Source organism: Anguilla rostrata, chromosome 1 (assembly GCF_018555375.3).
Source record: "Anguilla rostrata isolate EN2019 chromosome 1, ASM1855537v3, whole genome shotgun sequence".
In the NCBI taxonomy this organism is placed as follows: domain Eukaryota; kingdom Metazoa; phylum Chordata; class Actinopteri; order Anguilliformes; family Anguillidae; genus Anguilla; species Anguilla rostrata.
Genome location: NC_057933.1, coordinates 17,829,272 through 17,973,450, shown reverse-complemented (window position 1 = coordinate 17,973,450; position 144,179 = coordinate 17,829,272). Strand labels below are relative to the sequence as shown.

Below are 144,179 nucleotides of genomic sequence, written 5' to 3'. Positions count from 1 at the left end.
CACTATAAAGACACTTTTTGGCCAGCAGCTTCTGGAAAGTAAATCTGACCTGACTGATAGAAAGGCCTGTTTTGATGCACTACAAAGTGCATCGGGAATCAAAGATTCGTTATGCAACAGTATTTATGCCTGTGAAGGGCTCGTATTCATGAATCAGAATGATTTGGGAATACTTGCCTTCTAAAGAACCCAGCTCATAAGAAGGATAGATACATTTGTTCCATGCACATAATCAGTGCAGGAAACCATAAAGATCTGAATTTGTTTAATGAAAAGCACATACAATTCTGAAAAGCATAGTACATTACAGGCATTTAGCAGATGCTCTTATCCAGAGCGACTTACACAAGTTTTACATAGCATATACACTGCATCCATTTATACAAAGCTAAGCTATAGTTAGTAGAACAAAAAAAAAAGAAACAAAGCTGTAGTTAATATAGGGAGCAGGCAGTAACCAAAGATCATACAAACACAATCAGCTCTTGCCAGTACAAATAATACAACACAAATAGTATGAACTTGGGACATGTGCACTTCAGCAGAACCTCTCTTTCCTGATGTTTCTTTCTAGATTTCATAAACTATCACTCAATTCCACCATTCCCATTATGTGGGGAATTTTGCCCATGGGGGAAGGCTGAGAAGTCATCCTTGTTTTTCAACAGCCATTAACCTGAAGGCCACCTTTGGTCCAACTATGATTATCTTCATGTACAACCAATTAAGTTGATTGGGTTTAGATCGAAAGTAATCATTTTTAATCAGTCAGGACTGGATCTCTGAATAGATGTGTAGAAGGACAACTATGCAGGGATAATGAAAGGCATTCATTTCGTATTTAATCCAGAGAGTCATCAAAAGTGTTTGACATCAAAGTATTGGTATAAAGTAGGTACTATATGTCACTTCTGGCATGATGATCTATGTTTGTCACTGTTGTCTGTTATTTTGGGATTATAACACAACAGACATATTCATTTGGAAATAATGAAAGCATTCTATTCTATGCTATTCATACTATTTCTGCAGGAATTTGTGTATCGGAGGATATAATTTCCTAGAAAACCAGGTCTTGGAAGGCAAGGGCCATGCCACACCTGCCTACTATTGAGTATACAAGTTGCATGCAAGTTGTATATAACTTGTACACTCAATAATAGGAAAGTGTGCTGACCTTGTCTGTAAGTGTGATTTTGGGCTCGTGATGATGTCAGATATCTGGGAACTGGGAACGACTAGTCTGTATTTTCTAGCATACTATAAATTACAGTATCAACAGTGGAAAAACAGCAACCGTAATTAATGAAACAAGCGTTCATCCTCAAATAGATACTGTTACATGCCCATAACACAGGATTTGTGGACTTGATAACATCTCTATTTTCACAGGTGAAGAAATGTCTCATTGCAGCCACTCGCTCACAGTTCTCAACTAAAATACTAACTTGAGCAAATCTACTGACTTTGTGACCTGTGTATTGAAGTCAAAATTAAAACATACCGCATGTTTCCTAAGAGTTTGACAATTTATAAAAAGACAGTTTAACACAATATTGTTTAACACAATATTTGCTAGGATTTCAGTTGGACCCACAACATGCATTATATTTGTCTGAAGATAATGCTGCATGGCTTTTTAGTACCAATTTGCTTGATTTGCTTCAGTATTTCAGCTGTCTGTGTTGCAGCATGCCAGAGATGAGAAGATCATGCTTTCCCTCCCATGCAGTTTTGCTGAGCAAAGCACAAGCATGCGAGGTCGGACAGGGTCAGCATCGTACGCTAGGGGTTAATGGTTTTCAACTCTCTAACATATTTGGCAGATCCAGACAGGCCCTGTGGACCCTGTCCCCTGGGCACACCTCATCCAGGGTTCTGCTCTCCTCTGCTCTGGCTTTCATCGGAGCACCGAGCACATGTTTGCCGTGCCGAAAGTCAAGTTAGCCGTCAATCTCCTAGGGTGTCGCTCGATTTAAGAGAGGGGGAAGGGGAATGTGCACCACAGTTCCATTCTCGAATTAACCGAGCTTGTGCACAACAACCTCTTGTGATGACATCGTAGCAATACTGTGGGGTTTTCACAATGTGAATTTTAGCTGGGCAGGTGTCTGATTCACCATCCCTCTGCCAGAGCTCACCAGAATTCCTGTCAGAGGGTACTGAATTAAAGCAGATATGCTCAGTGTGAAAAATTATGTTTATATAAGTGTTTTACCATGCAATGAGTGTAGTCACGCTATTATTTTATAATGCGTGAGCCAAGCAATACAGTGTAGTGCAGAGGTATTACAATTATATTATCAATAATAATACTTACTATTATTATTATTATTATTATAGAAATCAAGGGTCAGAGACAAGCAATATATGTAATTTTATAGTGGTAAAAATAAGTGAGTCATAAATGGCAGTCGCTCATCAACAAATATACAAGAATATGTAGTAATTGCTTTAGTGAATTGAAAACATGATTCGTGATACTAAGAACACCTGAAATGAAAGACAAAAAATGTTTTTTTTCCCATAAACTAAGCTTTACATTGTTACCTTATGCATGAGAAGCTGTTTGTTTTCAAGTTCAAAATAGCAAGTGGGTAAAATGTAACCACTGACTGCCCAATTAATCATGTGTGTGTCGTGTGCCAAGCAGGAGCACATTCCAGGGCACGGCCCCTGACCAGTCCACTGGCCTTAGAAGGAATGACCTGTTTGGCTTGAGGGGAATGGTTTAAACAAGCTGAGGAACTTGACCCGAAGGTGGACTGCGCAGAGAAAAATGTAGATATTTGTTCCAGGAGGAGGCTGTATAATTCACTCAAAAGGCTGCTTGTCCCTGCATCTGCAGAACAGGTTAGTGTCATATTTTGCATTTGGACTGAAGGGCTGTCGGCTTTAGCTGTTAAACATTTATCTGTTGAACAAGAAGTTCATTAGGGCTTGCCGGCCAGGACTCTGGAACCTGAACTACCGTTGTGTGGTCACAGTAGTCACCACTCTCGTATATGATTCCCCCCCCCCCCAAATAAAAAATGCCATCAAATGCCATTCCTAATTTGGTGAATTGTGCAAAGGATGGATGCATGTGAAATTCCTTGCAAATGTTTGACGTAGTCATGCAGTGTTTAAAGGTTCTTTATTTTTTACTTGGCTCATAAATTTTATGAAGTAACTGTTCATCTAGAACAGCAGACAGTTTCAGTAAAGTTTCAGTACCATGTGCGCCGGATCAGTCATGGCAATTATGCTGTTTTCATTTGATATGAGTGATGAAACTTTGTGGAATGACTGAACTATTTTAAAAGTTGTGCCTGCTTCTGAGAAATGTAATTTAAAAATTCAGCACTTTCAGAAAGGAATGTTTCAAATTGCAGGATAAACAAACACCTCTCTCACAGCCTAAAGGTTTCAGACCAAAACAAAGCTGTTGCTAAAAGCCCTGAGCCAAAATGTGCACAGGAGTTACCACAAAATTGACAATCTGTGCTATTCTGAGCAGACCGCTACCGTTTCTTTGCTCTCCTTCAAAACATGTTTAGTGGATATGACTTTAGGCCTACTGGCTGTAGTTTCAAAAACCACAGGAGACAGGACAAATGACAAGTGTTGCAACAGAGAAAGAGACCTGCCTGGAAATTTGACAAGACAAAGGTTGTAGTTGTGTGTCCTGAGGAGAGAGACCTGACAACCCTGGTCTTGCTCTTCAATTCAGAGTGTCTCAACTCAGTCCTATAGTCCAGATAAATGTGGGGTCAAACCGGTCCAGATATTATCTCAAAATTGGCTCTTTGGCGTATTACAAAGGCCCATTAAGGATTGTCAGGAAAAATAGTTCAGTGGCAGCCTTCGTAAAGATAACACTAATAAAGCCCATGTAAAACTAATCACACAGAGTTAATGGTTAGTCTGCCAGCAAGGAAATGTGATGGAATGTGTGCTTTTCAACACTTAGAGATTGATCCTATCGAAGCCCAAATAACCATCAGCGACCAGAGAAGCAAAAACATGTTTTGCCCTCCCTTTCAATTTGAAAAAATTATTTGATAAACGCTGGCATATGGTATGCACTGTACCCTTTAACAAATGTTGGGAGGAAACTAATAATGCCCCCTTAACACCAGCAGAAATCACAGGCATGATGCTGTATCCAGTATTTCCCAAATCCAAATCCCAAATCTTTGTGAGACCCAGACAACAACTTAAAGACATGACACTGAATGGAATCCCTTTTCATTTTGATTTGAATCTCCAGGTGTCAGAAGCTTGTGCCTCAAGACCATAACAAAACAGTTTGTTTTTTCTTGTTGAGCGGGAGGGGTCAAACCTTGTAGTAATAGTTTTTTTTTGAGTGATGTATGAAAAGGTCACTGGGAATTTTGCTTTTTGTGTATATTGCTTGTTCTTGCTTGTCCCTCAAAGGACTCAAAGATTGCTTTTGTAAGGAAAAATGTCTCCAGGCTGTTGTACTGTTGTACTTAATTTTCAAAGAAAATACTAGTGACTGGTAATGATCAGATAATCAGATAAGGGATTAACAAGTTTTCAATCCTTTTAATCAGGGCTGCCAAACTCAGAGATCTATCATCATGTATGTCTTCATTTCAACCCTAATTTGGCACATTTGGTTCTACTAATTGGCAGCACAACAAGATCTCCAGTGGTTGAAAGAAGTGTTCTTTGTTAGGTTTGATGTGAAAACCTACAAGATGGTAGATCTCCTGGATCAGAGTTCAGCAGCATTCCTTTAAATGAACTTGACTGTGTCTACTGAAACAGTGAGGAAACTCAGTCCCGGCATTTTCAGAATTACAGGAGAACATTTCACAAAGTCATCTTGGAAAACAAGCAAGGCTGTAAAATAGTGTCATTATATATTTATTCATGATTCGCTCTTGTATAAGTGTTGTACTTTTATTTGATGTGGTTTTACTCTCCTTCTAACCACAATCTCGGACTGCGTGTGGACATGCCGTTGTTTATGAAAATAATAATTGTACCCAATCTAATGTGGTTGCGTAGCTTGATGGGGAATTGAAATTTCAGATGCTTATTTTATGAAATTATCAGCAACTTTACAACTGATCAGGGGAGATTTGGATTATGCAGGTGAGGAATGCGCTAGCCACCCAAATCATCACTCTTCTAATGCATACAATGTAGTATTGATTTAAGAAAAAAGGAATATGGCTCCCAAACCTGCAACGATTCTTTGATCATGGACCCAAGTGTTTATGGCACCACACTGTGATGCCAGAATTGCAAAGCACTGAAGACTCAAGGGCAAACCTACAAGTTTCTCCATCACTACTAAAGCGATTTCTACCAAAGTCGGGTAGACACTGCCAAATGACTTGGCACAAATCTTAAAGTACCTGAACACCTGCATAAGTGGAAAAAAGTCAAGCAGCAACCGAGGGACTGCCAATGTGCTATCTTACTGGGAGCTTTGCTACAGCTAACATTTTACTGAGAGGGGTGGATTTGAAACAGCATTGTGAGCAAATAATTTAATGTCCATATTCTACAGGTTTCTGTTAGACCTGCGCTATTAGTGGCCTTATGTTGATGGTTGTAATTTGGGCCGGGTGATGTCGAGTCCAGGTGGTTGTTCGTAAAATTGGCCCAGCATGCTCCAAATGACACGTGCCTGGTGAGTAGAGAGGTGAACAGAAAGGCTCAATGTGGAAATGCTATCACCGCCACAGCACTTTGCCAGTGAAAAAGAAGCTAATTGCTTTTGCTGTGTTGATCTCCTTGGCACATTTCTCCACTCGAGACTGATTCTGCATCTGTTTTTCTTACAGAGCATCCACCCTCTCACGACTTCACGGATGAGGGCGCAATGTCTCCGACATCGGCACATTCATTTCCTCTGCTAGCAGCTTTCAAATCTGGATGTGATTATAATTGAAAAGCGAGTGAAGCTTCCATACTTTGCATGGAAGCTTCAGTCGCTTTTAAATTATAATCACATCCAGATTTGAAAGTGAGTGAAGCTTCCATACTTTGCATGGAAGCTTCACTCGCTTTCAAATCTGGATGTGATTATAATTGAAAAGCGAGTGAAGCTTCCATGCAAAGTATAAACAATGTAGCTCATCTAGAATAGCTTTCTGGTGACTTGCTGCCCACAACTTATTTGGCTCCATTAAGCTATTATTTTTAAACTCCATCAAGAAGAAAACAAGCAGCTTCCACTGCACACCAGGTACAATGGCACTAAACAAGAACCATTCACAGAACACTCCTGCCTCATCTCAAGTTGATTACAAAAAATGTATTTGGTCATATTTATAATTCAAAATTAATGTTTTATTCCAATTCCATTTATAGAGACATGCAACCCAAATAGCAGAATAGTTCACCTGCTTTCGCATCAACAAAATTGACATATTAATGCTAATAATATCAACATGCTTATTTGTTCAGGACAGACATTGCACAACCAGTGCACAAAAAGCGGTGGAAAGCAGCCATTTATATTATGCAGACGGGAGACAGATGTGATCACTTTGGTCTTGATCAGTTTACCCTGAACTTCATATAGTTCAAGCATTCCTCTTCCCCTCAAAATGAGGTGCAATATGAGGCTTCTCTGATGGTTATGTTCCTCCTTATCTCCTGGTGCCCGGAACGTCGTGTTGGGCAATTGGCGGCGCAGTCGTGCAGACTCTGGGATGAGTGCATAAAGACGGCCAGTGTGCGGAGGCCAGGAGCTGCTGGCTCATGGGGGAAAAATCAGAAGCAGATGCGGCCGGGCCACAAAAGCCTTCCTCTAGGAAAACCTGACAACACAGAGACCCTGCCTCACGCCTGCCTGTTGCCAGGTCTCACTGCGCTCCTCTGATAGCACTCCTCTGACTCCACCATGCTGTTATCTTCGCCACACAGTGTGTGGCACGGCTGGTCCAGATAGCCAGCTTATGGTGGTCTGCCTTTTAAACAGTGATGCTGAACAGTAGCCTAACTTTGCCTGAGTAACTGCAGACCCCAAAAGCCAAGCTTTTTGTAATGGTGATGGATTGTTTTTGTAAATATATCAGACTAGAACAGGTAGAACCAGCTTAGCTTACACTTACACTTACTGATGACACAGTTGTTTTTGAGCAAGGCTTCAGAGTCAATTTTAACCATAAGCCCTGCCCAGGAAAACCATTTATCAATCATCCTAGACCTTGGTTTAGTCTAGGGTTCAAGATATAGAACTTGTAAATGAAGGTGAACCAATAGAAATTTACCTGGACCAGACAGGTTTAATAGCATCAGCATCAGAACAAGAATGCACAGCGATATGAAATGGCACTTTGAGGTACATATGGCAAAGTGAGAAAAAAATGCTTAGCAATTCAATTTAGTAAAACTAGGTGTGTTGTAGAACTTGTAGTCCCTGAGGGAACATGACTGGAATATGACATGATGTGAGTGCTTTAATTTGTACTCTGCTGTGTTTACAAATTGCAGCGTGACTGGAGTGACAGATGCAGAGTCTTGACTGCTCCACTCCTCTAATTAAATAGCAGGCTGATATCCTGGTGAAGGAGGGTGAGTGAATGCTGCCTCCTGAAATGGTGCTAGCTTTGTGCACCCTCCCCCGCTCCTGCCCAGGACTTTGTGTACGTCGCGGGCAGCCACACCCAGGACACCATGAGCAAGTGGGCGAATATTGTCTTGTTCCCCTTGCATTACCTTCACATCTGAAATGGCTGAATGCAGCAAGGGGGTGGAGTAAACTGGGAAAGTGTGAAAATGCAAAAAAAAAAAAAAAAAGGGCCCGGACTCTTTCCAGGACATCTTTTTCTCGTCGTTCAATGGCGATTAATCATCAGCTCTTTCCACTGTTCTTGCACAAATTTTCATCTTCCCGTTTGGTGCCATGAAGTGCAGGTCTGGAGCCTGAAAAAGGTCACTTTTCATCCATATGCATTTTAAGGAGGGCTTGGCACCAGATCTCATCCAGGGATTCCAATCAAACAGCTAGCTGAACAATTATGAAGTGCCACTACAGCAAAGTCAAATTTACTGAATCTTTTCTCCCGTTTCTCTTCTTCATGTCATTTGATGTAGATACAGAGGACACTTCTTCCATCCAGAGCAGCGATACAAGCCTGCGTAGGCTCTTTCGTCTTCGTCAAAGAATGGCATCTGTTTCACTATCAGAACCGCCGGACGGACCGTAATGGTAACTATAAATCCACTGGTGTACACGTTGTAGGGCTTTATTCCTCCCTCTGAGATCCGTCTGTCTTTAGCCAGGACAGCTGGAGCAGGCTGGGCAGATGCATACCTTCCCTAGCCTGAGCCAATGGCTGCCGCTAAACATGTGGAGAACACATGTCCCAGGGCTGCGGCCATCGTCCCGTACGAAAGCCTACCTGCGAGTTGGGGAGGAGGCGTCGAGGAGGGGAGGGATTCTGCTAGCAGGGGAGCGGGCGTGCTTTGCGGGAATCGTGGGGCTTACGTGTCCGTTGAGCTGGAATGGGGAGCAGGTGGAGAGCATCACGCTGCGTCTGGAGTCCTGCCCTTCATCTTGGAGCAAGGATATGAACATGATGTGCCTCATTCTGTTTTGCTTTTTCCTTCTTGCTACAACTTGAATGAATGTTAAATTATTTCATGTTTTTGCCAAATGTTTAGTTTCGTTTATTAATGAGCGTATGCGGGATGTGTCATTCCTGCAGGACAGAGTTAAAACAAAATGGAAGAAATACACACATACACACACACACACTTATATATGCACGTGTGTGGGTACATTCTCAGCTCAGCTTCTTTTATTGCTCTTTTTCCACATGATGTCACACTTTTAATTGGTTCAATTTGCACCACTAAGACGTAAAATTACTTGTTTCCGTCACATCTGAACCATGTGCCAGTTCTCAGTCTTAAGACAAGACTGAAGTAGTTTTATTAAACCTTAAAACACATAGACACACGACAGTAACTTGCAATTTATCTAATTTGCTCTTACATGGTTTATAAGAAATGGTCACAACTACCCTTTCTCTTGATGGTGACATGAGTTTTCCAGACAATGTCATGGCCAGGTTCATTGACCTTGTCAAGTATTAACCCAGACCTCCACATACCCCACAGACCATTACCATCTTTGGTCATACAACACTTCAGATGCCTCTTAAACCTGATATGCTACCACCAAACCCTTCCAAATGAAGATCCCATATGGCAATATCTCATTGCTTTCCTCACTGGCTTGATAGTTCTCCAGTAGTGTACTTCATGGGATGTGGCCCATGTGTTTATGCTCTGCATTAGTGGCATACCTGCCTGTCTGACCAGCACTGCAGACCACTGACTTCCTTCTGTTGGATCACTTAATGAAATATTTGGTGCACTACCTCAACCAGGTCAGTCAGTTGTGTTCTGATATGGAACACAATCCGTGTACGTACTGTTCTGATGTGTACAATGAATATGGCTTGCCTGTTGACACAGAGCATTACTCAACTCCAGGTCCTGCGGGCCACAGTGTCGACAGGTATTTGCTCCAGCCATGCACTACAGCATCTGATTTCTCTAATTACTTTACCTGCTTGGTTTAGGAAGTAAGTTCAATGGTGAAATCAGGTGGTGTAGTGCATAGTTTGAGCAAATACCTGCAGACACTGTGTCCTGCAGAATGTGGAGCTGAGTACCCCTCACAAAATTCAAGGTGGCCTTTATTTACAATTATGCATTATTCATTTGCATTCATTTCCATTTTTTGTGTCAAATCAAGTCCATAGGAGCACTGAAACCTATCAGTAGTAAAGTGCTGTGGTTGTATGCTGAAATATGCAGCAGTTGCACAATATGTGTAATTTCAGACATCCCGTTGTATAGTACAACCGTTCATCATCAACACATTCAAATAATTTAGGAGCCATATGGTTTTGAAATGCAGCCCTCTCAAAGAAACAAAAATGGATGATGATCATTTATGACACTTAATTTGCGTGGTCCAAATGTTGTTCATTAAGCAAACACACTGAACTTTTGCTGTCTGGCTCGTATCGCTGGTTGGAAGCCCCGTATGATGCTGATGGCCATTTAGCTGACAGTCAGGGAGCGAGATGGATCCAAGGTCATGATCCCCTGCAAGTGTCAGAGGAGCTGATGTCCAAATGGCTATTATTTGTGTCCTTTGAGCGATGGATCGGCACTCAAGCAGGTTGAACTTTTTCCAGTGCTGCTAAGACCAGATGTGAAATTTTGTATTGCTGTTTTCATCATTATTTGCCATTATGTAAGTCTTGGGAAACATAGTGGAAAGAGTAAGTGCAGGGGAAGTGATGTTGGCGTAGATGATAGGACTGTGTTTATGGGTTGGTGGAACAGGGATGACCCATTGTCTTTCTGTCTCTGAAAACGAGAATGACATCTTCCCATTATCTCCTGACTGATTGACGTAATCCTGGGACCTGGAGAAAAGGACGGTATCGGAGAGGAATGCAAAACCTCTTTACCTGCCAATGCACCTCTTCATAACAAAAAAAAATAAAAAATCGACCAAAAAAAAAAAAAAACATTTACATGTGACTTTTCCAGGGAATTCAATGACACGTGATGCTAAGACTTCCAAGCCAGCTTTATAATGGACGTTTTTGTGAGCTCTGTGAATCCCTCTATTCTGAGATTAGCCCACACATTTATCTAAACCATCCTCTGGTTCCTGTGAAAACCAGAGATTGAAAAAAAGAAACTAAGTGCTGTTTGTTTGTAATTCACTTCTGTTAGGCTTTGTAATAGTACCTGATATTGCATGGCAGTCTGAGGAAGCAGACATGAAGTCCGATACCATGGCCTGCACTGATAAAAAAAACCCTGGAAAGCACTATAATTAGAAGCCCCTCTAAGTATTTACTGTGATTTTACAATGGTGGGGGTCAGACACATGTGCCAAGAAACAGACCAGAGGCTTCCACTGAGCTGGCATAATACCCTGAAATAGCTGCGCCCAGATTCCAAGGTAAACCCCGTGGCAGGAAGCCACTCGAGACAACAGAGCACTTGTTGAGAAACAAGATAGTGCTCTATCCTTTAAGACGAATACGCTGCCAGCCACTTGCCTCCACATGTAGCATTCTGAGAACCTTTTAAAAACCAGTCACACACATTTTTACAAATCGTTTCCATATTATTTCAAGCAATTCTTTATGCAGAGTGATTATAGATTTTCTGTGGACAGATACAAGCACATAAAATTCAGAATTTCTTTTTTTTGTAAAATTCTTAATTATTTAAACAATTTTATAATAACCGGCTGAAAATTAGATGCGGATGCCTAATATCTTATTGTTGTGGTTTATATTAATAAATTAAGAAATATATTAAAAAATCATAATGTCTCCCAGCAAAGTCCTATTCATGGATAATTGTGTTTTTAGGTCTTGTTGATGCTGGAATTCACAGTGAACTCTGGGGTCTGTCTTTTAAAGAATGATTATGAAAGCTCCATATGAGCTATTGTAATGTGTGGCGCTATGCTTCTAAAGAGGCTTCTGTCATACATTTCAAAGTAAGTCTGTAATCATAAAGAAAATTCTTAACCCTAACCCAGAAAGTACATATATTTTGTAATCAATCTGTGACTGTTTATAGTGTTTCTCTATTATGCAGGAAAAAATTGTTGCTTTTAAACATTTAAACTTTGAGCTTTCTGCCGTTGATTTTACAACAGTTGGCATTTTGCCAGCCTTGTTGTTCTTAATGGTGTATTGGTGCCAGTCTTTTGTATAAGAAACTGAATGGACTGAATTCTCAGCCAGAGATTATAGCACAAGGGAATGGTATGAAAAGATGACAATGTACTTCTCAAGGATCTTTTCCTCTCACATCAATGCAAAATTTCAATGTTTTAGTAAGATTTCAAATGGGTCCTTCAATTTCTTCACGTACAGGGCAGCTGTTTATTGGTTAAATCATTTTAGACTTATAGTACTAAGGTAGTAATTGCTGGTAATCACAGTTGTAATATGTTCTTCGGTTTCACCAGCTTAAATATAAAAAAAAACTGACACATAGGACTTTAGAACTATGCAATGCCACTTGTTTGACAAGGAGGTGTACATTCTGTGATTTCTCCGTGAAGGAACATGATGTTCCTCTAATTCATCTAATTATGGTATGGAGGCAAGAAGGTACAGACTTTTCAGAGGATTACCCTCCTGATTCTTTATTTTTCAGTTAGAACAGCTCTGGGGTAAACAAACAGACGCTTGTAATTGAATTGGTGCTACGAAAAAAAAAAAGCATGGCAACCCATTTCTTCATACAAAAACATTATGTGGCTTAAGTGGGATCCAAAATCACGTCCTGTTGTATCGCACAAATGTCCTTGGCACACTCCTTGTGATTCCAGAATGAACTCTGTAATGAGTGGCTTCTGAATAGTCTGTTATGTAACAATTATGCCCCCCCCCCCAACTTTTTTTTTTTGCACATGTGAAGTCGTTTGCTGAGGTCTACAAGACTGGAATGTTTTGATGGTGGTGTCTCCATCTCTCCGTCCCCACTCTCCAGCGCGTTCATGCTTATTTTCCTGCACGGTAGTCTCCTCTGGTTCACCTGGGTCTCTGGCTGCGCCGGCCTCCAGTCCACTCATAAAATTACCATGTGGTCGCTTTCATGATCAGGAAAAAAGAACAGCTTTCAGAGAAAAGAAATAGCGAGGGGTGAACAAAAAAAAACTGACCAAGTACAGCTGTTTGCTTTGGCTGTACCTTCCAACAGTGACCGGTCCCAAAGCTCTTGTGTCTCTGAGCTTTAGAATGGCTGGCCCCGTCATGTGGAAGTAACTGCCATTATGACCTGCACATTGATTTTCTCACAGGCATAATTATGCAGCAAATTTTCCATGCGGTTATTGGTCATTGGTTCACCTTTGGCACTTTTACCCAACTGCTATTGGCCATTATATGGATTCTTATATGGCATTTTGCTATTTAAAAAAAAGCTAAATATTTAGTAGCTGTGGTAGTAAATCATTCCAATATTTCCAGATGTGTAAACCAGAGGGGTTTATTTATCTGCAGATGGCACATGTTATTTATTACGTATAGAAATATAAATACAATATGCTTTGTAAGGGGAATAGTTTTCCATTTTGCTGAAGACCCTCCGGGACTCCTTCATGAACCTCATCCTGGGTTATAGAACTTCAGGATAGGAAAGGTTAAAAAAAATGGTTGGCGTGGGGTGGAGGCTGTTTGAGAGTTTAAATATGTACACACCGAACATCTATCTTGTACACTATTATTTTTACTATGCCCACAATACATGATTAAATTATATTAGGGGCATCTTAATGATAGACTAGATTCAATCAACTCTAATGGATCTGTGTAGGTCGCAACATAATGCAACTTGCACACAAATAAAGACACCCCGTTCTGTATGTCATGGACAAAAACAAAGAGTTTGATTTCATCTCATTAACCCTAATGTGCTTAATGCAGAGTTAAGTGAGGGATGGATGTGATATCGTCTCTACCATGATGGTTATGTTCTCATGAAAAACAGCGTGTGAAATCCAATTTCACAGGGGACAGATTAAATGGGAATGCCCAGCAGCACTGAACAAGAAGTTCAGTCTCACTAGCATGCTCCTTACGTTAACCTGCCTGGTGAACGGTATCCCAGCCAACAAAAAAAAACAAAAAAAAAAACATATTGTGTCTCTTTGATACCCACTGCCTAATTAGCCCATTCATTTTTAAGGGCGGAAAATTACAGGTTGTGAGACAAGGAAGTCATCCCACTTTTGAACTGTGAATAGGACAAAATGGATCATGGAAAGCTGGGTGAATGGGATTGTGTTGACAAATATGGATCTTCATTATGGAAGAGCAATGTCACAGTAGTGTTCACCTACCATGTACACAGTGGAAATGAAATTATTTTTTTCTGTGGAAAAAATGATAAGGAGAAGGGCCGAGAAATGTAAAGGAATAACATCCCTCGCAGTTATAGTGTTCGTAATCTGGCTTGTTGCTGCTTCCCTTACAATTTGGATTTCTTCTTACAGCTTTAGCTTTACCATTGCCAGTTCTCAGAGCTTTGACAACCCTGAGTAGTTGGCAGGTTCGTTTGCGAAGTAGAGTCAACCTTGGTCATTTTGTATTTCCCAGCTATGCACTGTGATATACCACAGCTTTTATGGTCTATGATTTCTCTTTGGTTTGTTTGCCATGGTGGAATGAGTCAAGATAACAACGTGTCTTCTGGAGAAAATAAGATACTGCCCTTAAAGTCAGCATATTGTTTTATAATTTATATGTTTTGTTTATGATGTGGATTGTGAAGTAGTATAGAATAACTGAATTCTGAATTTACCCAATACCATCTTTTCCACCTTAACTATGTCATTCCCCTCTTTTAAATGCCACTTAATATAGTACAGATGTACAGAAAGATTCCTGAAATGGAGGATTTACTCTCACTTTTTATGGGAATACATTTCTATTAATAATTAACTGTAGGATTATTACCTTTGTACAAATCATCAGGATGTGTTTGGCAAATATATTTTTGGCTAATGGGGCCTGTGTCTGGAATATTAATTTCTTGTGAACTCACAGTAACAAGCCAAGAACATTTTTCTGAGCTGAGATTCAAGACAAGGTATTAAATGTGCTCATCTTTTGGTTCAAATGGAGCTTGGGCAGGTTGGAATGGGGGGAATATGACCTCTGATATAATTAAATGTCTTTGCTTTGGAAAAAAATACGTCCTATACATCACATTCCGACTAAGCTTAATTTCAATCGAAAGCGAAAGCACAAACATAAAGGAAAACACTCTCCAAATCAAGAAATAATGCACATTTCAAAATGCTTATGGAAAGCTAAAGCGAAACAAACAGAAGAAACATACTGCAAAAGAAGAAACATACTGCAAAAGATAAAGCAAAAACATGTTGCAAGTTCAGGAACAATGCAGACACAAAACACAAAAACGAAAACAATTGCTACAGCAGAGAATCGCTGCAAAACCTGTTGAGACAATGGGAGTACTCCACGCCACAAGGGGGAGTCGCACAATGGAATGCATGGGTAGATCCAGAGAAAAAAAATCTTAAAAATGGATCTTATGTTTTCACTCTGCCTTTTTGTTTTTCTTTTTTTCAAAGGTGGCAGTCATCCACTTTGTAAAATAACACTCTGGCCACATGCATTTTGTGTTCCCTATACATATATCATGATTTGGCTACATGGTCATGAACTAGTGTACACAGCTAAGACAATCAAATTCAATTTCTGTCTTGTTTAAATATTCCCATTCTGAATGAGCCAGTTTACTTTGTGTTTCAGCATTCTTTTCCAAGCTTTCTCAGTGAGCTTGTCAAAACTTGGAGGTTACTTGTAGTGGTAAATTTACAATTCCATTCCCCTGCTAAAATGTTTAACTTTTGTGTGTGCGCCTAAGTTTTTACAGCTACTACATGCTTAATTTGATACCCCTGAAATTAACATTTCCAGAACCAAAGACCATACAATATCTCAATATCTCTCCAAAATGACAAGCAACCTTACTACATGTCACTACCATACACAGTTAGGCATAACTGTTTCTGAACAATGGCAATTGGACATGATGAGTTCATACAAATGAGAAGCAACAAATATGAATTAGCAATGCACATATTTCTGGGTGAAGTTGAGGCGATTCGTAATGTTAAGTGGCTGGGAAAAAAACTATATATAGCCTATATAGCTAGAGAAACATAACGAATGCATATGCTTCCATACAGGTGTACTGCATGATAAAGCAATTTACATACTGTCATGTTTTGCAGCATATATAAATGCTAAGCAGGCCCAATTGGCTTTGTGACTTTGTGAGAGGGTTTTTTGATTAGGCATGGATGGCAGAAGCTTCAGTCACAAAGACTTCTCAACTGGCTAGTGTTCCAATAGGAACAGTGATTAAAGTGACATCTCCATTTAGATCAATGAGAAAGATATCAGTAAATACGGTTGGAAATTGTGGTCGACAGTGCACATTTGATGACTGTGATGCTTGTGCATTAGTGCGATATGTAAGGAAAAGGTGACTGAGAATGTTAATGCAGGTTGTGATCAGACTGTGTCAGCAAGAAATGTCCGTCGACAACTAAACAGAGAGGGTTATTATACTAGGGTTGAAGCGCATAAACCCCTCATTACAAAGATGAACGCACAATTGAGAGTTCAGTGGAACAAAAAACATAGGCATCGTGATATAGTCAGATGAGCCATCTTTCATCATATTCTCAACAAGTGGGCAAGTGCATGTGTGGCGTACACCAAGAGAATGGTACAGGCCTGAATGATATTCCCCTAAAGTGAGGAGGTCCGGTGGCTCTGGTATGCTGTGGGGGGAATTTTTCTGGCATGGTTTGGGTCCACGTATCCCCTTAGAGGGAAGGGTCCCTGCTAATCAATACAAAATTATTCTGAGTAATCACCTTTATCCTATGATGAAACATTTCTATCCTGATGGACATTGTCTCTTCCAGGATGACAATACCCCCATCCACAAGCCACAAGGGATCACTAAATGGTTTCACAAGTATTAAAATGATATGAATCATACGTTGTAGCCTTCACAGACATCCAATCTCAACCCAACTGAACACCTATGGGAGATTTTGGACTGACGGGTTAGACAGCCCTCTCCACTACCATCATCAAAACACCAAATGAGGGAATATATTTTGTTGGTTGTTCCTTTAATTTGACACCTGTGTAAATATATAGACACTTATCTCTGAGGTGACACAGCTCTTTTGTTTCTGTAAAATCATGAAATACTTTATTGAGTATGCCGGGTTAATTCTTTTTCCCAACATGCAATCTAAAACAGTGGTGGGTCTATCAGTCATCTAAGTATATAACTGCTCTCTTTTTTAACAGCCAAGTCAAAGTTAATTTATTTTATTTTAGACAACTAAAATTTATATTTTATAGTTTAGTTGCCTACTCAACTATATAAATGAGCGGCCATATAAATGGACATAAAAAGCAAAAATAGCTTGAAATCCCTTGTGCCATTGCCTCTTAAATTCTTAAAGGGGATAAATATAGTAAGTCACTGAAATCTGGAATAGACATTTCAGACTCTGAGGTGAATAATAGTTGTTTTTAGACATAAATTATTCATTTTATTAGGAATCAGAGGGCGTTTATCTTCCCACTGACCGTAAAGTAACTTGTTATGTTGTTATCAATGGTATTTTTAGTACATAAAATAAGTAAATAATTTGACAGTAAGTAATACTCTTTCATTACCGATGGTCCAATTAAAGTTTACAGATCCATGCTTTAATGCTGGGGTGCTGATGGTGGTTGTCCCTGTAGCTAATCATGCCTACCTGACTTATGACTTATAAATTCCATGTCTGACAAAAATGACGCATTGTTGCCCATAAACCGATCCAACATCTGCCTGGTTTATTTCTTTAAAATGTTTTGATTAAGTGGCTTTAAACCCTGTTTTGGGATACATAAATATCTTCTGTAAGTACACAGAGGAACTCTTAATGTTTCCTTTTTATCCCTGGCATATGCAATTATAGAACTGTAGAAGAAAAATTATCCAGCCTTCCCAAGGGTGTCTGACATATGATAGACTTCCATTGAACAGTGCTCCACTGATTTGGTAAGTATTCCAGGAACACAGGACCATTGAGACCATCAAGAGATCTGTTTTTGGCTTCATCTCTACTAGCAACAAGTAATGCCATTTGGTGCGTGCAAAGTAAGATAGCTACTTCATAGAACATTCTTAATACTTAATACCTTTCACAAATGGAAAATGTATTACATTTCTGAAATATTTCCTAAAAATGTAGCTCATATTTGTCTAAAATATTTTATGTGCACATAAATATATAATTCACTTATTCAAATATTAAATATATAAAAATTAAATGTGGCATGCAACACTCACACACGCACACACACACACACACACACACGCACAGACAGATACACAGAGTGATTATAGACTACAAATAAAAAGTCCTGAAATAAAATATTTTGAATCAATACACTTTTTTATCGAACAAGTATAGCTTCCATTCATCATTTACATTGAGCTCCACAATGTTTGGGACAAAGTGATATTTTTTTCCTTGATTTGGCTCTGTGCTCCACAATTTTAGATTTGTAATCACATTTGGTTAAAGTGCACATTCTCAGCATTATTTAAGGGTATTTATATACACTTTGGTTTCACCAAAAAATTACAGCACTCACACGTATGGGGCTCACTGTATGTACACATATCATATTATAATGAACCTAGAAAAAAGTATTCTTCACTGATTATTTCTTCACAACACATTTTATTGAGGGAGTTATTTACTTATTTGGTTAAATAAAAAGTGCCATTCCGCCAGGGTGAAAAAGTATCAGGAAATAAGCGTGTTTTCCATTTCATTCACCATTTCATTATAAATGTCATATACTGTGATACTGAATTAATTTCAACCGCATAAATAAAAAATTGATTTATAAAATATTTGCATTGTGCTTGTGATAATCTAAAAGCCAAACTTTAGGTGAAAAGCTGTTCCACATTTGCACCCAATTACAGACTTTCCATCTGTTTTAGATGATACATTTAACAAGGTGTATAAAAAATGTGTTTATGGTTATGAAACAGAAAACTATGGTCTTAAAATGCAAAAAGGAATGTCATGCACTATAGCTAGACAAGAGAAACTCCCCATTCTCCTGGCCTAAGCTGAGGTTGAGGACAAACAGAGGAAGTACAGGGAGGCAGATGTGGTATTTGAATTTCACTTTTTGCTTTGTCATTCCTTAAGGTTGACTGCCATTCATGGCCTCTGTGGCTGTCTAAGTCAATATGCATGGTCAGTGTTTCACTGAAAGACATTCTCACGGCTGACCAAAATCGATGGGTCTATTGACGCCCTGGTTGCTGTTTTGTCACATTTGATCCAGCAGAAATGGGAAGTGGTTTGACCACTGGATTCATGGTAAGAGGTTGTGAGCACAGCTGTTTTCTTGGAATACTGTACTATACAAGGGTACTCTAGGGCTGAAATAGCCATTGAATCAAATATTTGGGAGAGGGATATTTAAGATGAAGACTGAACAATATATGAAGGTTTCAAAGCCGTGTTTAGCTCTTGTGGTGATGGAATACATGGACTAATAGTCTGAAGGAAGAAGAAACACATTTTAAGGCTAACACCAGCAAATGTTCTTCTGCTATTTTTATGATCTGGCTGTCTTGACCATTGAATTGCAAATGTTTATTTTTGCTGCTGATGCTTATCAAGCCAGGCATAGTTATATTGCACCCCTCTCTTCTTTTTCCTCATCTTCTGCAAATTCTCAGCTATCTCCAGCAATTCCCAGGGAGGACCACAAATAGATGGACTCCAGGAGGTTGATATAATCTGTTTAGGCTATGGCCAAGGATCCAGTTGAGGGCAGTTAGAATTTGACTCATCCTGCCTCTCATCACACAAAGTGATGGTGAGAATTGGTAGCCCACAGAACAGGGTTAGATGAGGAAGGGTATGGGAGAGCTCAGATCGGCATCCTGCTCATGAACTGGCTCCATCCAGGCCAAGCATGTCCAACATTTATAGGCATGGCGAGAGTTTGCAAAACAACCGTCCCTCTTCAGCTTTTATGACATCTCTCAAGTAAAAAAACCTTTACTTAAAAAAGTACCTTTACTAATTGTGTAGGTAATTTGTTTTGTAATCTGATTTACTTAAAGAGGAACATGCCTTAAATGTGTTTTATTGTTAGGACCCAGCCAGCTCAGCTCATTGCTCACATGCTGTCAAAGCTAATCTCCCCGGGGTTCCAAAGGCAAGATTCACCCTGAAACACCTTCTGACACCCAACTGATTACAGATCTATTGAAAGATGTTTGCAAATAAATTCCCGTCATATTCCATCAGGTTCATTCTGAGTTTCCGCGTTACCGGATAATTACTGTACTCCAGTGACACGAGCGAACATAAACGAATGCCACGGTTGTGATGGGCTGTATCCAGAGTTTTCCATCAACCAGGCAGAACAGCAGGATCAACGGCTGAAAGAACATTTCGAGATAATGTGCTAAAGGAGTCCCAGCCCTGAGGGCCGAGTGCACAAGACAGAGCCTTTTCTCTTTCCTCCCTCTCTCTCTCTCCCGCCCTCTGGTCGCGGCACGCGAGGTGCAATCCGCAGAGAGCAGGACAGGATCTGCTCGCTCGGCATGCGAGGAGGGTAGGCTCCCATGCGAGGTATAAAGTTTAATGATGCGTCAAGTGGAGGATCAAGCAGGAACATTCAACCTCCTCTGATGAGCCCAGGGCCCGTGCTCCTTCTCACAATGTCAGCCCACAGGATCAAAGGGACATTCTCTCCCCTGCCGTGAATATTCACGTTTTCAGATGTAGCCGTCAGGGTTTACGGGCTGCTTTTGAAATGTAATCTGTTCGGAGCATCTGTATGCCGTAAGGTGGCAACCACATGAAAAAAAACATCATTAGTAATTGCATGCATAAATGTTTTACGTTTTAAGATTATTAAGAACGTACAGTTTCCAAACTGCTGAAGCAGGAAGCAGATTATAGCCTCAAAACTGGCATCATTACAATTACTATACATTTACTTATGGGCATACATTCATTTATACTCTATGTCACAAACATACTGGAATGTATTTAAAAGGTTGGTTCCCTTTTTTTCTACATATGTTAAGACATTTAAAGTTAACATTTTTTCACACCCCTGCTGATCACCTGAATTAGCAGCCAGTGCAAGCAGCTAATTTGGCACTGCTGTGTAGGGCAACCACTGAATGATGTCTCTACTGTGGCAAAAGAATAGACAGCAAGTCCTTCTCCACTTCCTGGGTGTCAACCTACTCCTCAGCTGACATCTTTAGCTGATTTCAACACACCCTAATTTCTCTGCTGCCACTATGGAGAGTGGGAAATCTATATATTTAATATTAAACAATGCCCCCATTCTCATTATTTGCCCATGTTCTACCAAAATTTCCAAGCTGGAATTGCATCAACATCTGAGTAGAAAAAAGTTTATTCTTTGTTCTATCCAGCCTGGTTTACATACTGGCATATTTTTTATCTTCCCTGTCCTTTTCAAAGCTCTTTGAGGTGGAATAAATCCTATAGTCAGGGATCTAGAGACTGAGGCTCAACCATGATGCCCACTTTCACAGAAATTTATATTGCTGGGGTAATTGAGAGCTATACATCCCATTAGTGGATGACCTTGTTCTTCATCAGCGTAATACAAACCCTCCCCTAAAATGCAAAAGAGGAACAGCTGCCATATTCCACCATGACAGCATGCCTCTAATTTGGTATGTGTCAGAGCTTTAACATTGGATGGCACACAGTTTTAATTATGAAAATGAAAAACAGACACAAAAAAGACAATGAAAAAAAAAACACAATGAAAAAAACAGGTTCAAATCCATTAGAAAAGGTTCTAATTCTGATCTAACCCCACTATTTCACAGAGTAATGCATCAGTTGTTTTCTCAGACAGATAAGCTAGCTTTGAGCTGCTTCCAGTTTTAATTGGCAAGTGGAATTCTTTGACTTGAACTTGTTCTGTCTGCAACCAATGCTATAAAATCTTACTTGTGGTCTAATTTAATGACAGTTATTTGTGGGTGTGTTTCTTTCGAGCCTCATACCATTGCATTATTATCAAAGTAGTTTCTGAATTTTTTTCACCATGCAAATGGCTGATTGAACTGTTTTTTGAATTGTGTCACTATGCTAAAATACTCAAGGAATGAGTAAAGAAAAACATTCATGAGCAAAGAAAAACACGATGTGACTACTTATTCTTCACATACACGCTCACACTCACATTGAAATAATTAAACCCCAACTAAACACTTTCAATAAGATACACCAAATGTTAATTTAAATAAAATCATTATTTTTCTCAGAAAGTGAAGGAAAATCAAAACTGAAACATGTGCATGAATGTTTTATTCCAAGAGCAAAATTGTCAGGCCACAGTATAACTACTGCCGATTTCTCATGATGTGTGAGAAAAACTGGTGAAAAAAATGGGGACAAAAACCTATTTATTTCACCAATATTTTGGAGATGTTGGACCATATAAAATTAAAAATGCAAATCTTCTGCCCTTCATCATCCAGTTTGGAACATCTGATGTGAAACAATATTCTTTTAGACTGAAGTCATCTGTGTACATACATGTACTTATTCAGATACATTACAAGGCTTAGTATTTATGTCTAGACTGTACAGAATCTGTATATCATTTTGATATCAGGTGGTGGGGAGAGAAGAGGAAGTGAACACAGTTTAAGTCTAAACTTGACAAAAATCTGTTGATTTACATTGGGTTTTTTTTTTCTTAATTGATATGAAGGCATTCACATGAAGTTTGAATCTTTCTACACAATTCACCATTTGCCTATTTGTGAGCACTCTGTTCGTCTAATGCTCCACTCTAAACTCTAATTTATTTTTTCATTGTTCAAATATAAATATAGTACTTATGTACCTTTTTGTCGAAAACCTCGAAGGATATTAGAGGAACCTTGAGTTGTAAAAATGTAGAAAAAGGAATTAATTCAAACATTATATATATATTTTAACATTTTCACTATGTCATCCAGGTGGCCTAGAAAAATGTTATGAAGATTTTAAAAGATACCAATACTGACTTTATATTTCTGCTGCTGAAAATATTTTTGTCAGAACATTTTCTATCCTATACTTCACATGCAATCATTTACAGATTGAAACTGCCTTTGAAGTATTTACAATCTTATTTTAGCCAGAAAATCTAAATAGGCTGTCAGCAATAAAACAACTATTTTTGCACAAAGCATCCGAAAATTGCTTCAGAATGTCAAAACCTTGTCAATCTTGTTATGCAACTACCCAAATTAAGATATTCGAAATATTTATTTAATGAAAGCAGCACCCCATAGAAGTGCAGAAATGTAAGTGATGAAAGTTCTTTTCAGTACATTGAATTAATGAATAGCTAACAGGAATGTGAATCTTTTCAGAGTTCGCTCCTCAGAAGATAATTCCAGTGAGACGATTCACCAGTGTGAAAGGGATTATACAGTTTTGACCTTGAAGTGGCTATGTATATCCAGTGTCCTAATATGTTTTGGCTCTAACTGAGAGTTATTATCTGCCACAACAGTCTGGTACTGCTGTTTGCATGCTTATGTTTTTGCTGAGTTGCCATTTTAGGATGCATTTAGTTTGGTTAGTCAGTCAGTTGTTTAGCCAAATTCAGACAGATGTCAAACAAATCAACAATTCATGGGTAGATTTAATCTCATCACAGTGGCCTGGGTTAAGTTTATGTTTCTGCTTCCTTTGACTTAAAATAAATGCAAATAAATCTACTACCTTTCAGTCTTTCTTTGTAAACACACTCTCAAGGAGAAAACCTTAACATTTTCAACTATTTTAAAGTCAAAGTGAATAACTGAAGACAATCTGAACAAATGTTAACTGAATCCAAGGCAGTGCATTTGTCCCTAGTGTTCACGGTGGGGTTTCCTGTCAGTGCAGCCTCTCAGTTTTTAACAATTTCTGGCATCGCCTCGCTCATTCTGCTTCTATGTCATATCCCAGTGTATATCTGTAATAAATTTATAAATTTGCGCACATTAAATCATATTTATTATTAATAAATCATATAGGCCTAGAAAAACAGCATACTGGCAGAATATGTGATGACATTAAATAAATGTGTTTCCTATAGGCCACATGACCTTACGTGATAAGTCCGTTTTTATGGTTTTACATGGTGCAATTTCGGATGGTAAAAATGTACTTATTGAATGTGACTGCACTATAAATCCTAAACCCTAATAATCATGATTGTTAGCTAATCTAAATACTATACTATAGTATTCTATTATTGTCTGCTATATGTCGCCAGTGCAGCCTAGGGTAGGCTATACTGCAACAACAGCGGACAGTGAATGATAAGCACGTTTGTTACTGTACAAAGAATCACCTGAGAAAAAAAGATGTATGCGTGCATTGCCTCACTCTATAAACTTTGAGTAGGGCCTCGCTTATCTCCCAGACGGGCCTGCTGAAGGTATGTCTCAATTCTGTGCTTCCATGAGGTCAGAGGGTAGAGCACTTAAATCTCTGTAAGGTGAGAGACTTTGGTCATAGTGGTTATTTCTGTGTGAAGCCCTTAGGGCTGACTTTTCAGTGTTTTTTTTTGTTTTTTTCTTGGCATATTTAAAAAAAAAAATTCATTCTTTTAAAACTGAATGCCATGAACGGAGTGATGATTGGGAAACCAAGGTGGTTTTAAGATCTTGGCCCTGTAAACTTGTCTTTTTATGCAACATATATCCAATTTCGCAATAAATTTGAAATGTGTCATATTTGATGATTGAGGTCTAGACACAAGAAATCAGATATAGATCAGTTTTACTTGAATCGCACCTGGATGCAATTTGTGTGGGATTCTGCTGGTTTTGGAACTGAAAATAAATGGCAAAGCATGTCTTCTCCAACATTTTAGGTTTACATTTGTCTCCACTTGTTTTCTTGCAGGTACTTCCTTAACAAGGGGTCGATAACCTTTTTGACAAGTCACGTGCCAAACAATTATTCTAATTGCGTCAACCTAATCATCTACCTTGATGAAGTAATTGCATCTAATTAAGTACAGATAATGATAACAATGTTTTCAAGAGACGTACATGTGTGAAATTCAGTTTGATTATTTAGGACTGTGTATAGATAGGTGGCAGTATTTTTACATGGTGTATTGGGAATGCTTTTTGATTGAACCAGTGGGAAACAGGCACGGATCTAGACTGTGATTGAGGGGAATTACAGAGACTTTTACATAGCATTCTACGCTTTTACACAGATAAGAAGAGCAAAAACACTAGCAAAAAACACACTGCTTTCTATAAATGTAGATATTGTCCTGACATTTGTGTTGTTTATTGATAGTAATAGTTACATAGCCATTGGCCGAATTGCGAGATTCAAAGAGAAAGTGCTTAATTTGAATGAACACTTAGTGATGGGGAGTTCGATTCATTAAAATGAATCAGTACATTCGAGTCAGTACATTAACATGAATCGAGTTTTTTGAGTCGTTTGAGTCGTTTTCGCATACGTCACCATTAACAAAACACTTACTTGCCGAATATAGTATTCTCATTCTAGCCCTTCCGCTTCGGCTCTAACTCAAATTACACACTTACATCTCCAGGAAAAACACTGGTGCTCACACTCTCTAGCTAGCTTTTTAAAGATAATGCATTTGTTTTATTTTAGGCGTGTGTCATCATTGTATTGTGGCTAATTAAAAAAAAGTTACTGCACGTGGTAAAAAAGAAGGCTAGTAGCAGTGGCAGAAGCTAGGTATGACGGCCCCTGTGCAAGATTGTTTTACATGTTCCATGCCGCCCTCAGGACACACACTGCACTATTAGGCCTAGATATTTTACAGTAGACAATGTGTTGTGTTGTACAACTTAGGCGATTGGGAAAGTAGGTCAAGGTGAACACCAGAACCATGAACAAGGCTCAACCTGTACAGTACTCAGCTGCAGGCCAATCAAAACATTGACAGTCACCGAAACAAACATCACAACTAGCTAGGCCGATAGCTTGCTTAGGCCAATACAACACATCAGTCCTAAAAGCACTAAAAGAGAATAATTGGGCACAGTGGCTCACTTATAGGCAAGGCAGTGTATAAGCCTGCAATTCATCTGTTATTAATTTACAGATTTCCCAACGCATTACTGCGCTAGGAGTTCGCATGCTGGCTAGCTAGGTAGCAGGTATTGCTACAGCCATAACCTGCATAAAGTTCAACCATTCTAGCTAGCTAAAAATCACCTTACAATAAAACCCACCAGTTACCGCCTTGACACTTCTGCTCTCCTCAAAATCTCAATATATGATGTTATATAAAATAGAGGGTCTGAGTTTATGAAAAGTTGTTGATTTCAGCAATCCCATGCGTAAACAGATAAACGCTCTTTTAGCCACATTGATTTTGATGCAGAACATGGATTATGTATGTATGTTTTCCATTTCTGCATTTAGCACAATCAAACAAATCCACAGTAACCAGTATTTTACTGTAAAGGTCAGGCAAACTAGGACTGTACAGATACTGTGTGTAAATATGAATATCCTTCCTTTGCCAAGTAGAATCTGATCAAGTGTTGATTGTTTCTTTACCATCCACTTCTCTTCAATTGTTGAATTTATAAACAAAAGCGGAAAGTAATAATGGGAAAAATCAACTAAATCATGTAAGTTTAGTTAAATACTGAACAAAACAATAGTCTTCAATGTTTCTGAATGTTTCTTGTAAATGAGAAAACAGAAGCTCTTTATGTGTCTTACAACAAGTGTTCCATGATTATTGTGTTTGTAGGGTTTTTGAAAAAAATTTTTTCCAGTAAATAATAAATCACATTCTCTCAGGCGACTCTTATTACCCCATTCTAGATAGTTTTTCTCCATTTTGGACCATTGGATTTTGTTGTAATTCACTGGCTGTATTTTGACAGGAAGGCCTTTTGGACTGACTGGGCTCCAGCTCAGACATTTATTTTTGTTTACATAACCCAGGGACATTGCAAACCATACTCTATTTATCAATAGGTCTATTTTGTTCAATTGATTTATTTTCACCGATCCTATTCACGAGGATTTCACAATATCATAACACAAAACTTTTACCTTCCTTATATACTACATATTTTAAGTTATAGATACGGGCTCAAAGGACATTGAATATTTCTAAGTAATGTAATACCACATGTTTTTTTTTAAAATTTTATTCCAAAGCATACCTCATTTTTGAGCGTGGACATCACATGGTTCAGGCGCTTTAAAAAATCCCTGCATTATTCTCTATTGTTGTGTTTTTCATTTGTTGTTTGGGAATCCCATGCAATGAGCACACACAGCTGCTCCAAGTGAATGGTGTGTCTGATGTTATTTTTGGACCATGTGGTTCTGTTGTGGTTTTTTATACCACCAGGTACAACAAAACAGTCCGTACTTTCAGGAGGCCTGGACCTGTGTTTACTGCAGCTTTGAGAACAGAAAGAAAGAATCTGAAGTTAAACAAATCCTCAGGTTTTATATTTACTTTCTGTGGAAATGTATGAGCTGGCTCAGTTCATTGAGCAAAAACACTTGTTTGTAACCAAGTTGTGTATATGTCCTTTTTGTGTGTTTTATTTGAAAAGGATGTAAAAAATAAAGATCTCTTGACAGGACCCTAGTTACTAGTGATCACACTGGCATTATTAGTCTTTATCAAATAATCCCCAGTGTATTTCTATACATTTACGCCGTATGTGTTGTCTGATTTGCCTTCTTTGTTTGGGAGATAAGAAGAGTGGTATTTCAACACATTGTTTGCGTGCCTCTGACCACAATGTCAAAGCCAATGCCACACTCACAATAGACATTCCTGCTCTTGATTTATTGAGTTGCTTGTTCTGTTTTTGCACTCTCTGCTGCTTTTTTCCCCAAGTTCAGAGTATTTATTCCCAAGTTCAGAGTATTTATTCATTCGGTGGTTTAGGTGATTCTTTAGTTCTGTAAAAACATTGATTTGATTTGAATGACTGACAATAAATACTCACTGATCAGTGAGAAGCCTTTTTACGGAAGAATAAGAATATATATATATACAAACTCTTTTATATCTTGGAAAAAATGATATTCATGTTCAATTAATGTTGTTGAGCTGTATGTAAATACATGCCAACTATTAATCATAAAAAATGCCGCAATTTCTATCTGTCTGAAAAAGTCAAAGTGTTTTGAGAATTTTTGTCCAAATTTCTCACCTGCAAATGGACATGATATCCAAGGCCAGACAAAACCCAAGGCCCAAACTCTTTCCAGAAATCTTTCACTGAATGAATAAAATGAAATGCGTCCAACCTTAATCTCATCCTGTTTTCCATTTGCTTGGTAGTACCCTTCTGAATGATTAAGCTTGTATTTTTACATGTGAAATGTAAAGGCCAAAGCTTCCGTAGCGGTGTTTTCAGTCATCTGGCACTTTGGATTTTACTTTTGACCCATTTTACTAACCTGTAGATATTTTGTGCACTTATTTGGAAACACTGATGGGAACTTATGTCGACCAAGCTCATCCAACATAATAAAAAGCCAGCCTGAATAAATCAAAGAGATGAATGTCCATGTAGTGTACAACAAAATAGATTTGAAGCTATATTCAAATAACATACTTATTCTATTTTGTCTGACTTAGGGTGCAACATTATTCATTTTCAGCCCCTTGAACTAAAATATTCAATATACCAATATACACATATGCATTAATATCATGATGAATATCTATATGCTATGTGTCCTCTTATTTTGTGGGTATCAGTATATAATATATATATATATATATATATATATATATATATATATATATATATATATATATATATATATATATATATATACTGTATATGTGTGTGTGTGCAGATATATAATTGGAAATGTGTAGTAATCACATACAAATTACAGAGCTTAAACTTTTAAAGATAATTCTTGTTGAAGAAAACAGGAAATTATATCTGCTAGCCTTAATCTCAGATAAAGTTTGGTGCTTTTTAATAGTCTATGTACAATGTCATTCCAGGTTCCTGAACCCAATAAAACATATGCATATTTCGAAATAAGTTAAACAGAGTTTAAACAGCATCAACAATGCAATAAATTATTTCACAGCAGTATTCAGCCTTGATCCAGATGAGGGTGGACTAATGAACCATGAGCAGTATCCCAGAACAACCCGGCCTCCTGTGCTTCTGATTTCATTACCCGTGGCTGATTTCCGTCCCTTGAAACATCCTGGTACGTGTCAACAATGCATGCCAAGCTCTTGTGCCTTCCATAAAGCTTTTTGCAGCTAGATGATTGACAGCTTGAGGTTTTCTAAATGAAAACCAGATGAGAATTTTTCTTTTCACTTCACCTGAGAGTTGATGTGGAGCTTGAACTGGGAAATTCCCAACAGTGCCAATACTCCATGACACCTCAGCTAATACCAGCTACATGAGTGCTGACTTTTAAAAATGAGTTAAATTACAAAATATAATCCAAATGAAAGAGTGGGCACTGTTCGGTTGCTTCGTTTCAACAGAAAACAGTAGTGTTTTATTTTTAAATTATGTTAAATTTTAATGTGTCCTGACAATGTGTCAAAAATGAAAAGGCCTCCAATGAATGATTTGTTGGGGTTGGCTTTTGTTATGGCCGATTGGCTGAGAAATATCAACAAAGCAACTTCTCTTGGTTCTCTTCTTTCGTGTTTTAATGTAAAACATAAAATGATCAAATTATTCATCAATTGTTTGGCACACGCACTTGTTTTAGAAAGGCTCACTGAGGTTTAGACTTTTTGATGCAGCAAGTGATATTTCTCCAAATGTGTTCTTCAGTCTCATAGGTCATTATATAAATGGCTCAGTGCTATCAAGAAAAAAACTGTAATAAATGTGTATTTGTGTGTGATTTCTCAGCCATGCAGTTACAAATAGTAATACATGTTCTCATAGCCATAGACTGTCCTAGCCTATCACATAATATAATTCCCTTCCCTCATTCCCTTCCCTATTAACCCATACCATACAAAATATGCAACCTAATATCACTATTCAATTCATACATACCACAATATCAAAATTTAATCAAGAAGTTGCAGAAAAATTATTTCACTTGCAAAAATTCTAACTCCAGGACAAAGAGGCCGTAAAGATCATTTCTTTGTATTTGTTTCTTGTTACCGGAAACAAAACATCCCTTGTTGTTCCTGAAGTAAAATATATATTTTATTTATAAGTAAAGGCTATCATACATTAAGTATGATAGCACTATCTTTTGGAAATGTATTGCAAACTGTCAGCCACCATCTTTAGTGGAGTATGCCTTTAAATTACAAAGGTATGCAAACATCATTCTGCTGGGAGAAAGTGCAGATAGTGTCTGCCGAAGCTTGAGACCTCAAATAGTTCTGGAAAAATGTGGAGAACCAAAGTGAAGAGGCGATGGAATTCTTTTAGGGTATTTATCATGAGACATTGGCTAGAGGTTCACTGCGTAAAAGGCTTTGCAGATTGTGTCAACACGAGTTTCAAGTACTGAAGAGTTGCCAAGACACAGGCAGTGTGTCTCTCAGCTGGATAGGGAAGAATAAGGCTCTTCTATTTTTGTCTGCATACTTAGTTTAAATTCACTATGATGACTGCATATTAAATTGTATTTTTTATTTTTAGCCTGATTTAACCGCAACTATGATTTTACGAGCATTTGGTCAGTTGCATTATGCCAACGATTTCGGTTTTCTGTAATGCATGCAATTTTGGGCTTTTTTATTTTGAGTAAGAAATTTTTTATCCTTTGTCCATTTCATCCTGTTATTAGTCATGTTTGGTGTAGACATCTCCATTCTCCAGATTATTAGTCATTTGTTGTACGCCATCCAAATGACAATAGTCAAAAATGAAGAGCGTGTATTTAGATGAAACAATTGTTTACTCTTGGATTTAAGACCAACAAGTGTCGTGCTCTCACATACTCTGTAAACCTGTCAACTCTGAGAAAGTTCTGTAATGGACAAAGAATATTTGTTATGACCAACATGATTGGCCACTAAGATAAGCACTGTAAAAAAGTTAATCACTCATCACTGTTCCTTGTCGGTCCAGTTGAGATGCTTTCTTTCTCACTTTAACATGTTTCAGCTGAACCTACAGCCAGGGAATAGTGATGGGTGATACAAGGAAATCACCTTAGTTAAACTGAATGAATGGACTTCAGTAAATTTTCTGAAATACTGCTCGTGAGTAGAACTGCATATTTAACTTTGTTAATGGGACACATTTCATGTCTGGACATAGACCTTAAGATCTCAAATATAATGGCTTTTGGGATATGAATATGTTTATGTAAAATGAAAAATGCAAAAAAGAAAAAAAGAAACTTGCAACATGCGCATAGTACATGCTGTTGCTTGCCCTTATATGGGAGGCAACGTGATTTCCGTGTTCTACCAATGCAACCCGCACATTTTATGTTCTAGGAAATGTCCCCACTGAGAGCTATTAAACTGTGCATGCCAGAATACAGACAGAACAGCACGTCTGAATGGTGACCAAGGCCTTACGCTAAAGACTTTGTGATTCAGAATTATTCCACAGGTGAGGGCCAAATCCCCCTGGGTGGAAGCCTTCTATTGACCTGAGGCTTTTCTCCCACTGGAGCCAGAAGTAAAGCACAGCTATGGAAGCATACCATTTTATTTGGAATTGAAAAACTGAAAACAATCTTATTTATTAATTCCCACAAGTGCAGCTCTATTTCAGAAAATTAAGGGTTGCATGCTATATATCCTCTGTTTTTCCAGTTCTTGTCATTTGTTCCTCTGTGGCTTCAGCGGTTTGGTAATCCAGGGAAAAACAGAGGTCATAAACCTCCAGATTTCACTCCCATTATGATAAAAGAGGACGTGTGATACAGTTTGGGGGTATTTAATTAGCAGCCATTTAAGGACATTTCAACACCTAGTCTTTTAATTGATTTGAATATAAGTGCAGTTTCTTTTTACTTGCACTTTTATGTGAAACATCTGACGGCTATATAACCTCACTAAGGTGCAAATTAATGCTGTCAAACTGTGACCACTAGAGAGTGGTGATCGCAGACCATTTTGACATGAACTCGCTGCATTTACAATGTTGGTCCTTTTGTAAAGTATGAAACAAATGTGTTCACTTACAACAGGAATGAAACAATGCTCTTAAAAACAGCGCTAAACTGTGGAAGTGACATCTGAAGTGATGTATTTGCCTGTGAATGTTATCCAGATGCTGCCAAAGAAATATTTAGAGTAAAGCAGATGAAGTGACACTCCTCCAGTACGTTGAGCTTCAACTGCGGTTAATTTGTGAAAGCATCAGTAACACACAGGGAAACAAGAACATTGTAAGGATAATGTACATTATGTACATGTATTTAGTATCAAGTCTTCATTCTCCCATTTGCTTTGGCTGCAGGTGGATGACAAGCAAATCAAATGCAATTCTAAACTGTCAAATCAACAGTTTGGTCTGAATGTAGCGACCATATATACATTAATCAGCAAAATGTTCAGTGTAAAATTAATTTTGATAGAACATCATTAACTCTATCAGTGTACATTTGGTCTCTGTTGAACTCAATTAAACTGATTTTGACTCTGAGTTGATTTAACACTGACAGTTTTACTGTGTGAGATATTAGCTATCAGCACAAGCTATTAGATATTTGCATTGGATGTGTGATGCTGGCTCTTTATTTTACTGATATGAAGGACTAATGTATACATACAGTACTCTATCAGGTAAGACAGCATCTCATAAGCACAATACACTAAAGAAGACCAGTTTAAACTCCATGAATGTGTTCAATCATTCATTTAGGCCAGTTAACCCATTCTGTACAAATGTGCTGTGTGTCTCTCAGTTGTGAAGCATATGTTTCTGTTTCTGCTAGCTATCGAGCAGCATTTCACAGCAGAAGTCTGGTTAATAGATAGATAGATAGAAACTTTATTGATCCCGTAGGGAAGTTCCCTTAGGGAAATTCAGGACAAACACGGTGCTGTGGAGCAACTGGAAAGGCTGCCGTCTCTCACAGCGCCGGAAGTAAATGAACAATTGTTTGGGAAGTAAGTCAGTGAAATGGAATCTGCCAAGGAAAGTACAATGTCTGGCAATTGTACTTGTGTTGGCATGAGTGTTAAAGGAGTTCACTTTTACATATTACTGGAACTGATTTCGCTTCTAGTTTTCATATTTGCCAAATAAAATTCTTCAGGGACACAAGCAAGACAGTTTTCTTTAAGTCTCAACGTTGATTAATGTGATTCAAACTGATCAAAGTCAAGCAATAACAATGCTCAGCTCTGTGGTTACATGTCTAGTCCACTTGAATTAACATGATTAAAGAGGCAAAAAATACAGGTGAATAGGTATGCTGTTGTTCATTAAAAATTATGATTCGATTCAGTGTTTTGAAATATACATCAAAAGCCCTCAATAGTGAACATTAAAAAAGGTGACCAAATGAGAAACGTTTTATGCTTATTGAACACGAGTAGCAATATTGGCCTATTAGAGGAAATATGCCAAAAAAAGTCAAAGACAAAACAGGCCAATGAGATCATAATTGGTTTTATATTTTTGTCTGTTTGTATACGTGTCATGTGCAAGTCTTATGCTGTGTACTGCTGTGGATAAGGAAGTATACTTAAAAGGTCTAAATAAATCCAATGGTGTTAATATACAATGTATTAATGGTAATATAATTTTCTGGGATCAATTTATTGTAACTGACAGTGCTGTCTAACATTTTAAAAATGAAAAGCATTCTTTTCAGGTTGCCAAATAAGTGGGAAAAGGTGGAATTTTATGATGGTGAGGTCATTAGTAAATCCATCATAAATAGGTTAAAGCAATGTCTTAAGCAATGGTGATTTTCCCAGATTTACAGCTTTACTCTAGACTGAAAAATCAAAAATACTGACCATTTTATTGTCAAGTTATCCTGTAATCGTATCGTAAACTGTTCATTCATATTTATTTAAATTCGTAGATATATGTGATAAGATGTGTGAACTGATGGTCTTCCAGAATGACCAGGTTGTCTTCAAGCCCATCTCCATGATTGATGCAGTGATGCTGTACCTGATCGGCTCACGGCAATGGAAAATCACATGAACCCAGGTATTTGGAGTTCTTCAATCCTCAACACTTGAGGAAGAATTCAAAAACACTCCTCCATTTTCTTGCCAGAATTAAATGTGCTACCATGAACCTTTAAGGGTGGTATGCTTTTAAAAAGAAGACAGAAGGTCTTACCTCTGACCAAATATGGAATGTTGTTTATCCATTCTTCGAGCAAAAATTTGTATTCAAACGCCCTATTAGACTGTGCAATTCATATCCTTTCACCCACAGACCGCATCTGCAGAGGTGGGAGGTCCTCTGGTGAGAATGATGTCATTTATCTTCACTGTTTGTCAGGGGGATTCCGTATCGTCTGGTCATTCAGTGGAGCTGGACGGTTGCCAAGATCAGGGGCTATTTCAGGGTCTGGAAACTGGGAAAGGCATGACGTCAGAGCCATGTTTTTGGATATCAACCCCGGAAACTGATAATGATTGTACCCATATAGAGATCATACCAATCTTACATTTTCATGACCAGTGGACAAAGTATTAATTTACTTACTCTACTAATACTGTAAATGCACTATGCATATGAAGCATCTGAAAACACAACAACTGAAGGAGAGGAGGTAGTCAGTTTAAGTAGTTTTATTACAGACACATTTTTCTGTTCTATTTTAGAGATTTCATACGTGCTAATGCCCAGACTTGAAGCTTCTATTTAGCTTGTTAAAAAGTTAGATTTATTTGACAGTTTAATGTCTTTTGAAATAACCAGGCAAAAAACCTGGAAATATCAATATTTCTACCAAAAAAAAAAAAAAACCTGTCAACAAGCGCATAGATTACTGCAGTTTCTCTGTGAAAGGAGAGTATGAGAGGAGGGGTGGGGGGAATTGAGCATGTGGTAAAGACATTTAAACTATACTTTTCAAAGACAGCACAACATTTTTTTCACATTAATAACATAGCCATGATGACATTGAATCAGGTAACAGTCTGTTGTTTGTGATGGCTTGTGAAATGTTTGATATAATAGCAGGTTCTAATGTTGGAGAATTCATCATTTCAAGAGGAGTGCCTGGCTCCTGCTGTGTACCATTAACTTTTTTCCAGGGATTTGTGAAATCCAGTTCCTTTTCTTGTGTAGACCTTATGAGACTAAGCTTTATGAGACTATCTTGCACTGCTTTTACCTTTTTCAATCTGTTTTGCATTGAAGCATATTGTGCATTGCTACCGGAAATTAAAACATTTCTCTATGTCCTTCTTATCTGTTTTGCAATACCAATGTCTGATGATATCAAGTACTCTACATAATGCATAATTGCGGTTTTAACTGGCTTATTTCTGATGTATTTAGACAATAGCCAAGTGTCAGAAGCACAAGCCATGCCTGTATTTGCATAAGGTTGAGTGTGATAATAGAGAGAATTTAACGATTCAGGCAGATGTGCTGCCATCCGCTACATGGAATGAGTGGCATCCATAGTGGTCCATTCTTACCCTTCCATTCCATTAACATGCTCAGTCAACACTGGCACCATTAGATGAAGGAATGAATACCTGGCTTATCGTAACTGTTTGCCCATGGCTTACAGGTGCTCACCAGCTTATACTAATAGCTGAAAGAATGCTTGAACTCAAATATTTAAATATTTAAATACTTGCAGGTGACAGCTTTGGTGGGAACGAATGGGAAAAGTTGTGAAATGTATTCCAGGAACACTAAATTGCGAACATTATTTAGGTATCAAACTCATTGTATTTAGATTCTAAATATAGATGCCCGCTCTCCAATGGGGAAAGAAATGTAAAAAAAACATACATGTGTAATTGGCAGAGAAATGACATATCTGTTCTGTGTGGTACTGTCTCTTTGCTCTCTGCTTGAGGAGTATAAGATCAGTAATTCATTTATAATTTTACATCACTGTTTGTGAGTTTCTTGATGTTTATCAAAATTGGGCCATGTACACTTGAGAAAGCATTTTGTGGGAGAGAAGCAAATGACATTTCGTATCAATTAATCTGAACTGAAAAAAAAAATGCTTCATTGGATAAACCCAAAGCTTTGCTTTGCTTTTTAGATTTTCTCCACTGAAAATATGTAGGTTCATTGAAATTATTATCATATTATCATGACTGCCCTCAATCACCTACTATCAGATGATTGCTCACCCCCCCTCCCCCCCCCCCAAAACAAACGTAATTTGTCCTAACATTGGAGTGTCTTGGGTGGCACAGGGCTTAAAGGCTCATTCGGAGAAACAATGGCCGCTTGTTAGCCCTCCTCGGGACCAAACCAGCTTGTTCCTAGGGAGACCCTGAAGCTCAAGGCATTCCAGGCATTCCGGGGGACAATGCTGACAGGGCCTTACAGCAGGGATCAAACCAGCCTCCAGAAAGCAGCTTTCGCCCTGCCAAGTCTGTTATGTAATTAATGTCTTCCCGTTTGCCTGCTGTTGGGCTCTGGCTGCCTCGCCGTGATGCCGACCAGAAGCGAGGAGACTCACCCATATAAGGGCAAGGCTACTGTTTCGGCGCGGAGCCGTCCTTTTCCACGGAAGCCCCGGGCAGAGACGGTATGTACCCTGACAAATGCATCTCAGGCTTCCTGTGTCTTCTTCTGCCCCACCCCTCCTCCTGGGTGGACATGCATGTGTGTTACATCTTTTAACTTCCCTTTTCAATTTGTGAACAGCTGCCGTCCAGAGTTTGTATACTATCTGTCTCTCTTTCCTTTCTTTTTCTGCCCTTACCCCCCTACCCACCCTTTCTGAGAACAAAAGGTCTCAGTGAGGTGAATAGGACATGCGTGCCTCTCCCCCTGTGTACTGCTGGAAAGAATGTTTTACCTGTTCCGGGACATAGTCCACAGGTGTTGAGCAACACACACTGGCAGATGCCATTGCGGAATATTCCTTGACTGCAGATGTTTGTGTATGGCCACTTACATGTAAAATAGTTTAAATAATTCTAAATTTGTAGTGTACATGGATGTTTTTTTTTTTACATTCTTCATTTATTCATCATGGTTTTTACTGTTATTAAACTGGACATTCTGTGAAGGCCTGGAACACATGGAATGATATTAACTACAAAAAATATATAGTTTTGATTAGTAAGAGTTATGGATGAACAAGAATCAGTTCGTATGATTATGCTGTTAAACAATGTTTTGTGTATTAAAATAATTCCTGGTTAATTAGTTATCTGGTTGGTCACCACTGCACAGCACCTTGTATACAACCTAAAGATGGGAAAGTTATCTCTCAAGGATTGCATTCGATGTATGCAAAAGATGTTGTTCCTGATGACAGCTTCTGGATCTACATGTGGAATACAATGAATTAAAAAAAGTCTGAAGGGATCACACAGCAGGGAATTAATAATTTTATACAAGAACCATGTAATCCTCTGATGACTGCACTGATCCCTTGGCTTACAGACAATATTATGAGTACAACCAAGGTGTTTTTTTTTTGAATGAGTGAGTTTAAAGTGAATTTCGGTATTGTGTGGCCTTGCCAAAGGGGAAAGCCTGCGTGGGAGGCTAAAGCCCTATATGCCAACTGACCTGTTGTGTGCGGTCAGACAGTTTAGGATCAGCCAGGTTGAACTCCTGTCTCCGGTTGGAGTCCTTATCTTATGACCTGAGGCAACTCAGCGTGTCTGCTCTCCGTTGGCACTCTCAGATCGCTGCTCTTGCTCATAACTAAGTTACGGCGGTAACTAAATGAAAGCCCCGTGAAAACCCACTCTGGATCTGACAGCTGATAAGATGAGGTACCGCCCTCTCCGTCACCTAAGCAGGGTAGTGATGTCACCTGCTCTCTGCGCTCAGCTGGACAGTGCCTGAGGTGGATATTTGGACATGTTTATACTTACGTGAATGAGGAGACTTTATTTCCCGCCCAAATGTACACCTCACTATCCAAGAACTGACAGGTACTGCATCACTTTCTGTGTGGACTGCGCTGTGCCAAAAGTAGGGAAACAGGTGATTGAGGACTTTTAGCCTCTCTCTCTCTCTCTCTGTCTCTTTCTCTCTCTCTCTCTCTCTCTCTCTCTCTCTCTCTCTCTCTCTCTCGGCTTCTCTCTCTCAATCTCTCTCACTCTCTCTCCCTTTCTCTCTCTCCCTTCCTCCCCCTGTTTCTGGCAGTCTGGCTCAGCCAGTGAGCAGAACTGCGCTGACAGGCAATGGAACAGTGAGCACAGCTCATTCACACTCCCAGCAGCCTCGCTCTTTCCGTCTTCCAGCTCACTTCCAGTAATTCCCTTCCCCAGCGGTGTCAGTCAGGCGGAGGCCCCAGTCCTCCCCCTGCGTAACCGGAGACCCAAGATCCAGCTGCTCCCTCCAGTTTCTCCTTGAAACACTACACCCACTACTGAGGAGAAACATGTACTCAGTATTACAGCTCACTCATCTCATTCTCATCTCTTCTACAGCGCTGAATAAAATTACTCTCCTTAACTGTACACATCTTAAAGTCTATTCACGGCATGCAATTCTGTGCAGAAACCTGGCTGAATTCTTTCGTCGATACATTATTGCATTCAAGCCAAATATAGTAGCTTTCATGTCCCTATTTTGCAGTCAAATTCCAACAGCTGTATTATCTGTGTGCTGCGAATCTTATGTAAACACAGAGGCCATACAGAAATACTGTTCGGACATGAATGATCCGAGCATAAACTGTGGGCATTTTACAGATAGTTGTTGACGTTGGTTTGGGAATTCACATTCTTAGCTGTTGAGCTAACACACAAAAATGCGCAGTAACTGGGACTGTGTCTATGTTCAGTTGGACGGGCCTGCACTTTGTCTGAGTGGGAGTGGGAGTGGGAGAGGGAGAGTGTGCATTTCTCTGAGGACGTAATAATGAGTCACTTTCTCCGCAGCTGGGCTGCGTCACCCCTCGTATCTCCCAATTCCACACAAGACCCTCCCGAGGTCAGTTAACTCTGATGTCATGACTGCATCCGTTTATTCCTTTTATAGTGGAATTTATACACAGAGATTAGGCCTGAAGGCCTTCTTTAACAATTACATGTAGCGTCCTACTGGAATTAATTCCATGGGAAAACAGACTGAAGACAATTAACAATATTTACGGACTGTTTCCACCAACAGTCAGGGCCAGTTGTGGGAGTATGTAAAGGGCAGCAGATCTTACCATGCTCACGCTTGAATTAGCACAAAGTAGTACATTCTGCTCAGCCGGCCAGAGATTTACAGCCTCTTTTGAAAATGAGGGCATCACTGTGTTCTCCTGTAGTTGCTAGGAGATATCTGTCTGACATACATTTCCAGCAAAGGGGCCGCTGTGGTAGGAAACAGGCCCTGAGAGCATGGCAGGTGTTTCCAGAAACATATGTCATTGTGAACGAATACAGCAAAAGCGCTTCTCCCTTTTTTAATAGAAATCCAGGGAGGCCATATTTCCTTGGTCTCCAAGTTTTTAACAGGAAGTCAGGTCAGGAACAAGGTCTCTTGAGGTCTCACTGCACAAAAAGCTGTTTATCCATTTAAAAGTCCTTTTTTCTTTGGGCTGAAGTAAGATTTTGAAATTAAGTAGTTTCACGTTTTTTGACGTCGTCCTAACTCCAGATGTCAAGCAAATACATGTTTATAAAATAATTAATACCGAAAAATCTTGTTTTACTGACCTACTTCTTAATTTTTCTCTTGAAAACTGCCATGTTTAGGAGGGAAGGCGGAACTGTCTAGAACTGTGAAAGAGCTGTCATGCGCTGCACCCCAGAGCACAGACGTTAGCCCCCCTGACACATGGAAATTAGAACAGAATTATTTTGCAATGAAAGAGAAACAGCTGTGGCTGTCTTTTAAAGCATGGAAAAATAAGTAACAATGACATTAGCTGTCCCGCACCAGCCCGTTGAGAGACAGGGTAGCGGATGTTTCGAGCATGAAACACATGAACTGTAATTTGCCAGTGTCACACACAAAAAGTTGCTTCACCCAAACCGTATAACACCTGGTGTTGGAATACAAGGGAGATGCTGTCCTTATGTTCTGCAAGCTGTAAAACTTATTTTGAAAGCTGTGACAACACACACATAGGCATAGCCTACAATGTATAGAGTACACAGCAAACACACTATTAATCTGTCTTGTACAATCTAGTCTTGTCCTCTCTTTTTTGATCTTGTCTAGCTGATCTTGTCTAGCTTTTCTAGTAATTCTCCAGTAGACGCACACGCAGATTACTGTATACAGCACATAATATATATACTGTCTTGTCTAGTCTGATGCATATCTTTTATAGAAAACGTCCATGTATGAAGGTTTCCACTGTAGCTGTGGAGATGTCTGTCCCTTTTCTCTTCTTCTGTCAGGAGAAAGTGATCTAGTGCAAGACAGGCACCGTGCGCTGTCTTCCACCACATGCGTGTTTTAAGAGCCATTTTATGAAACCCCAATCACTTCTATTTCTCAAGTATGGGAGGACAATGAGACTGGTTTAGTCTCAGAGCTTGTTTAGAGTTTCCCCAGGTGTTCACGATGATTTCCTATCCTTGGGACCTGGATTTTCCATTAACATTGCTTTAAAGGAAAACAAACATGCATCCATGTAGGCACTGGTGGAAGCCATGTTCGTGGGACCATGTGCACCCTCTCCCCTTCCCCCTCTACTCAAAGCTCATATCCAGGGTATGCAATGAATGTGTACATTATCCCTCACTATCCCATTTAATGGGAAGCACTGGCTTTTCTACTAAATCCATCCCCCATCCCCCTTAAGTCCTTGCTTACATAAAACATCAGGGTCCCATTAAAGAGATTTGGGGATGTCCAGAGTTTACCAGCATTTAATTTATTTTCACGATAAAAAAGGTTTGTAAAAAAACATAATAACTGTAAATTGCCGGTCAAACTGAAATTTCGGTGCATGGAAACTTCTGAACATAAGCATTTAATCTCTCACACATGGGAGAGGGATAGAGGAAAATCAGTGCTGTGTGCAGTGTTTTGGGGAAAATTACTTTGGAGAAACAGTGAAATGGTACTCGAGCAGCACAGCCCCCTTCCTTTGGCGACTGATTGGGTCACGCCTATCCTACTGGAATCAGGGAAGCTCTTCAGCTCAAACTGACAGGAAATGAACCCGTGACCATTGATGAGCTCCTTTAATTTGAAGAATGACAGAGCTGGAAGTGGAACACTCTAGAGGTTGCCGCACAGCTCATCGCCTCTACCTGCAGCCTGTGCTGCTCCAGTGAAATATTAAGAGGCTCCAAATTGTATGAGTCACTGCCGAGAAAAGCATTCACGTGATTGAATGGTTGAAAGAGAGGAGCAACTGCAGAGGCATTCTGAAGAGTCATCCAGATCATTGTTACTGCCATCTTTCCTTCACTACACGGAGCTTCTCAGAAAATTCTGCAGGCTTCCAGTAAGACCATCATAATATGACCTATTGTTAATTGAAGAAATATGACAAACCGACTCTTGCCTTTTTGTGTGATGATTCTCACCCTTGTGGTTTTGTGCAGTTTGGATTTGTGTGGTCTGTCCTGTGGTAGATTTTACTGCATGCAGCCTCTGGTACTTGTGAATGAGTATGCAGCTCTACAACAGGAAATAGGAGATACCAAATACTGCTGAGCAGTTGTTCTATTTTCCCATGAAATCTGTACATACTTTGTCTGCCTGTATTGGGAGCCCCTGAACCTCTTAGCCAAGATTAAGAATTAGACTGCTCTCTGTCGGCCAACATCTCTCAGCTGGCCATTATACCTAGAGAAGAAAAACTGAAGGATATTCAAAATGGGATTCTTTGCTTTCTTTAAAACCTTAACAAAGAGGTTCTTTGTGTAAAACAATAAGCACAACGTCTATTGTCCAAGATGACAAAAAAGCTTCAGCGTGGGTGATAAATGGAATGCATTTATCACTGCAATTATAACTTGCAACATCAAGCTGAGGAATAGATTCCATTAATTTTGAAATAACGGAGTAGCTCCTTCCCTGGCTTTGCTTCACTAGCTGTGCATATTTGTGGTTTTGGCCTCTGTTTTTTTCTTTTTTTAAATGCAGTTTTGCATCTTATCTCTGCATTGGTGTTCTAAATATGCTGCAAATCTGAGTGTCCAGAAACCAAGTAAACTCAGATGTTTCTTCAGATGGAAGCATGGTAGACCTTATGGGGAGAAATGAGTTGAACTAAGCCCTTGATGTTTTGTTATATATGGCATTGGATAACATTAATATGTTTTGTCTACCTTGCTGTGAGTTCAGTGCTGACAATATGAAATGATTTCTACCTTTCCAAAGCATGCAGGTGTTTCTTCTTTGTTTTATATTATCTGCCCTATAAATAAGGAACCTTTTAAATCAATGCTCTAAACTACACCATTTGTGCAACACTGGTTACATTAAACTCTAATGAAATCGAATTGAACACAGATAAAAGTTATTAGTTCTCCACTTGTGCCATGCATATTTAGGGAGAACAACTGCCATATAGGTAGCCCCTTTCTAAACTAAAGTATAGCACAGAATGAATTGTGATCAGTTCAGTTTCAAGAAGTACCTTTGTAGGTGACTACATTACTTTTTGATAGGATTTCTCATTAATATTTACTTAAAGCATGATTGTATGAATGTTTAAAAGTCTGTATGTTTAAAGTTTTACTGGGATGCAAACTCATGGTCATGTGTCAGGATTGACTGCAACTGATCCTTTTAGTTTCCCCAATTGGCACTGAATTAATTTCCATGAAGTCCATTTTCAATAGTTTTATGTTCAGGCACCACTATTTTTGAAAAAAAGAAAAGAAATAAGTATTCAGCAAATGAACATGACATCAATGTTTTGCAACTGCCCTCTGCGCTGGATTACGTTTATGATAACCACTGCATAATACCAGATTAGAATGGAATGCAGTTACACCACAGAAAGAAGGGCTCACAATGCTTAACATACTCCACCCTCAAATGTACACACACACACACACACAGATACATACATGCTTCTTTTTCTTCAGTTTTCTGGGCACTTTAACGCAGCATGCTATCACAGTGCAGGCATTACATTACCACCACTATATGAAGAACATCAGCTGGAACATCTGTTCTGAATAATGTCTGGGTGTCGGAGCTTTGTACTCTAGCTCTGCTGCTAGTCTCACAGTGGGTTTATGAGGCGTCTGTGGAACGATCAGCACGACACTGGGGATCGACGGGCCCCAAAACCTTCCTGGCTCACCCCTACTGTATTTAGCACTCGGCTGTTCTGTCATATGAGGCCATTCTTCTGTTTTCGGGCCAGGCAAATTCTTTTTCTTCATTCTCGCTCCTCAGCACTTCACTGAGGGTGCTTTTCCAAAACCCGTTTCCAAAAGAGTTGCTCATAGCAGGGCTTCTCGGAGCAGCATGTGTGGCTGAGCGAGATAGAGCTTCTTACTCCTTCACATGGGCCGAGTGTCAGGGTCCGGTGGGCCTCAGATCTGCCTCCTCTGCTCCGTTCCCAAATCCTTCCCAGTCGGGGAAGCCGAAGCAGCAGGGTGTGGAGCAGCTATTGTGCTGGACCAGCCATCAGAGGGCAATCGGTAGGCTGACAATTCTGTGTTTGGGATTCTACTGCTGCGCTCTTCAGAAAGGCACAGCGCTTCACCTGAAATGCTCCTGTAATGTCTCATTAAAGTAAACCTGATATGAAGTGCACATGCTTTAAATGGAAGTGTGCGCCAAATGATAGGGGAATAAAGAGTTCAAACGGTAAGTAGAAAACAGAAGTGAGTAGTGCAAAGGCTGTCTGGAATTCATTACAGTGACTGAAGGAAGGGGCAGGGATATGGAGGCATCCAGTTTCTCTAGCTACAGCTACCTGCAGCCGTGTGGCTCATATGGGTCCATTGAGCATACGGTTCTCCCAGTGCTATTGTCCTGAATGACGCAGAGCCGGAACAACAGCACTAGAGCCAATGCTTATTATTATGATAAATGGAATATGACACTTTTGGGAGATGACAAATCTTCACTAAACATCTGCAGACCTTTTTGTCTCCTTACGGGAAATGCAAGAAATTGAAATTAAAACCTCACTGTCAAAAACACCCCCAATATATCATCTCCAGGTATTCCTTACATCCACACCACAAAGGAACCACACCTTTACAGACACCATTTTATTGAATACAATAATAACTACGTGTTTCCTTTATACGTACAGAAACTTACAGTACCACACCTCCCACTCCAGGTATCATTCTCTGAGTGTGTGCCGTGCATTTGAATTATGCCATATGTCCTCTGATCAGACCTTATAAAGTCATTCAACTGAAGCAGTATTTTTCTTTTCAGATTTGTTATTACCATCATGTACTGTAAAAGTATAATTAATGAGTATGGTGGTGAAGCATTCGTTCTCATGTCCCTTCAGTTGAATCCTGATTGTATCAGTGCTACCTGGCTGGCAGCTCTCCAGTGTGGTGCATAATTGGCTGTAGCATTGCCCAGTGTTGGAAGATTGAAGTCAGCAGGGTTCTTCTCACCTTATTGTACAAGAGTAGCTGTCTGGAAGTAAGTAAAAGTTAAGTAAGTAAGTACAATAAATAAGTAAGTGAGTAAGCAAATAAGCAAGCAAGTAAGAAAGTAAGGTAGTACAGTAAGTAAGTAGGGTAAATAATGATGACTGGCTTATGACTCATAAGTCAGTCCTTTAACTGGCTACAGTTAGTTCTCAAACAGCAGGCTATTCCTTTGAGTAAATATCGGTTTTCTGAACGTTTTCTTTGCTTTGTGCTTTTTCATTTCATTTCCATGCTGCGCTGGGACTCATATGTGAGCCCACAGCTGACCCTAGTGGACAAAGGCCAAGCTGAAAGGACTTCAAATAGTTATTACTCCGCTGAGGGGGAAAGGGGATGGAAGTAGCCTCTAAGTCGCAGACCACAATGAAGTGACTCATTACCCCTCTGGGGTGTCTGGCTGCAACAGTAAGACATGTTTTTGGACAGTGTCCAGCAGTGGAAATGGCTTGCGTTCTAAGAAGAGATTAGAAAAGCATTGCACATATATCTTGGTCGACAACTGTATGGTGTGATTCCACACAGTCACACCCACACACCTCAATTGGTCATAAAGTGGTTATTCCCCCAAGGTTAAGCAATTAAGTACCTCTGCTTGCAGAAAGCTTTCAGAATTCACTGTATTGTTCTCCTAACGGTATATTATGAGAAGCACATGCATTGTCTTTTTCAATAAAATGAATAGTGTGCAGTGCTGGCTCTTTGTTACATTTCAATCACATTTTGGATACATTAGCAAATCGTTTTCTCTGAACTGGATGCAAATCCCTTACTGTACATAATTTTCAGCTTAAACCAAATGTGCTATTCAATGGCAGCGTGCTGGCTCGGAATCATTGGTACATGGCTATTATATACAAGCTTTCAAATTCATGAAAAACCCAGAGTACTCAGTATTCTCAGTATATGGCATAGGATCAGAACTGGGTCAAATGCGTTTATTTTTTAGATTCAAATACTTTTCTATGCTTTACTGATCTTGTCTGGTGTATTGGAACCAATGAAATACTCTCAAATGGCGCAAAACCCACCTTCTGGTCATAATGGCAGCCTCAATTACACCAGGCAAGATCAACAGAGCACAGAACAGTATTTGAATCCAAAACAAATACGTATTTGACCCAGGTCTGCATCGAATATTGACAGCATTGAAGTGAGATTCTTTGCAGCCACTGTTCAAAGCTTGAGAGTAAGTCCCTGTAAGCTTGAATGTTGTATTTCCATGCTCTTATGTAAAACAATGAAGTAGCAGAAATTAAAACTTGAGTGAGGCTGATTAAAATTACTGCTGCTGCCAGAAAATGTAGCACAGAAGCACAATTCCAACACAGGAGGAATACAGTCTCTTATCTTTGTATTAAGCACAACTTTGACCATCTGAGAGGCATTGCTGGTGATGTACTAAATTTTGCTTTGATGGGAGCTTGAAAATGTTGTAAGATTTACATATTTACCTTTAGCCATTAATGATGGTGTGAAAATAGTTAAGTATTAGGCTTTTTGAAACATATGAATGAAAAAGCAATGCCTCACACAGTGAGATCAGCCAAGGAGTTTAACTGAACTGAGCATTTGTCAGCAGAATGAAACAGGAATACTTAGACAATTTTGACAAAAAAACTGTATCTTGTATATATATATTTTGCTAAATGTGAAAATAAATATATGTGGAAATACTATTCATTTGTGCTACATAGCCTATTGGCTTAAAATTCAAGGGGACACGCTCCCTTTTGGAATAGTTTGTATTTGTACCATAATGGTGAGTGCAATATTAATACTTCAATACTGAAAAATCATGTGAGACCACAACAACATCATCATGTAACAAATATGTAATCTTCAGAACAAATTATAGTAGCAAAAGGACAATACTTTAACACAAATTCACTGTGTAAAATTCATTTTTGTGAATATAAAATTTTGTAAGAATAAGAATTCAGCTCAGTATTTGGCCAGATTGCATATATCATATGTGGTACTTTGGCTAAACACAGAAATATGAATTTTGCTGTATCCATCTCTGCCAGTGAAGAGATATTTTGCAATACGAAATGTTCCAGTGTTTCACGTTCTTCATTAAATAAAAGAAGAACGTCAAAAATTTTGTCAGTAGAAATTTTACCTGTACTAACCTGACTGTGGTCATGTTGTCATTAGCTAAACTGCATTTATGTTGCATTATAACATTTGAAACTAATAATTTGACTACTGTGGTAGACAGCTGGTATTATCTCTCATATAGGTAGTGTGAAACTACTGACAATGTGGCTAATGTGTGCTTTTTATGCATGAAAGACAAATTATACAAATGATATTTGAGTGATTTGGCATCATTTGAGCAGACTGTGCAGCCGTTTGAATTGCACATTCAGTACTGTGCTCAGAATTCATAAATAGCTGGAGTCTATCTGAATTAAGTATTAACAGGTTTTCACCAAATAGGGAGGGTACTACAATTTCAGCAACAAAATGTCCTTTTTGTAGTTTCATCTGTGATTGATAACCCAGGCAGAGAGGACAACTTGTGTCCTGCTCTGAGAATATTGCATCGGCCCTTTTATTGGTTAACATGTTTGCCTCGAAAAATCTACCAACTGGGAAGTCCAAAATAAGTACCAGAAGTCAGACTTTATTTGCCAAGTCATATTTTTCTTTTTTCTCCTCTCTGCTTTTACTTAACTCAGTTGCACAGCTGACATGGGACCTGTTGTTATTGGTACTGGCTGTTTTATTTATTCCTTCCAGCATTAATGTGTGAAGTGAGCCGTCAATTACCAACGGTCCTTGGGTCCACAGCTGCCATATTCAAACTCATAGACTGGAAATAATAATATTATTATTATTATTATTATTATTAATAATAATAATAATAATAATAATAATAATAATATGAAACTTAATCAAGCCAAACAACACATCTTCACCTGTGGCGAAGGTAAAAGATATATATTTGGTGACAAATAAAGTCATGCATAATCCATAAACATGGTTTTAATGTACCCCCTTGAAAGAATGTAATGCTGGAATGTAAAGATTAGGCACAGAAAGTGGTTGAATATCTCAATGCCCGTGGAAATTAATGGAAAATCTAAACTAAAAAAATATGTTAAGGTTTATTCTTATTTTTTTTCTTACAGCAATAAAAATGCCTTACTTGCCAACAGTGTGATTTGCAATAAGATATTGGTATGTCTGCTGAAATCAAACCAGTTCAAGCATCCTGGAATGTACTTTCAGCCCACTAACAAAAGTCATTAATATTTTGCTGCCCAGGCCATCTAGGAGTGTTTATCTCTACAGATAAAAATATTTTCCCTTCATTTTTTAGTATGAAAAATAATTTTTCCATTTTTGTTTGAATCCAAGTATTTTCAATACCAAAGCAGTTCTAATTTCAAAGGAATTTAATCCATGAAAATTATATACATTTCAGCCAAAATTAATTTAAAGGGGTATATGAAGTATTCTAATAAACTTCATTATTGTAACATGATTTGATTGCATTGTGTATACAAATACAAGATCTGTAAGCAGACTGAGCAAGTGTGCAATAGTAATGTATGGTAAAAACAAGACCAGGTTAGGCTGGTGCAGTCCAGCCAAAAAAAGTGTGACAAATGAATTAGCATTCATGGGGCTCAGTGAAAGCTGATTTTTGTATCTACTGTATGTAGATTCTGCCTGAAAAGTAGGTGTCAGGGATTTGAAAGCACTTCAGAACAGCACGTTTTGGGACCATCTGCTTAGCCCTCTAATACCAATCACCCACACACATCAAAATGGCTGGTCACAGATCTGAGTAGCCATTGGCCAAGGGTATGAGGAACTGCGTATATATCTTTTGCCACTGAGATACAACACAGCATGTTTTTTTTTTTTTCCTGCCAGGTGTGCATCAGCAAGTCTAACCCAGAAAGAAGCATCTGTCTGCCTGTGTAGGCTAAATGTATCATACAAAGGCTGATGCTGTCTGTGTTTACAAATGCATGAATCAGCTTTCCTGACTCTCTACACCACAGTGCTTCTGTATGCGCTGTTCATTGTAATTTCATGGCCAGGCTGACTTTCTGGCTGAACTCAAATAATCAATTTTATCTTGTTTCTTTGCAATTATTGCCGTTATTTTTTCCAAATAATTTCTAGAGAACTGCAAGAACAGTTCTTGATAACAATAAACATTTTTTTAGACAAAATATAAATTCTGTCACTTTTAATACATGCTTGTAATTTTACCACTGCATATGATTTAAAAAAAATTACATTCTGTATAATGGGCATGTTTTATTTGTTTTGTGAGCTTTCTGTTCATTTATTCCATCTGAATTCCAATGATTTAATTACAATACGTGGAATTTGGAAATTTGTCTTGACTATTTTTTTTTTAAATGGAGAGCAATTTAGGGATTTAGGCCAAAAAACAAATTCTGCTCACATTCTCCGAACTATTTATGGAGTAGGACTGACCTTTTATGTCAAAGGTCATTCTGAGGGTCAAGTCTAAAATTGCAATTATCTGTGATATTATATGTACAAAGATATTTCCGAATATCAGCTAATAATAGTCTTAGTAGCTGTTATTTTTCAGATATACCTATAATGCACTTCACTGAAAATGACAACCGACAATACAGAGCAATCAATTAACTTCCTGGCTTGGCAAGATACATAAAACTCATCTCACAAAGACATATTTTTGTTTTTTCTTTTTATTTATTTGTGTGCAAACAAATGACCAAAAACACTGTGTTTACTACATATGGAGTTCATTAGGTTCCAAAAACATTTAAAGAATGTTCACGTATTTCAGGGGATTTGCTTTTGAAAATGCACCTTCCAGAAGTGTGTTATTGCCACAGCAGTTGGTGTTTGTTTTGAGATTTTTTTCTAAGATTAAAGTACTTTAATGCACAGATATGAAGGCATTCTTTTTGTGAAAGAACATCAAAAGGCAACACTTTGTTAAGCTTACAGACCATTTCCATTTCCTAAAGTTCAAATAGGCCTTAAGGCCTTACCTTATTGTAGAGGGTAAATCACTCTTAAGAATCATTTAAAACTATAGATAATGCCATTTGTGAAATCTAGTTCTCTTCTTTTTGAGGTCTTCATGTAAAATGATGTTTGTTTTTTTAAATCATTTACACAAAAAGTTTTTAAAAAAACCATTATAGATACAGCATATGTCAGTTTGGTTATGTTATAGCAATGCACTTCATTATGCAAGTGTTGCTAAGACATTATCTGTTTGCAAGGCCTTTATCCACTCCTACATATGTTAATGGAGCAGCCTCACTCTATCCAAACCTGTTGAGTTATGATAAGTTATGAGGAGTTGTTGCTTTCACTTCTGTGGTTGAGTATAGCTGAATAGATTAATTCTAATGGAGGGACATTTTCTTTATGTGTGCTCAAGCAATCCATTGAAGTGCATAATTTCCTGTCAGCTTTGTCAAACATCATCAAGCTCACAGCCGAGGCTTCTCTGAAACAATTGCACCGGGAATCTGCGAGTGTTCAAAATGGGTTTATTTGTACCATCTGTAATCATTCTACACCAGAAACTTTCAAAGATATTTCCAGTTCAAAGCCCTCAGGTAAATTCAAATAAGTAAAATATTTAATAAAAAATTTGATAGCATTTGATAAAATAATAGCCACTACAATACATTTGGCATGCATAATATCTATTTGTGAGAAACAGTAATAAAAATAAATTCAAAAAAGTGTTATGTAAAATGACTTTGGTTCAAAACCAGTGTGGATTGTTAGTAGCTTCCAGGCTGTCCTTGCCACTTGGCTCAGCTGGGTTTCTGAAGTCAGTCTCCATCAGATAAGTTGTCGCAGGCTAGTCCAGAGTCCGTTCCAGAGGGGCCACTTTGCCTCTCATCCCACTGCAGGATTCTTTCAAAGAGCAAAAAAGCCTGTGGAATGTTGGTACTGATGATAAGATTCACCAGGAAAGCCTTGATGCCAGCATTTGGAACCTGCTGGGGATGGCCAGACCTTATCTTGCCAGCTGATGGGTTATATGCTCATACATTGCATACTTCCAGGATGTGGCACCCATTTAAGGTTCATTTTAGGTTTTAATCTAAACTGTAAGGCAGATTTAAGAGAGCAGGACAGTCTGCCCTCCTTTCAAATTCCTTGCTCCATCCAGACAGATAGAAAGTAGAGAGGGCAACAGATAGAGGAGGGACCACGGCTGAGGAAGTCACATGGTGGACTCGTGTAGCTTGTGAGTTGGTTGCCCTACCAACTACATCACTAATTGCCATTAATTATGTTTTTAAAATATTTCTGGGAAACATGGATAAATTGGATAAATGAGCAAGGGACATTGGTAAAGCAATGCGTGCTGAAGCCAGTGTTTCAAAGAAGCTTAGCATGGTATGCCGTTTGCTTGCCGTTCATGATAATGATAATCATAGCAATAATAACATTCATAGACCTTCAAAACAAAACCTGTTTGCATGGGAATAAATATTAACACTTTTGAGTTTATTTCACTGTATGGTTCTCAGCTACTGATGAAATTCCACTTGAGGCTGAACAAGAAAATGCAAACTCTCTTGTTTACATTAATTTCACAGTTAACCTTCCCATTGGAATCAATTGATTATTGGTAGAAATCTGGGAGGTCCTGGAGGTGCTTAAGTTTCAGAAACTCAAATAATCTTTAGATGTAAAACTGCATATATTTTATTTTGGAAAACAATGTATTTTCTCATCTTGTGGATAGGGTGTGGATAGATATCTTCACGATATATGCATGATAGCATTATTCAATTCTAAAAGTCACGTGAAAGCTTCCTGATAATAATATAAAAAATATTTGATTTCAGAATGCCTGAGAATTTTTCCTTTGAAAGAAAATTGCAAAATGGGTTTAACAATTAATTGCAGCTGTGCAAGTTCAGTTTGAAAACAGAATGATAGGGTGTAAAAGGTCATTAAAAGGCTACACTTTACATTCTAAGAAGGTTCTGTTGACAGTCATGAATGAATAACAATATGCTAAATAACAACATACTGAGAAGTGAAAACCTTGAAATAATATTTTAAACTTTGGTATTTTGTATTTTAGTGGTGTTGTTTTACTTAAGAGAATAATCTTGCAGATTGGCTTTTGACAGGAAGCCCATTAGCTTCCTGTCTGTTTTCATTTTAAAAGGCAACAGCAGTCCATACGGTTGTTGGCTTATAAAAGCAAAAGGCACTTATTGCTGTCCCTCCACAGGTGAAAGTTGATGTGTATCCACCTTCATAGGCCCCACATAGCACATGGATACTGTCTGCAGCACTTTAGAATTTTGTCTGGGAATGCAAACTGGGGGCTATTTTTAAAAACAATATGTTATGCAACAATTTTTTAAAGCACTGCAGTTTCATTTTCAATGTCATATAATGTTTTTTATTGCAGGAGCCAGAACATTTGGCAGTATGTTTACATTACAGTACCTATGCACATAACAATTATCAAAGTTACAGCATTCAGGTATCAGTGTTTAACAAAGAGGAGAGGATCATGTGTCAGGTGCGCTGTCCGGTGATTTTCAGACCAACAAAAATGAAGCATCATTTACGCCTTTTATATTAGCCTTTGCCTAGTATGATGGGAACAGTACATTTCTGCTAATCCGTTTATATTCAAGATGTTTCTGATGGAGGAAATGAGACCAGGATGTCATTTCAAAGAATCCATTTCACACCTCAGACTTTTAAATATTTTTTTGCACAGAATTAACTTTGCATTTTTGAATATAAAATTGGATTTTCCCAGGGTTTGCCCATGTCTGTCTTGTATTTTACAGTTATCAATAATTATGACCATAGAAAATATATTATTTTATCCATCCGTTATGTAACTCGCCTATTCCTGGTCAGGGTCGTGGGGGGGCTATCCCAGCATGCATTTGGCAAGAGACAGGAACACACCCTGGACAGGTTGGCAATCCTTTGCATGGCAGACACATCATTCACACACACACACACACACACCTATATTATATTATATTATATTATATTATATTACATTATGTTATATTATATATCAGTATCCAAACAATGGAAGGAAGAATGCTCAAAGGATATTTTACATTCTGTGCAGAGATTAAACTGTTTTAATCCCCCACATTCTTTAGTTTAAATATAAATTGCTTATGCAGCTCTTTTTTAAAGGTTATTTCAGAACCCAATAATTTATGCCAAAAACACTTTGTAACATTCTAAAAATAATAATTGTAGATCAGTTAAGTCTGGCCTCATTGTGTAGTCCATGCCTACTATTTCAAATAATGCTATCTCTCTCCAGGAATAACTCTGACTTATCCCTTAGGATAGACTGCAGTATTTTGTGCACAATACACGTTAGATTAACTGCTTTAATGGATTTAATGTGGATTAGTGCAAGCTCCCTTCTTTCATATTAGTGCAATACAGTTTAGCTTCAGTCTTTTGGAATTCCTCCGTTGTCAATGGACTGAACAGTGATTCCGGTAATGGTTTGTTGACTTATTTAACAAAGCAAAAGAAAAACTCAATTTGACTGAGTCTTATAACAGCCAAGCACATCTGTCAACCATGAGGCCCCACCCATGAAAAATGTATCACTTTCTCAGTGGCAACATTCAGTCTGTTTTTGTTCAGTTGTTCAGGAGTCATGAGGCCAGGACTTTGAAACTAAAGAAAAGTCTAGTTGGTCTTTTTCATTCTCTGAAGAAATTTTATTTGAAATATTTTTTAAAGAATTTCACTTAATCCTGGAACAATGGTCTTCTTGGAGCAGGACTGGTACAGCAGGCTTGAGACTCATTGGCAGCTTGCATCTCTCCTTCCCCTGGCCTGTGCATAAAGCAATCTTTGTGATATCATCCTACTAAAAGGCATGAGGCAGCCCAGCGTCTCGGGCCAAGTTTATCCTCTCTGGACTGTCGACTTAATCAGAGAGCTGAGGTATGTCCTGTGTTCTAAGTGGCCGGATTTCAGACTCAACAGTTGTATAAACAGACCCACGAAAATCCCCACAAAGTAGGTGGGAAAGCAGCACATCCAAACCAAGCCTGTCTGGCAGTATGACTGGTAAAGGGATAAGAAAGGAACAGTGAGTTGAGTCAGCGAGCCGCTGAGTCAGTGCATGCACTATCAGGCCAGGACATCAGAAATACTCGGTATAATAGCTGTGCATTCCCAGCAAGCAGATGTTTAAATGTTACAAGTGAAACACATGGGTATACCAGATTTCAAGTTCAAAGGTTGGAAAAGAACCAAGAATCAGTTGCTCAGACTGGGTTTCAGGTATCAGGTAGGGCAGAATGGAGCAATGTTAGTACTGTCAGTAGTGGATCCTATATTTAACTTTCCATTTACAAATGTACTGTCTTTCTCAAGTGATATCAGAGCTATGCCACAATTTCTGTCCAGCTTACTCTCACTAACAGAGGTAATGTTGAGAGCCCTTTGTTTGTGCCCACCCCCCCCCCCCCACCCCCACCTTTGCTAGCTAATAGGCTTCTGTGTTTGCTTTCACTTCAGTGTGGTCTGTAAGCACTGCTTGTCAGCACTTTGAAAAAGTGTGTAAAGATGATCGAAAGAGGAGAGGAGGGAGGAGAGAAGCTCAAACACGACAGGCAGCATAGCCGCGGCTCACCTATCGTTGTATCCCGCTGGACCCAGGTCAGAGACAAGTATGGAATGTCTCCTGTCTGAAAGGACTGACAATCTTTCTGCCATGAAGCTAATGCTCAAACAGATGGCAGAAACTTGGTTGCTCTCTCACGGAAAAGCAGAAAATCTAAAGTCTGTGCTGTGTGCAGTTAATGCTAATCTGTGACCACTACTGCACTCATTTCTCATTTCATGGGATCTGCACCATAAGCAGTGTTATGAATCCATCTGTCCCTGGATTGGTGATATGCAGTTTGCTGAAACAAACTGAGAGATCAAAACCACGATGAAAACATTTTTAATAACTTAAAAATTGTGGCCAAGTTCATGTCTCCACCCAACATATCCAACAGGCTAAGGAAATACCATTTATTTCTCGTTTCAAGCTAAGATAGTCATTTGGGAGATTTGGTGTATGTTAGATGCATGTTGTTGTGCTAATAATTCATTTCATTTTGAGAAAGCTTTGGAAGAATGGCTCCCGGTGTTCGTGTGTGCTTGTGGCCTGGAAGGCCTCCTGCTACACTTATTGCATCGCTCAGGTTGTTTTCCACAACTCGTCAGGGCTCCAGGGCACACGAGAGTGACTGTGTTTAACTGTCAGGTAAGGTGCTCATCATTATCTTCTTGAACACACAGAGAAAATCAGTGTTGACACATGTGGTAGTAAATGGATTTAAGATGACAGTCTGATGTGCTGCATTAATTGCTTTTGTGAGATTGAGGGAGTCGAGTTTAGGTGCTCGGTGTTCCGCTTGACATGGCGAAGAAGCCGTGCCTTGAAATGCATTTATCTTAAAGGGTGACCTTCTGTGCACTGGATGAAGCCTGAGCTTTAGGGCAGCCTTACAGCCCCACCCCAGCGAGGCAAATGAAGAGGTGGGTCAAAATGCTTTGGCGTCTGGTCATGGGCTGTTGCTTTGTTGTGCCTTCGTGTAATCTCTCATCTATGTGATCCAATCACAGTGTTCACTTGACAGCTGAAGGAGTTAGCATACTTTCATCTAGTGTGCTACATCACTGTCAGATTATGAACACTACTAGCCTCTCCACACCATGGGGTTTCAGTTACTTCTTCCTGGGGGCCACATTCTTTTTTTATAAATGGTGCATATGGGCCAAACTCTTTCAACACACTATTTTTAAAACAATGTATGAATAAAACATGCTGCACATGTGCATATCAGAGGAGGTACTGTCTTAATGCATAGTATTAACTTAGTGTTAACACTGTGCAGATGAAGTCCTGGACATGGTCCATAGAATTTTTTCATCATCTGTATATTATATATTTTCTTAAATTAAAGTGCTAAGAGTGTGTCTGTGGAGATCTACATTTTATGCCTAGGCTACCATTTGAATATCCCAGCTTTATATCCTACTGAAATTTAAGAAATATAGAATTTGTCCAATCCATCCGGTCCCACAGATATTCAAGGTGCCAAAGTTTTGAGGCTGATTTCATGATTGTGACAGGTTAGAATTCCTTCCTCACCGCCATTATAAATGTTTATCTGTCAATTCCTCTCTAAGTGCCCCCAAAAGCATGGAGCCATTGTGTAGCCCCAGCCTCACCGTGGCTACATAAGCCTCAGAGTGTCTCTGGTGCAGAACGTCCAGATTTGAGTGGGAGATAATGGAGGAGCTTACACCTGAAACCCCAGCGAAAGGCCTTGTGCCACTGTGCCACAGTACAGCCTGCTGTTCTCCAGTGGGTAATGGAGAATTTGACATTGCGGTCTGGCCCCTGGTATCAACAGTAACATTGTCCTGACTAAGTCAGTGTAGCCTCTTTGACTTTGACTCATGTATCCATAATCTAATGGGAATATTACGTCAAAAGTGCTGAGGCAGAGAGAGAGGGGGGGGGGGGCTTTGAAGCAGGGGTCAAAAGGCAGGCTAGACAGACTGCTCATTGTCCTCAGTAGCAGCTTCCTACATTCTGTTCAGGCATTAACAGGGTATGCCGACCAAGCAGTGCCAGCTTTGTTGTCAGCCTTGCCAAAGTGAATCAGCGAGAGCCAAGTGGGGCTTCCAAACACAATATTGAATGAAAAGGTCAGTTCTGACACGTTCTAGGCTGGTGCCAAGAGCAAAGATCTAGGTCCATGCATGTGACCACTCTGTATTCTTTATGTATCCTAGGCCACGCAAAGTTTTTTCTTTTCCTGGTTGTTCAAGGTGACTGTTTGGAGAGCACCTTTCCAAATAGTGTGCTGTTGCACAGTTGTGCATTTTGCTGACATCAGAATGAAGTTAGCTATAGTTGCGTCTGATATAAATTAAGTGTTGCTGCTCTGGGGCTGTGTATTTCCTTGCTTAAAAATGGTATTTGAGTATGTGTTGCCATGCCTTTGAGATTATTAGAATATTTCAAAGTATTACTAAAAAGGATGTAAGTCATTGAATCAGGCTGGCTTTCCCGTGATTCACCACTGAACTTTTGGAGTTCAGTGGTGTTTGATTTAGAGCTGTGTCACATTTTCAAGCAATGTGCTGTTTGTTTCTAGACACTCTTTCCCTCATATAAGATGAGGTGATAACGGCACCCTTGACCTGACAGGACCGGCCGCAGCCGGCTTCTCTCCCCCAGTGGCCAGCCCTGGCATGTGGGCTTGTTATTTATACTTGTAAGTACAAGTAGACCCGGCCACTCGTAACCCAGTGGCTCTCAAACATTTGGAGGACTGAAAGTGAATGTGATAACTCAGGAAGGACTTTTGTTCAACAGACCATAGCTGGAATTTTAAACACATCACATGCTATGGATGTCCAAACTGTGGCAAGCAATATTCACAATAATACACAAATTCACCATTCAAGGGCATGAAGGCAAATGAAGTAAATCTTGACAATTTTTGATACATCTTTGATACACCATGAAAAACACCTATCATAACAACATGAGGTCTTGCATCTCTGCGCACTTACAATAGTCAGCTGCATTCTGTGCTTTGAGGAGAAAGGAGGTCGTAATTTAAAGCAATGGTCAGTGGAGCTGTCTGGGGAGAGAGGGTGTGGATTGCTGCCATGGGAGGTGCATACTGGCCTAGTTCCGCTCAGAACCTCCCTCTCGGCTGCCCTTACTCATTCTAAGCAGCTTCCTTTCACAGGTACCTTGGGGCCAGGGTCTGATTAAAGCTTCTCAGCAGTCAATATAACATTACATTCTTTAACTTGTTTTTCTGAAAAAATTTCAACAAAGGTTATGACAGAAAAACAGTCCCTCTTTGAACAGAAAAGGCCCTGCTAATGCTGTAAAATGGCTGCAGACAGAGATAATGAGCAATTCCTCTGTGATTAATCATTCACATGGTGTGAACATTTCACTTCCCCTCGGCGAACACAAGGTCAGAACTTTGCACCCATTTGAAGATATGGGTCATGTGGTCATCGCATTCACTGAGACCCTGAAGGATTAGCACTACACATGAGGCATTCCCGGATTGAGAAATGGGTCAATGGTGTCTTCATTTTCTCCATTACCCACCACTCAAACCTCCAGGAGAGCTGATTGGGCCACAGGGCCATGACATCAGGAGCAGGTTACAGAAGAGAAGGCTCATGTTCCACCAGGTCTGCGAGAACTACTGAGCTCATTGTGCCTCCTCTTGTCAGAGGGGCCCCCCTCTGAGCTTGATGTAAAAACAGAGACATGAAGCAAATGAGTCCTGCAACTTGGCATGAGCTTAAACTTACTCTTTACAGTTGCAGGCCTGCATTGCCTGACCCTGTTTGCTTTGCCAAAGACAGTGACGGAATGTCCCAGACCCAGGCCTTCAAAGGACCTGCATTAATTCTGGAGAGCTCCCCCGGAGGAGTCCCACTGTTCTGCTGACCTTAATTCAGTGGGGCAGGTGAGGCCAGAGGGCTAACGAGTGGGAGAGATGTGGAAAACGGGCAAGTTAAATTCACCATGTTAAATTGCCAGTAGCAATTATACAGGGCTTTTCTAATGGCCCCTGTTGGACAATTTTTATTCTAATTGCCCTCTGATTAAGGCTGCTGTCTCATAATTATGGTTGGGTGGGCTTGAGTGTCTGTGATTCTTTCCATTGCTTTTGGCAGTTCCAACTTCTGATTTACTCCATGATTTTTTGGCAGTTGAATGGTAACTGTCAACCTTAACATAGCTTACAGTGTGACAGGTAAAGGCCTAAGCATTTTAACCATATTGCCATATGGTGGGAGAAACATGGTGTGATAATGTATACAGATTCTGAAATTGTGCTGAGATCAAGGTTCCCTTCCTTGTCAGTTGTTGCAATTAGATGTTTGACGGCCCCTGCTGAGCGCTCCTCCCCCCATTACAATAATGTTTTCAGTGACAACAGGTGCTCCAGCAAAGACTCAAACTTTGTAATGAACAATATGATACACCAAAACAAGCTTTAAAGAAATTTAAATGGATGGACTGTATCCCTGTTTTTTATTTTAGTAATGCAATTTCAACATGCTCTGTATCTAACAGCATCTATAGGCAAAAAAGTATGCTCTTTCTTTGCGTGATGGACTGAAGTGATTAAATGCATTTTACTTGTATTTATTCCTAACGGCAACTGCCCGCTGATTTAAAAAAAAAAAAAAACTTCTGCTATAGTTGCACGTTATTTAAATCGTTTCCCACTGCTGCTCATTAGCTCTATTAAAGAAATTAATGTTTTTTTTAAACATTCCATAATTTCTGCCACTTTTTTCAGTTTTATGTGATTTTCAACAACTTTGCCATGACTTCAGTCAATATTTTCCATGGCAAACATGCAGCCTTACGCTCTGCTTTTATGCCATATATTTCAAAATAGGATGAATGTGGGATGGATATACATTTCCTTTTATGGGCTGTCAGTGCTGTTCAGCGTAAACTGATATGCCATCAAATACTGTGACTCCATGTGAGTTCCTAAAGACCCTAACTTCTGTATACAGCATAGCATAGCCAAGCAGAGCCTACTTTTTACTTACCTTCCACTCTGGAGTGGATATGATGATAGAAGCAGGGCAGGCAATATAATCTCAATTAAATAACCATTTGTTAATCTGTTCTGAGTTCAGTATCAGTTGTTTAACAAAACAGTGAAGCTGCATTAGGTACAATGTGCTTTAGGGGGTTTCCCATGGATGTGCTTGTGTGTTTAGATCTAGACAGTTTCCTCCTTGACATAGGTCCAATGCTGTCCACCTATCCATTCATGTGCCCTTCTTCAGTGTCCACCATTCCCATCTCTGCCTGGATATGCACACTCACAGTAAAAACACTGTGATTCAAGTGCCACAACATCTTCCCTCAGCCCAGTCTGAGCTGACGCTCGGAGACCACACTGTAATTATGTGTTTCTGGAGACACATTCCATGCCAGGCCTCTTTAATTTAATATCCATCGATGAATGTCAAGTTACTGGCTGTGCCATTCATCTTCATTTGCCAAACACATGCTTTGGTGCAATACAAATAAGAAGCCCTTTCAGCATAAAATGAGCCAGCGCTGCCCTAATTTTTCCACTAAAGTTTCAAGTTTGTCAACGCTCAGCAAAGCCTTTGTGACGTGTTGATCGGGGGAGATTCACATGCCTGGTTTTCTTAAGTCCCTCTAGAGGAACAGGCAGACTGAGTCAGATGGCTTTTCTCTGAGGGTGTGGGCAGGGCAGCTCACCAGTGTTGGAGAGGAAAGGCACCCAAAAATATTCAGCGCAGGTATGGCTGAAATATTAAACAAACATTCATGGGACAGGAAGGGAGGTCAACAGCGTGTGCTGCTTACATTCACCCCTTAATTCCACTGATGCACCCCAGAGAAGGGAATGAGTTTGGATTTTTACAAACTGCAGAGAAGTAGCATGTGTATGGACTAAGGTGCATTAATGGGCACACTGGATTTGAGAAGGCGTTTACTGTGGCTCAGTAAAGAAATGTATTGCTCCAGGACAAGGTCCCAGATTGTCCCTTGTGAATAGAAAAGTCTGGGAGTATCAGGTTCTGTAGTTCTTAATGGAATATAGTACAAAAAGGGGCATTGTTTGTTGGCTCCTAACAGTACCAACAATACTGCTACTGTCATTATATATTGACATGTCATAATGAATTGTAAGGCAAACCTGTCACTATTTTTCTATCTGGCCTAAACCATAAAAATCTCTCTCTCTCTCTCTCTCTCTCTCTCTCACACACACACACAGATTAGCAGATTAGTTTAGAATTCTGGGAGAATACACATCCATACACTCATACCTCATCATCTTCGGATCTCTGCATTTCCATATGATTTTTTCTTGTACCTATTTGTCTGTGTTATCGAGCCTATCATATACCTGCCAGATTGACTGACTGGGCTGTACATCAAAGTGGCACTGAGCAAAGCCTACCTCACAGACAATATCTGACAATATTGTGGCAGACCCTGGCCCCCACTTTCCCTGGTCTCTGTTAGTGCTTTTCCTCTATTCAGAACATTCAGTCTGCTTTTTGTGTTCTCTGGTGTCAATAGTTCAGCTAAACTAGTTTTTTTTTTGCAGTTCACAGTGACTTATTCTGAAAGAAAAACAGAACACCAGTGAAGACTGATTTGTCACTTTCTCCACAGACTTTTTATGGGGACTGTAAACTTAGTATGCCAATGGTATAGTGTGGGGTGCACTCTCACTGTGCATAATAACCATAAACCCAGTAGTGACCCACTGATATTCCTATTGCCAGAACAGTATGGAAGTTTTATCAAATGACCTAAGTACTGAACCTACTTTTGAATTTGGAGGTCAGGACATCATTCCAATGTTAGCAGGGGTCTTTCAAAATGGCTCACTTTCTGCAAATATGATTTGCGACCACACATCGTTAAGATTCAGAAAGACAGACTGCAAATTCACATAATGCTCTGCACTTTTGGAATGGGATAGAGCTTGTGCACAGATTTTTAAGCCACGTTCAGATCTTTGTATTGGTTCAAACTTGCGATGAACAGATGATATACTTTAAACTTTGCCTTTGTTTTTTCGACTCCAACCGTGTACCTCCCGCATCCAAAGAAATAATATACTGTTTTCATTAAAAACCCCTTATTCACTCTTCTTTAGGTTTTCTCGAGTTAAAGAAAAATGTGTTTTGCGTTTCTCTGCACATGTTGTGAAAATCATAAAACACAGACTACCGTGGGTTTGCTTTAAGGCGAGCGCACCGCCGTGTTTGTTTCAGATTTATGGCAGCTGCTTTAAAGTGTGCGTGCAATGGTTCTCTTGTTGACACCACATTCTTCGGTTCTGTAAAACTGTTAAGTTGTTATTAAGTGAGGACCTACAGCGCGACGCTCTGAAGAGCACAGAGCCTACTGGCAAGGGCTCTTTGTAGGGGAATGAAGGAATTGTCTGTCCAGGAGAACGCCATTGCGGTTGGAGGAAGCATGTTGACTCTGGGATTGATGGGGTCTTCAGAACCATCGGAGAGCTCCTGAACACTAATAATGGACTCCACGCCAGCCTCTTTCACACAGAGATTTCATTAAAACTGAAAGCTGAAATCCTCCTGGAAAGGCATAAGCTTGCTTCTAGATGAACCCCTCCCATGATCTCATATGGGGACAAATGCTGCACAGTGCGCTCCATTTATGAGAGCTTTGTTGGCATGGAGAATCCTTGGGACTTTTTAAGAATCAGTTTGATGATTTGGAGTAAATACAGTGACTCATCGAGTGATGGCAAAATCACCATAGTTCGTCTCTGTCTAAATGGTAACCACATTGATGCCATTGCGTCAATGCATGTCATGGCTCATGTATATTTGATTCTCTGAATGATGGTTAATATCTGGAAATGTTGCTTTTTGTGTTATGCCACTGTCTGTCACTGTTTATTTAATGTTCTGGCTGGTTTTACAATGTCATCTTGCATTAAGCTTTTGGAATCGGAATGTAAGAATCTATGATGTAATGAAGAGAAAACCAAGATGGAACCGAAGAGAATGAGAAGGTCAAAGTCAGCAAAGTGGGCTTCAGAAATGAATGGCTGCTATTGATGCCTGTGTAATTTAATATTATTTCTGGAAAAGTTTGGAGGCTAGTGGACCATGGTATGCCTACAGTGTTTTGTTTAAGACTTGTCCTGAAAAGTCCTGAATGAAGACTCAGGGAAGACAGGACCAAAAAACAGACCAATGCTTCTGCATTTCTCTTTAACTAAAGAATGCATATCAGACATTATAAATATGTGTTCTAAGACATTTTTCTTGCAAATACTAAATGCATCTGGATTGTACTGATGCAATGTGACCCTCACTGAGTGCCACAGTAGATCATGAAGAGTAGGAAATGAGAATAGAGGTGGAGAATGTTCACTGTCCTCTCTGAACTCATTCATTCATACCTGTTAGATAAATACCTATACATGATCCTGGTCCTATACATTTTTGACATGTAATGCATATCCATCAGGAACATTCCTTTAATACAGAGGTGAGCAGCAAGGGCCCCACCTGTTTAACGTTTTAATGCAGACTTCTTGGCTTTACATAATTAGCTCAAACCTTTACACCATATGACAGTTTAGCTTCATATCTTGAGAAGGGCATGAATGGATGAATACTGGTCTTGTCCTTGTATGAAACGTTTTACTGTGATCTAATCAACAATCTTTCTGGAGTATACAGCCACAGCTCATTTAGCCAGGGTAATTGGTGGAAACAAAAAGTGCGTACACATAGGCACACACACCAGGACCAGAAATGGCCACTTCTGTTTTAATGCATACTATTCATAATGCATACATTTTGCCGTACAATTATTGCTTATGATATCATCAATGTGGAAAAAGGTAAAGCTCATTGAGGCTACATACACATGAGCATAATGTCATATGTAAGTTAGTTCATCTCCCGGATGTGTTTTTGTTAATGATGCATGTTTTTACAGACCAACAAATCAAAGAAAGCATTGTTATTTAATTCCAGAATTGTAGATTTATTGGTATTAAAGCTGAGAAAAATTATGAGAGAGTAAAACATCTGCGGAGTGTTCAGAAGAAGTTGTGTGATAGCAGTCCATGCACAATAGACAAGTGAAACTGTAGTGTGATCTCCTTAATTCAATGAAAAAATGTTTTGTTGGATATACCTAAAATGTTTACTTCAAATTGTTACACCTATATTTTTAGGTTTTGTAAACTGAAAATATTTTGGTTCATTTTATTGTAGTTGGAAATATAGGTGTAATAAACTGAAGTAAAATTTTAGATTTATCTAGTGAAACTTTTTTTTCCAGTGTAGGCTAAAATGGACTCTAAAATGCTCCTTGAGTCGATATCCCATTATTCTGTACTTTTCCATGACCCCAGGAGCTAAGATCAACTAAGACAGGAGCAAATTATATAAACACAGATTTGAACTTGTGCATTTACTGAGTTAAAAAGAAGAAAGGTTTACCAAATAATTGGAAGAGGGGTTGGGGCAAGCCTAGGGAACCCCCTAATTCTGTGGCTTAGAGGCCCACTTTTTGAAAGTCAACTCAATTAAATTGAAGTCTAGTTCTCAAAAATCTTTTTAAATGCCCTGGATTTCACAAGACTGTTCCCACAGTGGCCTGCAGAATTGCCAGGCACATCCAGCCTGTCATGAGATATAAGACCTGCTGACTCAAGCAAAGGTGTAAACATATATGGAACATAATTTACCAATTTCCTCCCATGCCTGTTTTAATGATTCACCGTTATTCTACAGATTTCATAACATGTCAGAGTAGGTTGCGGCACTTTCAAAAGTACTACTTTACTCATTTAATAATGCAAATATTACTGACATTTGAGCCAATCGAACTGTAATTCAGCACGTGGTCATATTTCAGTTCTGACAGAGCTCTGCAAGTTCACTGTTAGCTGAAATTAAACAAAGATGTTCAGTGATCTTTGAACAAAGCAAACCAGCACAATACTCTACCTGAGCTCATAGTAGTGTTCATTACTGGAACACACTTTTTCTCATTGTTAGAAGCTTTCTTTTCATTGCAGCGCACCCAAACTGATGTATTCTATTAGGAATGCAAGCAATATGCACAAGTGAAAATTTTTAACTGGGCATATGATCTGAAAGTTCTGAGTTATTTTCTTTCTTCTCTTTTTTCCTGGATTGTGATCAGTAATTGCAATAAATTTGACTCGCATGAAGTCAAAAACACTAAAACGTGAACAGCTGGTGACACATTCTAAAATCTTTCAGTTATTTTCACTGGGATGGCTGGCCAAACCAGCACAGGCTTTCTAAAGGGCAGGACTGTGACTGTTGACTGTTCACAAGGTTGAAAGAAAGCCAACTCCTGACTGAACCACATATGGGATTGCTCAGTCTAGCACTAGCACTGACAAGTTTTATACAAGCTAACAGGTTGGTGAATTGGTGGGGGTTTTCCTCGTTTTTAACTGTGCCCATCAACCACAATCAGCTTTGAAGAGGTATTTAGGTTAGGATATTGGACCTGAATTCCCAAGACCCTTGCTGCAACGTGCATTACATCATTAAAATGTCCTGGAATTATGGGATCATGGAAAATAGATTCTTTTACCCTCTCACAGGTGATTTGCACTCTGTATTAGATTCTGTAGTTCACAAAAACTAATTACAGGAGTCCTGTGCATGAAAAAGTTTTTCCTCGCACATTCACACATACACACACACACACACACACACACACACACACACACACACACACACACTCAGTCCTACTGTGTTAACAGAATAAGAACACAAAAATTCTAGTTTTTAGCCTAAAAGAAAATACATACTTGTCAAATGAAGAAAAGGAAGGCAACATATAGTATTTTCAACAACATACTAAATGTCACATAGTAGGTAGCTTTACATACAATATTAGAACTGCTGATACAGTATCTGCTCTTAAAACTAGCCTAAAAACTTGTTTTTACAAAATTACCTTCTGTAGTGACTGATAGCTATTCACTGTGCTTTTCCCCTTTTAATTGCTAGGTTTTAATGCTGCTGGGTTTTATCATTCCTTTTATTGTTTTTCAGTGTGTCTTCATTTCACTGTGCTTACTTCTTCCCCTTGTTTTATTCTTTATGTTTTATTATTGTCTTTTTATATATTGCTATTTTATATGGAATTTGTTGTTATCTTTTATGCTGCTTTTATTGTTTTCTTGTGTTGTAATTTCAATACCGTATCCTTTTATTTGTTCTGGAAAGCAATTTCTGCTCTCGCTTTCTGCTTGAAATGTTCTATACAAATGAAATTTATTTATTTTGATGTATTGCCTCATCGATTAAACTTTTCCATTTTTTCAAAATTTCCATTCTTTTGGCGGTATTCTGAAGATATTCTCATTCTATAAACTAGAGCCCATTAGCGACGGCAGTGCAAGGCACTGGGTGAGGTGTTGAGTAGGATGTGGGTGCTTTATAGGGGTGTTTGGATTCAAGGAATTGCCCCAACTGAGGAATGTGACCTCTGCCTTGATGCATTTCGGATGGTGCTCTTCAGCTTAGGTTCAGCGATGAATCTTGCCTCCATTGCCATAATCAGCTGCCTGCGTAATAGAGTCTGATGGCCGCTGTGAAGCAATACGTTTATGATTTTCATCTACAGATGTGTCATCTCTCTAGATAAATAATAGTGACCAAGATTCAGACTAATTATGATGGACTTTGTTCTTTACTGAATGATTAAGTGTGTGTTGTTTTTTCATTTCCTGCATGACATTTTGAGTTAACTTGCTGAAATTAATAAAAATGTGCAAAAATTGAGAAAAAATTCAACAACAGCAGGGTTTCTCAATACTAAGAATAATGAACAATACAATCATGTTCCAGACACGTTTAACACATGCATGCTTATTTTCACCACTCACAAAAAGGAATATATGAGCACACTAAAATATCAGTAACTATCAGTAATAAACAGTATGGAGTTTAGAAGTATTTCCATTACTTTCCACAAATCAGACAAAATTAAAGGCTTTGTAACATAAAAGGTCTTTGTTCAATATTCTCCTATAAATCCTGAGACTGTCAGATCTGTCATTTGTACAATATGAAATAAGAACATTGTGTGCTCCCCCACAAAGCCATTGTAAAGTAAAACACATATGTAGTCCCTAAAGGCGTGATAACTCATCTTGTTTGATTATTTACATTGAAAACAGAGTGGTTTTATAGGCTTAGGAAAGCGGCCACCAATCATGGTGAACAAACACAATGTTTAACCCCTCCCGATAAAGACGCGGCAGGAGCCCTGTATCCGTGCTAGGCTACACGCTCCTTCCCATTCAGAGCAACGAGTGTCCCGAAAATTTATGACAATAATGCAGAGAAAAGCGAGGGGGCCAAAGGGCAAGAATTCTACGGTGTCAAAGTCTTATGGCCCAAGATACTCTTACAATAACAACAGAGTGTTGGGTTAGCAGTTAATTAGAGGCAGACGTACCGCAGGGACATGTCTCTCTGGTCGGCGTTCAGACACTCGCGTTTCCTTTGAGCGAAGGAGCCAACTCTGCTCCCAGTGAAGCCCACAGCTGCTGCTGTTGAAAGGGATGGGGAGAACTCATGCTACTTTATTGATATCTCATAACAATATCCAGTAGTATGTAGCAAGTGTTGCTCTGTGGCAGTCACACAATGCATGCAGCTGGTTAGAAAAGCTGGTTGGGCTAAAAATTATATGCAGTACACATAATGTGATTGCAGTTCCTACCACCATAACACATTTTCACATCACAGGAAGAGTAAGACATTCCTTTGCCTGTGTAACTTTTACATGTATTGTGTGTACCCTCATGATGGTGGTCCCAATGGCTTTGAATGGCTTTATTGCCTCTGAAAGCCCCAAGTTTACAAGGTCACCAAGCGGGCTGGTTCCATAACACTTCCAGGAAAAAAGTAATTAAACAGTAAACCATTCTGATCGTTTGACGACCTTCATTTTTGATGCTTTGATGATCTTCACTTTAATTTTCTCAGCATTTTTATTTATGGCAAATTGCCATGTTTAAAATTTAACATCTTGCAAGACAAGGTTGGAATGTTTAAGTGGTGACATCACAACATCACAGGTCCAAAAGCTCTGCCCCACCCAAGATCTCAGACAGATGTTCTTATCACTCTGCACCAGTCCTGTCCACCCTTTTCTGTTGCTAGGTTTTCAAAACAATTTTAACACCTCCTCTTTCCTCCTAAAGTTTGCAACATATGAATGACATTCTCCATCACCTGGGGGTGGGGGTTGGGTGACAAGCAATTAATAGAACATTGCACAGCACAGAATCAGACAACTGAAACAATTACTCCAGGCTAAACAACCTTATGTCCCAATCCATTTCCACTGGCACATTCACCACAGACAGTGACCAAGCATATAACAGGCAGGACTGTGCTTGCAGAAATAGGCTTGTCCAATAAACACTGCATCCTCTCATTAGCCAACCCTAAAGCCACCTGACTTATTGAAATAAATACCTCCTCCATTTCATTGCGGTGTTTACTTGCCTGCTTTCAAATATGAAATATCTCAATCACATCTGAAACATCAAATTATTTTTTAATATATCAGTTAATGCAGGTTATCCCCCCATGTTCCCCTTGTGTGAGAATTGATGGTTTTATTCTGGTTACAGAGGGACGACCCACCATATTTTAACTGGACTTTGTTTTGATAGCAGCCTGAATCTGTTACCTCACTTGAGTGGTCCCACAGAGTTGGGGCCTTTGTTGCTGGGTCAACTGTTAGGAAGTGTTAAATTCAAATGCTAGATGTAGGAGTCAAGGAATTGGCTGTATATTTATATCTTAAAGACCCTCCATGGGTTGTAGGTGCCCTCACTCTTCCTAAGTTATATAGCTACCTGCTACTTAATATGTGACCTGTTCAGCCCCTAATCTGATCTGTAAGTTTGCCTGAGGTTGTTTATACACAGGCATATTAAACTAATTTCCAGTGGTAGGGTAGCACAGTCATGGCATCCTTTTGTTGCTTTCACTGTGACCATAGCCATGACTCACGTTCTCCTGTCCCCACTTAACCTCCGAGACTGCATGGAATTTCTCTGATTTCCTGTGAAGGTTTTCCAAAACACGGACTGGATGTTTCGGCTGGAATGGCATTTTAACAGGCAACAGCAGGGCTTGAAAAGCACTCAATCCATCCGAGAGTGCTGACGGGATAGCCTTGATGGATTTGCCTGTTTATCAATGATGTAAGATCTATGAGGCATACATCTACCATGCACCATCCAGCACAGAATTGTTGATATCCCGAATTAGATTCCACCATCTAATATTCTACCTGAAGAGATCTGCTGTATCCCTGAATATTTGTGGATGGTAATATTCATTGAGGTTTAATTAACTGGAGAAAATGGTTGCTTTGTTTTCATACAAGGCTTTTCATGCAATCTGTATGTTTTGTATTGGAGCTCTCAGTGTTCACTGCCTATATGTCTGATGTTGACTCATTTTTTATTCTCTTATTGGCTGTGCATTCTTATAGGTGGTCTCAGATATAGCAGTTGTTTGTTATTCATGTTACAGCCAGGTATGTCCAATTATGGTCATTTGAGGTGCAATAGCTAAGTTGGAGAACTCTGGAAATTGAGTTATTGACCCATTCTGAAAAGGAAACAAAGAACATGTAACATGGAAGCTAACTTACAATGAATTGTTTTAACAGGTCTACAATCCCTCACAAACACATTACTTCCTGGTTATACACTGTTTCTACTGTAGCAGTAATCAAAGGAAGGACACCTAGAGAAGTGGGTTTTATTGGCAAACAATCTTAAATGCCTTTGGTCCAACTCAAGGGCTAAATACAGTGCATAGTGTGTTTTCATACATTTCAATTAAACAGTTTCACAGATACATATACATTTTTTTTTTTACAAAATGTACATTACAGCCAAGCAAAGGCTGGATCAGTCTATTTTTTCACAAATCCAAAAATTACGGGCTTAAAAACAGTAGCCAACAGTACTAAAGGATAAAATCTACATCAATCAAATTAGGCAGTAAACCAGGCTCCTTGCATTTGTTTGCCTCATTAAAACACAAAGGGACCCATGTTATATATTTACAATTAAAAATTGATTGATGAGCCATCTAAGAACTTTTTTAAATTCTTTTTTGAATGGGAATCATTTTGTCAGACAACTTCAAAAGCCAAAATCATTGGATATAATCATCATTCGCTATATGACATTACAGTAGAAAAGAAATCAATTACTTGAATAAGTTACTGCATTGCTGAAAGATTGCTAAAGTGCAGCTTTAAAGTGATTGTGCATTAAATTATTTGCAAGAAGTCTCAGTTTGATATGTTGGGTATAATTCACTGCTTCCCAGTGCTGATTCATGTGGTTAAAGCCAGGCTGCCGCGCCATGTTTTTCCTTCACAAGCCAGATGCTGTCAATCACCTTGCCATACTGAAAAACAAACAGGGAGTTTCAGTGTGCTCCTTACAGCCAGCCTGACCTCAGTTTTAACAGCAACACTGACATCATCCAGAATCTATCTGCTTTTCACATTTTCATTTGACGAGTGTCATCACAGCCAAGAAATGAATCAAACTCTGGATTTCCTTGAAACAGAAGCCAGCAGATGAGCTACAAAAGGCCTGGTGTTTGGAGTAGTCCGTCTGCTCACCTGGTCATCTGAGACCTGCTCCAGGTACAAGTGGGTGTGGTTGAGCACCTGCATCCGGGTGTAGCCGTAGTCGGTGCTCCGAAGGGCACTCCAGGCCCTCGGCTCTGGGATGAACCCGTCGTGCTTTTCCCTGCACCCCTGCAGAAAACAACACATGCATCAATTGACAGACAATCCATCACAGATCCCGCGGTTGATTCTGGCCTGCTTTCAGTCCGAGCTTCTTGGTTGCAGCGCTGTCACTGTAATAACAACGTGCCTCCCTTCAGCTTGTGGTACATTTTGTGATGTTTGGGGTGGGCTATGGCTCCGGTTCCTTCCAGAAAGATCTTTTGCATAGGAGATGACTAATGATTGTGTGGTTGAGGGAGCTTAACCTCTCAGCACTCCCTGTTCTGTTGTTGACTGCAGCACATCATATGATTTCTGTGATATGACCTAAAAAACATTAAGTGTTCTTGAGGTCTTATAAGAAAATTTATTGTGGTTATTGAGGTAAGTTATGATATCCACCCAAATTCATTCATTTGGAATCGTTGGAAATAAATAGGACAAGAGTCAACACTCAGGATGTAATAAGCAGTGGTTAAAATATGATAGTTGAGACATTAATTAAGTCGATTACTCACAGCTGAGCCAGTTATGATGTGAACCGGAGCTTTGGGATTCACGTAGGGCTCATCTACGCTTCCGTTGAATACCTGAGGGAAATAAGGCTGTTTCTCATACTTGATGTGCGTTTGAATCTTCATCAAAATCTTTATTTTCATAATTTCTCTCAAAATGTTACATCTTTCAAAAGGTTCTTGAACAGCAGTCATTCAACAGAGGTTGTTGAGAAGGAGGGTGAAACACTGTTACCACAGATGTTTGCCTCTCTCATTCACTCCTTCACTCTCAGGTCTTCACCTACCTTATAACCATAGATGGGCCATAGTCGCTCATATGTATGTTCATGAGCCCACAGCTCCAAGTCTACTCCTGAAAGACAGGAATTCAAAACCTTGTAATTATCGACCGAACAATGTGCTTCCCCACAATGTGCTTCACCATTTCATGCCGTTTGCCTTTCAGGTTGGGGATTTCACACTGGACCATTGCTCCTCATCTCAGGGTTCTGGCCTCTCCTCACTCAGCACAAGAAGAAGTCTGTCTAACCAGGAGGCCTGAGATCAGTCTGCCATGGATGCGTGTCATGGTAAGCTTGCTCAAACTTATGGCATGACCTTTCGCAATTTTTACTCAATGAACCTTTCAAAATGAATGCCAGTGCAAGCTCAGGCAAAGAAGCATACTGTTAAAAACAGTTGCTGTAGATCATGCCAGGAAAGAGGGCCTGCTTTTTGTCAGCTTATACCAGAGGGGAGAGCTAGTGAGGGGTTAGTAGACTCTCTCTTGATTTCCTGGAGCGATCGGTGGATGGATATGGGAGGTGTGAACCCATCAGAAGGGACACCATCTGTTTGTGATGTCATAGCACAGGAATCTCACCATTGAGAAAGAATAGCTTTTCCAGTCCTGGAGCAGGTGGACTGGTGTCATTGCGTCCTATTCGGACCTGGAACATAACAGTAACAGCCCAGACTAATTTGCATTAGGAACAAAACCTGATATGACCCTTGTCAGGCTAGCCTGAGCTGTCAATCCAGATATATCTTGAAGGTTGCATGCAACGGGCTTGTGTCAATTATTTTGTGAAGTTTCAAAAACTGCTAAATTATGCCTAAAAAGCGAACACTACAATGCGAGACACTACAACCTGTGAGGTACAATGAATGCTTTTCCAGTGATTACTTAATCATTTGGCATTATTTTGTCTGATAATTCCACAAAGTCATCACATTCATACAAATGACGAAATGGCTACAAAGCACAGGATGCAAAGAAAACCTGAAACATGACTACCATGATATATTGAAGCATTAGTAAAATGATATAAAGTTATTTTCCTTGGCCAGTCTGCTGTTTAGCAATATGTTACTAGCAGTTTTATTTGGCAAAAGGTATGACTCCTTTCAACCCATAAAGATTTCATATCACACATAATCGGGTTTTTTTTTTTACTGTATTTTTACAGGTACAGAATATAGAGGCAGTTGGTCTTGACACAGGAAATTTGTGCTTTGGGGCCAAACTCTGAATGACACGCAGAAATGTCTCGCACGCAGCTGGGGGTCTCATTTCTCTGGCGCCGAACTCAGTGCCCTGTAAAACTTAGTCCATTTCACACATTTACCTGTCAAGGTCTGATTGATTCACACACATTTTCAACCAGAAATGCATTCCAGTGTAATATCCACATTTACAAAATACTTAAAACCTCAATCCAACTCAGGCAGTAAGACCAGAAAACACTGAATGTGAGTAATGGGCTGCCTGCGTTTAATATTTCAATGGTAAAACAGCTGACTAAAGCTGGCTGCTGACAGCATTCATGTTTTTACTTGTTCATGTTTCTGGTCACACAGGAAATATACGACTATGCACAGGTTCATTAAAAATGCGGTTCATGTGATTACCAATATAGAAATCAACGAGGTTTAACACCCATCCAGTTAACGTTTCGAGGGTCTTTCGTTCATTCACAATCCACCCATTTATCCACGCACTAATTCATTCATCCATTCATTTCTGGCATGGTCACACAACAACATTAATTCTATTCATGATTACTATATTCGTTAAAGACCTAACGTTGATGATAACATACGTAGCTCTCAAACTGAGTGCAGTCATCCTTGTCGTCGTTGGAGCAGTACATGGGTCTGTGTCCCATGGTGATGATCCAGGGCCGTGTTTTCCGGTTCTCTGGCTTGTTGGCCTCCTGAGAGAGTGTGAGAAAGACACAGCTTTGTAAATACCAAGGAACACAGACACGCAGTTGGCGCACGCTCTCATGCCGGGTTTGTGAGAATAGATTCCAGTTCATGTATTCATAGGTTTTTATAAATGACACGTCAAGCTCGTTGGCAGAACGATGATAGAAAGGTACGCCTGTGCTTAGTTTATTTGGAGAAAGCCTTGTGTTTAACATTTCTCAGAGAAATCCCTACATACAGGCAATGGGTCATCTGGCTGACTTCAGCTGTTTATCTACAGTAATTGCAGGCATGGATCCAGCAATAATGGCAATAAATACTATAAAAAATATTTTATAAAAATAAAATACGTACCTCCAGGTCCTTTTTCAGCCACTCGTATTGCTTGAAAATGAGATCCACGCCATAATCAAGAAAGAAGTAGACTTCAGTGGAGAAAGAGACAATGTGGGCTGGGCCTATGTTCCAGCTGTGGGAAGAAGGCGTAAACAAGGACATAAACAACAACGGGGTCTTCAAATGAACTAATAAATATGCATCGCATTTCCCAGAAAATATTTTCAGGGGTTTTCCTGAAAAACATTCCAGGGGGGTGTGCAAAAGGCGTTGATTACAAGCTGCTGTCATGCAAAGCTACTGGTCCGTTCCCATCAGCAGAGAGCAAATGGAGTTGAAACGTCCGAATGATAAGAAATAAAAACAACCCACCAAAAACTTTCCTCAAGCCAGAAATAATATAAAGCGATAACAAGTGATAGATTTCGACTTCATATCTGAAGCCTTTTTCTAATCACAGTCCAGTGTTTTACTTCCACACCAAACACATCCTCTGAAAGATAAGGAGAACGAGGAGGGCCAGCTTTGCAGCACTAGGTCCCTGACACCAAGCTAATTGATTCCTCGGGGCCATCATGGAGTAGTTTCTGCATTGAGGCAGGTCACTATCATCAGACTCCACCGTTCATTAAGGCACAAAGCCTTCAAAAGATGCAGGATGCAAGCAATAGCATGGGGGGAAAGTGGGAACAGGGCAGCGGAAAAGGGAGGAGGATGGGGGTGGAAAGTCTACTCCCTCAAGCTCCGATACCTCCGGCCTGCTCCAGCGAGCCCTCAATGAATCACTCCTGTAATACGGCGGGTGAGTGACAGGCGAGGTTTGTTCTGAGGTTTGGTGTTTGGCACACGCAGCTGTGTGCCCCTCTGACAGGTCTTCATTACGCAACACCCCCCCAAACACCCCCCCCCCTCCCCCCCATTCCCACCACACCATAGACACCCACGCTGCGCCGCGCCGCCCCGCCCCCGCTCCAGCAGCATGCCACCAGCGCTCGGGTTCGTGATGGATGAGCCCAGGCCCCGCTGCATCCTGAGACAGGGCCTGTGGTCAGCCGCGCATAGCCAGACTCTTCTGGGGCATTGATTTACCGTCGCGAAGAAAAGGATGAGGTTTTCCGCGCCCACCAGCGCTCGGACCTTCGCTGCTCCCGCCGCCGCCTCCCCCAGCACTACTGCACGCATAAAAGAACGCAGGCCGGTTCAGTGTTTTTCAGGGCTCACCACTGTTCGCTCCCTGTTTTTTTTTCTTATTTAAAATTCTCTATAGCAGAATTGTTTGTTCAGCTACCGAATACGGTGTATGATCAGCCCTGAATGTGTCTTTTTCCATTCCTGCTGGGGCTGGGGTGTCAGGAAGAGCCTCCCAGGGGCCTGGCCCTTAAAACAAGCACTGGGGTGTTTTTCCTACCTGTACCACAGGCTCTCCGTGTCTCCCGGCATGCTGAAGCGGTTCCTGTAGTTGGAGAAGTTGCTGTAAAAACACAGTGGGGGTGGGGGGGGGAAAGGCCAATGAAACGTATAGTCTGTGGAATCGGCATGCTTTGAATTTCTTAGCAAATTAACCACAGAAACATTCCCCTGTCCACCGTTTTTTTTGTGGTTTCCCACTGCGGCCGTTACGGGGAGGATTGGTGGATTTTCAAAAGGCAATTCAAAAATAACCACCCAAGAGGCTAATCAAGGGAATTCCTTCACCTCAAAATGAAAGGGTGAAATCGGTATAAAGTACAGCATAGGCAGATGAACTTAGGTGGTTGCTGGGCTGACAGACCCCAGGCAAACTTTCCAACATAGTCAGAACAGACATTGCCCGGGAGGTAAAATATTCGTGCAATTCTCCTCCCTGTCTAGCATATTGCTGGTGTTCCTGCATGTTGCTGGTTTGAACCCAACCATTCACCTTCCATAGCATCCATGAGGAGAATAAGACCTTGTGTTAGGGACATGCCGCTGGTCCTGTATGATTTTAATGACAAGAAGTGACCTCAGCTATCAGCATCATCCTCATTGGTCAAAGTGTCATCATATTAGACACATGCTAGAAGTCTAGTTCATTGAATGTCCCTCAAAGTGACACTGACACTGTTTGCACATGCACCCCTCACACTGTCACTCGGATGGTAGTTCATATGATAACGGACTGAGTGAAACACAATGACGCTACACTGAATGGAAAATCATTGTCACCAATGATATGGATCTCTATGTTGGAACCATGCAAGCAAAACACAGCAGTTTGATACTGATCTGCAAAAATAAATGAAAACACCCTTAATAGGCATGTGATCACCCAATCCAAATCACTCAATCCTTGTTAGAGAAAGTGAAACAAGAAAACACAACAGGTATTTCCTACTGGTGTCCCCCACCCCTCCACCAGCCTGGTGCTCACCACCACCATACCCCCTTGTTAAAAATACCTAAATGTGTCTGTCACTTTCTCCAGCCAAGAAACACAGAAAAGGGCACTATTAAAAAAGAACAAACCTGGTATTTTAAGAGTGGTTTGGGCTGAAGTGTGTTTTCGCCCTTCCTAGTACATGTTATTTTCCAAATATTATTGTTGGGAAAATCGATGTTGATATACGCACCACAAAAAGGAAAACTCTTACTAACGACAGCTTTCGTTTACCGGAGTGAGCTTTCCTTCATGATTAGTGGGGATCATATTTTTCCATGAAAGGGAGAGATCATCTTCTTTCCATTGGAGGCTGGTTGCATTGCGCTCTTATGTAAGACAGAGGTGAAGTGAAGGCTCAGTCCAAAAAAACCTGATAGAATTTGAGGTACTGAGCTAGATTGACATGGTTAATGCTGGGTAACAGTAACCAGAGAAGTCAGGTCAGAGATTAAATGAAAGATCATGGCAAAGATAGTTATGTGGCTTGAGGGTTTTTGAAAGTGTTCAGATTCAAGTCAAAGCCATGGATGATATGGGATTATGACTATATAGTCATGACCCTGAAAACAATTAGTTCCTCTGTTTAAAACACTGTTTTTGTGGTCAAATATAGTTCAATCAATGAAGCTGAACATTTTAAGTTTTTGCGGAACATTCAGTTTTCAAATGTGTTCCTTTAAAAATTGGAATATATTTCTACAATTAACGCAATGTAATTGTAATGAAAATATCAAACCAGGAACACATAATTTATTTAACAATCTTAAAAAAGCATGTACATCCAGACAAATCCTAAATTGAGTACTCCTTGTACCTTAACCATTATTTATGGCACATTTACACTCAAAAGGAAACTTGCATCGCAAGTCCGATGAGTGGTAGTCATTCCTGAGTGTTTGTTTTGCAGTCTGACGGGGACAGGAACTCTGTGTTCAGACCCCCGTTTAGCTCCTGCTGGTGCATGAGTCGCTAGTCCCCCAACATCGCTCCCTGAGCATGACGCCACTACATGGCAGAGACCGACGGGATCCACAGATTCATATCACCATCTTGTGGCCATGCAAGTAACTGCCATTTTATTATTAAAGGGGCATGCAGAAGACCATGGCAACAAAGCTGGCTAGCTAAAAATCACAAATGTCATTTTCTAAGTAAATCCTATAATTGTGAAGTATTCCCAAATTTACTGCCATTGTTTAGTTTTTATTTTTTTGTGGTCACTGCATTGGATTTAGAGTAATTCTTTGTCACAATGTCACAATCGGTCATTCTATAAAATTACAGTCGCTAATATAATTTTCAAAGACATCAGAGAGCTTATGCTTTTGCTAGGAATTATAATTCAGCATGACATAAAAGACCCAACCATCAAACAACTTTGAGAATCACAGCAGAACAAGGGGAAAATGATCTCACAAATGGCCAACAGTGAATACTGACTGTTGTACATTTCTGAAAAGGTCACTGCGGAAAATGTGATCTGCTCAATACAATGCGTTTGCTTATTGTTGTGTCATTTCTTATTCAAATCACAAACTCAACTCTGTAATCTGTAACTAGGCAAGCTGATGGACATATTGTTTCCCAAACAAGCCTGTTTCCTTTTCCAAGGCATTGCTTTTTGATAGTATCATGAAACAAATCTTGATTGAGAGATATAAGTTCCAGTTTGAGCCTTGTCAAATATAATGCAGACACAACCGACCCTAAATGCTACCAGTGACGCTTTGTCAAAACCACCTAACTCCGGAATCATTTGAAAACATTCTAGCTGCCCTGTAGATGCTGTTTCCCACCACAAAAACATATTGTTAGATCAAACAGACTCTACACTCTGTTTGGTCATGTTGAGGTTTCAAACTATTCCAACCACATACTCAATGCCTTTTAATGTTTGGAGAAATCAATGGACCGATTCCCGTGTGCCAGAAAACTAGTATTAGTAATTCACTTCATGCTCCATTGTTTTGAATGGCACTGGTCATTTCCTCTTCAGCCACGCGGATGGACCAACAGTACACATTGTGCTGGTGAACAAGGGAAGCACTTCAGCCCTGTGGATATGTGCGGATACGTGGGCATCATGCAGCTGGAATGCTGGAATATCAGAATATTGCGGCCGGACCTTTCGATCGTCATTTAGTCAGATGATTTTGTGGTTGGAATGAAACAGGACCCGACCACTGAAAACTCCAGAACTGCATAATGGCACCATCAAAAACATCAGGATTTTTGTGGAAGAGCACGCTTGAAGCGGTATTATATAATGGTTCAAAAAGAAAACTGACAGTAAACACTAAAGGAAGGAATGGCAGTAAAATGTAGTCAGCACAAGTATAATGCTGTACAATTATACCACTTGGCATGTTTGATATACTCCTTCATCATAATTCCTCTTGAAAAATGGCGTTAAAATCTGAAAATATCTCCCCCCACATGTATAGTACCCAGGAGCTCTTCCGTCACCTGTCTCCCCCAGCAAATTCCTTAATTTAGCTAGTGGTCTTCAATCTGATCAGAACAGCCCACTCTAAAACTCCCCAGTACCACAGTCTAAATGACCAGGAGACATGAAGGCCACGTCATTCAAAATAGAAAAATAATTATTACGATATATTTTGAAATCCACCCTCCTTTCTGTGGGTGTTCCATGTGAAAGTAAATACTGTTAAAGTGCTTCGATTCCTCTACAGCGCTCGGGTACTGATACCAGGTTTGCACATAGAAGTCGGTGTACGTTACGAAACGGCCGGGCTGCCCTCTGAGTAGAGCCGTGGGGGGTGCCGTGCGGCTTTGCTTCTTGTTTTGGCGGTAAGTCAAACTGATACAGAAGGACATTTGGCCCGCTGCGCTCCGAGCCGCCGCCACAGCGATTCGAGCCGCGGAAGCCCGCCCTTTTTTTTATGCGCGTCTGCAGACTTCTTTTCCTGTTCGCGCCGGCGCGAGCCGCCGTCTGCACAGCTGCGCTAAAGCTGACCCTGGACCAGCGGGCCGCCAACATTCCCACACGCCCTGGGCCCCGCACAAAAGAACGCCGCTCCCCCTACGGGCTCCGCGCCGCGCGTGCTAAACGAACCCCCGTCCCTTCAGTCTGTCCTCTTCGCAACTCTGGGGGAGAATTAAAACCATACATCAAAAAACTTTCTTTCAGGCGAGGCGGGCTTGGAGCGGCCCTTTATTTTCTGTGAATAAAGCAGAAAAACTAGAGCGAATGTGATCGGTGTGGCACACGAGGCCTGACCGGGGTCTGTTGCGAATTTTTGCCGCCTCCAGTGAGCGTCAACTGCTCCCAGCTTACAGCACTGAGCGAGCGCTGAGCCAAGAAGCCGAAATAAACATCTGCTTCGTTTTGGTTTGTTTGAAAGGGAATAATGATATACAATATCTCTAAATTAGCGCACGCAGTTTCCTGCAGAAACGTTTATTTTACCGGAAAGGAAGCAAAAACTTGTCTTAACAGAAGTGCCGTATCTTGCTGGAATGCATGAAGTACAGACAAACTTTGAACAAAAGTTTTAACATGAGTCTTCACTCTTGTTGATGTCATTTACCTGAGAACACATAACATTTTCAGAAGGTCATCTCTTCAGATAATAATACATTTCATAAATTGTTAAAATCTAAATTGTAGCATGTTCATTGTTGAAATAGGCAAACGATGATATATGATATGTGCATTAGTCTTTTAGTAATTCAACGCCTCAGGTAAAGCACTATTCATTAATAAACACCTCATCAGAATAAATGACAGAGTTGAAATATTCAGTAGATAATTGAAATAATGCTGGCCAAACATACAGTATATTAAAATGGGTATAGAGAAGGTTGACAGTACATACGAGTGACCAGTATATACATTTGCAGACATAAACAAACATTATTGGGTTTCGCATTGCTCATTAGTAAGAGCAATGCAGATTATTCACAGTGACCGTAAAGGCCTGATTCTGAGCTCCTTTTTTTCAGCCACATGCTATTTTGGAGACGGAGGACTTGTTTTGACGTTGGTGGTTGTTGAACCATTCCCAGCCCCTGGCTTGAAATAATCCCATGTCTGCCGAAGTATGAGTGAATTTAACCAAGATCTTTAATACTGGGGAACAACCGCAGCTTCACAACGGTGACCAAAGGATCCATCCCAGCCCTACAGTAGCAGACTGCGGGAACTTGGGAAAGCAGGAACCGCACAAAATCTGCCTTTCATTTTTACCAAAGCTTTAAAAAATATAACACAACATTATGTGTGTGAATGCTTGTGTGCGTGTGTGTGTGTGTGTGTGTGTATGTATATGTGTGTGTGAGGAAAAAATATGGATGATGGGAAGCAGAGCAGCAGGACCCACTGTTTACCCACAGTATTAACTTGTGCTTCTGTTCGTGTTGACTCTGAAGGGTCTACATTGCAGGTTTGGATGCCTGACATATTTGTGGAAAAACAGCCGCTTGTCTTGGGCCTGCAGAGAGACAGAGCTCAACTGAGGGCACAAAGCCGACAGTGCAGAGAGCTGCGGGGAAGGCTCTAGACCCCACAGGTGCTGAAGCGAAACCCCAGATGCACCACGCAATACCACAAATGCGCCCTCATGCAAACTGCTTTACCTTGTACCACCTTAGACTGCAAAGACTTGCCGCAGGCTCTGAGAGTGCAATTCACATATAACTACATTAACTATCACAATACTGGCACTGACAACAGCAGCTTTTCAGTAGTGCGCTTGTGGTGGTTGGATGAGTATATGAATGTTCGGAAACTTATACAAGGAAAAAAAAACATATATGCAGTCAGTGAATTGCCAATTCTTTTGTGTGCAACAGAGAAAAATCTCCTGAGCCAGCTATAGATCGTAGGTGGTCCAGTCAGAGCTCACCCAGGCCTCTGAGAGACAAGTATTTGTTTTATCAGCAATTATCTGTGCTGTAACGAGCCAGATCATCTATAGAATGCAGCAAAAAAAACCCTGCAAGTCTAATCAACTTTAGCTTTGCAGGTCTATATAAATCTCTATCCTTTCCCCTTACGATGCAGACAGAGTATAGTTATGGCCCTATTGATGTCCCCGCAAGGCCTAGGAACATGCAGTCTAGAGGCTGGCCAAGGGAAAAACTAAACCCCTCCCTCACATTGTGGGAGGAGCCTTCAAGCAAACTTTCATTAAGATGAGTGGTTCTCACTAAGGTGTTGGGTGAGCCTTGTGGCTGGGCAGAACCGCCCTCCCTCCCTGATCCCTACAGCCAAGAGATAAATGATGTGTGAACAAACTGGGGATTTGAGGGGAAGTGCGAAGGACAGACATGCTAACATGTGCATGCAAGTACGTTTCGGTAAAACATGACAGAAACCTTATTTTTTCCATTTGGTATCTAAAATAGCAGTGATTAATAAATTTGCACCATGGGTGACATCTTTCATCTGCTCCAAGCTCCACCTCTGAGCCAAACAAAAATGCAACCTAGGTACCTTTGTTATTTTTATCCATTTTTTATTATCATAAATAACAAAAATATCAGGAAAATGGCACATTCCTTGAATAGTCTGGGACTTCTGACTGTCTGGAATGCCTGTCTCCTCTAACTACAGCTTCAGTGATATGCTTTTCAGTAATAAACTGTCTATTCAATCCACTGGAAGATGAACTAATGGGCAGCTGCCAAACCCAACATTTGTTCTCTTGGGCAGAAGAATAAAATAAACAGAGCACCCGGATCTGAGAGTGAAAAAACAGGAAGCGTGAACCATGTCAGTCCAAAGATCAGGCCAGGAGCCGTTTAATGGCTTTTGGAAACTTCACCAAGTCAGGCAATTATTGCATCTACAGACGCGAGTGTTCGCTGACATCTGTGTTTAACTGTTGTTTGACTTATGAAACTCCTAGCACATACTGACAATATGGGGGTTTTGATATATGTGTGTTGTTAGATGAAGCTACCGAAGAGCAGACGTGATTCTGAATTCTCATTGGCCAGAGGTCCGGGGCCCAGGGCACGGGAGTGCATTTAGAGGAACACTCTATCATGGTTGCACATGCACATCTAATAAGCGCGCCACATTTTTTCCAGTCAACGCCTTTTGGCTCAGAATCAAACCGATCCAGTAGCGTACAGTGGTAGCATTGTGTTCAGCATTTATGAGTATAAATGGAAGTTCCATTATACAATAAATGTTTAATTTTGTTCATATTTATTTATGACCCAGTGCGCTGATGGATGGATATGTGCGTGTGGGCATTTGTATTTTGTGAGCACACATGCATGTGCAGCCTGGATGCATAGTATGAGAGAGCCAGATGAGGAAAATGAGGAAGATGAGGAAGGCAAATACGATGAAGATGCACGGAGAGAGGGACACTCACTATGCGCTCTCGTGGTTCCCAGGGCAGGTCATATACGGCACGTAGGCAGCAATGGACTGAATCTGGCTCATGAACTCATCCCCAATCCTGCCGTTGTCCTGTAACATGAACACAGGACCAGTCACTCCCATCTATCAGTGGCCAGCACTGCTTGCTAGAGCTAAAGACACCTATATATCTGCAGGCCGAGGGTCAAAACCTGAACTTTATCCAGACTACTGTTGTACAAACTATTCTTAATAAAATTCCTAGAGGAGGCCTTTGATGTCATTTAATGACTTTAATCACACTGATGCAACAATTTTAAGATCCACTGTATTCGGGTGCCCTGATTTAAAAACAATAGAAAATTCCATATTTTGATTCTACCAAATCTCAGGAACTCAGGAATATGGAAAGAGGGAAGTAAAACAAGACTGAGACTGGGATGTACGGGGTGATAGAGTGGTATGGCTTATTTATAGTAATCTTTTCACCAAAATCAGAAGAATCTGATGCAGAATGTTTGTATCCATTGTATTAAATGAAAGCAAACCAAAAGCTCTACTTGAAATCTGGTTTCTTTAACTGGCTAATTAAATACCCAGTGAAGAGCATCTTCATTTCTGCAGCATTTGACATTTACCAGATGGTCTTTTGCAGAGAAGTTTACACAGCTTACATTCTTCACATACAATCCACTTATTACAGCTGGATATTTACTGAAGCAATTCCGGCTAAGTCCCATGCACAAGGATGCAACAGCAGTGTCCCACCTGGGAATCAAACCTACAACCTTAGAGCTACAAGCCCAGTTCCCTTAACGTTATGCAGGTTTTCGCCATTCCTTAACCTGCTTACATCAACCTTACTGGCTCTGTCTAATGAGGGCTCTGGCATTGATCTGCCCCCAACAGATATCCTGTCCAAACAAGGGTTCTGATGAGAAAGATCCCCTGATGCGTGGGGTCAATCACATCGCTCATAACCGCTGTGTAGCACCCAGCTGGGCCGTGTGCACCAGGCCACTTAGCAAATGAACGCTGAGGTGGAGCAAAAGTCAGCGAGGGAGGTGCTTGTTTATTCAGTTTAACCGGGGGATTATTAGATAGCCATAATAAGGGAGTCAGACAAAGAGAGCCCAAGAAACTGGGGAAACGTTTTGTATTTGTGATTAATGTTAGAGGTTCATAAGATTATTATCAATTACCATTAGAGGTAACGTGAAGCATTATGGGATCTCAGGGATACAAAGCAGTCATGGACAGAGAGAGTGTGACTTCTTCAGCCTTAATGAAGGCATGATGTCATCAAAAGTCAGGATTACTATTCATTACCATTTGAGTGGGATACCAGAGGTGTGATTTCTTCAGCAGTTATGTCTATAACTGACAATATATTAGTTTTCCAGACATCTTTAAAAAATGCATCTGCATACCAAAATAAATGTGAAATCAATTTATTTGACTTAGAATTTAAGAGCATTCAATTAAGATCCTTTTAGAATAGAGTTCCCAGACTTTGCCAGTTTCTATTTATAAGGTCCAGGAAGCAGTGGAATAGTGTCCCATTTCAGCTGAAAGCATTGGATGAACTGGGGAGATACATTTTTGTGGTTGTCTGATCACAGAATCATAAATATTTTGTTCCCCTTCTCTGGAATAGGGATTTGGAAGGGAAACGACTGCATCGATTTTCAGAGTTTTCATTTGCCCATATTAAGTCAAATTCCAGTACGCAGAAGTGCGGGAACCCGTACTGGGTGTAATGTTTACACAAAGTCAGCGGTTCTCATGAAAATTCCAGCAGAGGATCACCTCTCACTTTTTCCATGGGTTTACACGGGAGTACAAACATTTCATTGTCCAGTGTCCCCCTACGTTCCATTTGGAATGGGACTTTCGTTTAAATGTCCTCAAAAATGTTATGGATTCTTCCCCTCCAGACCCAGTTTAATAGGTCCCACATTTAAAGAGTTGAATACGGAATGAAAAATATCTCACGCAAAACCGCTGTGGTGCTTTCCACTGCGGAGCAGGCAGCTGGTTTTACCATCTTGGGGAGATCAACAGGTGAGTCAGTCAGAATGGACTGAGAATCCTATCCACTCCAATCAGTGATTTAAGTCTCCCACATCACTGCGTTTCGACACTTCATCGCTACATTTTTGGGGGATTTGGGTATTTGTTCTGGCACCGTGGCAAACCACAGGCAAGGGTAGCTACTGATGGCCCTGGATTATGACCCTTCCAAGGCAGGAGAGCCCTTGAATTACAGAGCAAAGCTAGCTCCTCACAGACCTGTATAAAGTGTGGTATGGCTTTGGTGATTTCTGCCTGCAACGATAGAGCCCCATATCACACAATTTTCCTTTTTACAGAGACTGCTTCCTCTCTACACATCAGAATAAGCACACGCTGTGTGTTCTGCTATCTGCAGTGGGCAGGCCATAGCCAAATCTGCCTCAGCGTGATAACAATAACAATGTGTCAATGGGCTGTAAATAAATAAACAACAAAAATATGATCTTTCACACAGCAATCTAACAAAAATATGTCTAACCAATCAACGCTAAAAGGAAATGATGGGCATGTATGATGATGTTCCCCGATATTCTGGCACTACCAGGCAGTAAATAATATATCATCACCACTATTGTTGATAGCTATTGTGACAGTTCTCAATGCAGACCATGACTGATTACTGTGTTTACAGTGGATGAATTGTATGCTACTGAGTGTTTGTTAATTACACAAGGCCACTGACAATATCTACCACAAACTACACATATTGCCTGCCATATCAGACAATCAAGGTGACAAATTATGAGAAAGTTCAGAGGATGTATGAAAATGTATATAAATTACCTCATCCATGTCATAAGCAAAGTCCCCTTGAAAACAAAACAAACAAAAAAAACTCAAGATCATTACTGTTTCCACATAATTATCGTTTTAAATAACACACATTATAGTTTGGACACAATTCACATAGAATCTTTCATACACTGAAAACATTTTTTATAATTCCATAATTTCTTCACCACAGAATTATAACTGTAATGATACAGTATATGTGTCCAATTAACTTGACAAATATCTGCAGTGACATTAACTATGACATAGAACGGAACACCCAATATACACTGGCAATGCAGTAATTTCTATCTGGCTCCTTACCAATGTGCAAGATAGCGTCATACGTTCCAACTTGGGTCTCCTTCTGCAGCCTGGACAGTGACTGGGGGTTTTCATTTCCCATGTCCCCAAACACAGCAAACCTGGGGCTCCAGGAAGTGGTCTCATTAAGGGCGGTGAAGTAAAAGATGTCACTCCAGCCATCTTCACTGCCACAGTGATACACTGCAGTAAAATCAAACAGAAAATAGAGGCCACCAAATTAGGCTCCACCACAAACTCTTAAGAGCAACAAAGCTCTTTGCCTTTGATGACATAAGTTACCAGACACTCTCACCAGATCCAAAGTAATGTGATATAAAATATTATCACACACCTTTAAAAAATGCTAGATATATATTAGCACACACCAAGTGACAACATGCTAATTCTTGGCAAGATGACTTGGATATTTACACACAGCTATCCTGGGATCCAAAAATAGGTTTGAAACTCGATTTACTGGTTTAGGCGCAATGTTTATTTTGGGCGTCTGGAAACGACGGGGCTCTGCGCTCCCTGATTCAAAGGAGTGCCAGTGAGGCGACACCCAGGCCGCGATGGAGGCGCGCCCAGTGCGTGAGCAGGGCTAAGGCCCAGAGGCCTAACACCTCTGCGCTCTCAGGTCACTGTTTACCGTGGAGATGAAATGCATACAATAGGCCGCAGCTGCCTCCCCGCTTCTGACCACCCCTGTGTCTCTGCCACAAAAGCAAAAGCAAACAGGAGCTTACTGGGAAGGCAGGATTTACCAAGCCCGGGTCGTGTGAAACGCGCCCATGGCAGAGCACACGGGCCTAGGATAAATGGATTTACCTCCCCGCCCCCAGCCCTGGGGAAACCCACAAAAAAAAAGATCCCAGACAAAACAGGGCTCCCAGCGGCATTGTCGCTGTGGGCGTACGGACGGGGCGCACGGGCGGAGGGAGGCGAGGCAGAGCGCGGCTCTCTGGCCGCGTGTCTGGTGCCCAGGGCCCACTGCGAGACCGCAGTTCTCACACCCACGGGAGTTATGCAAGCGCCATGTACGGAGGGCCCCACCTGAGCTGGGCCCTGCTGGCGGTGAACCCACGTCAGCTCGCTACGAGCCCCATTCAAGCCTCATTTCAATCCTCAATTTCCGGGTGCTTCCACGCTTGGCGGCTCCCGGTGCCCGTGGAGCCCCGTGCCCGGACCGCAAAGTGCCCCCGGTGCGCACTTACCGTAAGCAGAGCCAGGTCTCAGGCCCGACAGCGTGACCCGGTGAACGTACAGTTTTCTCTTCTCTGACCCCCCGTCCTCAAAAATGGTGCTGGTTCCCTTGGCCATCAGATCAAAGAGCTTTCCACCCCACACGTTGTACTCTACCACACTCTCCGTCTCATTGAAGGTAGTCCAAGTAATCACCATGGAATAAGGGGCCGCTGTTAAGAAAGATGCAATTATCTGGCGTGAACACCTGCAGCACAGGCAGACAAACAACACAGACAAAAAGGGCCCTGTATTTTTATGACCACTTAACAAGTTATATAACTTGTGAACAGTCCATGGAACAGGCCCAAAGGGATTGGTAAATCATGTACAAGTTCTTATGTTCTCTCCTGTGGCTAAATATGGCCTTGGGAGAGATGAATGCTGGAAATATACCCATATCTACGAGCCATTAAGCATGAAATGGGTAGCATATGTTCTCTAAATCACACATAAATTCCAGCAAGAATTAAAAAAAAAACATTCTATTTACATTAACTGTACATAGATGATTACAGTGTTGAAGGGTTATAGGGTGAAGTTGTGGTTAGAGCTTATACTGTTTATGAGGTCTCTGCAAACCAAAAGCTCAGGATCCATATCTGGCTCCTCTGGAAAATCCATTTGGCTCTTCGGCCATATTGACAGAAGGAGGTAAGCTTTACAGGAGCAAACTTTATTTTTGTTAAGACCTAAAAAATCTCAACGCCTTCAATGGGTGATATTTTCCATCTGCATCCAGTTCTATTATTTAGCACGTTTGTTTGAAATTAATATATACATATGAATACCTAAATGCGTGTGTGTGTGTGTGCGCATGCATGCGTGTGCTTATTTATGTCTGAATTCTTATTGTTCTGGCAGACTACCGACTCTAGACTGCTAAAATGGTACTAATCCTTGCTGTAGACGTAAGAATTGGTTAAAAGTTCAGATCTTGTTAAAGACCCTAGAAGGGTACTGTAATGACAAATTTCATGTTCTGAAAGCATACTTGTAAATTGTCATGTTGTTTACTATGACAACTTAAGTGAACATATTACACAGAATAGACCACTTAATTTAGGCTGGGCACAAAACAAAATAAAACAAATAAGCAGGACTTCAAATAATAACTAGCAATGCAAATTACAGCATTTGTTTGGTCTGATTTGCATTTACTAATGAAATCATTGGGTATTTAAAAAGGTTCCCTGCTTAAATTGGCATGCATAAATTTATCCTGGATCAAAAAAGAATCTTTTATTCAGAAATGACTCAAAATAAAGATGGTGAAAACTTACCTGGATAAGATATGTGTACCTGCTCTGGTTGAGACTTAAAAGGAGGAAGAGCTAGCACCAGAGGGGCTGCCAGACAGCACAAACCCAGAAGAGTGCAGAGAGAGGCCATTTCACTCCGGTACTGAAGATCACTGCTGTGGGGGAACAAATGTGTGAGGCTTTACAATGAGTCCCGTGACTTTCACATTTGATTTCAGCTGACCTGACTGTTTTGTTTCCCCAAATGTTTACAAGCACCGATCATTTCAGTTTTACAGAAGCACTAAACCCACCCAACTGTACAGAGAAAAAGCATTTAAGGTTACACAGCGGCATTACACCCACCATGATATAGAGAATTACCAAGTCTTTCAGTTCATACTGTACACAGCGAATACAAATTCCATTGTAACAAAGTGCTAAACCCTTTAAACCAACCACTGTATAGAGAAGTATTAAGCCCTTTTATCAGTACAGAGGAACTACGCAATCCATTGTACAGAAGTACTAGGCCTATGCAGAAGAACTACACGCTTCAATGTAAACACAGAGTCTGGTAATACTCCTTGGCACTACCGCAGTTGACTGTATGAGCCAGATTCAGTGGCTGTAAATTAAATGTTCCTTGGTAAGGACTGCAGAGTGCTGTTTTATATCTCTCTGGAGGTAAACTCAAAATCAGTCATCAAAAACATGAGGCAAAACAACTGCAAAACATGAACTCAGCAGAAGTCATTTTGTTACTCAGCAAAAGGAAATGCATAGGCTGTAAAACTGACTGATGTTTTCTTCGTCGTCAGTCTGTGTCCGAGTGTAAATTACCAATGCAGCAATTTATATAGAGCAAACAAAAATGAATGTTGATAGTCTTTTATTTCCCTAACATACCAAAAACATTATTATGTTTTCTGTAACTGGGGTGCAGCACAAACCAGCATTCTTCTGGACGTCTTGGGTGACTGACCTTAGCGCTCCTCTCTTCCTTCAGTGCTCTTTGTAGAATACCTACTTCAACATTCTGCTAATGGCATCAAATTGCTTCCAATCCCACACTTCTGCAAATTAAAAAAAAAACCTCTGTCAGCAATTCAAGAAATAGACACTATGCATTTCCTCATTACAACTTAACCCCATCCAATCTGCTGTTTCAGATGCTGTTTTATAGTTTTATGGTACATTAACCTCATCAAGAATTACATCCTTCTCAGTTATACTGAGCTGGACTTTCGGTTTGCATATTATCATACCATACCTATATAAAGAGGTGCTCCTTTCCAAGTAATTCAAAGGGGAACATTGCAGAAACAGTTCTGGTATAATCATCCTTATTGGTGTGTAGTATTTAATTATGTGTGTTTATTAATACTGTTTTATGTTAACTGCTCATCACATATTATATGCAAGAACATAACTAGCAAAGGGACACTCAGCTATAGTTACTGAGGAAGATGATGTTGATGTTACAGTACTTATTGTATGTTCCTATACCTATTCTGAACAACAATAAGGACCCTAAATATTTCAGATTGATACGTCCTGGTCGCAACATCAAATTGACAATTGTACTTTGTAGGTAGCCAGTCCTGTGCAGGATGGTTTTCAGTATTAAGTCTAATTTAAGGAACATGGGACATGTTTGATAGCATGTACAATAGCAAAGTGTCGACAAAAAGCTTTGAACAATTTATTTTTTGCCTTTAGGTGTGTATGATTCTGAAAGAATCACAAAGGAATATATACACACAAGTAATTTCTGAACACAACCAAAATTGAAGTGTGTTCAGATTCAGGTGTTTCTGTTCTATTCTATGCTGAAATATTTTATGTTACTTATAATATATTTAATAATGAGGTATAGTAAGGATATATCTTAAGCTTGATACAACTTTGCCTGTCCAGAAATGAATATATATAGTGAAAGTTAAAACTTGTATAGGGGGCTCACATGGATTTTTAGAATACTTCAGAATTATTATAAATTATAAAATTTATATTTATTATCATACTTTAAATATGGAGTGCTTCAGAACATATGAATTTCATTGTGAAAGTGACAACTACACATTTTAATCAAGAAACATGTAATGCGTGTATTCTATCCTGTCATCACTGGGGGGCGTCCAAGCCCACGTACAGTGTGCAGAAGAGCCCAATCCCCCAACATGCACTATTCCTATGTTTGAATGGCGCAGGCTTCGCTCCAATGTATTTACATTTGGACCCTTTGATATTGTGCATTTAAATTCTGTACCTTTAGTCCTATTGTAAACTTGGAGTGTACATCAGTGTGGAAAGTCTTTAATGATCAGAGTGATTCAAGGAAGCAAAGAAAATGTAACGGTAGGTTTCTTGTTTCGTTTTGTTCCCCTTGCGCTGGTTACATTGTGTTGCTTACGACCAGAAAGAACTCCGTACGCTAAAGCACTCTATACAGTGATAGATATCACAGCTAATTGACTAGGGAACTAGCAAGCTGCGTGTTTATACTGCCGTATTTCAGTTTGCTTTGACAAACCTTAGCATATCTTCCTATTTTGAAAACCACATTCAGTTAACTGCAACCTCACGCAGCAGCTGAGGCCTTATACCCAACAAAGTTACTTAAATGTAATGGCTCAGAGTTAAATTTGCTATATAGCCTACGTTTCTGGTTTTACAAATACGTCTCATACTCTCAAAATCTCGGTGAAGATGGATGAAGTAGTTGGATGTTACAATTTAATAATAACAATAATAATACAGCGACTTACCATGGTGTATCTTGGAAGATAAACACTGTTGCCTGAATTTGAAACTAAACATACACGGAAACGGGAACTCGAAGCTTTCACGCCAGAGTGATCGCAAGTGTAGGCTAACCAAATAGCTAGTTCGCTAGCTAGATCCGTTCTCGCAGGTTATTTTATAAACTACCGCTTTCATGGTAAATTTGTTCAGATTTGAATTCATTCGCGAGCGACTCTCAATTCCTGAAACGTGTATGTTGTTAAAATATACAGTAACACTTTACTGGACTGCAGCCATATGAATTATGCGTAAATGGGCAGTTTATTTTCCTGATCCCGTAACGGAACTACGGCCATACGTAGGACACGCCTTGTAAATACAACCATTAAAGTGTGAAAGAATGTTACCATCTGGCCAGTTTGTAATCGTGTAACTGAACTGACAGCAAGTCTAGAGATTTAGAAATGTAGGATTTAGGAGTTGTTTTTCCGAAGACCACAGGACACAGCAGGTAGGCTACTATGGACATGTTACGCTGGTGCATTCGTATGGCACGTTTCGCCTTTTTTACTTCATAGCCTACCAAACTGGGCTTGGTCCTGGTCTTGTCATTTTCAGTGCCAAATGTGCTGTGTGACTCCTATTTCAATGGGCTATCCTTATAAACGACTTTAACACATTGTGAATGGTTTGTTCTGGTTAAATTGCAAGTGCTTGATGATTGGGTTGCCACTTGCCACCTCTGAGTATCCTCTACATCTGTATTGGTATTAGGCTATGTTTTGTTCTAACAGCTAAGTGGGATTGGGATGCCATCCTGAAATTTTCTTGTGAGGATTTAGGAATTGTTAAATTAATTTAAGAATGAAATTAATCTTTCATTGATTTAACAGACATGCATTTGGTTGAACTTAAAATAGCCTTACTTTCAACATCTTTTCCAGGGTCTATCTATATTATGGCCTCTGGAGACCATGCCTGTGAGAAGAAAGGATTTCAGAGTCTCGGGAAGGCGCCGCCCAGTGAACTTCGCAAACACGGGAAACGTCCTGTTGCTGTGAGCAACATGAAGGAGGCAAGTGGACAAGTTGATGGGCAAAATTCTAACTCAAATTTCCTTGGCCCACTTCCACTTCATTTTGGCCTGCAAATGTGGGACAGAATGTGTCATGTTATCAAGTGACCACAACAACTTAATACTTGTACATTGACATTTTTTGTTATGTGCGAATTGGGCACATTAAAGGATATAAGCTCAGGTTATATAAATTTAGGCTTGGTTAGCAGGGAAATCATTAGCTCAGTATATTATGGAACAGAGTCATGTCTGAAGAAAAGCTGTTCTTTATGTTGGATTGGGAGCTGTAATAAATGTTTTCTGAGTATAAAGAGATGTGGCCAAATGTATTTTTGCCTGGCAGACCTGACTGGCACCAACAAAATTGGGTTTGTTCTCTTTTATTACTTTTCTTTCTGTTTTAGGTGGATTTTTTTCAAAAGGAAGAGATAAATAAAAAGAGGTAAGTTTTCTTGCACCATCAGCAGTTGTCTGCTCACCATTATGCATAATCTCCATTGCAATATTAACAAGAGCAAAGAAAAGCCCATTTACAAGTGCACTTTGTAAGAAACTGATTTCTTAAAAGCTCCATCTGTAACTGCCTCCCAAAGTTAGAGGACAAAAACCCTGTCCCAATACAGTTTGTAGATGATGAACGTAGTTCCTGGGTGGGTACACAGTAATAACAATTCCCCCCCACCTCCAAAAGTTGAAGTGACATTTGTGGCCTTCCAAAGACTTGACAGTGCCTAATTTGTACCTGTGCTTCACAGATCTCCAGTGAGCCGTACTGCACACAGCTCTGGCAGTAAAGTAAAACGAGTGGTGTCCTGTAAGAGGAAGACGCGCCACGTGACGGTGACCTCTGGGGGGCGGCGGAGGCCGTCCACGGCAGTAAGGAGCTGTGACATGGCGAACAAGGAGAATGAAATGGCCTGTGCAGAGGACCAGAATGGAATGCTGTACGGTGACCATCGTGGGTTCCCTTTGAACTCTGCTGAGGCCACCAAGGTGGATGGGGCTGGGTCCAAATACAGCGACTGCTTCACAGAGGTTAGAAACCAAGAGCTATGATGTGCAGACTGTAGAGTTCTGCAATCTGTATTCTGTATCTGGTTCAGCTGTTCTGTAGTTTGTTTACTGTTCCTATATAATTCTGGGTTTCCCACAGGAAAATTTTCTCGGTGGCAGGGCCTGACTGGGGACTGGGGGGGGGACTGATTGGTTAGGGGCACAGGGCTGGTTGGTTTGCTGCACCTTCCCATGGGCTTTGTAGGCACTTTCCAATATAGCTTCCCAATTTTATTGGGCTGTAGAACACTTATTTGTTTACATCACAAAATTGTGCTTTTTCTTATCTACAGCTTATTTGTTTGATTGTCATGAACTACTGTATTGTTATTGCTATTATTATTATTATTATTATTATTATTACATAGCAGATGAACCAAACTATCAAATATGAGCTCCCATACACCCATTTTTAATACTATTTGATTAATACTTTATAAACTAGCCTAAAAAGATGTTCTCGTTGACAGCAAGCTAACAGAATTTATTCTGGAAGTGTATCTTGTTAGAACTTGATTATTGATATCTGGATAGCTAACAAATTATTTTTGACAATGATGCATGGCTCAGGGAGTTACAGTAATACCGTTAACATTACACCTAGATTGATATTTCATAAGATTATAACGTTACAGCTGGCTAGTTATTCCAAATGTTTTAATAGGGCATGCAGTGGTACAGATGACATGTCCTCTTGTGTGGCAGAAATTATCCAGTTCGCCAGTTCATGTCAGTAACATCATCCCACACAGGTGATCGTGCAATCAGCCATCTCCATGGTAGATCTAGGATCAGGTACTTTTGTGTAACTTATGTTCACTGAATGAAACACTGATTCTAGATCTATTCTAAACACAGGACTAAATTCTGTTGTTCTTTGTCACATTTGTTTCTAGTTCTCTGTAAAGTTTTTTCTTAACCACCAGATGTCACTCTTGAATTTTTGTTTCAGAGTGCAATCAGATTTGAGCTTATACTATTATTAAATATGTTTTTTCCCCTTTAGTTCCTGCTGCTTATTCATGTTTTAAATTTTCTTTAGTTGCTTTTCAGCAAGCACATTCCATGGCTACTTGAGTGATCAATTTATCTGTTTTCAACAGCTTTCAAAGGATCACAATACAATGGCACAAGTGCTTTTTGGAAGAAATCTTAGGCTTACTGTTGCTTTGACTCTGTGGAGAAGAAATGCTGGGGAATTGATTGCATACCTTATCAGGTAAAACCAACTTGCATTTTGACTTGCAACTTAATCCATTTAAAATGTTTTACTTTAAGATCATAATATGTTGTGTTTTATATAGGATCCAGGATACAGGTGTGCTTGCTGACTGCTTGCCCGTAATTACTAAAAGGTATTCATTTTTCGTTGAAGCATGTCAGATAAAATAGAGATGTTTAACTGATACTGTCTGTTGGATTGATTCTTATTTCTTCCTCATAGCCTACAAGATGAAAAACCATGGATAACCATTGGCTGTTGTGTGGACCTTCTACCACTTGTCAAAAATATGCTTACCAGCCAATATGAAGAGTGAGTTGTGATATATTTATTATTGATGAATTAATGTCTAGACCAAAGTCAAGATTCAAAAACCTTGTCAAACTATACCATCTTTCAGATACCTGATAGTGGGTTTACACTGGGTTCAGTCTGTGGTAAAAAAGTGGTGGCCAGAGCTATCTGCAAACAACAAAAGTACACCTGACAGCCATTCAGATGATAGGTATGTCTGTGCACTTTTACATGGAATATTGTTATCACTTTATTGTCTTTGTTGTCCTACACCATCTTGTTTTACTATTAACTTTAAATATGTTGTTAATATTGTAGGAATATTCAAGTCATGAAGCAACAGCTCCAGGAATTGTGGGAACATGGCTGTCATTTAAGTTTAGTTCCAGGAACTACAGGAGAAATGGCAAGGGTGAGCAACTGATTTCTTGTGCCTCAGGTTTTTTGTAATTATATTGTGGAGCGGGCATGAAAATGTAAATGAGCACAGTTACCTCTTAGAAAAGGTCAAGCGAGTTGTACTTCATTGTAATCCATCTTGTTTTACAGGCTATAGAGTCCTTTTTGTCACAGCTGCACTGAGATTACCATGTAGCAGAGGAACCAACCACTCCAAGCACTTCATAGCAGTTTAAAAAGCTGCTTTTCAACTTCTGATTGACACTGGTACCAGAAACTGATCAAGGTTCCTGGATCACGCGTCACCAGTGGGGTTAAAGAATTGAGTGACCCACTGATGCTCTTTAAAAGTGAAGACAAAAAAGCCTTCCATGAAATGCGAATGCCTGCTTCACATTGAAGTGGACCGTTTGCTTAGTGGCACAGGTTTGACTTTATGAGGTGCAAAAGACTGTCAGTCAAGACTGTTTGGTGAAGTGCCAAGCTATTTTTCTTCTCAAAGCAGAACTGTTCTGCCATGCAATATGCTTTTTGTTTGTTTGTTTTTTTTTTTTCTCTGTCAACAAATGTCCCCCCCCCCCCCCAAGCCATTCAAATCAAGAACTTGAACTGCAGCAGTCTTAAGTTATTAGATCGTTTTCATCTGCTTATTCATGAGTAAAATGTACATAAGATTTTATCTATTATTAAATACATTTGCAATGTGTCAGAATTTCTTTGCTCTATATTCACAAATGCTGTCACAAAAGTGGAAGACTTGCAAAATGTGATTTAAAAACACAAGCATCGCACTGATTCTACTTCAGCTCGATTCTCAGGGAACACATCTGAATGTTTTAAAATAGACCATACCAAATGTAGGTTAAATTCATAAACGGCTAATTAAGTGTTTAGTATGCAATAATTGGGTATTTAAATGTCATGATGTACCATCAATGCAACATTTATAGTGAACGTTACATAGCTTATGGAGTAATGCTTCACCAAAAATGGTCCGGGAGGACCACGGGTAAGCACGTTCAGCATAACCGTAGACGTATAAACATGTTGCAATGAAATGGCTCGGTTTGTTGGCATGCGTTTTGTTGTTTATTTCCAAATCGAGTTTAAAATGACAGGACACGTATTTATCTAACGTGCAACGTTGCTCACATGCACAGCAGTTTTTTGTTGCTGTAAACATTAACTTCCGGGTTTGTCAATAAAGTTTCTCTGCGCGTGACGTCACTCTTAGGCGACTGGAGAAGAAGTGACCTCAGCAAAAGGTGGAGGAAGCCCTGGAGATCTTCGCGTCAGTTTTGATTAGAAATCGCTCTTCTTAAATTGCAACTTTACCGAGCGTTTCTTGCAATCAGGCCTATATCTGGTACTCCGATTTCAGTATGTTGCCACACGTGATCGTGGCGCGAGCATGGATATATTTGACTGCGTTGTTTGCGGCGTCTTGTGCTTTCAGTGATATGGAATCTGGGCCTGCAAACTCCGCAGCGCAATCTAACGGAGATAGGTTCAAAATAGAAGGCCGGGCAGTCGTGCCTGGAATTAAAACACAAGATTGGATTTCCACAGCTCGAGTTCTCGTGGAAGGAGAAGAGTACATTGGATTTTTAAAGTGAGCTTTGATTGAACAAACAAGCAACGTCAATATTTGTTTTAAAATGGATATATTGGTGATCTCGAATGTCTACCGTGCATATTCTCTGTATTGTAGTCATTTGTGTACGTTCACCTTATATCTGTTGTTACTATAGTGGTACTATTCAACACAGAATGATAACAATTATACGAATCTCTTTCCACAGAACCGACGGCAGCTTTGCGGTGAATGATGTGCCCTCAGGATCATATGTAGTAGAAGTTCTGTCGCCAACTTACACATTTGAACCAGTGCGAGTCGATATAACGTCCAAGGGGAAAATGAGGTGGGTCTATTATTTGGATAGTAAGCTATCCTAACATAACCTATTTTAGAACAGTATAGGCTGTATACCTGGACTGTTTTTCCAGGTCGTTCAGTCTCGAGCAGATGAAAGGAAACCTTCAGAGTCTGAAATAGGAATGTTTTTCTCACTGATGCTCCCCTGGGCACATTTACTGTGATGGGTTTTATTGCTGAGCTGCCGATTCGTTTTAAGTTCGTTTTATTTTTCTAAGTACTTATTTGGTTTTGACATCTTACTGGAAACTGCTATTGGTGCTTTGTCAAAGTATCTTGGGATGGGGTTCCGAAAACATACAAGTTGGGAGGATTTGATATTTCATCTTTTCGGTTATTTGGTTATCTGTAAGTTTATTAGGCTAGTTTGTATTAGACTGAATTGAATAGTATGAACTAGCTTGTTTAGGAAGGGCTGAGAACAGTTAACTGAACAACTGATTAAGGTTAATTGGGTGCCTTAAAATTTATTCAGAAGCATACACTGACACACATGAGCAAGAACTGGAGTATTTTTATGAGCTCATTCGTACCTCCAGCAACATCTGACTTACAGCAGATTCACTATGACCCATCAAAATAAACATTGCGTACAAGAATTGGGTCCAAGAGCCACAGTTAAGAAGCACCTAGGATAGAATAGTGTTTCCCCAGTGAGTAAATGAACCGAGAGAGTTGTGAGGAGAATGAAGGACGAGGCCTCAAGGGTGTCAGGACCCATTGGGGGATGCCTATCCACAGGAGGCTACATCTTGTTTTTGCCACTGCTACTTGACGTCAAGTGTATTCCTTGGACCTTACCCGTACTTATTGCTAGGTAATTAATCTTGTTTCATTTTTCTCTGTGTCGAACCATGTGAGAATTGTTTTTTTTTTTTTTTTCTCCCCACTGATTTGCAATGAATGGATGCGAACGGTCTTAACTGCACTGCATAAGAGGTAAAGCTCTCTCTTGTGATTTAAAGGGCACGGGTAGTGAACCATATCAAGACGTCAGAGGTGGTGCGGCAGCCGTACCCGCTCCAGTTGAGGTCCTCCGGGCCCCACTCTTATTTCATCAAGCGGGAGACATGGGGCTGGTCAGATTTCCTCATGAACCCAATGGTAGGATCCGTTTTTTATAACTGAAATTTCTGGGGTTCTATATTTCAGGACTGATGAGAGAAGGGTTGTATTGACCTCCTTACCATTATTCCTGTGGTTTATCTCTCTGCCGCAGGTCATGATGATGGTTCTCCCTTTGCTGATCATTGTCCTCTTACCGAAGGTCATCAATACAAATGACCCAGAGATGAGAAGGGTAAGATGAGCCCCCAGTAATTCACCCCCACTCACCCTGTGCATTATCTTCTCTTGGACTTCATTAAACACAGACATTTTAGTAAATGTTACAAGTCACAGAAATATATTGCGTTTGATGTGATCATGCCAGCTTTCTTATTCCTGCCAAGTATAGGACAGTTAATTTGGAGACCAGTGTGATGACAAGATTTAAATTGGAATGGAATCAAAATTAGTCTAATAAATTTAAAAAATAAAATAAAACCAAGTACATTTGAATAGCTCTCAGTATGTTTAACAATGAAACTCAGCATGTTTGGTTTGGGCACCACACCACACAGTGCTCTCCAAAATATTTTGGCTCTGTCGTGAAAGTGTCTTGGCAAGGACTGAACTGCTCAATGTGATCGGAGCCTTTTTCTGTCAGGCTGTATGCTGTTTGACTCAAACAGCCAACCAGCTTTGTATTAGTTGTGTGGGTGACCTGTTAACCACTGTGGCTGTGACAGTACTTCACCTACACTCATTTAATCAGACATTTACAAAACATCAATATAAATATCCAAGAAAAAAAGGTGTATTTTGCAAACACTTCTTAATGTTTGCTACACCAGTTATCCTCGGCCATGCTTGTTTTGTCTCCTTTGCCGTCAACTTGCCATTAAGTCATACAGTTTAAGTAATTCACATTTAAAATGCAAATGCAATACCAAAAAGCCACACATTACAAATGATACTTACAAAATAAACTTAAGCGAATGAATGACATGGAGAATTTTTTTTTCCCCAAAAGAAACTGGAATGTTTGAGTTGCAGTTACCATAAAAGAATATTTGCCTTGTTGCATCATAAAGGGGAAATATGTGGAACTGCCTTTGTATGAGCTTCAGTCATAGGGAGAACTCCTTCGTTAAAATGGAAAGAATGGTGTAGGGCAGGGATCATCAACTCTGGCCCTCAAATCCAAATCCAGCCCTGATTTTCTTTTATCCCGGGTAATTAGTGCTACTGATTGGCCAGACTGTCTTCACAACTAACTCCCAGGCAAAGGGAGGGTGGAAAACCAGCAGTACTCGGCCCTCGAGGACTGTGAGTTGCTGATCCCTGGTGTAGGGCATTGTTGCCTACACCACAAAGCAGCTAGTAAACCTGCATGGGGATATGAAACAATTTGCAATTCCTTTCTCATGCAGGAGATGGAGCAGTCGATGAACATGTTGAACCCAAACCAGGAGCTGCCAGATGTCTCAGAGTTTATGACCAAGCTGTTCGCCAGCAAGAGCCCGGGCAAGTCAAGTGGCAGCAGGGGCGGCAAGAGCGGCGCACTGAAGAGGAGATAGCAGCGCGTCGTTGCCATATCCACCGTGGGCAGTTGCCATGGAAATGACTACGCTTTTCTTTTTTTGGTACTTCCGAATGTGATGGTAGCTTCCTACCTCATTCTTTCCCGGCTGCTGAGAGTGTACCAGAGTCATGATGTCTGTCCCTTGGAGATTAACAGTGGGGAAAAAAACTGAATGTTGGAAGAAATGCCGTGTGCTCTTTGATACTACCTTCATTGTTGTTTTTATGGTTTTTGTGAACGCCTCGTCCAGTTCAGTTCCCCATTTACATTTCTCCTGTGCATATTCCCATTTGCATGTCTAGCATTATTAAATATGTACTTCTTTGTACCTCTTGATCTGTTAAGTTAAAGATGCTAATTTGTGTGTTCTGCGAGGAAACTATTTCCGCATTGTGTATATATTCATGCTGCTTCTGGAATGAATATAACTGTACTCACTCTGCACCTACTTGAATGTGAGCTTGTATAACAGATCGAGCTGGCAATTTGGGATAGATATCTATTAATGAAATAACTTATTCCTTTTTACAATGGGGGAAAAACTTATTTAAATAAAGGTAACAAAAATTGATCTGTCTACTTTTTGTTTTTAACAAAACTCCTCTGGTTCAGTCTGGATCACAGAGTTAGACACCTGTTTATGAGCCTGTTATCTGACTAACACAGTTCACTTATGAGCCATTTTATTTCTGTCGAGATGCTATTTTTCATTCTCTTGTTTTTTTTTTTTAGTTTAAATTTACTGCAGCTCAACAGTATGCTTTCTGTAAGTAATAGGATTCTTTTAGATGCATCTCTTTGTAGACTTCTGAAATCTGACCTGCGAGCACCTCTTCAGCACTCCCAGCTGTCCCGGGATTTTCCTGTGAATGGGGCCTGGTCATACAGTCAATGTAGTTTATAACATTTTGAATGTATGGCTTTTTAGACCCCCTTGCAAAAAATGACTGCAGTCGTGGAGTACAGTACATCCCTTTAACTTTCTGTAATCTTTCTGGTCAAACAAACTAATTGGGTAACTACAACAAGCACAAAGGTTGTAATCTGTGCCTGCTCTAATCCAATCGGATTTCCCCTGGTGGAGAAAGGCAGGCCAGTGAAAGATTTGCATGAAGTGAGTATCTGGCTCGATTGACTGATAAATTCAAGCTTTAACCCTTGGCGTGTCCCAGAGTGACGTGAAGAGGAGGCTGAAGTCCATCGGTGACCGAGCTTAATAGCTCTGTGTAGAAGACGCCGCGCGTCACTGGACTCTGAGTCTCAGAGCGCCAACTTGGATCACCGTGTTTGCCGTCTCCCTTGAGCGACAGTCAAAGTACATTACGTGTGAGAGCACGGCCGCACGCCGCCAGAGCCCTCGGCACATTCAATAAGTAACCCACTCCAGGAGAGGTAAGGAAGGTAAGAGTTCCTTTCAGGGGTTCGTTTGACTTGACTTGTTCTTGTACAAGGAAAAACATGTCTGCTATTGAATACTATTCTTATTTATTCTTAATTTACTCTCTGGAATGTTGCTATCACTGAAACAAGTATCACGTTTCAAGAAATATGTTGTAAGGCATGCAATGTTTAACTTAAATGACCACCTCCATTGATAACTTTTTGAGAATGAACACCTGGGAGAAACTGTTCAGTTAGACATACCAATGCATGCTTTAAATTGCCTTAAAATTCACATTTTAAATGTTTGTTCTGTCTGCCCATATGCTTTCTCTGGGTTTTGATTTTTTGTAGAACAACTGAAGGTGCCTTTTTAAAATAAATAGTAGCTTCATATCAATTCAAATGTAAATTTATGTCATTCCAGTGTCATCTTTTCTATGATATGTACAGTATGAAACCTGTGCTGTTTTGTGCATATTAACACGGCAGTGTGTCTGTCTGTTTTGGCACGGTGTAGGTACATGTGGTGTAACATGGAGAGTTCAGTTGTCTGGTTGAGGTGTCTGCTGCTGTCTGTTCTCTGTTTGATGGAAGCACACTCCAAACTTCCTCCTGCAGAGAACATCCATGTGCTTTCCCCTGAAGAACACAAACTAGTGCTCAACGTGGGAGATGAAGGCAAGTATGGATCTTGGCCGATCTGCTAGCTGATCTGCGCTATGCCAGTGGTGACTGTGGCTGGCAGTCCTATAGAGAGGTGCACAGTTGGCTGTGGGGTTGCCCAGGTGTGAAAGGTCAATGGTTGGGTTTCCCCCACCGCTTGACTGGGCACCTGCAAGCTTGCCTGTTTGGCTGAAGAGCATATGCCTGTCTGCGCTGTTCTGACAACTTTTGAGGTGGAGTTGCAGAGAAAATGTATGGACCTGGGCGTTCTTATTGATAATTGATTATTTTCAGGGCGATTAATTGAGGACAAATACATTAGCTTATGCCTAGTAAGTGTAGTGAGAATATTTTGGAAGTGCATTTCTTTCCTTTGAAGAAATCTGAACGTCCACGATGATTGCTCCCTTTAAGTGATACCTTTTTATTGTAGTACTTGTAAAGTGGCTTATCTTCACTTCAATCACTGATAGAAATACTAGGCTGTGTTTTGAATACTGAGCTGTAAGCAATTAGTTCAAATTCCAGAATCTTGAACAAGTGACTCACCTGGGGCCAAAAACACATCACACGTCACACTGTGTGGTTGTCATAGGTGGCAAGAATTGAACCCTGCTGATTTTACTACTGAACCACTACCCAACTCACTGTACAGTACAGTGGCTGATTAGAGCAAATTGTGAATGTTCCTTCTCATTTTTGCCACATATGCACATTTAAAAAGACAGCAGTATAGTTGATGGTGTCATCCCAGACATATAAGAATGACGTATTTCCTGAATTTAAACTGGGTGACAAAGTGTTATTGCTCCTTATCTAGTGTGAAATTGTGTATGGGTACGATAAATGACAAATTAATTTGTTTAATATTCCTTTATGTTCACTCTAATACCCAACGTCAAAATTAGAAAAAGTATTTGTTTAATAATTCTTCATGACCTCTCAAATCCCCAATGTCTTTTGTAGTTGGCATAAACTTGGCTGCACACATTTTCATTCCAATTTAATGGAATGGGGAGGGGGGGGTGCTTAGATGGGCTCAAGAAAAGAATATACAAACCCATATTTATTTTGAATTTAACCAGGACATCCGGATTAACACCCCCTCTCTTTTGAGAAGTGCCACAGGGTTTCTCATTGCCACAGTGAGTCAGGACCTCGGTTTGATGTCTGATCTGAAAAGCAATGTCGCTTCCTGTACGGTGTCCCCACCATCGCACTAGGGCATTTGTTTCCTGCTTGCTCCAATGGGTTTACTCTGGAATGTTCCTAATTGGATTACCAATAGCCCTTCTAGCAGCAGTTCAGTTTTTCCAGGTTTCCCATCCAAGTGCTTCATCCAAGATGATTCGATCTACAATAACGTTATGTAATATCATAATAACTGATGCTGTCTTGAAATAGAAATGTTCTCTTAAAGGCCCTGTTCAAAATCCGGGAGGACAACACAGAGGAAGAGGATCTTTTCACCATCACTAGGGGGCAGTGTATGGGCTCTTAAGTACTAGAAATTTCAAGCACACCCATAAAGATGATTTGAAAACTGTTAATCCTGTCTCATTACGAAAAGGACTACAGTGATTAGTGTGGGAAAAGTTTATCATGACAGATGGCACTAGCTAGCTAATCACAGTGATTATGAATATGTCCCAAGTCAGCTGTCACAATTTCTGTTCGCTTCAAAGTCAAAAAGGAAACTATACTGCTGGAAATATCAAAATTGTTGTGGTTTGAAAATTTCATTCTGTAACATGAAAAACCACCTCTTTCATTTCTCTGAACTTTTACTGTTCAAAGAGTAAAATTTTCAAAGAGATTTGTGAATCTCTTAACAGATTTGTATTTCCCACTAATGAGAGAAGTATTTTATGGTATGATTAAGATGGTGAGTTATCTCCATGCTGTCCCTTAGAGTTCCCTCGAGACTGCTATGAGATCTGGCAGAGTTCTGGAGGCCAGGCCCGGGACGGGGTCTATCTGATTCGACCAACGGGGTCCCTCATTCTGGTCTATTGCGCCATGCAGGATGGAGGTTGGACTGTGGTGCAGCACATTACTGTCAACAGCAGCGTGGACTTTGACCGCACCTGGACCGAATACAAGCTGGGCTTCGGCGCCCTTACCGGTGACCACTGGCTGGGCAACGAATACCTCCACCAGATCACCAGCAGACCCGGCCGGTTCAAGCTGGCCGTCAAGCTGGTGGACAAGGATGCGGTCACCAAGTTCGGGGAGTATGACCCGGTCCTGGTGGAGAACGAAGAGGCCCAGTACCGGCTTCGCCTCGGCCTCTTCCAGGGCACGGCCATGGACGCACTCACCCAGGACACAGAGAACTATCTACACGACAACCAGAAGTTCACCACCAAGGACCGCGACAACGACAACTACTTCCAGAACTGTGCCAAGCTGGAGTTCCAGGGAGTGCCGGGAGGAGGGTGGTGGTATGATGCCTGCGCGGGGGCCAACCTCAACCGTCGGAATGTCCTCTACTGGCAGAAGGACTGCAATAAAGAGCACCTCTGCAAGTACGTCTGGATGATGGTGAAGCCCTCGGATGTTGTTAAGGTCATCTACGGAGGATGTAAGAAGGATGAGCTGTGATTAACTTTGGTGAAATTAAATGAATAAGGAGGGGGAGGGGTATTCTCTGTGATGTATTTTTCCATCTTTGGGTGGAGATCACTTTATCGAATCCATCCTTTGATCATGACTTGGGTTGCAATCATTATTTCTGGTGTCAAGTTGATTAAACATTAAAATGAGCATTCCATAATGCAAGAAACTGTTTGCAAAGCCAAAATATAAGAATAGCTCTTATAAAATTAACAAGGCTAGTTGTTTTCATTAAATAAGGCATAATATATTTCAGTTTGAAAATACACAGGTACATAGTCACAAAATACAAAAAAAATAAGTCGATATTGACTGCTTTGTCTCCATACGCCTGCAAGCCGTGTAGTTCCTCAATACAAAAAATGTGTGGAAAAATGTGCCCTGGCTGTGTTCTATTCTGTGTTAAATGATTTCTTTCTGAGATTCAATTTAATTTTTATTACCAGAAAGATCATGTTTAATTATGGAAATGTGATTACATCATTAATGACTAAGTGTGTGATGTGGATCAAATGTTTAAGTATGTCATATGAATATGTACAACTGAAAAGCTGTTTGGATGTGGTGTATGATAAATTTGTATTTTCCGGACAAGTAAGGACAAAATAAAATAAAGTAACAAGGAAAACTGTTGAGGTAAATGTTTTTCGAGGATATGTCTGGAGGAATGCAAAGGGCATTTTCATGTCTTCCTTTCCATAAGTCACAAGAGGATATTTGATTTCGCTTCAGTGCAATACAGTATTAAGTGGATGCTATGACGGCACTGTGTTGCTTTTCCAAATTCCAATCGTAATACTTAAGAGTTGCACATAAATCATAATTAAGAACCTATATATTATCCTCTTTAGTGTGGGGATAAGACAAGAGTACAGGCCGAAACCAGTTGATTTTAAAGGAGTATATGGAAAGCAAACTAAATCACAGTATCTAATGACACATATTGGACAAAGAAAAGCAAATAGTGCGTTGCTTATGTCCTCTTTTTCACTTTTGAGTTTGAATGCAGATATATATACAGGCAGCGTACAGTCTTGCAGTCAACATGTATAATGTTACCTGTTGCTGACTGAAGCTGCTCTAACTTTCACTTTTGTACAATATATAAAGGAAGAAATAATTCCATTAACACAGAAGGTGTCCTCTATCTAGCATTTCAGGCAAACAGTCTGTAAAGGACATTGGTACTTCAGTACACTCCGTGAAAACGTAAAATGCAAAAACCATGTTTTTTTTATATTTTTATCTGTCAGTACAGTGATTTCAGATTTCCAGTTCCTGTTTTTGCTTCTTCTCTGAGGCAAAGATCGCAGTGTTCCAGTGCAATTTCCAATTTCCTCTTGTTGTTTTTTTACACGTCGAAAAGGTTTAATTTGTGGTGTTGTTTGAGCTGGGTCATGTGACGCACAGAAGTTAGCAGTACAGTACTTTAAAACGGCACAAGTGATAAAAAGGCTTTTATAATCGACATACAATCTTGAATAGGCTGCTAATCTCAAGCTGACACACAACCAGGATGACTGTAGGTAATACTATTTTCTGATTAAAGGATACAAACCTCCAAAATCTGCCACATGAAAAATGTTAGCCCTTAAATACAAGCAAGAGAACAAAAAAATCTGTGAAAGTTACAGATTTTACAAAAATGAATTCAGGCATAATAAAGAAACTTAGTTTTTTTCTTTTACAGATGAAGATAAACAATAAATAAAACATGAACAAGAAGCAATACGTTTTATAACAATGTATGTTTTGATATATAAGTGCCTGCACTAATACAAATCTTGAAGGAAAATATGTATAACATAGTGGTATAATGCCACAATTATTTTTCAGCCTGTCACATAGAACACTTTATGACTATTTACAAAGCTTTGGTATAAAACAAATACCATAGTTCACCCTAGAGGCTAATTATTGCCAAACACTATATCATGTTAAATTAATACTAGCAGAATATGCAGCTCCATCCTGGAAGAATTTGAACATTTCACAACTATTCTTTTACAATAACATCCATGAAGTTGACCATAACCACAAGTTTAAGTGTCAAAGTATTGTCAATGCAAAATATATGAAAAATAAGTCTGTGGAATTGTATCTCTGATTACGTCAGTTTTCCACCAGCAGCTGGGTTTTGCCCGTACCAGTATAGCTTTTCCTCTGCCCTTTTTTTCTTCCATTGACAGAAGAGTAGCATGCGAAAGGTCTTCTGAAAAGTCTTGTTGCAGAGGGCATAGCACATTGGGTTAACAGTGCTGTTGACATAGCAGAGCCAATATCCCAGGTGCCAGAGAGACATAGGAATGCAGTCAGAGCAGAAAGTGGAGATGAGCACCATGATGTTGTAGGGGGTCCAGGTGAGAATGAAGGCTAGAAGAATGGCACTAAGTGTCTGGGCTGCCTTCTTCTCCTTTATGAGGACCATTCGCTTTCTCTTGGTGATCTGGTTCTTCAGATTGGTGTCCATGGGTTTGGCAGAGGAGGAGGTGGAGGGTGCGCCCATAGACTCTGCTGAGGAGCATGAGGACGGTGCCATTTTAGTGTCCCCATTTTTGCTCTGCTGAGAACTGCCCTCTTTGGTGACTGGTTTGAACTTGTAAGAGACACACTTCTTGCTTTTCTGAGAGCTGCTCTTAGGCAGGGAAGGGAAGTAACTGCCTTCTTCATTACTGCTCAGCTGCTCAGTCTCGCTACCAACAATGCTTTCATTGTGACCGCAGGCCTGGTTCTTGTAAGCTGCTTGGAAGATACTTGGTGAGACAGGGCGCTCTTCGTCCTCTGAGGAGGCATAGCTGTTGAAGGTGGTCACCTGGTCAGCTTTGGACCACTCATCACTAGACAAAGCTGCTGACTTGGCAGCGTTTGAAGAGGACCAGGAAGCCTGGTTCCTATCTCGAGAGGCATTAGGGGGCTGTTTACAGTTGAAACAGGATCTTATGATAGTCTTCTGGGGTTTAGCCCTGCTGGTGTCAGCTGAAGAGTTTAGACCTTGAAGCTCAGCCAAGTCCTTGGTGCGTTTTTCTGTTTCCTTGTAGATCCGGCAGTACAGAATGGTCATAATAGAGACTGGAATGTAGAAAGCAGCAATGGCTGTCCCAAACGTGATCACCGGCTCAGAGAAAAACTGGATCTGGCACTGCTTGGCTGGAACTGTTCTTTTTCCAACAAAATACTGCCAGCATAAAATGGGAGGAGCCCACAAGATGAAAGACACAAGCCAAGCCAAACCTATCATGATCCCTGCCCGTTTTGGAGTTCGCTTCGCTCTGTAAGTCAGTGGCCTTGTAATGGAAAAGTACCTGTCAAAGCTGATAACCAGCAGGTTCATTACAGAGGCATTGCTGGCCACATAATCCACAGCTAACCACAAGTCACACGCTAAGCTCCCCAGTGACCAGTATCCCATCAGAATGTAAGAGGTATATAAATTCATGGAAAACACTCCAATGATGAGGTCTGCAAAAGCTAAGCTCAGCAAGTAGTAATTGTTCACGGTCTTTAATTGGCTGTTGACCTTAAAGGATAGCATCACAAGAATGTTGCCAATTATTGTGATCAAACTCACTATGGCCGATACAGTTGCTATGGTTATGACCTCCCATAGACTGTGTCCGATTGGCTGGATATCTGATGCATTGCCACAGATAGTAGAGTTTGACAGCTCCTCAGCTCCCATGTTGTTCCTGTTTCTCTTTGCCTATAGAAAACGTATTGAAGGAGAAGAAGCCTCCATCAGGATGTGGTACATGATCTCCTAAAAAAAGAAAAACACAACAGTTGGAGTACAGACAATTTAAAATATGTTCAATATTTTCTATGTCTACAACTTTGCACCTAAACCCATAATTATAAAACTTAAAACAAGACTCACAATTCAACGTTCAGCCCCGTAAACATTGTATTAATAATGTATTAAAAAGGATATAACCTATATAATAATGAATAATCCGCACAATAATCAACAATTCATCAATCAAAATATGTGTTCATACGTTGGATACTTGTTATAAAAATGATATAAAATAGGTAAGTTCTCTCTTTGCCCTCAGTCAGGGCATACGATATGAACAGCTAGATGGTTTGTACTCCAGTAATAATGGATGTGAATCGTCGGCTAGCATCTTGCAAGCTATTATCAGTGATATACTGCTGGGACATGGATATGGTGTTCTCCAACGGGACACCTTAAATCTTGCTCACCTACCTCTTCAGTTACTCTTGTTGAGTTTGTATGCATTTTGGACAGAAAGTGCACTTGAGCTCTTGCACTGTGCTAAAGCCAATAGGTTCTGTACAAAACTCTTGTATCTCTTGAATCAGCATTGTTTTTATTCATTTTGAAGTCTCTTAATTAGCAAAAAAAAAGATACTGTTGCACTTCTGCAAACATTGCATTGGCTAGCTATCTATTTTTTAAAACATTTTTTCTTGAACACATTTTACTTATATTGCAACCTTTGTGTTAATGTTACTGTGTGTAGGTGTGTTCAGTTATTGTGGGTATGTGTGTTCAGCTCTCCATCAAAGATCCACCGCCTGTCTTGCACTTTCATATTTCTCTAGCAAAACTCAGATGGCTATAAAATGAATATAGGTTTTACTCAATGTGCTTGCTTTCTAGGTGTGTAATTGTGATGCTCACTGTCTTCGTGGTTGTGGTCAGTCAGTTGAAGGCAGCAGCTCTTTTTCCCCATCATTGGGTAATTGTGCAGGTGCTAGATGTATATTCTCTCAGGCTGCCATCAAAGTCACCATCATTGGAAATACTGTGCTCTGATGAATTCAATCAGACAGAAGTACCCCCCTCCCACCATTGCTCTCCCATCATTTCCCTATAGCTACTGCCTGATCATAGAATAGAATACAACTGAAGAAAACTCACAACATTAGCACTTAACACATTATAAACACCTACCCCCAATTAACTGCAAAAAGGACCCAGCGATTACTAGGTTAATTATTGTACAGCTTTCTATTAAACACGTTTCATTCACTTGCTGTGAAAAAATGCTTCTTGGAATAAAGCTCTAGCCCATTCCATTAGGGGTGTCCAGAGGCAATACTATATGCATTTTCATCTGTGTAGCCAATAAAAGGATTAGTATCTGCATTTATATTTGGGTTGGGGGGGGGGGGGGCATCTTGCTCAGTTGCACTATTAATAAATGCATCTATTAATGCGTCACAAAATGTATTTAAATTCATGTTTTATTGGGCATGACAAATTACAGTTGTCTCATTTATTTTTGCTAATCTCATTTTTCAAATTCATTTCTTCCAGTTATCATTGGTCAACTTTAATGTCATTATCATTGCGAAAAAACTGTGAATATGTGCTCATATTTTCAGGTTTGGATGCACCCTTACTTTCCAGGTCATCTCACCTTCTTGTTGTACTTGATTTATCAAGGTTAATTGAGTGCAATTATCACTGTTTTAAATCAAGCTTTAGTTTGTCTTTAGTGTGCGGCTAGAGAATTGACACCCAGGATGATTAAGGGTTGTGTATGTTGTGAATGGGTAATACAAATAGCCTGAGGTACAGCCTATCACTTTTTTCCACTTCTGTAGGAGGTTACAAGTTTGCAGTCTTTTCATCCATAGCACTTTGAAAAATAAACAAACAGAAACAGTGCCATCATGAAGTCATGCTTCTGTCTAGTGCACCCTCATATGGGGTGTGTAGAAAATACGGCTTGCTATTAGAAACCCATAGCATACCTGACAAATCTGATGGTGAAAGTCAGCAGGGTAGGGAATTGACTTAAGCAGCACAGTGGAGTTTCCCATTAGTGTACTCTTTAAAGTGGGACAAAGAACAGTAGCTGACAGATGCTCTGAGGTCACAGTTTCATTGAGAATGCCTAGGACATGACAGGAAGTGACAGGCTTCCAAGACCTTGAGTAGAGCTTGTCTGACCAATAAAATCAACCAGCCCCACCAACAAGAAAGCGATGCAAGAAAGACCTGCTACTGTACATACACCGGTTTTCAGTTACATTATACACGACATGAGAAAAAGTATGTGGACCCCTGACACCCAACATCTCATCCAAAATCATTGGCATTAATATGGAGTAGGTCCACCTTTTACTACTATAAAAATCTCCACTCTTCTGGGATGGCTTTATACTAGATGTTTGAGCATTACTGCAGGGATTTGCTTCCATTCAGCCAGAAGAGCATTTGTGAGGTCGGGCACTGATTGGGCAATTAAGCCTGGCTTGCAATTGGCTTTCCAATTGATCCCAAAGGAGTTGGATGGGGCTCTGTGTAGGCCACTCAAGTTCCTCCACACACATCTTGACAAAACCATTTCTACAGTATATGAACCTTGCAGTGTGCCCGGGGTCATTATCATGCTGACACAAAAAAGGGCCCTCCCCAAACTGTTGCCAAAAAGTAAGTAAGGAAGCACAGAAGCACCTAGAATGTCACTGCATTAATATTAGCCTTCACTGGAACAAAGGAGCCTTGCCCAAGCCATGAAAAACAGCCCCAGACCAAGGGGTGTCCTGATACTTTTAGTTATAGAGATTATTTTATTATGTAGAGACAGTAGGAACGCTGGCATACCATCATGAGACTACTGTTGAGCTTGAGTCTCTGCACATGAATAATGGATTGAATATTTTGGGGTCAGCAAAAGAAGTTATAAAACTTGGCTGTTGGACTTGGCACAAAAAGCTTTTATATTTTTGCTTTTTTTAACAATGATTTTACAGCGAGTGAATGAAAGGGAAATTTTAATAAATGTTTCTGTTTAAACTGAAATTCTCTTTCTGCTATGTTGTCTATTTATTTTGAATATGCATCACAAAGATGATATTTATTCAATTAAATAATTAATTAATTTAGTCTTTATTCTACTTAGCCCATTTTCACATTCTGAAAATATTATTATTTCCCTGTGGACACATGAAGTCAACAATCCCCAATGTTTCTTCAGCGCCACCTAGAGGTATGCAATGGTCCATTAAAAAATCAAGCACATCAGCATTTGGAACAGCAGAAAAGGACCCACCTCTTTAAAATTATGTATTAAAAAAAGAACAATATCCAGAAAAAAATGCTCAAAATTAATTAAAAAAAATATTACAATAAAGCTCTCCATAGGAGTCATTAGAACCAAGGACATGTCTATGAGGACTTCTTAAATTAATCAGAGGATTCTGGGTGTCTGAATATTGAGGAAACTCAGAACACATCAGATTTTAAGACCAGGTCAAATGGCTGAAAGCTGATTTTTTACATTATGTACATGAACGCAGTGGTACAGTAGGTGACAGTCTCTTGGCTAGCTTTTTATAATCACTCACTAATGACAACTACTAACTTGTAGGCGCCAGTCCAGCAGCCACAGAGTGATAATGCAGCACTGACCCTGGGAATCCCTGGCCAAATTATACCCACCTTATACCAGTAGAACTACTGTGGATTCACAATTATAATTAGCTAATGGCATTAACTGGACTTGGACTAATGGTGTTTAGCCAATTGCCTTTTGATAGTTTTTGCATTGATACACTGTATTTGTAAGCATTCTCTTACCAAATATAATCATAGCATTAATGATAATTTCAAAGATAATGTAATGAACAGTCACTTTGAATTCATCAACACATGCTGAAATATACAGACAATTCCCGATATTACATGTAGGGAGTGACATGAATCAAGAGTGACTTAGGCATGCAACAATTTCTGATGAAAAACTATACAAAAAAAAAGTACAGTCATTTGATAAATGGGGCCAAAGTCTCGAATTAGTTGCCAGCACATATCACATATTGACAGCTTTAGCCATTGCTGAGCACTGATGTTAAACAACACCTACGCTCTCTCTGACATCTTGTCAAATGCTGTGTGAGTGATCTCTGTTGTTAGATAATCATGCATTGCTGTCAATTAAATAATGCACAGTTAATTACACCCACGGACTTCAGGAATTGCTGATTTGTATAAACACTCTCATCCGTTTTATCTGTGTTGCGGTTGGATTGCACTCATTTGATTCATTCATTAGTTCCGAGTTTGTTGCCCACGGTGACTGCTTCACTTTCAAAACCAGGGACCCGCAATTCCCCCATGAATTAGATGCAGGCATAATGTGGTCAAAGTTGTTACTCCGTGCAATTAGAGTAACCATGCAATTAGGAATCTGAGTCATGTTTATGTTAGGATGTCTGCAATCCCAGGAAATAAAATAATTCATTTAATATCAGAGAAATGTAGATATTAGGTACAAAAATACTGCTGTTTGGATCTTTTTGATTGCATGTTTTTAACTGGTATTTCTTTACTTCTTGGAAATAGATTTGGCACCTTGTCAGTTTAGTTCTAGTGAAATTACCATCAGTAAGTCATTGTCCTATTCTGGTGATCCTTCAGCAATGTTCTGGTCGTGTCTATGGTTCTGCGGAATGCCCATTGCAAATAACAGTGTTTGGGGGAAGTTCTCCTTCCTCGGCAATACAATAGTATTGCGGTCGGTAATTTGCAGTGATGCATGAGGATTGCAGGATGTTTTAAAATAAAAGTGATTACCAAATGGGCAAATGACAGCATTACAAATTTAATGGGCACAACACTCAAAACTGATCATGTCCTTCCTCAAAATGTCCGCAATGCTAAGTGCAACAGCAGCTCACGCATTCAGTATGCACTGGATGCCACTGTGAAAATGACTATTTGATTCTATTTTGCATTCAGGAAAACTGCTTTCAAGAGGAGGGATTTCACATTCAATCAGAACTGCTGACACTATGATAGTCACTGTGCATTAGTGCAGACATCCCTGCCCTAGCCAATGAAGATTTACCTTTGGATATGCACACCTGTCCATTCTTTGCTTCTGTAGTAGAGCATCACAGGAGATGATTTTAAAATGTGGGGCAGTTGAATGCACACAATAGCATACCTCGCCCATCACAGGTCTTAAGTCAGCTTGACCTTTCCTGTGTAGTATCTCTTAGCCTCATTACTATTCTGCTGGCACAAACAGATGGGCACTAGGGACACCACCAGCCTGAGGCTAATAGAAAGGCATTCGGCTCCCAGTAGGAGGGAGAGGAGAGAAAAATATTCTGTTTACCCTTCGGCTTGTTACATTGACATTAGCTATCACTATTGTAGTCTTGATCACTGCTTTTCCAAAGCAAAAGTACGACTTGGTATGTAGTACAGTATATTTTGTTGCAGTCATTGTTTATGCATTCCTAGTATTAGCAAGCTCCTCCATTTCTCCTCCTATATGTTTCCTTCTTTCTTTCTGTCTTGCCTTCTACCTCTCCTCCTGTTTTCCCAACTCTCTTCCTTTGCATTTCCCTGCTTATTTGCTCTCTCTCTCTCTCTTGTCCTCCCTGGCACCCTCCCTCCTCTCAGTGCATTGCATGTTCCTGACACTTGTCCCATTATCACATTCACTTTTTATGGGACGATGAAGCTTGGCAGTGTGCTGTAGGAAATGTGCTTGTACAAGCGTGCTTTGTTAGTTATTTAAAATCATAACAGCGGAAACTTCAGCGCAAGGATACACCTGGCTGTCTGAAGCTGAAAGGCCTGAAAGGTGCATACAGTCCCCTTGGGTGCCTTGCTTGCTGTAGTCAGATTTGACTTTGGTAAAATGTGTCTGAACCAGAAGTTAGGTGGGCTCTTCAGGTGCTGGAGTGCGGTCAGGCTGAAGGTAATGTGTCCCTTGTTGTCGAATCCATTAATAACTTCTGCCTTTTATAACTGTGTTTCCACAGCTTCTTTAACAGCAAAGCATTAGCATTTGGTTATGTTTAATGAGGCAGCTATCAGAGGGTCTCTGTTGATTGATTGAGAATGAGTTCAGTTTTTTTAATTTAATTGTTCTGAATGTTTCATATTCCAAACAAAAGCATAATAAGCGTTCATTAAAACACCATTCTTCTCACTAGCTCCAGAGACATCAAATGGTTATTAGCTGCTGTTGTAAGTGGGTGAAATGGAGTGAAACTGTCCATCTCAGCTTGCCGTCTGTGTGCTTGTCCTACCCTGCATCATCTCCCCCTGGTAAACCCAACAGTTTAACTCAAATCTTCTAAATCTCAAAATGAAATTGATTCCAGATCCTCTGTCTCTTTATTGCAGTCATTTCAAGGAACAGAGTTGTTTTCCGACAACAAACGCATCAAAACACCAGGAATTTGGCCAAATCTATTAAGAGAGGCAATCTTTTAAAACAACAAACACAAGCCCCTGATGATTTCTAAGATGCAATATGCCATCTTGTTAAACCTGGCATGTTACAGAAAGGATATAGTTTATCAGGAAATTCATGCTGGACAGAAATTCAAATATAGCGGTGTATTTGCCATTAACATATTCAAAATGTATTAATAGACAAAATTTTGGGGAACGCAAACAAAAATTTGCTCTCCTCTAAAGTACATTTGGTTTGCTCACTTCTTTCACTCTGCATTCCAATAGCAGAGCTGTATTTGAGCCATCAGAGACCCCATCAACATGAACGGTTGCTCACGTACAGTACAACAAGGAAAGCCCCGTCAACTGAAATGCTCCCTCCCTGGGAAACACTATAGTCAGTTATTCACCTCTCTAATGTGGTTGCCTGTGTGCCAAGATGCAGTCAACTAATAGCAAGCCATGGTGCACATAACTAGTTACAGGTTGGTATGTCTGTTGCACAGTGCTTACCTCGTCTCAGAAATGAGGATTTGAACAGCATAAGGCATTGCTGTAAAATAAAGTTTTGGTAGGAGCACAATCATATTTTACTTCATATATTGGGTCAAAAACTGGAGAAATCCATTAACTAGAAGAGGAGTTTTTTAGAAGTGGGATACTGTGTCTGTGTCGAAAGATGGGCAGCAACTCTGGTGTTCTGACTGTTGTAAGTAGCACATTCCATCATTTGGGGATAAGAAATGAGAATAGTAGCAGCTGCCATGTGTAGCTCTGAAGGGGAGGAAGTGCTAGGTGGCCTGAGGTTATAAAGTGGAGAAGCATGTCAAGGGGCTGTAGGGTTTAATAATAACAATGTCTAAATAAGAATGAGCCAGAACCCCAAAGAACCAGAACACCTTGGGTTATCTGGTGGCACACAAGAGAGACCAACAAGAACAGAGTTACAATAGCTCAGACAGGACACAGTTACCTGGACAATAAGCTGGATCAAATAGGTTGGGAGCAGATTATTGATCTTTTTAGAGAAATATTCTACAGATTCAACCTCAGCAGTGAATTATGTCTTCATGTCTAGGGCCAGGCCGTGGTTAGTCTGAGATCTATATACTTATCAGAGGTAACAGTCAGGTATATCCTTCCTGTCAAAGAGTGAGGTAGTCTGGGGTCTACGGCAATGCTTACTTTCAGTGTCATTTGCTACAGCTGTTTACAGTTGTGAACTGGGTAATAAGAATGGCTTCATTCAGCTCCATTGTGTTGAAATAATTCTAAGTTCAGCTTGCTCTTCACTAGTAATGCACAAACTAAACTGCTGATTCAGGAGAGTATAGACATCCACGGTTCTCCAAGGTGTGCACAATAACCATAGTATCAAATTGGAATTGAAAAAAAAACAAAAAAAAAAACAAAACAATATTAACTAAATAAAGGTTGCCCTTTACAATGTACTATATACTGAAAAGGTTTAATACCTTGGATACAGTGTATCCTGCCCTGCTTCAATTAGTGCTTTGCGCTCAGCTTCCAGGCTCTTACTAATGTGTATAATTTTCCAAATGGCACGTCCAGCAATATTGCATGCTGGTCTGACTTCTATCAGATTCCATGCTCATGACACATCCGTCCAATGCAATCACACAGCTAATAGTTCTATTGGACAGCAACCCACTACTGAAGGTCACTGAAAAGCATTTAATTGGGGACAAACATGTGGTTAAACGGCACATTGCTGATATTGATTGCTGTTTAGTTTTATTATTATCTGTCTTCAAATTTTTACTACTTGTTAAAAAACCATTGAGCATGTTGATAAATGCATAAATAGGCACTGCAATGACACACACAGCAATGATTTGTGGAACTACAGATTTCTACTCATACAGAGCTATGTATTGTAGTTATATTTAAATTTTATGTGTGGGGGGATTGTTTACCATATACCACACAAATGATTAAATGTAACAGTTATTGTATATCTTGACTTTGAGATTTATACATTTTAATTCAATGTTCTGTTCAGCCATTGTGCTGTCATAGAAATGGGTTTGTAGATACGTAGAAAATAAATATAGCTACCTACACTTAAGTAACCATATGAATCGTAAATCTTTGGCATAGAGAAGTCCTATTTCTGTTGCTTTGTTTAGACATGATACTATTTCAACAGTAGCCAAGAGAGTATTTTAAAAACATTTATAAAATAATCTTTAAAAAGAAATGGCATTCTGTGCTGCCATTGTAAAATTCTACTTTGCTAATTTATTCAACTTTTACACCAACAGGTACATTTTCACTGGGCAATAATAAATAATCACATTCCATTGCAATCAATGGTGTTTTCCACACTTCCCCTGCTGTCGCCAGATGATGTGCCAATCTGTTTGATCGCCTTCCAGTTTCCACTTATGAGAATAAAAATTCTTCCATATGGCCCATTTGCTGGACTTTTTACTTGCATGATTTGATTCTGGGAGAGACCCAGCTTGAAAACTGGAGCAACTGTTTTTGATCAAATATTTTGTTCCCCTTTTGTCTTTTGTCCTCCTGTTTGAAATTCCCAGACCCATCCAATCGCTGAGCAGTGTTCTGTCAATACGAGCATGTGCAATCTTTGAATCAGCAACCTCATCTTTGCTCTGAAATCCTCTAACTGAGCTGCATAGTTATTATGGAAGGTGGCTGTCACAGACAGACTGAAGGTATCTGACTGACCAAAGAAGATATTGACAAGGTTGTCAATAACTTGCCCTCTGAAACCCTCCCTACCTTGGCTAAACTATGGAAATTGGGACATGTAGCCACAGTTGGCACTGGCCCAGTCAGTATTCCATCCATACCAAATTAAGCATCACTGAGCTTGCAATGAGCACCACTTCTGTGGATGCAACACTTGTGATGCAGGATCAGAACTATTACAAAATTACACAAGCACACTTTGTTTTGATTTGATACTTTACTTTCATTAGGGATAGTGAGAGGGGACTGTAGTCTGTTTTCAGCTTTATCTGATATCGTGAAATTGAGACCGGCCATTTAAGTTGACTGGTTCTGCTTCAAATGCCAAGCTTCTGCCTCTGGTTTTTCTTGCACAGAGCTCTTATTTGATAATGCTTAAAACTTTGGTGGATGTAAAAAAAAAGTGGTTTCAGGGAAATTTTCAGAATTATGGACACCAATTGCACAGACAATGCACCATACACATACACATTACATTAGTTTAGCATATTCATGCTTGTGATAATCTTCTGCATTTTACTACTCCTAGCAAAATCTGTCTATAAGGTGAGAAAATAATCCCATGCAGGTTGTTTGAGGTCATTAAAAAAAAGCCTAAACCACAAATTGTTTTGACATATGATTGCACCTCAATAATTGACAGATTCTGGAATGAATTTTTCATGTGTCAAAATTTGTCAGTTGTAATAGCTTAATAACTTTCTCCGAAAAATATAACAAAGCATTACAGAGAATGGCCCTCATTGAGATTTAATGAGTTTGACTTTTGATTTCATCCAAATTGATAATGATTGGCTCTTGTCTTGTCTAAGTCTCTATTTGAGGATTGCTCTCCCAGTGACAAGCTGTTCAGAAAGGGCATAAAGACATGACACCTCTTTTGCAGCCTGCTTGCACATGCCAGGAACAACATGAATTAATTAAGCACTGAGTACATGAATTTGAACAGTGAGGCATTCTCTCACAATGTTCAACACACACTCTTAACACACACACACACACACACACACACACACACAACCTGTCTCTGAGGTCTCTGAGCACTCTTTCTTTTTCTCTTTCTCTTTCACAGCAATTTTCTTCTTTGTTCCAACACAGTACGCAAATACCAACACGCATGACATTTTCTTGTTTTAATTGACAATTGATAACTCATTTATCTATTATGTTTGGGTAACTCATTAATTTAATGAAATAAGGTCTTAATTCAGCTCTATTGATGTTCTCTTCGCTATAGTGGAAATTGGCTTATGAGTTGAATAATGAAAAAGACAAGAATGCTGCATTCTAATTCTCACTGGGACATTATTGGTGTGCTTTATCACACAACTGGTGCTTTTCTCCTTATTTAGCACTGTTAATTGGCAAACTTTCCATTTGAATGATGGAAGATCCCATAAAATGAAACAAATGTGTGTTGGTTGGGTGTCACATGCCTTTAAGACTTCAACCCAGACTTCAGCTGAACGTGCTTCTGTTGCTGCTTATGTACCATTGGAAAATGTGGGTCAAATATCTTAATGGCATGCTGAGACACAGTCATGCTCAGGCATTTTTTCAGTGCCCATAAATAGTGCATATAGGCTATATTTTCAGAAGGGGCGAAGGTCTGTTTACAGCAACGCACATATGTGAGACGCAGGCAGATGACCAGTTTACTCCCACACATACACTCATAAATGCATGGGTTTCTGTTTGTGTATGCTCAAATGTGTCTGCGTGTGTATGTGTGTGTGCATGTACGTGTGTGCGTGCAGGCCAACATGAGAATGTATATATGTATGTACTGTATGTATGTGTGAATGTGTATATGAGTGTGTGTGTGTGTGTGTGACTACATGTATGTACACTCAGGGGCATGCAAATACAGTACATGTGCTCAAAAAATTTATGTGTGTGTAGATGTGCCCATATGGTAAGTGTGTGTTTCCCTGTGTGTGCGTGTGCGTGTGTGTGTGTGCACGCGTGCGTGTGTGTGCATAAGTGCGTGTGTGTGTGTGTGCGTGTGTGTGTGCATGCGCGTGTGTGACTTCACATGTGGTCTGCAGGAAGCAAAGAACAGTGAGGTGGAGGTAATTGACTCAGTGAAGCCTAAAGTGACAGTGACACAGAGATGACTGCATCGTCACCTTCAGACCCAGCATCAAAGGCAGCCCATTGACCTCCCGATAGGCATCACCTGGAGCACCCACCTCTTAATGAGCGCACAGGTAGTGTGAGGGTTGCCCGTTACCCCGTGTCAGCGCTCTGTGCAGCAGTACTGCAGTGGCGTCCACAGCCGCAGCCTTCTGGAAGCGGGCCTGTGGGCCGTTAACATGGCGTGCCACTCCCCAGCCTGCTGACCCGCAATGGAGGAACCTACGCAAAGGCTGCTCTGTTTGAAGGCCTTATGTATGCAACGCCTCACTCACCTGATGCCCATGGGTTTGTCTGTGGTACCCTGAATACAGGGGCATAAATGCTTTTCAGGTGCAGTCCATCTGCGTTCATGTTTCAGGCTTACATTAGCACTGGAGATCTCCTCAATGGGGGAAACTCTTAAACGTGTACTGTAAATGACTACTAATTCATGATATTTATTTTCTATGGATGTTTTTAAATAATTTCATTAGCTGTTAACATAATTAACAGCATTAGTAAAACATATTTATATTGAGGACTGCAAACAATCACTGTATTATATTAGTATTGTGCTCTACAGTATGATAATGGATAATCATCCACTTGTACTGTTTGCTGCATCTGTCCTCCCAGATTGCGAGCAGATTAGTGTGTGGGTGAGGAGAGATGTGGGGGTTTAAGGGCTCAGTAGCAATAAAGCTGGCCAGCAGACAGACGGTGGCTGAGGTTACATTGAATGGCTTTTTCTTTGTTTCCCTTCTATGTACTAAACCCAGAATTCACGCTTTAAACAGCTTCTGTCTAGATCTGGGCAACAGATAATGTCAGCTCGCGGAAGTATAGATGTTTTAATTCCCTTCCTGTTGGAGAATGTCAGTCTCCCCTGCACATTTTCTGAGCTTTTCAATGATACCCATCACCCTCCAAACACACACACACACACACGCACACACACTTCTGTAAATCACAACGCCATTTCACCCTGTTCGCTGGACCCCCTTTGTTTGGGTAAATGGATCCAAACTTTCTCTCCCACACCAAACATCAGTGTTCATAGGCCTGTGCTCCTTGCCTCGCAGTGTTTATAAGCCATTGCCGTTATCAGCAGGGATTCAAATTCTGGAAAACCTTTTTTTCCTGCCTCTCACATGCCTGTGTATCTCCACTGAGGCCAAAAATGTCTGAAAGTTAACGTTGTCAGCTCAATTTTTTGCGTTTGCTTACAGTATTCTAGGATTACATATTAAGCTGATATATGGAAGACAGTGATAGGAATGCTGGTGTCTCATTACACAAAACATTTTCAAATCCTGTACAGCAACTGGAATAGTTTTTAAGACAATTGCTGGCACAAAATAAAATGAACTTTATTTAATGTGTCTCCTTATCTAGTACTGTGATTATTCTTGGTCAGTGGTTATGTAATATTCACTTCTCTGCATTATTTATTAAATAAAGAGAAACAGTAACTGCTAACCCATCTTTCCACATTTAATCTGGGACTGCCTTAGTGTTCAGATGTATTAATTATGATCAGGATAATTTATCTGTTATAGAACACCTTAACATTAATACCCTGAACAAATATACCCTCCATCAATGAAGGCTTTGACAAAAACCTGTCCAAATACATATAGAAGGGGGTAGTAAACCTGGGGTCGCAATACACCACAGATGGTTGCCGAATTGATGGCTTTATTGTTGAGGTTGTTGTTGACTGCTATGCCACCCCCACCCCCCATATTAGTCATTGCATTAAGAGCAGAAGGGCTGCATGTTTCAACCAGATGTGATGCTCTGCTAATTGTGGACGACAGTTTCACCTGCTTTTGTCTGAGCTCCTGCCATTATCACTCTCCGTAATTTGCCGGGGCCAGGCGGATTGTTTCCGTTTTATGACTACGTCCCCCCTCCCCCGAGTCCAGTACCTCTCTGCATTTCTTCAACGCTTCACTACATTTGCAGGCAGGGCAAGAACTCGTTAAAATCATGCTTGAATGATTAATCCCCTTTTTGTCATTTTTGATTAAGCAAGAACAGCAAAAAAAAAAAAAGAAATCTACACAAATGAGTGGAACATGATTGGTGCACTGTTTGTGTACGTGTTTTGCATTTTGGTCCCAGGCGAAGCGGCTATCTTTCTTTCGATAGGCTGTTATGCTGTTGAAATACAGATTGAAATACTGGTTTGATGTCTCAAAAATAAGTAGTGAGGTAGATTTTGTGTGAAAAAGTATAGAACGTCTGGAACCTGGCTGACCCCTGCCCCATTTTGATTCACACTTATTTAATTGCCATTGCTGTACATACAAGGTAGGCAGTAATGACAAGGATTTCTCAGCCCCTTTTTAATGTTACGTTTTCTGTTTATATGTCGACCCAGTGATACTGCTCAGATGCAATGAAAGCTATGTCAGTAGCAAAAGCCACAGGGATGATGAGAAGTTTATGCACGCGGACACCATATGCCACTCATTTGCTTCGAGTCATGATGATTCAGATGGGAGTACATTTATTTCAGTTCATTTATCAGAAACATCAGAGCATCCACAGAACAAAGCCTCCTATTGTGAATCAGAGATTTTAATTTCCATTGTATCCCTGCACAATGCAGTAGATGTTCAGTTCTTGCAACTGAATTGTTCACAGATTGTATTTTTAGTTAATGTCATGCACGCATAAACACCCTTCAAATCCCTACAGAAAGAGCAAAGCAATAATTGTTCCCATTCATGGACTGGGAGTGAAGATTATACAGGAGGAAAGTATTTGAGGTATAGGCATAGCTGTTGATGTAGGCTTGACTGAAAACACATGCAGAGATGCACGTTGACCCCCCATCAGGAGAATAAATTATTTACTTCAGGTGGCACACCTTTATTCTTTAAGATACAACTTCTCATGACTGGGGTCTCCTTTTGCTCTTGGGAACACAAAAGTGGGAATGACAGAGATGGGTACAGGGTATGCCCCAAGCTCTAATGCCTTAGTATAGTTTTTGTGTATCTTGTATTAATCAGTGATAAAATAAAAATTATGGAGCAGTCTCTTTTATGAGACATGAACAACTGTATGCAGGCTACTGGCTTTTGAATAATAAAATGTTCTGCTGCTTTTTTGTCTGAAACCTTTTTTTTTTTGCTCACTGGGCAGTTGGAAACATCTGGTACGTTTCATTAAGTTAAAAGTAAGCATTAAAAATACATGGTCAGGTCTCTCGGACGAATGGCTGTGCATGCCTGTAGTGGATTGTGTTAAGCTTGATGTAGCCAGTGCACATTAAAAGCATCACAGTGAATCACCTCCCGTTCACATCACTGAGGCAGTAAGGCAAAGCAGAAAAGAGAGACATACTCACAGTGAACATTTTTCAACGGTAGCATCAGAGAGCCTTCTCCTCATGTGTGAAGACAGGTGTTGGCTTTATTCCTTGCGCGTTAACCTTCAGTCCAGTGCTGCAGAGTCCGAACTACACGGAAACTGTTCAGAACCCTTCAGTATTCCTTCTCATGCCACTGTGGGACTCAAACACATCCTCGGGGAAACAGGAAGTTTCACAAGCACGGGTGAGAAGCCAAAAAACTGGAGTCTTGTGAAGTGAAAAATGAAAAGTGACAACTGACTGTTGTTCATTCAGCAGTGGGAAAGAGAAGATGCAGCACACACTGACACAGAAAATAAAGAAACGTGCTTTTAAGTAGCTGGGGTACAGCTGAGGTCAGAGGTCCCAGGGAGAAGATTTTGTGCAGGGGGAGCGCGGCGGAGAGAAGTTTCCTAGGAGCGGGCAGCCGGCGAATTCCCCCCTCTGTGCTGAAGTTACAGCACAGAGGTAGAAGCAGAGACTGAGGGAGAGCAGCCAGGATCTATCTGCTACTTCTACTGCTGCTGCTGCTGCCTTCGCTGACACAGATGTAGCCGGTGCTGGCTGGAAGGAGAAATTCCCACAGGGCAAGATGGCTCATCATGTTTCGGGACAGTGAGCATGCAGGCGCTGAGCGAGGAGGCTGGCTCTGAGAGGAGGGGGAGGTGTTGAGGGGGACGGAGTGGAGGGGGGCGGGGGGGGGGAGGAGGACCCCGCTGGCTCGCACGAGCTGCTGAGAGCAGGCAGGGCTCCGATAAGACGACGCCTCTAATGCATAATGAGCCTTTTAATTGCCCTCCCCACAGCCCGGGCGCGCTGCCTCTGCCTAAAAGTGATAAAGAAGAGAGACGGCCCAGTTGGTCACCTGTGATTGGCGTCTATGTGTTTGAACAGCTTTAGGTGAGTGGTTCCTATCAGCTCTCTCTCTCTGACGAGGGGGCCAATCGCCTGACCCTTTCCTCCCTTTCAAGCGAAGTGTTTGACCTGGCCGGCCAAGATAAGGCTACTGCCATGTGCCAGAGCCTGCTTTTTCAAACCTTTTGTTTGCTCCGCCATATCTTTAATAGTGGTGGGATGAGGGGGCAGGGCGGGTTGTGTGGTCAAGGATTTATGAATGTAAACCCCTTGTGCCTGTAATCCAGGCTTTGTATGCCAAGCTGTTTGAGATGGCTCCTGATAAGGTCATGCAAATTGTGCAAAAATTGGTGAACGGTTAGGTATTTGTCATAGTTCTGTAATGTGTCAGTTTTTGTCGGTTTCTTCAAATGCAATGTATTATATACGCACTTCTCATGTGCAGTTCATGGTACTGAAGAAGGATGAAAAGACTGAAAGCGTGCTTCCATAATGTTTTATTATCGTTTCTCTGAAAAGGTCAGAGTGGAAAAGGTCTGAATAAGAATAATGTGGATGCTGTAGATCAGCCGAGAACTAGGGCATGCCCTCTCCCCATTGCATATATTTACATGCGGAGAAGCCGCTTCTCTTGGAATGTGATATTCACGCATGTCAAAGTGAAATCTCAGGCATTGTTATTTCTAGCATATTCACTTGTCAGTGGTTCAGGTCAGCTAAAGTGTGTCAGAATCACAGTGACTCCAACGTGCTAATGACACAGAAACCACAGATGAGCCGGTACAACTCCCAGCATGCAACCACCGGGCATGGACTCAAACAGAGCAGCGTTATTATCTAGTCCTCTGATAATGACGTTGCCGCGAAGCTACAGGGGAATATGGCGCATGCTTTTCCTGAAACCTGTCACATCTATGTCCAAATCTTTTTTTTAGATGATCCGCGAAGCCAGCTCTACCAGGGACTAAGGCATAGGCCAGCGATGGTTGATGAGACGTATAGTGTCATGGTTGCAGAAACGTTCTGCTCTGGATGGTAAGCAAATTTTCTTTTTTTCTCGGGAATCCAGGCCCTTTACAGATCATACTTTTGTGTGGGAATTTAAATGGAAATGGGGGGTTTAAAGCACTTTCCATGCTTCATGTGAGGCAGCTGTGTTCATTATTTCCCTTTGCCACCGAGAACTGGATGGCAAAAATGACTTTTTTATGCTTTTTCCACTGACATCAATGTTACATCAATATTAAATGCATTATTAACTTTGCCAATGAGAAGAGAGAGAACAGATCAACGTGTCAGTGATCTGTAGCTTAAATGATGGGGGGGGGGGGGGGGGGGTAGTAACTAAAGCCAGTGAGCTGATGCAATTTTATGGGAACAAGAATGTCCATTAATGACATTTGACCTCTTAGAGCACGCTTCCTGAAATGAAGAATCTTGTTCTCTGTCATTGTCCAACTGTAATCGGTAATGCACCCATTTCCTGTAGTTAAGGCCTGCGGCTGGACTGTTACTGTCAACCTGCAGTTCATCATCCTATATTTGTCAATGTCTGCCAGAGTCGAAGTCAAATCCACTGTAATTCATTCAATTCAGGAAATTCATTTAAATTGAAGTAATTCATTTAACAAAATGGGCATGGTGTTCTACATGGAAGTTTCAATTCATGCATTGCAGTTCAATTCATTTTCTGAATTGATTCTATAAAAATGGAATTGATTCCAACTGCCTCTTTCTGTGTGGGTTTGCTTATGGCAGACACAGCTGTGTACCCAGAATTCCTTTTTAAAAGTTTCTACTCTGCACCTTTGTTTTATTGGAAAACCTGTATTCCTTTTTACAATGCTACGCTGCCATTCTAGAAATTCAATCTGAATGGATAACAGGCTATTTGACCAACCTTCAGGCTCCGTCTGAAGCTGGGTTAAACCAAATGAAATTGTATTCCACTCCATCAGGGCAGTTCCACTTACACACAGATTAAATATGGGGTTTTAATTCATGGTTGAGACACCACTATACCCTTGAGCAAGATAATTGTTCTTAATTGGAGTAATTATGTTGAATTGCAGTAAATATCCTTGAAAATGGATTTTATGTTAAATGTAAACTGTGTGAATTGGCTTGTATAAGGTTTTTTTTTTTCCCGAGCACACAAGAATGAAGGTGTTTTAAAGCAGGTATTAAACGTGTCACTCTTCAGAGACCATGAACACAAGCTAATTGAAACAATCGTTATCTTGTGAATGTGAAAAGGAGCAATGGTGCATTTTTATGGGTGCCTATAAGGTACGCCTCAGTCATTTTAGCTGCAGGTTAATGACAGCAACCCTCTCAGCAAATTTCTCTCTCTATGCCGACCGTATGATCACTGATCAAAGCGTCGAGGCGTGATTGGGGGGAGGGGGGCTCCCTGCCTGGAGTAATTGATTAAAATTGCCCCTGGAAGCCAGTTTCTCAGCATTTTGGAAGATCAGAGGAGGTGTTCCCTTCTCCGCTTCGTCTCGTCTCTCTCCCCGTATTGATTAATCAATATCAGGCCTTGTTTCAGTGGATTTATAAATTCCCTGACTTTTTTCACTGGGAGCACATCAGAGCACAGCCCTTTTATGATGTAAACGGGGCTTACCAGTTTGGAGGACCAAGCAATAACATGAGCTTTTTGATATCATGATTTGTGCACACAGCCTTACTGAAGAGACATAAACTCAAATCCGATAATTTGACGGCTTCACGCCATATTACATGTTCTTAGTGGTAGCGATACTTAAATGTGTGTTTTGCGATCTTGGAAGCTTAATTAGCCTTAGTTAAGCATAGTAGACATTCGTATAGAGTGCCAGAAAGTCAGGCCCAAGAACCATTTCTTTTAACAGGGAGTACATTAATAAAAAAAAAATTCTTGACAAAAGATATTGGATGAATGTTTGAAATTATTCAAAGTTATTAGGGAATAGCATTTTATTCACAGCTCTGGATAAGGGATATCACTTACCTACAGAAGTTGCGTCAAAGCAATCAACTGTAGCTTGATGAGACAGGTGACATCTGAAAGATTTGTGTAAATACGACCTGAAAGACCCATTTAACTGCTCATCAGAGGACCAATGACTCAGTCCGACAGAGTTGGCACAATATTCGTAGCCCGGGTGTCTGCTGTCTGCTGATATAGATGAAAATGTGGCTGTATCAGTCACATTTGTTAAGGACAGTAAATCTATTCTCTTTCATTCGGTTATGCTCTATGCTGGTCTGATAATTGTGGGTCTACGATCCTGTTAATCGATTGCACGCTTGAGCCCTAACAAATATATAGAAGTCCTTATGTGACACATTATGTATAAGTGGCCATTATAATTTGTGTGTTTGGAATATAACCATCATTAAATCAAATCCCTTAATTACCAAAATACATGTGAGTTATAGGACTCCGGGATTGTAGTTCATTTTCAGGAGGCAGAACCAAGGTCTTCCTAAATGTTTCAGATCATACGAAGGTGTTATCATCATAACATTTTAGTCTGTGTCCTTGAGGTGGTATGTGCCAATAGCTATGGGATATCCAGAGAACAATGTGTACAGACTCGGGCTGCTCCGCTTTCCCTGATTTATTAGCTCCCCCCCACCTTCCAGAGAAGGTCAGGACCTTGGTGGAGAGGCATAGCAGGAGCTACGCTTGAGTTTGGTCAAAGCAGGGGTTTTTCTCTTCGACAAAGAGAATCCTTGATGTGAGATTTTGGAGAGCAGAGTTTGGAAATAAGGCATATTGCTCTTCCACCAACATGTTTGCTACTAGGGTGGTGTAGAGGATCTCTCCCAGCAATAACCCATTGCACAATCCCCTCTGTCTCTCAGAGTGGGCGACAGGACATGGAGGAGATAGCATGACCATGGCTTCCATCACCAAAAACGTCCCAATTGCAATTACCAGACAAATGGTAACATTTTTTTAAACCGTTTTTCTTATCAGCTGCTGGAAAAATTCTTATTCATATTTATCTTCCTATTCCATAACTTAACCATATCTCCATGAATATTAATGTTTTATTTTGTTAGCTAGCAAAGTTTTTGTAGCTACAGCAGTGGCTATAAAAAACGCTACAAAATGCTTTTTTATCACACCACTTTATAATTATCTATCGTGTCTCTTGATTTACAACTGTATTTAGCAGACATTCTTATCCAAGGAATCTTACACCGTTTACCCTTTCACAAGAAATACGTTTATACAGCAGGAAATTCTCTGAGGCAATGCAGGTTAAGTACCTTGCACAGCAATACAATGGTAGCACCGCAGCTAGCCAGCTGGGAATTGGACCTCCAACCTTTGAGTAACTAGTTCAGTTCTCTAACCATTAGACCACACAGTACATTTTTCAAATACCAGTTTTTGTGGATGGATAGTTATAGATGCGGCTGGACAAAGGTACAACAGCAGTTGAAATTGAACCTGCACCTGTCAGGTAAGAAGCCCAGCTCCCAAACATTGTGCACCACTGCTGGATATACTGCATAACACTCATTTGCTCATTTTTTACTGAAACTGGTAGCATGCATCTACATAATATCCTCTACTTGTCTGTTGTGTCTCATCCTTTTTCATCTGTATGTGAACACACACTTCCCTAAATTGGTTCAATGCTACATGTCCCTTTCTATATAACTTTTAAAAAATATAATGCACTTAAAGCTGTTATCGCTGGATGTATCACATTGCATTGAAACAACATGAATTTTATGGGAAATGGGAATTTTACTTCAAATTTATGATATAACATGAAATGGCAGAAAAAGGAAGAGTAATAAATAAATTGCCAGCAGAAAAAGAATCACATAGTTATTTTATTTGAAACGAGAGATATGCTCAACCTGGGCTGGTATTAGACTTATAAAAAATGATATTTTACAGTCACAATATCCAGTGGCTGACTGTGAGTTGAAATAGAGGATGGAATGCAAACAGAGGCTGAAATCTTACCGTTATACATACAATTTCTTAAACTCTTATCCTTTACTTTTATCTATTAAGCAGCATGTCGGTTATCTTTATCATTCATGTCCACTGACCACAATGAAAACGTGTCTCAGCAGTTTTAAGTGCAGGTACAATATCACATTTTGATTGATAAGAGACATAAGGTGACGTGAAACACACCAAAAGCTGTAACAAACACACCAATCACAGTATTATCAGGAGCAGATTGTGGAGTACCACAGGGCCACTTTGCTGTTCAGTGGCCGTTACAATGATTTTACCAAGCTGTTCAGTTTTACTGTCAATCACAAATGTGTAATGCAGGTGATGATGGTGCTATGTGATGAATTTTGTCTCAGTCCCGAGGACACTGAAGAGATCTTACTTCAGGACAATCATTAATAACAGTGAATACAGTTGCATAATATTGATAATACATTTAAGATATTGATTTAAGTTGAGGTGCAGTACCTTCTCGTTGTAAAATCATCAACTAAGAAAATAATAAATACATGTGTGTGAAATATTCTGTGCTTTTTGCATCTGTGTTTGGCAAATTTATTAATTTTGTAACATCAGTGCTAAGTCAACATTGCAACACATAACTAGTTGGTATTATTCTTCATTTATGCACATTTTTATATATGTCATTTTTTTTTTTTTTTACTTCTATTTTTGATCAACATTGGATTGGGCACTGTTTATTTCAGCAAAAACTAAATTATGACTCATTCATTTGGGTTTTATGACACAGACCACCAATCTTACACTGACATTGCTTTCTAACCTTGGTTATACTCTATGGAAATACACCTGTGGTCCCAAAGGAATCCTGCTTGCGCTCAGTAACAAATTCTGTCTCATTACTTTTTTGCAATGTATGCCATCCATCAAAAGTGTCAATGTCCTTGGGTTTTGAATTAAAAATCTTATTAGTATGTTTCTACAGTTGCCATCTAGAACAATGAATAAACCTAGAGGTTTGTTTAGTAGGCTTAGAAACCCACTCCAACACGAAAGAGACAATCAATTAAAGATAATTGGAATGCAGGTAAACAACCACCCACTCCATATTATTGCACTAATTTACTGTTTTTTGCATTACTCACAACAAGATTGTGATGATCTGAATGGTTTTTCACACCCCATGAGAAGTTAATGCATGGACCCAATTCTGTCCTTTCCCTTTTAATTTATATTTTCAGGTACTTAACTAGCACTGAATGTGTTCATACCTTTTCCTGGAAATCATTGTCATAGCAGAAGTGATTAATTATTGGACCCACAGTATATTCTATGAATTTATTTGTTTTGTCTTTCTAATCACGAGGTCAGTAATGTGGCACACATCCATTAAACATTGCACATAATTGGAGAAATATGTCCCCAACCGTTTTGTTTGTACTTGGCACCAATAATCACAGCTTGCAGTGGTATTTAAATGCTTTGTTGTCTTGGCAGAGTCCTTTTTCAAGACAGCTTAATTTCAGGCATTACAGTTATTTGCTGAATATATTCAGGTTCAATACCTTTCTCAAGGGTTTCATTTGAGAATAAATATGGAGCCATTTCATTTCAAGCTGCTGCCCCTGTACATTATGCAAACTGCCCGCCAGATTACTGCTTTTGGTCTTCATGATCTCCTATACCACAGATAATTCCTCCAATCAACTTTTATCTTCACATATGACTTGGGAACCCTTGACAGATAACCATGATTAATCACTTCTACTGACACGAGACGGGCACTCTGGTCTGAGAACATTAATGTCTGACAGCTGTTTGAGATGACTAGCTTAAAAATATAGCACTGAGGTAAAAGAGAGGGGATTTTTCACTGGGTTTGATTTATCCTCAGTACAGCCTCCTGACTGCCCCCTGCCCCCCACTATCTGAAAATGCAAATGAAGAAGAAATGACTAAAAGCAAAGGCATCATGCTCAGTGGGTGATGATTTCTGTGGTATGATTCATATGGCACGATATCATCAGCTTATCAGACTGTGGCCTCTGTTTTCACTGCTGTTTTTTATTTTTATTTTCGGAAATTCCTGGTAGAATAATTACCATGGACATTATGTTCAAATAAAAAAGAAAAACATCAGAAAAGTCTGAAGCTTGGCAGAAATCAGTGCTGAAACAATTGGATATGTTTCTCTGAATAAATCAGCTGCATAGCCACCATCATGATCCAAAACAAAGCGCTGTGATGCCTTTGACCTTTAACCTCCTCTGCTTTCTGCTGAATAAGGGTAGAATTTAGAGATTCATCCAGACATTTACTCACTCACTAAATTCAAATTATATTGGCTAAACAAAACTAGCAAAAATCTGAATAATTTAAGTACAAACACTGACGCAGTGTTTTTTCTCCACAGAACATGCAAATACTTGATACTCAGTTGACAGATAATGGAGATTTGGGGTTCTACAATTAGACTCACAACAGCCCATACCAGAAAGTGTGTTAGTCGGTATTGATGGTTAGAGAAGAAATAACTCTTATCTTTGAATGCCTTTGTTCTTTGTGCTGCCTATCCGACCATTTTACTATATATTTCAGTTCCCTAATTGGTTCAACTTAGAGGAACATCTGTTCCTCATTACAAAAATAGCACTAGCCCCTGCTGTTGCCAATTTTGGATTCTCTGCAGTAATTGCTGGGGAATAATGGATGTATATTCCTTTCCCATTTATGCAGACACTGTCAGTGTTACAATGAGCATCTCCTCTGCAGTTGTCTGGAGTCCTCTCCAGGCTGTTACATCCAATTTTCTGAACGAAAGAATTTGTGAACTGGCTTCCCATTTTTGTTATAAACAAATGTAATCACTGTGCTCTCTCTGCCCACAGTTGCACTGACCTGCATTTTCACATGAGGAGTGCAATTTCACACTAGGGACATTGCAAGGGGAACTATAGGACACGACTTAATCTCCAAAAGTAATTTAGAGTTGTTCTCCATACACAATAGCGGGCACTCAGACCTTTTTTTTTTCTTTTCTTATTACAAAAATCGAGAGAAAAATAAAGCACCATGCCCAAATGGTATATCCAAGATTACTCAAAAAGCTTTCTGTGTGGAGTTTCCATGTTTTTCCCATGTCTGTGTGGGTTTCCTTCAGGTACTCCCACCATTTAAAGACATGCAGGGTTGGTTAATTGGAGAGTCAAAATTGGCTTTGGGGTATGAATGTGTGAGCACATGGTGTGTGTTCCCTCTGATCGATTGTTACCTGTCTAGAGTGTATTCCTGCCTTTCACCCAATGTATGTTGGGATAAGCTCCAGCCCCCACAACCCTGACCAAGAGTAAGCGGTTTAGAAAATGTATGGATGGAAGCAAGGTGGTATAATGCCAATTATCAGGAGGACAGTATTGATCCAGGAAGCTATAGTCCTGCCAGTTTAATTTACATGACATGCAAAATATTGGAATTACTAGGGACAGAATTATAAATCATTAAAAATTATTCCTTGAAAAAAGTATCTTAGGGGATCACCTGTGTGGTTTTTACATGGGAAGATCATGCCTAATAAACGACTTGGACTTGTGTTTTGCCTGAAATTATATTTATATTAATTTTTCATAATATTGCATTTATTATATTTTGGACTTAGAAGTAACTTCAGAACTTATTTCAGAGAGGCATTGAAGTTGACTCTGAAGTCAAATACAAACAGTAACTGTAAGGAGTGATTTTATTTGAGAAAATGATAGTAGGAAGTAGGAAGTTCTAAGACATATGTTGAAACAATGAAAAAACTACAAAGAGCGGCAACTATGGGTCCTGGTAAGAAATGTTAAACTTAGGAATAGGAACTATCTTCAGGCATAGGACATTGAGACACAAATTGGATGAGTGTGGTTAGTGTGATTTTGAGAATATGGTATACGGAAAACTAAGGTAAAAATATTTCAGGCTGAATACTGCTAATAAAACATGGGGCAAAATTGGCATTGTCTGGATTCAAAATAGATTGTTGACATTGTATTGACATTGCCCTTAAAATGCACCAATTGACAGCCCACAAGACCGAGAGAGAAAGCACCAAGAAACAATAAAACTGTTCACACCCTTATTTTTCCACGATTAAATTAGACTGAAAATTGAACAGCAATATGTTGGTATTGCTCAGTGAGAGGATGGCTCACGGCAGCACTTCAGTTCTGCCATGAGCATTGCAGATTTTAATTTCTGGCCTGCATTTCGTCATATCATTTCCTTTATTAGCTCACATAAAATCTGTGTTTTGAAAAGTTGCCTATGAGGAGAGAATTGCCTATCACTTAATGGTCAGCTCAACCTTTTTATTAGCGCCTCACCTTCGCTGGTCATAATTTACTAAGTTTCAAAAATGACCAAACAATGTTATCTAGACTGTTGTTTTGCCTGTTCCCAGCAGATTGTAAAGCACAACTCACAGGCAGACCACCAGTCACGGCCATTTAGGAAAAACCCTGACATTCACCTTGACTGAACCCATGAATGATTTTGCAATGGTCAGACTAACTGTGAGAGGTGAAACTGATCTCTTTAAGCGGGAGAAGAGGAAATGAATGGCCCCTCTTCACAGTTGGGGAGTTCTTCAGTATCTGCATTTTCAACATCACTGCTCAGGCACAAAAAGGCGATGTTGGAGGCACGAGCCCCCTTCTCTCAATCAGAAGGGCAGAGGGAATATTTCACAACGGTGAAATATTGCAGCGACTGTGCCTGAGTGGACGTGCCGGGTGAAAGATGCCAAGGATTAAGATTTCATGACCAAAGCTACAGCTCAACAGAAAGGCTGTTACACTGCTACAGATGGATGACAGCAGTGCATCAAATGTTTTGCTGATTTAAATAATATAAATAATGGTAGAGGTTTATGTAACGCTGACTCTACAAATCTATACTTAAAAGGAGCTGACAAATATATTCTGTAAATTACGCAATGCACATTTTAGGTAGCCATATTAAGTGGAAAAAGTGAATGCATACATTTTCCAAAATCAGGGAAGTTCTAAGGTTCCTCCATGCATTGACTTCGGTATGCAGTGGAATATTAGAAATTTCAAATTTATTTTACGCCTCTGTGCATTATTACCAAGCTATCATTTCTGAAGAAGGTGTCGGACAGATCCATAAACATAAAAAGACGCGGCTGGAAATGCAATATGAAGCAATAAAACCTATTTTAAAAGAGCAATGAGAGAAACCCTAGGTGCCACAGCAATGAAAAAAGGTCTATTGACTGTGTAGCAGCTCATCCCATAAACCACTCTGTGCACTTTCTTACAGCCAGAAATTAATCTCCTACTTTTCTCTGAGGGTGTAAAAGTACGGATGATTCAGGTTTATAAAGACAGTCCATTGGGTGGTCATGGACTCCCACCCTTCCATTTTTAAGGTGTCATTTATTAAACAGATAAAAACAATGACAAAAATGTGAAATGCTGGGTATTGCAGTGAAATTTATACTATTTCTGCCACATGCTCTAAAGAGAACAGTGAAGAAAATGAAGATGAACCACAGATGCTTTGATTCAGCTTGGATCAGAATTTTCTAAAAAGTGCACGTCAGGCAATTTATTGTTAATTGATTCTTTTACGGATCAAAGATGCCCTTAATATGTATGAAAACATTATAAACTGGATACATATTAACCGAGAGTATTAATGCCTTTTGGCTCCAGGTATAAGGGGTTTTCATTTTTTTAGCTTGCTGTTCTTTTTCTAGGGAAGCAAAAAGCTTTCAGACGTAGTTACTTCTTTATTACACCTTCATAAGTGAGATATCAAAGGCATAAGCTATGTTTTCCAGCGAGGATATCTGCACTCTTAATTGCACATTTTTTTAACTTCTCGGAATTTAATAAAACTGAAGCACCGCAAGTCATTTTTTTCCCGACTGGGAAACATAACATTTTACCACATGAGAAAGACTGAGCATTATCCTTTTGACATGGCGGTGCTACCTATCTTTGAGTTTCCAGTAGCCTTGGCAGGCTGATCATAGAGCAGGAACATTCCTCTCTACTCTGCACAGCTCTATTTGATCTTCACAGCCTGTGATGTCATGCTATTTGCATAAACTGAAAGTAAAAGGTTCTCTCTTCATCTGCCCTACACATGGGGACAGAGTCCTCTGTACACTCACCCTGGAGAAATGTTCTCTGAGTGAATCTGTGTGATGGACATCTACAGATCATCTGTTTTGACGATTTCAGTTTACTTTGGTACACCTCTATAAGATTTAAAGCCTTCTGCTGAACCAAAAATAATATCCACTGTGTGTGTGTTGCACAACCAAATCTCATTACCAGTCTAATAAATTGCCATAACGATGTGTTGATCCAGATCAATTTTTCCAGAGGACTCATTCCAGTTCCCCAGCCTCACACATGTCATTACATATAAATTATTCCTCATAGGAGCCTGAAACAATTACATAAGGGCTTGAGACTTTTTGATGACAAGAACAGGCCATTCAGCCTGTCCACATCCCATGTACTGCATGTTCATAAAAAGATATTATCCCTTACATCAAATTTAAATAAAATGATATCTTTGCCTGGTTTGCACTGCTCTTAAATTAGCTGTGCTGCTGTAGTCCAACCTTTCCTTCCTCCTTCACTAAATAAAATAACAACATGTTCCTTGACAGTTTAAATATTCCTCGCAGCATTTCTGAATTGCTTGACAAAATTACAGTTGACATAATATTTATTACAAAACATGGTTACACTTGGTTACACAATAAAAAAATGAAGGCTTGTGAGGGCTGAGGGCTTATCATTTTCATTACCCCTATCCTTTTGGAGGAATTTTGGGTTGAATCTTCATTGAAAATGAATTTCTTCAAGGAAAGTACGTAGCTTTTCACTAGTTTTATAGTTGTATCATCAGCATGTCTTTATTCACTATGCAGTGGTAGAGGGCTGTTTTAGGGAAGGGTGAGCTAGCATTTTCCTGCTGACTTTTAATTTTACACCTTTATTCTCAGTTCACAGCCTGTGATCATGTGAAACACATAGATGCATAATGTAACTGGTAGTGCTTTGCATTTGTAGGAGTATATTTACAATGTTTTTCTGCCTTTCACCCACTTTCACTTTCACTCACCCATTTTTCTTTTCACCCACAATTTGAAATGGCATATTATGATTGTAGCCTTGTCATATCATTGCAGCAGTTTCTGTTCAATGAGGAGGACACACACCAGAATGCATGTCTTCTTAAATCTGTGCTGGTAGCTTCTGATTCCTCTCACTCTCACTTTACCACCAGCTGAGCTATGCAGTTACTGCCCTGAAGGCCCACAGAACTGGCACAGCTAGGGCAGGCAGCATGCAGGTACCTGACTGAGTTGCTATTTATTGATTAGGCAGGGAATATCCTGCTGTCCAAAACTCCCTCCTTTGGCAACACTGTGGTCAATTATAAGTGCCTCATGGGACTCCCAGTCACAGTCAACACTGCATAATTGTGCTTCGATCTAGACTGTGGAAGCATTAAGAACAAGAACAAGCTGGAAAAACAGCTAGAAAAACCACTCATGATGGCTTAATAGAGTTAGAGTTTACAGGTGGGGAGGCTCTGTGTAAAGGTGTGCTGTGACAGTTTTACCAGTTTCAAATGAAATGGGCCCCAACGAGCAGAGGGGCCCCAAACACCCATGATCATTTTTGAAAAATGTTAATAGTAAGGCTCCATTTTTAGGCTAGTCTCTGATGCAAGCTTGAAAGAACAAACACAATGCTTTCAGTTTTTATGATTCAGCAATTACTTTTTAAGCTTTTGGTAGTGTTGAAACACCAGTGTTCTGTAGGGCCTAAGCATGTGGCTGGTGGGGCAACAGTTAAAGGAGAGGAGAGGGCCTCATGATAGAATTCTGAAACAAGCTCTCATGGGCCACGGAACGTCTCTGGGTTTGGGGATGTATGGCTAGGGGCATATTAGTCCATTGAGTCCAATTAGGAGACTGCATCTAAGCATGCAATAAGGTAGAAATTCCCAAGACATCAGCAATGGGGGGGCAGGACAGTAGAATAAGCTTGGGGCAGGAACAGGGCCACCTCTGGGAATTGGTACATGACAACTGATGTCTCTGCAAACAAGATCTAAGAGAGGGAAGGGGATGGCACAAAGTGAGGAAAATAACTGGGAAGCACTGGGAAGATTGTCTAGCTGTATCAACAAAGCTTCACTTTGTCGCAATACTCAGCAAGAATCTGCCCAGCCAGGTCCTCTCTGTGTGGAGATTGCATGTTCTCCCCTTGTTCATGTGGGTTTCCTCCCGGTATTAAATGCCTGTTATGTGGTATTCCAATGTGGCAGCCCACTGCTCCTAGTACCTAGTACCAAATTCAGAAGACAAATTACCCCACAGGGTCAATAAAGTAGAAGCAAAAGTTCACTAAAGTGTTGGTTGGCTCTTGTTTCACTGGCTCAGTGAAACAAGCTCTGTTTTTTCAGAATTCCTTAAGGATATTCCTATCATATTGTCCACTTAACATTTATTGGGATTATTAAAAGTACATGAGATAGCAATGCTTAGGATGTTGAGAGGGAATGTAGAGAGACACATATTTCAAAAGCTTTACTTGAGACTGACAGCAGGTTTTCCCTAGGATAGAGATCCCGCCTGGACTCAGACAAGGAGATGCAAGACTTGAGCTGGCACCCGCGCCACTAATACAGAGAAAAGTGGAGCAAAAACTCTCTGGTTTCATGAACAATTAGAAATTATACATTTCATAGACTGTAGCTATAATGGAAATGACAGGTAGGTGTTGAATAATTGTCTCAATCCTGCATGACATGAGGTTTTCATTATATGCTTGAGAATAAGCAATTGATTTTCAGAAGATGGACTGGTTGAACTACCTGCCTATTCATGCGCTGAAATTGATGAAATCCCTCAGTTCAGTATATCACAGGTTTATGCAAAATGTATGCTTTGTAATTAGGTTGGTGGGAAAGCTTGGTTGTAGCACAGATTTTATAATGTACTAACCAGATGGGCATTCATTCATTCTGTTCATCTTTACTTTTTCTTATCTAGTGGAAATTTAAGTTGGTAACAAATTCCATTGTTTCCAAACATTTTCTGCAACTGTATTGAATGTGGTAATACATTTTCAAAAGGTGCATCAAACTGGTATGTTTCACTGTTAATAGAAGAGAGACAGAACTATGAGTGTTAAGAATATGGAACTGTTTGGTCAAAAATAGATCTATGGTAGTATGGTAGTGCTTTTAATATGCTGTAGGTACAAGGGCCTAAACACAATTGAACTGACTCTCATACTGTTTGTATGTAAACTCATTGATCTATTCATTCACATGAGTAATAGCCTATGTCCTGTCCCATTTCAGAATGACGCTCTGAGATCTTTTTTCGCTTTTCAAGTTTTCTGTGCCGGACTTCGGCTGGTATACAAGCTGTAATCACTAACATGGGTGCTGAGAGGAAGCGAATGACACAACGCATCCACTACGTGTCTGCTTCACCTCTGGTGTAAATGAAGCATAACTGTAACAGGAAAGTCTCAGAAATGACGTTCAATCAGGCGTAATGTCAGCTATTGATGTTGCTTGAAATGATGGAGCATATGCAAATAAAAGATGGAATAATCTTAAATGGAGGGAAAAAAACAGCCACAAATTTGACTCAGGCATCAGCAATGAGTGGGGCCCTCCAAAAAAGCAGACATGATAATAATATAATGATAGGTATGACATGGAAGAAATTGTCCAACAAAGTATTTAGTCAGAATGCACTTCACTGACATCACTGAGGCACACATTGAAAGTAGGCCAGGTTAATTTACCATAATTTACAAACATTGTTTGTTTGCTTCTTGTGAATTATGTGGGTATGTTGCAAATAGCCTAAGGCTAGACCTTATTTCCTGTGGCATAAAATAAATTCCAATCTGATTCAGCACCTTGGAGAATTCCATTGCCACTGGCTTTCAAGTACCATTTAGGGGAGCTGTCCAAGGCTCTGAATTGAACTGCTACCCATATTCTACTGCTATGTTGCCTGTATCCCATAATTTCTCTTGCAACGTGGCCTTCCTAATATTTTTAGAGTGTGGTTCTCACCCAGTTTCATCTTCGAAAAGTTTGTATTTGAGGTATAAGCACAATCTAAACTCAAAAGGTCATGTTGTCAAGTTATCTCCTAATATACTGGTCTTGCTCACACATATACATTGAGAAAGTGCTGATTCAACAACATTCACTGGAAACTTTTCTGTGATTTTACAAGTGATTAATTTTAGCATGGCACACGCAGTGGTCCAAGCATAATCATGACTAAAAAAGGACCACAGCTAATGCATCTGTTCAATATTTCTTGGAACAACTTGCTCCCTCAAATTCATAGAACTGGACACTTTGAATCAAACATCTTTATAAAATAATATGCTTGGGCAAATGGGAGAAGGAGAAAATATTTGTCACCATACAGTGAAACAGAGAGTTTTAATGAATGACTTAATTAATTAATCAATTCATTCATTCATTCATTCATTCATTAATATTAAATAGTCCTAGCTATGACAGTTGGTTATCAGCAATTTCACCCATTGCATTGCATCGCTTTTAAATAGATGGCACCTATTTACTTCCAGGCATCAGGTCTGGAAGTAACAATCCATCCTAATTCCAATCATCCTTTGAATCCTGTATTGCGTTCCATTCACATAAAATTCAGCATTTTGGTGATGGTATGTAAGTAGATCCCATAATGAAAATACGTATGACCTAAGACAGCATACAGTGTTGCTATTTCCCTGGTAGTGCAGCTGTGTTCTACCCACAGTCGGTGATTTCTGAATAATAGATATGTTCTTCTGGCACCAGCAATGGCTTAATGGGCGCCAACGCATCACAGTACTTTTTGCGGATTCCATCCCTCAGTGTTTGTTCTTAAGGCAGATTTATGATGACAACGATGATGATTATTATTACCTGTGCAAGATAATGGCTTGAAGTATAAACGGAAAAGAACAAAAATGTGTAATACCTTGCGCACTTACAATGTGCTTTGGTAATGGCAAGTGTTCTCACTATTTTAACACAATCCATTCAATATCCATTCTAACCTACCAAAGATTAACACTGCAGAATGAGCTCAGCAGAACCAACACTGGCCCTTACCTTGGGATCACACGGGTGGAAAACAGCAGCCATATTGGAGAGGCCTGAACTGAACTGAACCTCTCTTGAAATGTTTTCAGTGCGTTCCTCTCTGTTGCAGTTGCCCCTCATATCTCAGTAGACATACACACAGGGCCCCTAACCTGGAAGGCTCAACATGACCGTACTTAAAGTGCCTCCAACTTATCTTACTGTGCCTGGGCTCAGAGTTTTCTCCGTTTATGCAGACGCATAAGAGTTAGCATTTTAAAGTGGGTTAACCACCCATTAGCCGCAGCGTCTGTTTATGAAAGTCATGGGAGCGGTATCATTTGGAAATATCCAGTGGAATGGTTTTTCACCTGGGACTGCTAGGAGAAGGCAGATGAGGTGCGATCAGCCCCCCAAGCCGCCCCCCCCCCCCCACCCATCTCTCCTCCACATGTGCTGTCTGGCTCCTGACATTTGCAATCCGACAGCGCTGCAGGAACAGAGCTGTCAAATCCCATCTCGTCTGCTGCTACCTCACTTACACCCAGCGCGCCCGCCTCCTGCACCCTCTCTGGGAAAGCGAAGCGCACTTGGGGGAATTTTTCAGGTTTGCAGAGAGTGCTGTGTTAATGCATCCATTAAACAAACACTAACATAGTCTCCCCTCAGTCTCCCCTCAGTCTCGTATGCAGTACGGCCTCTGCTAGATGGGTCGGCATTCAGCCACAGTTTCAGAAGTGTGTGAGTTAGCAGTGCTTACGTCAGCCTTTGAGACAGGTGATGGAGACAGCAGAAAGGACAGAAAGGGTCATTGTCTGGGATACGGGGGTATCTGGTTTCGTGAAGCATGAGTGAGTGAAAGTGCTCTGCTGCCGTCACCACCCTGTGCAGTGTCATGTGACCTTCCCTCCCCCATGCCACTCGGCTGTCGGCACTGAGAGCAGCTAAACCCATCATCAGGCAGGTATGTGTCTGCTAGGGTGGGGTGTGGCAGGGCAGGGCGGGGCAGGACTCAGTGGGAAGGTTTGAACGCCACCATGTGGGTGTCATTCATCAGCCACTCACTCTGGCATCCCGTCCCCTTCCATCTCTCTCTCAAGCAGTCATAGGAGACAAGACCACCAATATCATTAAAATGTCTGGTCATTTGATCACTTTCTCAGAACTGGTTCTGATTAAATTTACAAAACAATGACTGCGCCATTCCTGCTGGAGCAAAGTTCCCCGCAATTAACCGCAGTGAGTGTATGAGTCAACGTGAAAGTGACTCATTCACAGCTCTCGCATTGTCTCACAGAAACACCACAGGCCTTAGACCTCGTTGAGAAGTGCTACATTGACTTTGTGAAGTTTTCGGTAAAGGTGAACAGTTGTGAACATTGCCACAGCAGAATGTAAACTGAGCAAAGAGCACAAATGGAGAGTAAATCATACGTTTTAGTCCCAAAACACTTCACAGCGCCACGCCAAATACAAGTCAGGAAAAATAAGTAGTTTTACCATATTTAAGAGGGAGAGAGACACAGTGGGAGATGGACAGATAGGGTGGTGTGCTGTATGTGTCATTCCTTTTCCTGGCAAAGATTCTGAACAGAGGACACAGTATCCCTAAATCTTGGCAGTGCCACTTCAGGTTCCCACTATACATCAACAAAATCCCTGCTTCCCATCAATTGTGCCTTTTGCTCCAAACAAACATTGGTGAAGCCATATTTATAAAGGCTGCTAGTGTGTGCATGTTTATGTGTTTCTATTTGACTGCTTGTGTGTCAGTGTGTGCGTGTGTGTGTGCATGTATGTGTGTGAATGCTACTTTTACTTTCTGTGTACTAATTGTGTGTGTGTGTGTGTGTGTGTGGGTGTGTGTGTTTGTGTTATTTGTATTGTATATAAAAGACTATGTCATAATAAATAAAGAAGCCACAATGGTTCCGTGAAAGCTTTTGAAAACTGTGGTTTTGTGTCTGTTTCAGGGCCCTAATGAGATGGACCTGACTCATTATCCAGCAGTATCTGGACACGACTGCGCCTGGAGACCCAGTCTACCACTTCACAAGGACCACAAATTACACCAGCTAGTTGGGCACTGGGAACAAGCTATTATGAGTTTCCACAGTTTAATGGCTCCTCAGGGAGTTTACTGGTACCAAATACCGTGTCAATAACCTGGCAGTTATTGAAACTCGTTTCAGGTTGACTTTGTGCTGTTTTCATTTAATAACTGGAATTGGAGGAGTAAAGGAATTGGAAAATTGACAAAACAGGAGTTTGACACGACACCAGATTAAAATATGCATTGCATAGAGTTGACACACATAATGGCATAAGAGGACCACTTATCATTACACACAGCCTAATTAGCTGTGAATTAGCTAGTTAAATAGATCATTACGAACCGACCAAAACAAAAGCTCATATGGGAGACATGCAGCTGCTCTGAAATAATTTTCATTATTATTAATCTTTCATTAAATTTGAAGAATACAGATGAATATAAGATTCTTAAGAATATGCCTTATAAATGCTTTGAAGGCATTTATAAGGCATATTAGGCACAAATTTATTGTCTAAGTATGAAATAGAATGTGTGGGTGACAGTTGGAATATCTAAAACGGCCTACCATTTTTACACTGTAGAAATCATTCATGTCTGCTGTTGCATTGTACTGTGCTGAGTTATGTGTCAAGTTTTATAGTGGGAATCACATTTCTTCTTACAGCCACATCTCCACTGAACTGTCAATGTGACCATAAGATAAACCTGAGGCCTTCAACGCCTGTAGGTCAGTCTTCACTGAAAGCCAGAGGAAATTCTACAATGATTGACATCTCATTAGCATATGTTTGTCCTGGCTGGGTTTGGCCATGTACACAGTGTATATACAGTTCCATAATATGTGTGTGGCTAGAGATGTTCTCACGTCAGATGATACAATTATAGTGAAAGTTTAAAAAGAGGCAATGTTTACACAGGTCTAATTTACAGTTATACATCTCCTCATTCAACCTCTACTATCCTTGAAAATTGTAATATTGTAATCTATGAACATTGCTTATTGGGATTGATATATAGTGCAGTCTGTAAACACTTGGGCAGTCTTTTGTTGTTTCTGCTCTGTATTCCAGCACATTGGGTTTGAAATGAAACACTGAATAAGAGTGCAGACTGTTAACATTTATTGACTCTGAAGCACTGAAGAAGGTCATACACTGCTGAAACGCCTGCTTAGTATCAGCTTTTGCCACCTTGCACTGGTGCACGCTAGCATGATAGTTTGCACAATAAACAAGTATGTATTTTTTTCTAGATATCTCAGCATTTGTTTCTTTCTTGTTTCTTTCTACTTTTGCATCTAACAGCGTGTGAGTCCCTATTTCCCATCTGTTGAATTTAGCATTTTTGGGGTACTATGACTCTCATTGACATTCATTAGTTTCTCATGTTTAAAGACAACAGAAACAGACTGCAAATGCAAATTCCACACCTCAAATTAACTCTAGACCTTTTTTTGTATGTGTGCATGTACTAATGATACAAAGATACACAACTGGCCAAGAAATCAATTGTCCAATTACGTTTGCTCCCCTGAAATGGGGGGATTATGTATAGAAAGGGCTAGAATTCATAAACGTATCACCTGATATGGATGCTAGTACTCTCAAATTAAAGCTGGCAATTGGAACTTTAACCTGATATGGATTGTTTAATTTCAAATCCAATGTTCAGGAGTACAGAGCCAAAACCACAAAAACGTGTCACTGTCCCAATACATTAAAAATATATTTAATATATACTGTATAATACAGTATGCAATTTGCCATTTATTTCATTTGGATTTAGTGATGTATCTTTGCATAACAAAAAATGTGAGAAATGCCTTACGATTGTATATCTTCCTATTCATTTGTTGTTATTATTGATCAAGACAGTTTCAAATGGTTAATTCATGTGTATCATGGTGTGTGTGTGTGTATGTGTGTGTGGGATGAGGGGGGTATATTAATTAACCTGTCTCATATTTGCTTAACCTGGGGGAAAATTAGGTTATAGCACTGCTTCTCCTGACTACAGAATAAATTGTCTTTGGCACATAGCCTACAGAGAAGTCGACTGTGGGATATTGAGACTCAGCACCTTGCAGACCATGTACCCTTTAAAGACCTACATTACTTAATTACACACTAACTGATTGACACTGTATTTACCTTAAACTGACGTTTTGTTGTTTTAATTACTCGGGTTTGCTTGTCATTTTGAAACCAGTTCTCTAACAGTCCAGGACTTCCTGCAGTACCGTTACCCTCAAAGGCCATTCATTAATAAGCAAGAGCTATATGGGATGCTGAGCAAATAAAAGTGTGATGGAATCAAATGACACGTTAGCTCCTAAATGTCAGAGATGCTCTGATCTTAACATATTCAAAAGATTGTCCTCATTAAACTGAGGTCATTGCTGTAAATATTGTAAATTTTGATTTCGCGAGTCTCATTTTAAACACTTTGGAATAACTTTGCATTTTTAATTTATGTTGTGTGGAAGTAACAAAAGCCCTGATTTCCATGGATGTGAATAGAGCTTGTGCACAAGGCCTTTGAAATTAATTCCATGCAAATTAAGTTAGGACATTTGATATATCAATTATCTCATCAAATTTGGTTTAATTTAACAGATAATATAACTGATTTTTGAACAGTATCACATATCACAAGGTTCAAAAAAGTGTCACCATTTTCTTTTTTTTCCAAATGTTTGACTCGGCTTTTCACTATGCACTAGCGCACATCCAAATATACACTTGTAAAAAAGAATGTGAAAATAGACTGGGAGAACGCACCTGCAAATGTGAAACTGCCAAAGTACAGTTGCAAGAGCTTTCAGTCCCTGCAGCAAGTTAACCATCCTTCAAATGAAAACCTAAAATCCAGTGGGCACGGAGATTGATCTCTTATGCTGTGGGTGAAGTTCTTTAAACTGGGCCACTTTGGAGGTGAAGAGGGATTTTTTTTTCACAGTAATTACTAGATGTGAAGCGGCAAGTAACTTGGCGCAGTGCCAGGCGGGCATTGTGCTGTTGCTGCAGCCCAACAGAGACCTGTCCTTGGCACTGACACTGACAGACCGCGCCCCCAGACGGCCCGAAGTGCCTTCTCCGCTCTCCCTCTCTGCGTGCTCACTGCTTCAGCATCATAACACATTTCCTCTGACCCGAAAACCCTGTGACCTTGCACCACAGTGAATCATCACGAAACGTCACCCAATTTCACAGAAAACTGGAAACTCACAGTAATCATGCCACTCTACCCGTTAATAACATGAATAATCTGTCTTTAGGGTTGCAACACAACAGATAGCTGCCTTTCAAATGAGACAGAAAGGTTTGAATTCTATTTGCCATGTCATCATAGCTGATGAGGGAAAAAAGCTGAACACTGGACATCCGAAGGACGTCTCTACACAAGTACTTTCTGAAAATAACTAGAACAATTATGAATAATTGAAGTGAACACTTGGTGGTGGATATGTGGTGCAATGAAAAGTGGTGCTGTTTTTTTCCCAGGTTATCTGTTAACGCCTACACTGGAGCCTTCTCTCTGCTTCATTGCCTGTGTTATCATCTGTTGAGAGAAACGCATTGAAATGTATTAACCCTTGTGTTCTCGTCAAATTATGTATGTACCCTGTGCCTACAG

The 144,179-nt window shown here is 40.0% G+C and overlaps 5 protein-coding genes and 1 long non-coding RNA gene across 17 annotated transcripts; 4 read left to right on the top strand and 2 right to left on the bottom strand.

Annotated features, from left to right (window-relative positions):
• Positions 1 to 28,574: 28,574 nt before the first annotated feature.
• LOC135250498 (uncharacterized) lies at positions 28,575 to 70,781 on the top strand. Of its 3 annotated transcripts, XR_010328944.1 has the most exons (4): positions 28,575 to 28,882; positions 33,700 to 33,792; positions 34,093 to 36,322; positions 44,150 to 45,976. It is a non-coding gene; the product is annotated as an uncharacterized LOC135250498 (long non-coding RNA). The 3 variants fall into 3 exon arrangements; XR_010328943.1 differs by lacking the exon at positions 44,150 to 45,976 and adding an exon at positions 70,663 to 70,781 and having other exon boundaries at positions 33,700 to 36,322; XR_010328942.1 differs by having other exon boundaries at positions 33,700 to 36,322.
• acp7 (acid phosphatase 7, tartrate resistant (putative)) lies at positions 68,691 to 90,027 on the bottom strand. 8 transcript variants are annotated; one of them, XM_064326730.1, is made up of 15 exons: positions 89,892 to 90,027; positions 88,074 to 88,196; positions 87,163 to 87,296; positions 85,852 to 86,052; positions 84,653 to 84,835; positions 84,341 to 84,366; positions 81,495 to 81,592; positions 74,152 to 74,214; positions 72,762 to 72,876; positions 72,299 to 72,412; positions 71,080 to 71,146; positions 70,502 to 70,569; positions 70,218 to 70,289; positions 69,589 to 69,726; positions 68,691 to 69,368 (listed from the first exon to the last, which is right to left on the bottom strand). In XM_064326730.1, the coding sequence occupies exons 3-15, from the start codon at positions 87,269 to 87,271 to the stop codon at positions 69,303 to 69,305; spliced, it is 1,320 nt and encodes a 439-aa protein (XP_064182800.1). In that variant the 5' UTR covers positions 87,272 to 87,296; positions 88,074 to 88,196; positions 89,892 to 90,027; the 3' UTR covers positions 68,691 to 69,302. The 8 variants fall into 8 exon arrangements, with proteins under 8 accessions (XP_064182800.1, XP_064182773.1, XP_064182792.1 ...); XM_064326703.1 differs by having other exon boundaries at positions 88,106 to 88,196; XM_064326722.1 differs by having other exon boundaries at positions 87,163 to 87,293; positions 88,106 to 88,196.
• On the top strand, positions 89,280 to 94,620 carry LOC135250469 (KATNB1-like protein 1). 2 transcript variants are annotated; one of them, XM_064326776.1, is made up of 10 exons: positions 89,280 to 89,481; positions 90,813 to 90,943; positions 91,351 to 91,388; positions 91,702 to 91,981; positions 93,103 to 93,218; positions 93,304 to 93,354; positions 93,444 to 93,533; positions 93,622 to 93,726; positions 93,834 to 93,927; positions 94,065 to 94,620. In XM_064326776.1, exons 2-10 carry the CDS (start codon positions 90,827 to 90,829, stop codon positions 94,095 to 94,097), a joined length of 924 nt encoding a protein of 307 aa, XP_064182846.1. In that variant the 5' UTR covers positions 89,280 to 89,481; positions 90,813 to 90,826; the 3' UTR covers positions 94,098 to 94,620. The 2 variants fall into 2 exon arrangements, with proteins under 2 accessions (XP_064182846.1, XP_064182854.1); XM_064326784.1 differs by lacking the exon at positions 89,280 to 89,481 and adding an exon at positions 90,238 to 90,379.
• A 517-nt stretch (positions 94,621 to 95,137) lies between these two features.
• Positions 95,138 to 99,047, top strand: LOC135250492 (endoplasmic reticulum membrane protein complex subunit 7-like). The gene is made up of 5 exons (XM_064326818.1): positions 95,138 to 95,526; positions 95,717 to 95,836; positions 96,816 to 96,954; positions 97,070 to 97,150; positions 98,325 to 99,047. Exons 1-5 carry the CDS (start codon positions 95,297 to 95,299, stop codon positions 98,469 to 98,471), a joined length of 717 nt encoding a protein of 238 aa, XP_064182888.1. The 5' UTR covers positions 95,138 to 95,296; the 3' UTR covers positions 98,472 to 99,047.
• Positions 99,048 to 99,584: 537 nt separating this feature from the next.
• On the top strand, positions 99,585 to 103,766 carry zgc:194887 (uncharacterized protein LOC571819 homolog). 2 transcript variants are annotated; one of them, XM_064326805.1, is made up of 3 exons: positions 99,585 to 99,868; positions 100,377 to 100,537; positions 102,435 to 103,766. In XM_064326805.1, the coding sequence occupies exons 2-3, from the start codon at positions 100,381 to 100,383 to the stop codon at positions 103,124 to 103,126; spliced, it is 849 nt and encodes a 282-aa protein (XP_064182875.1). In that variant the 5' UTR covers positions 99,585 to 99,868; positions 100,377 to 100,380; the 3' UTR covers positions 103,127 to 103,766. The 2 variants fall into 2 exon arrangements, with proteins under 2 accessions (XP_064182875.1, XP_064182867.1); XM_064326797.1 differs by having other exon boundaries at positions 99,590 to 99,877.
• An 818-nt stretch (positions 103,767 to 104,584) lies between these two features.
• Positions 104,585 to 122,157, bottom strand: chrm5a (cholinergic receptor, muscarinic 5a). Its single transcript, XM_064326690.1, has 2 exons — positions 121,531 to 122,157; positions 104,585 to 106,895 (listed from the first exon to the last, which is right to left on the bottom strand). Exon 2 carries the CDS (start codon positions 106,815 to 106,817, stop codon positions 105,246 to 105,248), a length of 1,572 nt encoding a protein of 523 aa, XP_064182760.1. The 5' UTR covers positions 106,818 to 106,895; positions 121,531 to 122,157; the 3' UTR covers positions 104,585 to 105,245.
• Between the last annotated feature and the right edge of the window lie 22,022 nt (positions 122,158 to 144,179).

Excerpts from the sequence above, each read along its gene's own strand:
- zgc:194887 (XM_064326805.1), top strand. The coding sequence starts at position 100,381 with ATGTGGTGTAACATGGAGAGTTCAGTTGTCTGGTTGAGGTGTCTGCTG. Across the intron at positions 100,538-102,434 it reads GCTCAACGTGGGAGATGAAG|AGTTCCCTCGAGACTGCTAT; the intron begins GCAAGTATGGAT and ends GCTGTCCCTTAG.
- LOC135250469 (XM_064326776.1), top strand. The coding sequence starts at position 90,827 with ATGGCCTCTGGAGACCATGCCTGTGAGAAGAAAGGATTTCAGAGTCTC. Across the intron at positions 93,355-93,443 it reads TTGCCCGTAATTACTAAAAG|CCTACAAGATGAAAAACCAT; the intron begins GTATTCATTTTT and ends TCTTCCTCATAG. Across the intron at positions 93,928-94,064 it reads CTACAGGAGAAATGGCAAGG|GCTATAGAGTCCTTTTTGTC; the intron begins GTGAGCAACTGA and ends CTTGTTTTACAG.
- acp7 (XM_064326730.1), bottom strand. The coding sequence starts at position 87,271 with ATGGCCTCTCTCTGCACTCTTCTGGGTTTGTGCTGTCTGGCAGCCCCT. Across the intron at positions 81,593-84,340 it reads TTGCTTATGACATGGATGAG|GACAACGGCAGGATTGGGGA; the intron begins GTAATTTATATA and ends TTCATGTTACAG. Across the intron at positions 70,570-71,079 it reads AAAGCTATTCTTTCTCAATG|GAGTAGACTTGGAGCTGTGG; the intron begins GTGAGATTCCTG and ends CCTGTCTTTCAG.
- chrm5a (XM_064326690.1), bottom strand. The coding sequence starts at position 106,817 with ATGGGAGCTGAGGAGCTGTCAAACTCTACTATCTGTGGCAATGCATCA.
- LOC135250492 (XM_064326818.1), top strand. The coding sequence starts at position 95,297 with ATGTTGCCACACGTGATCGTGGCGCGAGCATGGATATATTTGACTGCG. Across the intron at positions 95,527-95,716 it reads GAGTACATTGGATTTTTAAA|AACCGACGGCAGCTTTGCGG; the intron begins GTGAGCTTTGAT and ends CTCTTTCCACAG. Across the intron at positions 96,955-97,069 it reads ATTTCCTCATGAACCCAATG|GTCATGATGATGGTTCTCCC; the intron begins GTAGGATCCGTT and ends TCTCTGCCGCAG.